Raw genomic sequence first — 126,746 nt, 5'->3', positions numbered from 1 at the left:
CATCACACATTACAATCAAACCCATGAACAAGACACACCACACTACAAACAAGGAGAGCTAGAAATTGGGTTTAACGTCCACTCGACACAAACTAGGTCATTTCGGGACTAACATATGGTTCAATTGCATTTCAATAATTCGCTTGCTCGTAGGGGTATTTAGCAGTTGAGGAAACCGGAGGATCCTGAGAAAACCCACGAGGTTGGACAGGTGACCCTACTCTTTGTCATGTACAAACGGGGAATGGAAACCACAGTTGACTCAATGACTTATCTTCTGGTCCAACCATTAACCATTCGGCCATACACCCCCGCCCTGCCCCCCAACCCTGCCTCTGATCATGGAGATAATTATTTGATGAATTGTCTAAAAACAATCACCCATAATTGTAATCTACTGCAGCAATGACTAATAAACTGTTGAATTAGGAGAGAGAGAAATGGGGTTTAATGTGCACTCGACACAAAGTAGTTCATTTCAGGACTAACATATGGTTCAATTATATTTCAATAATTCGCTTGTGCGTAGGAATCTATAGCAGTGGGACAGAACTGTAGGACCCAGGACAAACAAACGAGATTAGACAGTGAATCCTACTTCTTGTAACGTAGGACAAGCTTGGAATCGAAACCACACCACTTGTCTCAATGATAGACCTATTGATCTAAAGCACTCGCGTTAACCATTCCCCCCCCCCTTCCATTGAATTAGGAATACACCTATAGGAGTAAAAATCAAATAACAAGAATTGTATATAAAATGTTTTTTATCTACATGTATATATAGTGTATAATATATATATATATATATATAAGAATAATTGTATAATATATATATACGTCTAAACAGAACTAATGACAGACAATTGATTAACTTTTAAAGTAAACTTAATAAAAATTACAATATATTTCATGCAAACTAAGCACTTACATTACATTTTTATAAAAAAAAAAAATAAACTACTTTGTTTTAAGGCTGTATCAAGGCCATTCTATATCAGATTAAACCAGATCCCCAAAAAATCTTGTTTTGCAGATTGTGAGAGTTATTTCCCTTTAACCAATTGTGGTGTAAGATTAGTGGATAAATCACCAAATGTAAAGAGAGAGAAATGGGGTTTAACGTCCACTCGACACAAACCAGGTCATTTTGCGACTAACATATGGTTCAATTTTATTTCAAAAGTTTTACTTGCACGTAGGAGTCATTAGCAGTGGGAGGAAAACGGAGGAGCCACAAGGTTGGATCACCAAAAATAAATGGGACTTAAAGGGCCTGTCTCACTGTACAAATTAGGAATCGAAACCAAAGCACTCGATTTATAGACAGAGAGTGAGAGAGAGAAATGGGTTTCAACGTCCACTTGACACAAACTAGGTCATTTCGGGACTAACATATGGTTTATTTTTTTTAATTTATTTCAATAATTCGCTTGCGCGTAGGGGTCTTTAGCAATGGGAGGAAACCAGAGGACCCAGAGAAAACCCACGAGGTTGGACAGGCGACCCTTCTCTTTGTCACATACTTATTGACAGACCTTATGATCCAACGTGCACACGTTAAACCATTTGGCCATCCAACCCCCGGCAACTGTAAAACAAGATTAATTTGGATCTAACCTTATTAAAATTTCTAATTTCACTATGTAAGAAATAGAGTATGTCTTAATTACGTGTCATTAAAGAATTAACTAATCAAAATAAACACAACAGTTCTATGGATAACAATTACTGTATTTCTATTAAAGCTACGTTTCAACAATTGTGCATGATAACGACAAGAGAATATGTAGCTTTAATAGAAATACAGTAATTGTTATCCAGAGAGAGAGAGAGAGAGAGAGAGAGAGAAATGGGTTTTAAAGTCCACTCGACACAGACTAGGTCATTTTGGGACTAACATGGTTCAATTTCATTTCCATAATTCGCTTGCGCGTAGGGGTCTTTAGCAGTGGGAGGAAACCGGAGGACCCACAGAAAACCCACTAGGTTGGACAGGCGACCCTACTCCTTGTCACGTACAACCAGGGCATCGAAACCACACCAGTTGACTCAATGACAGAATTTATGATACAGCGCGCATGTGCTAACCATTCAGCCATCCAACTCCCCTTGTTATCCACAGAACTGTTGTGTTTATTTTAATGTGTTCAATTACTAAATGCCATTCAAACAGTAAATTTATTAATCATGGAATGAGAAAAGGAAGATTAAACAGGAATGCTAAATAATATACAAGATCAAAAATTCAACAACAGTTTGAAATTTCTTGGAAACTTCAAAAGGAAGATCGTTTTAAATTTGGAAAAAAATTGAATTTTTGTGAGAAAATAACAAGTGAAACTGTTTCAATTTTTTAATTTTAGAGGCACATTTGTTTACGACTAAAAAGATTTGTTGAGAAAATTGCGAGAAACCAAATCTTATTGATAAATTAATTTCAATGACAACAAACCAATTATTTTTTTGCTTAGTTTGTACCAAATAGGCTGGGTTTCTTATTAATATGGCCATTCATTTTTAAATAATTATTTATCTTAACCAAGAAAACAACCCAACAGCAACACTATATTGTAATTGAAAAGTTGTAAACGAATATGTTCCTTAACGTCATAAAACTTTAGGCTTAAAGATACGCTCCCGCTTACAAACTGGGTGATTTGATGATGTATTTGGAATAAAAACATATTCAAATTATAATTATTCTATCAAAATTTTGCTTCAAATCCTTCTCCAAGCAGTTTTCGCGAGGGAACACCCCTACTATAAAAAAAAACTATTTAAAGAAGTCACGTTTGTGTTACGTGACTTAGATGATGCACTACCTAGCAACGGGTGCAAAGCCGGAGGAGAATTCATTGCATACACAAGACGATTTAGTCTTTAATCGCTATCAATAATTCATAAATATCGAAGTCTAATTAAATTCTCAGATTATCCACTGCCCACATCTTTTTTTGTGGTTTTTATCTCAAAAAGTGTTGTACGTTTAACTCTTCATCAAGTTTATCAACATATACATCAAGCGCTCAATCTTCGCGTGCTACCTTTGACGTGACGTGAGCAGACATTCCTAATCGTCTGGCTGCCAATTAGGGAAACCCTTACATTTTTGTACTGTGTGCGTTCCATGGGTGTTTTTCAGGAAATTCAGTATTTTTCTAGTAAGATTGGATATTTCTACTTTCCATATATACCAAAATTGCCATACTTTTATTGGAAATAACCACCCGATAAATACTTTTCTGGGAAAGTATTTTTAACTAAAGCAACAAATATGTACCTTAAGGTCATAAAACTTTAGAATTAAATAAAGCAAAGCTGGTAAAGGAATAAAATTTGCCCTCCCTTGATAACATGAAGATGAATCTAACAATATCATAAAATATTTAATTTATGATGAATATATAATATGAAATGATATGTCACACGAGTAAATATGAAATCTGGCATAAAAACAATAATTATAATAACATAAATGATCATGCTATCATGACAATATTTGACAGAGTTGTTGCCCTTTAATAAATTTAAAATGCTTATTTACATACATGTAAGTTTTCATATAATAATCTTTATGCAGATTGCAAATTACATGTACATTGAATATATTATGCGGACATCGACTAATAACACGTACATATATATATATATATATACATCATTTCTGGACTCAGACCAAAAACAATTTTATAAATAAGAACTTTCACAACTCTATTACAAAGTAAAAGTAGAAACTAGATAAGCAGGACAAATGTAAGTTTATTCATGTTTAGGATTGTTTCATTCTTGAATCAAGCTGACAAAACCAGGGCTTTTACTTCAAATGTTTGTCAGTCGTTCCCGTTAACATTAAGATTAAATAGATTGTCTTTTGTTTTTTTCAAAGAATATGACAATTTATAGCACTATTTAAATTTTTTTTATAGATATTTTAAAGTGTTTTTACACATAAATATTATAAATTAAACTGTATTTACTGTGTTATAAATTTAAATTCTTTGAACAACAGACAAATTCCCAAGCTGGACAATTTCACTGTCTTTTAGTCAAAGTTGATTAATATGTCTGAATTTAAAGCCCTGTACTAAACACTTCCCACAGAGGACAGAATTGCTATTTCATTAAATACAGTGCATATTATTATTACTACCATTAATAATAACACAATCATACCAAAATGAAGCAAACTAAAATAATACTATTTATTGTAAGTTCTTGGCCAGATTAACCATATATGTAGAACTTATTGTGGACTAAATTTGTGTAAGTTTCATAATCTAATTCCATTAAATTGTAATTTATAAAATGCAATCATTGTAAGTTATAATAAAATGCAAACAAACTTCATTATTTTGGAACTTATACACAAATGCAATTAAATTCCATTATTTTGGAAGTTATAACAAATTCCATTATTTTATAAGTTATAATAAAATGTAATCAAATTCCATTATTTTGTAAGTTATAATAATCAAATTCCATTATTTTATAAGTTATAATAAAATGTAATCAAATTCCATTATGTTGTAAGTTATAATAAAATTTAATCAAATTCCATTATTTTATAAGTTATAATAAAATGTAATCAAATTCCATTATTGTGTAAGTTATTATAATCAAATTCCATTATTTTATAAGTTGTAATAAAATGTAATCAAATTCCAGTATTTTGTAAGTTATAATAAAATGTAATCAAATTCCATTATGTTGTAAGTTATAATAAAATTTAATAAAATTCCATTATTTTTTAAGTCATAATAAAATTTAATCAAATTCCATTATTTTGTAAGTTATAATAAAATGTCACCAAATTATAATCAATTTCATTTCTGCCATTTTTTCCAAATTTTCATTTTTCCATGAAAAAAGGGGAGAGATGAGGTTTCATGTCTACTCGACACAAACTAGATCATTTCAGGACTAAAATATGGTTCAATTTTATTTCAATAATTTGTTTGTGCGTAGGGGTCTTTAGCATTGGGAGGAAACCTATATTTTAATCAAGCCAATGATCGCCCTAACCTCTTTACATACAATGTATATATATAAACGAAAAAACAAAAACACAAAAATTGAGCAAAACAAAAACAAAAAAAACAACTATATAAGCAATAACAAACTTAAAATCTGTAATCTAATAACGACAAATTTAACGATATGCAAAACAAAAATATTGAAAAATTAATTTTATCAATAAAAATCTAGTTTGGAATTCTCCTTTCAGCAAAATTAATGTAAAATATCTGTTTCAATGATCAAAATGAATTATAATTTTTGATTGGCAGTTATATTACAGTTCTTCTATAATCATGGTAATTGTTTAATGAATTTGATAAAAAAAAAAAAAAAAAAAATGCAAGCATCTTATTCTGTTTGGTGTCTCTCATTGCTTTCAAAAAAACGCATTACATTGAATTATTTGAAATATGTGTATCCAGTTTTTGCAATGAAATTTAATAAACTTGGGGGTGATTTTTTAATTAGTTTACTTGCTTATAGTCCACACCAATATGAATTTTAGTTATTTGGTAGCATCTATTAAAATTTTGCATTTTACTTCTTAGAAAAAAACCCCAAAATACTTGGTTGCTCTTTTTGAAACTTTTCAATTCCAAATTTTATTTGTGGCGGTTGGTTGGTCGACTGGTCTAACGTGTAACCTTTAGATCATAAGATCTGTCATTCAGTTTAAGTTTTGAAAACATAAACAAAACAATGAGAGACCATTTTGTTTCTTTTTTACCAAGACTCCTAGGAACTAAATATTAGATTGGTTTCGCCTTACAGTATGCAAACAGTGTGGTTATGAACTAAAAGCAAGAAGAGGCAAAACTAATTTTCCAAAAAAAACAAACTTCTCTTACTTTTTGGCCAGAAAATGTACCGATAAAACACAAAGCTATCAATTCGGTACCAAACAAAATGGAAGACCTTAAGCTAATGACATCACTAAGGGAAGACAACTCTAGACTACAGTAAAATATCGCACATTTAGATTAGATATTTGAAAACACAACACATAATGCACAATATATATTACAAAATACACAACAATGAATGTTCCCTTTAAGATACATTATGTAAGAATTCGATAAAGTGCTGGCCATTTACTGTAACCCGGGTATCATTTAATCCTGTGGATCTAGCACTTTTTTCTTTCACATTCATTGATATCAAAACCTTGATTACAACTTAGCAAAAATCATTTAAAATCACCCAAAATTATCTAATTTGTATTGTGTCCAGTTTAAAGCTGACTCATTAATTTTGATAATCAGTGTTCAAGTTACAAATATTTAATTTCCTGACCACGGTTAAAAAATTAATAATTATATATCAATAATCAGTGATTCTTGCTATAATAGTTCAAAAACAGATACATGTAATGGAAAATGGATATATTAAACCTTTATGTCAAATAATTTATCCTGTGCAAAGTTATGAGAGTTTGAAGTTTTGATAAAATGCCGTTGCCATGTTAATAAATATTTAAATAATCATTTATATAACATTTGAAGCCAGGGACCAGCAATATAACGATTTACGTAACTCTTACATAATGCATCTTTAAATAAATGACAAAATAAACAAAATGGAGATTGCACACGTTAATATACAACACCACTCGGCAAACCTCGGCAGATTCCGGAACCCTACATCTAGCCTCAGCTGTATGACAGTAAGTGATATGCACCTACGCCTATACATTTGCGATGCGGCATCGGTTTACTTATAAGGGAAACTTGCCCGCGTTTAGAAAGAAGTTCTCAAAATTGCGTCGTTCGAAGAGTGTGTAGAATTTTCAGTGCAAATTTGTCCTTGTCTAAAGAAAATCGGATAAACTTGAAAGAAAAACAGCTTCAAACTTTGAAAATTTTGTATGATAAAACATTCTTCAAATACGTCGTCATCAATGACGTCATTAGTCGTCATGGACAACGCCATTGTAATCCGGGAACTTGAAAGTAGTTCTAATGGCGGACTTGGTCATACAGCTGAGATTAGATGTAGGGTACTGGAATCTGTTGAGGTTTGCCGAGTGTATACAACACATGGTTTGATACACAGTATGGTATACACTTTCTACAGTATATGTATAAATATTGGCAGCACACAAATAAATTGGCAATATATAACCAATCTGATTAAAGTACAGATCTATATTTCGTTTCGTTTTTTTTATACTTTCGATGGCCTACACTACATGAAGATATGACTGGTTATAGTGGAAGGTTGCGTCAGGGGTCGTATGAGCAGCTTTTGACCCTATGACGTCAGACATTGATTAATCAATCAGCGTTGACGTTTCTATTTGTTTACCTGCAGTTCTGTGCAGCGAAGGCCTAGAACTTGCCGTTACAGACCGTTTCATTGGCTAATCTCTCACTTCAACCAAAACACCAGTAATACAACAACTCTTCCAGATCCTAGTGTAGTAAAGACAGTTCATGAAACAGACCTGATTGGCCACCAAATTTGTGATGTAACATGTAGATGTGAAATAATTGTTTAAAAGTTATCCACGGATGGTGCATGTTTAATCCAGATGAACTTTGACCTATGATATAACCCAAACATAAACTCAAATCACGATTTTCACTACATTGTACATGTATGCAGTGAATAATTTTGACTACATGTACATTTGTCAAAATGAAATGAGGTTTAACGTCCTACTGTTCTACTCCGAACTGGGCTAATGAAGACAGGCGTACGCTATACAGTGTGCTATGAGGGAAATTTTACCAGGACAGCGGCACTACAACCTACTCTTATATCGAATTCCAACTGTCAAGGGATCTTTTACGTGCATGCCAATTTGTACACAGGACCTTGTATTTTGTCCCATCCAAACGACTAGACAGCTGTCCTTATCAGGCCCTCCGTTCTGCATCACTGACAAGGGGGGAACCACACAGGAAAATCTGGATGAACTTTCACGGCGAATGTAGGGATCAAATACCCGACCTCCAGGCTAGTGAGCCAGCATCTTACCCACTTAGCCAGCGTGACCCCCCCCCCCCCCGACTACATTTGCACATGCATGCAGTTAAAGAAAAATTTCAGACTTGAACATTTGTGATGACAATATACACTCTTGAACAACTGAACACATATCTCTTTCCTGTGGGTAGGGGAGTGAGAGAGAGAGAGAGAGAGAGAGAGAGAGAGAGAGAGAGATTAACACAACTCTTCCAGATCCTAGTGTAGTAAAGACAATTAAGTAAAAGGATATTTTGAACTATAAAAAAACCGAAACGAAATAGGATCTGTGTTTTAAACAGATTGTAAAGAGCTCTGATTACACTGATAATTTCCAATTCTAAAAAGCGTGATTATAGAGGACATTGCACAAAGCGGTGAGATTCCCTAATATAAGCTGCAATCTTTAATATAATATGAATTGAAAATAAAGCTGAGATTTTCAGTAAAATATAAAATGAAAATTAAGCCATCATTTTCAGTACAATATAAATTGAAAATTAAGCCACCATTTTAAGAATAATATAAATTGAAAATTAAGCTCTGAGATTTTCAGTACAATATAAATTGAAAATTAAACCAAGATTGAAAATTAAGCCAATATTTTCTGTATACTACAAATTGAAAATTAAGCTGTGATTTTCAGTATGATATAAATTCATGTATTGTAGATATAAAGAGATTCAAAAAAATAAATTACTTTACATAAATTTATAAGCCATACATGTTATTTAAGTCAAACTTGACTTGTGAGTCATGTTCTGGTATTGACTCTCCCAAAACTAAGTCGAAATGGAACTTGTCGCGAGTATATTTCAATTCCAAAATTTTGTATAATTATGAACTCGTGTGTCATGTTTTAGTTCCGACTGTGATAGACCGGCCATCAGAAAAACTGTAGCTGACAGAATATAAATATACTTGATACATTTATTATGCTAAAAACAAATTACCGGTAAATGGAAACCTTATATTAAGGGGTGAGGCTACCAGAAACCTTAACGGGTACGGCTCCAGGAAACCTTAAGGGGTAGGCTACCTAAAACCTTATATTAAGGGGTGAGGCTACCAGAAAAATGTTTTTTAAATTTTAAAGCTATTGAATTGAAAATGGTACAAGTATCTAGGAAATGTAATAAACAAGGGAAAACTAACATTAAAAAATAAAAGAAAAAAAAAGTTGTTGCCAGGGTAACACATTTTTTGGGGAAAAATTATGAAAAACGTAGGTACACCATATCTCTGGCACTAAAAAAGATAAATTTCTCATTTTTGGAATGCATTTTCTTTAATGATAACCCCAAAACCAGAGAGTTTTTCTCTATAATTGTTATAGTTTCTTGGAAAATGGTGAATAAAACATTTGCCTCATGACAAGATTTTGTCTTTGGACAAATATTTTGATAACTTTTGAAATATTAATGATAATTCAAATTGCTTTCTGTTTGATTCTGGGGGTAGATATGTGTTTATATAGCCTGCAAATTTGGTGAAGATATCTTAATTAGTTACAGAGATATAGTGTACCTACGTATTTCATACTTTTTCCCAAAAAAATATGTTACCCTGGCAACAATTTTTTTTGAATGCTAGTTTTCCCTTGTTTATTACATTTCATAATACTTGTACTTGTAGCATTTTCAGTTCAATAGCTTTAAAATTTAAAGACATTTTTTTCGGGTAGCCTCACACCTTAAAGAGGCAATATTACAACACAACAAATCTTACATGTATGTAATTAATACAAGAATTATGCAAATATAAATGGGAGTAGGGAAACAGGGACATTCTATATATTATCTACATGATATGATGAATGAATAATTACCTACATTTATGGTCAACTCGCTATGATATGTTTTTTGTACATGTGTAGTTAAATGAAAAATAAGGAAAAAAAAAAAACCCTTGCAATTTTCTATTAACAACTATAAATGAAAAATGTGCATCTTTAATTTCCTGCGTTGATTTTCAGTAAAGATACAATGAATTCAATGTATTTTTTAAATAATGTGCTTTTTTTTGTTTGGGGAAGGGGGAGAGGGCAGTATATTCTACATTAGAATGCATAATTTTAAATCGGACAAGGACTCCTATTTGAATTGTTCAATCATGATACCAAAAATAATTAAATGCAATTATTTTTCATTTCAACTATCACATTAATTTTAAATTATCTTTTCTTTTCACCGATCATTTGGCTCCTCACTGTTTTGTGCCATTTTGGCTTTGCCTCAGCCACACACGATTGGATAAAATGTTAGATGCCTTTAGGCTCAACCAATCATATTTTCTTTTATAAAACAAACACAACCGTTACTGAACACATTTCATTCCTTTTCAAGAAATTGCTACACACTGTATGTCTTTATACTGGACTTGGACTCCTTTATGAAGTCCCATCACTCTACAGTGTTAATCACGAACAGACAAGGGCTACTGGACATCCTTTATGAAGTCACATCACTCCACTGATAATCACGAACAGACAAATGATATTGGACATCCTTTAAGCACAACCAAATGCATGCACTCTATGACTTCCAATATACATGTATGTGGAAGAATGATTAATCTGAGACGGTCCTGCAACATATGACGTAGGGTAAGAGTTAGGCTTTGTCCAGGGTTAATTAAGTGTTAGGGCTAGCCCTGTTTACATCTCTAGACTTTGACGAAATCAGCAGGTCCTAACCCTTACCCTAACCCACATGACGTCATATGTGCTGAAATGTGCAGGACCGTCTTCTATCCAGCGTTCTCCACATATGTGACCGGTGCTAGCAAAATCAGTCGGAAGTCGCATTCGTTCATTTTGCGCTATAGGCAATATACAGCAGTCACATAATAATATAAGTTATATTATTAAAAGATATTTTTTAGCCTATTTTTACCTAACATAAAAGTAAAAGATTTGCGATTTCCGACACATTTGGCTATCACACACAAAATATTAATACATAGTTATATATAATGAATCGAAATAAATACTCAAGTACGAGGTACACAATCGTGACCAACATAACTTGAATAAAACTGGTGTAAAAATCTAAATCCATTTTTTAGACTAGTTCACAACATGGCACATAAACATAAAAGAACCGGCCAATCGAAATTGGAATATACATGTAGGCCTACACACACATTTATGTATGTGAAAGTTATTAGGGCTGGACGTCAGAAGCTGTCCACCACCCATATTCTCTTGATTGCACATGTAGTATTATTATTAGGGCGGATATATTCTTAAATCACCCCCGAAATTTGGTCCGAACGTAATGAATGCACAAAAGTAAAGTTCTGATATTCCACAAATAATGTTGTCAGCAATTAAATCGGCCATCTTGAATTTATGAAAATCAGAAATTATAAAGAGCACAATATCACCATGACAACAGATGTAAAATTTGGTCCGAACGTTTAGAATGCACAAAGTAAAGTTCTGATTTTCACAAATTTATGAACACCAGAAATTGTAAAGAGCTCATTATCACCATGATCACAGATGTCAAAAGTTTGTGTGCTTAGCATTATCTGCGGCCCACTTGTTAGGCATACATGTATTATCCAGACTGTTTAGGAATGAGTCGTTGTCTAATGAAATCATTTCGTCTGGATAATCCTGTAAAAAAACGATGGGATACATTGAATGACATGAACAAAATATTTTATTTCTTGAGTACATTTGTATCATATCTTGGTTGCTGGAATTTGAGTTTAATTTCTAAATGCGGTGTCAATTCCGACATCGTACGGAATCAATATAATATGCTGGATTGCACAGCATGTTGGAATACTCAATTGACTCAATACCGGAAGTATTATACCGAAAGAATTATTGTACCTTTGAATACAGGAAGTATTGTTATAATGCACTCACGAATACCTAGAACTTAAAATATGATAACGCTTTCTGTACATTCTGTACACAATATTATAATAATGGTGATTCCTCATCTCGGCAGTTTATATATAATGTCGCTGTATTTGAAGTGAGAAACTCAAATCAAATACCAAGCGCTCTCTTACAAGATATTATAAAATCATCAAGGTCATCAACAAAGACCGACATGCGTTTTATGCTCACAGATAAATGATGTATTCAAATCCAGTAAATATAGAGGCTAGCGATGACATAGTGAGTTGATTATGGTCTTGATAAGTTAATTAATAATCTAGATAACATTTCAGGCCTACACAAAGACCTGCAATAGGCAGATTTAGCTCTTGCATAATGTATGTTTAACTTATCCTGACCATAATCAACTCGCTGTCCTCATTAGCTTGTGATATTTAGTGAATTTGAATACATTTTGTGATGGATAGTAGAACATTAAACCCCATTTCATTTAAGACAAGTAATAAATATGAAATACAAACCCTCGGTAAATCCACATGACCATTGATGTAACTAAGTGTAACATTATCTTCCCAATACGCTGATAAATCCGCTTTTGATCCTGACAACTGGTGTTTTTTCCGTGTACAACAGATTGCTATGGCAACCACTGAAACAGAAGCAAGTTGTATTCAAAAAGACACAATATTGACAACTGTGTAACTAGGTTTTGAGTATCCAACAAAGTACACATATACTGTAATCAATACATTGGTGATTTCCAACTGGCAAAGGTTCTTTTACATGGAGAGAGAGAGAGAGAGAGAGAGAGAGAGTGAAAGAGGGCGAGAGATTAACGACACAAACAAGGTCATTTCGGGACTAACATATTTTTCAAATTTTTATTTTAATAATTTGCTTGTGCATAGGGTTTTTCAGCAGTGGGAGGAAACCTACTCCTGGTTACATACGTGTACAACCGGGGAATTGAAACTATGCCAGTTGAATCAATGACAGACCTTATGATACAACACGAATCTTTATGGCGAGTCTTTGGTGTGGGTTGAACGGAACTATGGGTAACCCACTAGAAACATCAACGCTGATTGGTAAATCAAATGTCTGACGTCATAGGGTCGAAGCAGCTCATATGACCTCAGACTTGACCTCCCACTACAGCTGATCAGATCTTCATGTAGTAGGGGCCATCGAAAGCATAAAAAAAAAAAACGAAAAGAAATATAGATCTGTATTTTAATCAGATTGGGCCTACACAAAAAATATTTCTGCTAAAAACTTACCTAGAAGTAAAACTAACGCTGCAGACCCACACGCGATTCCAATAATTACTGACGTTGGTAAACTCCACCCATCTTGTCCTGTATATGTTTTGCAGTCTGATGAATTTTTCGATCCAGTACACGTCACATTTGTTTCTTTCACAGTCGCGGGTGTTGGCGTAATTTGTGGCGGGGCGGTGGTTTTTGGAATGGATGACGTATTTAAAGTTGCTGTTGCACTATTATTAGCGTACATGCTAGATGCAGACGTTGAAATGGTTACCGTTGACAAAATGGCTGAACTAGGCAGATATGAGGTAGAATTGACAGGATTAACAGTGGCAGGATTTATGCTTGCGTTATTTGTGGGAGATGCGGAAACACTTTGTGTCTGTGATATACTTTGATTGGCAGTAGATGCAGACGCTAAAGTCGGAGTTACAGAAATACTGGTAGCTGATTGGCTGACTGTGGTTGAGGGCATTATTTCATTGGTCGTTGATGACTGGCTAGCAACCAATAAAATGAATGATAACAGCCATGTCAACATCAATGTTTTGTCTACAATGATAAAATTTACGTAAATTACAGTCTGGCTATTATTACATGACATTACAACTGAAGCATCGTGGAGTTTCTGTATTTCATGTTTAGTTTCCAAAGAGAGAGAGAGAGAGAGAAATGGGGTTTAACGTCCACTCGACACAAACTAGGTCATTTCGGGACTAACATATGGTTAATTTTATTTCAATAATTCGCTTGCGCGTAGTGGTCTTTAGCAGTGGGAGGAAACCGGAGGACCCGAAGAAAACCCACAAGGTTGGACAGGCGACCCTACTCCTTGTCACGTACAACCGGGGAATTGAACCACGCCAGTTGACTCAATGACAGGCCTTATGATACAGCACGCACATGCTAACCATTCGGCCACCCAACCCCCGCTTAATTTCAAACCATGGTTGGCAAAATTGTTAAAATTCGTTGAGAATCATCTAAAAACATTGGGCTTCTATTGTTGTGTAGTTAACCAGCGGCCGCCAGGCAGGTCACGCCCACATTTTGCAAGAGATGGATAGAGAACTAGCTAAATAAAAAGTGATTTTTCGTAAAATAAAGGGCCATAATTCAGGAAGTTACGATCCGATATGTATGAATACCGACAGGAACCAAGATCTTTGGGTTATAATGATATATTTCAAGTTTCATCAAAATCGGATCAACATTGTGACTTCCAGAGGGTCCACAACCTTGATATACCATATATTTACGGCCATTTTGACAGGCAGTTTTGGTCCGATTTTCACAAAATTCTAACACAAAATATTGAAACGTTTTTTTTCAATGGGATAAAAATTGTGACCTCTAGAGGGTTTACAACTGTTTACTTTCCCGAGCAGCGTTGAGTAATTAATCAAACATTAAATACAGAAACTCCTGCTAAAACAACACAACTACACGATACCCGAGTTATAGCACGAGGTATGTAACATAATTAAATACAGAAACTCCTTCTAAAACAGCACAACTACACGATATTAGAGTTATAACGTGAGGCATGTAATATAATTAAATACAGAAACTCCTTCTAAAACAGCACAACTACACAATATTAGAGTTATAACGTGAGGCATGTAATATAATTAAATACAGAAACTCCTGCTAAAACAACACAAACCACACGATACCTGAGTTGTAACGTGAGGCATGTAATATAATTAAATACAGAAACTCCTGCTAAAACAACACAAACTACACGATACCCGAGTTATAGCACGAGGCATCTAACATAATTAAATACAGAAACTCCTTCTAAAACAGCACAACTACACGATATTAGAGTTATAACGTGAGGCATGTAATATAATTAAATACAGAAACTCCTGCTAAAACAACACAAACCACACGATACCTGAGTTGTAACGTGAGGCATGTAACATAATTAAATACAGAAACTCCTGCTAAAACAGCACAAACTACATGATACCTGAGTTGTAACGTGAGGCATGTAATATAATTAAATACAGAAACTCCTGCTAAAACAGCACAAACTACATGATACCTGAGTTGTAACGTGAGGCATGTAATATAATTAAATACAGAAACTCCTGCTAAAACAACACAAACCACACGATACCTGAGTTGTAACGTGAGGCATGTAACATAATGAAGTCTTAGTACATAAATTAAAATAAATGTAAATCAGTTTTTAACATTTTCTGTAAATTTACAGCTGTTGAAGAATCTTTATTTTTATTAATCATCTTGCCCTTATATTTATATATACTCCAAATTTCGGCCTCAGGGTAGTGCTAGTGTAACTGTCAACCCTGAACAGACAAATATATAGACAGATGACAGCAAATATCTTAAAAACAACAAACAAACAACTGCCATGCAAGATACACCCACATTTTACAAGAGATGGACAGAGAACAAGCTAAAAAAAAAAACTAAGCGATTTTTCGTACAATCAGGGGCCATAATCCAGGAAGTTATGGTCCGATATGTGTGAATATCTTACAGGAACCAAGATCTTCGGGATAAAAACATATATTTTAAGTTCCATCAAAATCAATAATACATACTTTTACACTATTTGCGTACAAGGAGCAGCCATTTTGTCCCGCAGTTTCGGTCCAATTTTCACGAAATTCGAACTCAACCTTCATTAGGGTGTAATGGTGACATATTTAAATTGAATAAAACCATGAGGTTTCGATCTGATACATGCCAATATGGAAAGGAACCAAGATCTTTTGGAGATAAACCGTCAAAATCGTATAAGAATTTTGACCTATAGAGCGTCCACAAACAAATTGTGGATGGATGTCTGGACCGATGGACAGGGGCGACGACAATATACGACCACCACATGAAAATTTGGGCGTATAAAAATCAACAAAGTTTAACTTTAAACTTACCCATTTTAAAAGCCAATGTACTCCAATAATAGTCCATTATGCCTTGTTGTTCAGCAAATACTGTGAATTAATCTCTATGCCATTTCTGAAATAAAGAAATCATCAACACCATTAACTTAAAATTGGAAATCTACATCTATAAGTGGCAAGTAGCCGTACCTGATTCCTCTCATGAAGTCTTCATACTTTCAAAGTGAGGTGAGCCACGGTAGCTCAATGGGTTCTGTGTTCGATCCCTGCGTTGGCTGATAAAGTTCATCAGGATTTTCCGACGTGGTTCTCCCTTACCAGAGGTGCCGGCCCAGGGACTGGCAAGGGACAATGTATAGTCGTTCGGATTGGGACAAAAAACCAAGGTCCTGTGTACATATTGGTATTCACGTTAAAGATCCCTTGGCAGTTGGATTTCGATATAAGAGTCGGCCGTAGCAAACTGTATGATGTATGCTCGATTTCATTAGCCCAGTCGGAGCAGAATAGTAGGACTTTGGTGATTTTAAACGATTTTTAAACAAAATTTGATATCGAATAAATGTAAAGAGATTAGGGCTAAACACACAAGATTAAATAACACCCAGTTAAAGTGATAGTTGTATCCAGAGCTTCCAACCTACACTTTGTTAATCTCTGGAATTCGTACATTAAGTTTGATCTTTAAAAATCAACCTTATTCCTTTTATTTCAAAGAATATTTTGCCAAAGTAGAGTACAGGCCCATTTTGCCATAGTTGTCTTAGATAAACTTGTAGAATACAGGTTTATTTGTGTAATCCGATACTCCTCGCAGTGTTTCATTTGATTAGAGCTAATGGAAGCCAATTTCTGTTCCAAATTATGATGGTCAATAGTCCAGTTAACAACCAATAGCTAACTGCAAAACATATGATTACGCTTTAAACAGAGCTCCAAACTGGACCAAATATGTTTACATAACATTACGTCATGACTCACGATTTTATTCTGCCCAATTAACTAGTGTATAGCAGAATATTGCAAAAAAAATGATTGCATGACAAACAAGGCTATCAACACAGATACAATGTAAACAATACCTTAAATCACTGTCCAAATTTTTAGGGAAGACCCCACATTAAATGAAGGACTGTCATGTTGCTGTACTTGGGATAGATTTGATTGAATGGGAAGAATAAAAACATTCTCTCAAAAGCTCAAGTATCAGAAGCTAATCCAGCAATATCACACTGATGCACAGTGAATATTCGCTAGGGCGCGACAACCACTGATAAGGATGACATCAATGCGACTTAATGAGCCAAAATATTAACTTTTTTCCTCTGACAAATTAAATTCTCAAACATTTTGTTTATGTATTAGAAAAATAAATAAAGAATTGAAGTATTTGTAGGTAAAAATTATTTCCTATTTTAGTGTAAATGGGTATTAAAATGAGTAAAAGGCACCATTTACGTCTTATGTAAACAATGCACGGGCCATTGAGCCAATGATATGATGTCATATGTTGAAGGCAATCATCTTTTACAGATATATTAGAAGACTTTCGTAATCCTCTGTGAAACAGATTGCAGCAATGTAATCCTAGAGAAATAAAACTGTTATAAACTTGCCATTTTTACAGTGATATCCTTGTAGAATACAGATCCATTTATGTCATATAATCCTAGATTTCTATGAATAAAATACAGAAATAAATCTGGTGTAGAATTGCTATTTCCACTGTGATGTATCTTCTGTGAGTTTTGTGAGGATTATTCACAGAATGTTGTCAACTTTTATAGTGGATAATAAAACATTGTGTCAAGAGGTCAAACACAGAGGTCAAATAAACATCCATTTGTTATAAGCTTGTTGTATATAAGACAACTCCTAGAAAATTTTACATTGTAATTAAATAGCTATTTATTATAATGAATGAATGAAATTGGGTTTAACGTCCTACTGTTCTGCTCTGACTGGGCTAATGAAGACAGGCATACGTCATACAGTGTGCTATGAAGGAAATTTTGCCCTTACTCTTATATCGAATTCCAACTGCCAAGGGATCTTACATTTTGCATTGTAATTACAAAAATGTAAATTAAACTGCTATTTATTATAATGAATGAATGAAATTGGGTTTTACGTCCTACTCTTCTGCTCTGACTGGGCGAATGAAGACGGGCATACGCCATACAGTGTGCTATGAGGATAGCAGAGAGAGAGAGAGAGAGTGAGAAATGGGGTTTAACGTCCACTCGACACAAACTAGGTCATTTCGGGACTAACACATGGTTCAATTTTATTTCAGTAATTCGCTTGCACGTAGGGATCTTTAGCAGTGTGAGGAAACCGGAGGACCCAGAGAAAACCCACAAGGTTGGACAGGCGACCCTACTCCTTGTCACGTAAAATCGGGGAATCGAAACCCTGCCAAACCGGAGGACTCAGAGAAAACCCACGACATTTGACAGACGACCCTACTCCTTGTCAGATTCAAGCCGGAATCAAAATCATGCCACATAACTCAAAGACAGACCTTGTGATTTCACTTGCATGCGTTAACCACTAGACCACCTCCCCCCCACCACCTTGAATGATACACGGTTATCAAATGAAGAGAATAGTAATTAAAACAGAGAATCGAAACCATGCCACTTGACTCAAAGACAGACGAAGTGATTTCACGTGCAAGCGTTAAACCATTAGACCACCTCCCTCCCACCACCTTGTATGGTACGTGATTATCAAATGAACAGAATAGTAATAAAAACAGGGAATCGAAACCACGGTCCTTGACTTAATGACATAAAGAGAGAGAAATGGGGTTTAATGTCCACTCCACACAAACTAGGTCAAGTTAGGACAAACCTACATGTATTGATGAAGTAATGTACGGTACAGCCGTAATTCTGTTAATTTTATTATTTAAAAGCCTGTTTGATTTTTGTTATTTTTCAATATAAGCCAGTAAAATCTGCGTGTCTAACCGTGTTAAATTAACAATCTTTCTTTTGGCATGCCGATATTCGACTACGATATCACTGCCGTGGAATCGCACGATAAATAAACCCATTTCAAACCAGCTATGGATGTGCCGACTGTACATGCGTGGAAAGTCCAACTTTTTAAAATTTCGCGGTGGGCGGCGGTTTAAAATAATCGCGGAGGTCGGCGGTTTATTTAAATTCGCGCAGGAATTTTAGAGCGGAATTTTGAGCGTGGCCAGAGCGGATTGATTAACTGACGTCCGCGATTTTTCATTTCCGCCCAGGTCGGACCTCGGGGAAATTTAGTACTTCCGCTTGAAGTGTACTGTATGATTAAATTTCATTTTAATGTCTTTAGCAGTGGGAGGATACCAGAGAACCTGGAGAAAACTCACAAGATTGGACAAGTGACACTACTCCTTGTCCAATATGTCATACAAGCTGCCAATCAAAGTAAGTCTTCATTATAGGAGCAGAACAGTAGGACATTACTCCCCATTTCATTTCATTTAGACCATTCATTGTAATCAAATTAACAGGTATTCATTTTTACCTTGGATGGTATAGTGTAATTAAATTACCAGGTGTTTATTTTAACCTTGTATGGTATATTGTAATTAAATTAACAGGTATTTATTTTTACCTTGTATGGTATAGTGTATTTAAATTACCAGGTGTTTATTTTAACCTTGTATGGTATATTGTAATTAAATTAACAGGTATTTATTTTTACCTTGTATGGTATAGTGCAATTAAATGAATAGGTATATTACATTAACAGGGCCTGAAGAGGTTCAAGAGAACTAAAACCATGGGTCTATTTCATGTTTTATATGATTATTAAAGGAGCTAAGTCTCTTAACTCAATATTTTCCATAATAGTCGAAATCAAAAACATGAATTAGAATTCAATATTGATCAATTTCAATCAATATTGATGTGGTTATCTTACCGTGAAACTACAGGATCCTAATATCCAATATTTAAGACACAATTAACACTTCATAATCAGTACACATGTCGTATTGGTTTCGGGTGCCAATTTGTAATGAACAAAGAAAAACATATCCTACAACCCAATGTGGAAGTAGTTAGTAAAGGCTGATTCACAAACGACAATATAATAATTTAAAAAACGACTGCCGTTCAGTTTGAACTATTCACATATTTCACTGAACATTATTGAATATAAATCACTTTACATACATTCATAATAAATTAATATGTGCTTTTAGAACCATTTTTGTCTATAACAAGGTTCCCAAAAATAGAGGGGGGGGGGGTGCCGATTGGTTATCATGTGCGCGCTGTATCATAAGGTCTGTAATTGAGTCAATGGCATGGTTTTGATTCCCCAGTTGTACGTGGAGTAGGGTCGCATGTTCAACCTCGTGGGTTTTCTCTGGGTCCTCCGATTTCCTCCCACTGCTAAAGACCTCTACGCGCAAGCAAATTATAGAAATTAAATTAAAACATATGTTAGTCCTGAAATGACCTAGTTTGTGTCGAGTGAACTTAAACTCTCTCTCTCTCTCTCTCTAAAAACTAGAGTCATACACCCTTTAAACTTGTATGGTAATCAAACTAAGGGAATCATAATAAACATGTGTTTTTACTCTCAGCAACAACAATATAATCAATAACACTAATGAGTTTCCCATTCAAAAGATTCGATTCCAGGCAATGAAATATAAGTCAACAACTGTAAAAAAAGGTTATTGCATTATGATCCTTTTAAAGAACTAGAGTATTTTTTGTTTGCTGGCATCAGTTCCAAACTTCTATTTCAAATTCTGAACCAAACTTTCTCACTCCCTCCCCAAATGTTTATGTCTCCACCTTGATAATTTAAGCTGCTACAGAAGAAACTGGGTGAACCACAATCATCAATCATCATCACCAATCATCATCATCATCATTATCATCATCATCAGTGAGTCCTTTAGGTAGGTCATTGACCTTTTGGCCTATCAGTTCTTAAAATAAACACACAGTTCTATGGATAATAGAAATACAGTAATTGCTATCCATAGAACTGTACTAAATGCCATTCAGTCTATCAGTTCTTCTATCACATTGGTTCATAGAACTTGTTTAAGTCCAGCAGTATTACATTTTAGTCAATACGGGGCAAATTAGACTATCATGTTATAGAATATTTTTCTAGATTACTTTTTGGGGGTTTTGTAACATAAAATGCTGTTCTATACATGTAGATAACAATTGCTATATTGAGACATTTCCACAATATTTCACTGGTTACAGCATAGAAGGATTGTATGAGAGAGAGAGAGAGAGAGAGAGAGAGAGAGAGAGAGAGAGAGAGAGGTCCACTCAACACAAACTAGGTCATTTTGGGATTAACATATGATTTAATTTTATTTCAATAATTCGCTTGTGCGTAGGAGACTTAGTCAGTGGGAGGAAACCAGAGGACCTGGAGAAAACCCATGAGGTTTGACAGATAACCTTACTCCTTGTCACGTACATGTACAACCAGGAAATCAAAACCACGCCAGTTGACTCAATGACAGACCTTATGATACAACCTACACACGCTAACCATTCGGCCATCCAACCCCATGGGTGAAATAATAAATAATGCTAAAGCATATCGTGTGTATATAATATAGTCATTGATATCCATAAAACTATATTGTGTTAGATTATGTTCAATCACTAAAGATCAAGTATAATAATACGCAGCCATAGTTTAGTAATTAAAATGAAATAAAATGAAATGAAATGCGGTTTAACGTCCTACTGTTCTGCTCCTATACTGAGCTAATGAAGACGGGCATACGCCATATAGTGTGCTATGAGGGAAATTTTGCCCGGGCAGCAGCACTATCGCCTACTCTTATATCGAATTCCAACTGCCAAGGGATCTTTTACGTGCATTCCAATGTATACACATGACCTCGGTTTTTCGTCCCGTCCAAAAGACTAGACAGCTGTCCTTGTCAGGCCCTCCGTTCTGCGCCACTGACAAGGGGAAACCCCGTCGGAAAATCCAGATCAACTTTCTCAGCCAATGCAGGGATCGAACACCCGACCTCCAGGCTAGCCAGCCAGCGTCTTAACCACCTAGCCAGAGTAATTAAATGTTGAAGATAAATTATGTAAGATTTAGATTGTGAAAGTGTTATATATAGGTACATTCAACAAAAATAACAGAGCAGTGAAATCTTGTTGAAAGTTGTGTGTACCGGTATATAATATATATAGTGATTGTTATCCATACAACTGTGTTGTGTTATATTATGTTAATTGTTATATTACTTATTAAACATGCATTATACAAGAGCTAAATCTGCCTATTGCAGGTCTTTCTTTAGGCCTGACATGTTATCTAAATTATTAATTATACATTAATTAACCTATCCAGACCATAGTCAACTCTAGATGGCATCTCTAGCTTGCGATTTTTAGTGAATTATGAGCCGTTTATTGCATAACTTTCCTTCTCGATTTAACGATTAAATGGATAATCGAGACTATGCTGTTTATCGTATTGACTTTAGTAATGATGATCGAGGCTAGGCGGAAATTTCAATCGCTTAGTTCTGGGTTCATAGTGGAGCAATTTGACAGAAATTTTCAGCAAATTGCCTTTACATTATCCCTTTAAAACTATTATAATAGTGAGAACTGCCAACTCATTATCGAATCTCCCATAATGTATCTTTAATCCGACATTTATTAGACAGACGATAATCAACTCTCTAGATCATGTTTAAGCTAGGGTTTCATCGTTGTTAATTTATGGTTTCTGTTATAATTCGCATTTTGCCTATTTGTAAATTTGTATGACCAGTGAAATCTTGTGGAAACGTCGTGTGTATAGTGATTATTACCCACACAAGTGTGATTGTTATTAATAGAACTGTGTTGTGTTATATGGGGATCACGATGGCTAAGCGGGTAAGACGCTGGCTCGCTAGCCTGGAGGTCGGGTGTTCGATCCCTGCATTGGCCGAGAAAGTACATCCAGATTTTCCGGCGTGGTTTCCCCTGACAAGAACAGCTGTATAGTCATTTGGATGGGACCAAAAACTGAGGTCCCGTGTACACATTGACGTGCACGTAAAAGATCCCTTGGCAGTTGGAATTCGATATAAGAATAGGCCGTAGCGCCGCTGCCCGGGCAAAATTTCCCTCATAGCACACTGTATGGCGTATGCCCGTCTTCATTAGCCCAGTTTAGGCGCAGAATGGTAGGACGTTAAACTCCATTTCATTTCATTTTATTTCCGTGTTGTGTTATATTACATTCAATCGATATATGTCAGTCAAAAACTACATATAAATAAAACTAAAGTCATATTGAATCAATCACCTTACTTTATGGCTTTGTAATCTATAAAACATTGTTTTAACATTAAATTTCCTCAATAAAACTTCAGCCGTAAATGAATTGATTTGCAATCAATGCTCAAGAAACTCTGTGGCTTTGTAATCTATAAGAAAGAAAGAGAGAGAGAGAGAGAGAGAGAGAGAGAGAGAGAGAGAGATGGCATTTAAAGGGACTATCCCTTATTTGAACAGAGTCTCAAAAATAAAAGTCTGAGTTTGTATGAAATTTAAACGCCAAAATATAGAGGAATGGTGTATTGACCGTATCTCAAAATTTCAGCTCAAAATATTGGGTCGTTTGGAAGTGACCGTCAAAAGGGTTTATCCGGGCAAGTAGCCCTTTTAAGATTTCGGGTCATTTTTTTTCGTTGGGAGACCTGATAATCGATTCCCTTTCATTGAGAGGTCTATACAGTGATTGACCCAAATGCTATACTTGATAATGAAAGATAAATTTCACCTACAAATTATTTTTATACAAAAGATGTCTGGTTTTATCTAGACACCGCATAATACAGCTTGGGACACCGGTCTCCATTTCTAGATGAAGACTGACAGGTTTCAGTTATTTGAAAACTTATCACAAATATTGAGTTAGTTGCTCGGCCCTTAGGTAGAGGATTTTAAGGCATTTTAAAACAAAATTAAACAGTTTTATTCTCCAAAAAATTATCGGGATTAGCCCTTTAAAGTCCACTTGATACAAACTACATGCAGGTCATTTTGGGACTAAAAAATGGTTTAATTTTATTTCAATAATTTGCTTGCATGTAGGGGTCTTTAGCAGTGGAGGACTCGTAGAAAACCCACGAGGTTGGACACGTACAAGTGTAGGCTTGACACCATGGCACTTGACTCAATAACAGACCTTATGATCTAAAGCGCATGTATTAAACCGTTATGCCACTCAACCTGTCAAATCTATAATACAATGTTTAAACATTTATAATAATATTCAAAATGTCCCATATGATATTAATAAAACTGTAATAAGTGAATTGATTTGCAATCAATTACCATGCTTTGTGAGTTTAGAACCTATATACATGTATGAGTATATACCAGTATAATGAATATAAGCATGTCTATTATTAATGATTACTGCTAGGCTGCTTAAAGGAGGAGCAATGTCAGATATAGTTCAGTGGATAGAACTTGATCGTAATAAATGAGTACAAGAAACCATTATCCCAATCCTTTGCAAAATTGAAATGAAATGGGGTTTAATGTTCTACTGCCTAAGACGGGCATACAGTGTGCTATGAGGGAAATTTTGCCCAGACAGCGGCACTACTGCCAAGGGATATTTTACGTGCATGCCAATGTGTACACAGGACCTCGGTTTTCCGTCCCATCTGAACAACTAGACAGCTGTACTTGTCAGGCCCTCTGTCCTTCATCACTGGCAAGGGGGAACCACGCCGGAAAATCTGGATGAACTGTCTCGTCTAATGCTGGGATCGAACAGCCGACCTCCGGGCTAGTGAGCCAGCCAACGTGATTCCCCATTTTATTACAGTGATTTCATCTTTAAAAGTTATTATATAATCTAGCAATGATCAACACATACATATAAATTATATGCACCATATGAAACATCTGTTTACAATTTACTTATTCACATGTCATTGTTAGTCGAGTTATTTCCTTTAGAAAAACTCTGAATCATTCACAACTGGACAACATTAAATTTATTTTTAGCAAATAGACATTTTGTTATAACTAACTCTATTTGGTGAGGACTTGATCTTATTTGGTATTTTGTGAACAAGGTCATGAAACAGACCTGATTGGCCACCAAATTTGTGATGTAACATGTAGATGTGAAATAATTGTTTAAAAGTTATCCAAGGATGGTGCATGTTTAATCCAGATGAACTTTGACCTATGATATAACCCAAACATAAACTCAAATCACGATTTTCACTACATTGTACATGCATGCAATGAAAAATTTTGACTGCATTTGTGAAAATGAAATGAGGTTTAACGTCCTACTGTTCTACTTCGAACTGGGCTAATGAAGACGGGCGTACGCCATACAGTGTGCTATGAGGGAAATTCTGCCTGGACAGCGGTACTACAACCTACTCTTATATCGAATTCCAACTGTCAAGGGATCTTTTACGTGCATGCCAATTTGTACACAGGACCTTGTATTTTGTTCCATCCAAACGACTAGACAGCTGTCCTTATCAGGCCCTCCGTCCTGCATCACTGACAAGGGGGGAACCACACAGGAAAATCTGGATGAACTTTCACGGCCAATGTAGGCATCAAATACCTGATCTCCAGGCTAGCGAGCCAGCGTCTTACCCACTTAGCCAGCGTGCCCCCCCCCCCCCCGACTACACTTGCACATGCATGCAGTTAAAGAAAAATTTCAGACTTGAGCATTTGTGATGACAATATACACTCTTGAACAACTGAACACATATCTCTTTCCTTTGGGTAGGGGGGAGAGAGAGAGAGAGAGAGAGAGAGAGAGAGAGAGAGACTAACACAACTCTTCCAGATCCTAGTGTAGTAAGACAATTAAGTAAAACGATATTTTGAACAATAAAAACGAAACGAACTAGGATCTGTGTTTTAATCAGATTGAATGTATTGAAAAATAAAATATTATTATTTTGTAGGAGCCTTTATAGTTACATTTTGACAAGTTTATTTTTTAAAGGCTTGCTATCAATATATTGTCTTTCCATCCCTAAATAAACCATAACTTTTAAAGGGCATACAATTTTAACTCAATATTATCCACAGTCTTCGACATTACAAATGGGGCTAAACATCCACTTGAGGCAGACTTGGTCATTTCGAGACTAACATATGGTTTATTTTATTTTAATAATTCATTTGTGAACGTAGGACTAGTAGTAAACCCACGATCCTATTCCTTGAAACGTCAAAGCTGAGGAACCCCATCAAATCCATGCTACTTGACGTAATGATCTAAAGTGTAGCATTAAATCATTCATCCCCCACCCCCTTAGTTTAAAACAGACATGAAAAAAGATAAATAAAATGTTAGAGAAAAGTGGGATTTAATGTTCATTCGTCAGAAATTAGGCCAATTTGGGACTAACATATGGGCTCGTAGGGGTTTTTAACTGTGAGAGGAAACTGGAGGACCCTGATAAAACCCAAAAGGTTGGACAGGTGACCCTATAGCTTTTCACGTATAAGCGGGGAATCGAAACCATGCCACTTGACTCAATGCCAGACTTTATGATACAATGTGCACGTGTTAACCATTTGGCCACCCAACCTCCTCTTAAAATGTTAGATTTGACTTGCCAAAAAAGTTAAATCATGTGCTACATGTATGAGGTGTTCTAAAAGGAACAGATTCCCTGAATTAAACCTCATATCAGACTATTATAACAATTTGTAACTTATATCAGGATCTACTCCACATAAAATGGCAAAAAATGTTTGGTATGACTAAAAAGTTTGCCATAAGCGACAGAAGTGTTAAGAGATGTTCTAAAAAGAACAGAATCCTGAATCAAACCTCATATCAGACTATTATAACAATTTGTAACTTATATAAGGATCTACTCCAAATAAAATGGCAAAAAATGTTTGGTATGACTAAAAAGCTTGCCAAGAGACAGAAGTGTTATGAGATGTTCTAAAAAGAACAGAATCCCTGAATCAAACCTCATATCAGAAGATTATAACAATTTGTAACTTACACCAGGATCTACTCCACATAAAATGACCGCATTGAAATATAATGGCTAATGATATAGGAGATCGAAACGCAAGAGTAAACAATATCAAAAGACCCAGGGGCTAAATATACTATTTGAATAATTTGATATGTACACTATTTTTGACTATAAATATATGCCCCCCCTGAGGGAGATATTTATTAGATATAAAGATAAACCCTGTAACACCTAGAGCTGTTTAAATAAAATTTAAAGATGCATTATGTAAGAATTAAATCTGTCTATTGTAATTTTTATTTTGGCTTCAAATGTTATAAAAACCATTGAAAAGTTTATTGCCGAAACTAACCCAACAATGTCAATAACGTCATAAATTTGTCTGTCAAACTGAGATTCACCCAGCTGCACGCGGCATTTCCTCCTTGAATTTGATTGGCTAATGAAGTTACTCGCCACTCATGTCAAGTCATGTTACTAAAAATACACTTTAGACCTGAACGTCATGACTGGTTTTCCTACAAACACCAGTAACAAACGCGTGATAATCAAGTCTAAAGTAAAGAATGTTTACATCCTGCATTTGGCATTCACGCTAAATGAACACATTTCAAACTAATACTTATCGGTATTTCTCATTTTATCAGAACTTTGGTTTTTATTCCATTGTGCAGTCGTATAATTTTCAATCTAAGCGTAATAATGGCCAAAGGAAACCGGATTGTCCTATACACTTTTATGTCGTGGGGTGAAGAAATCCATACGGAAATTGGTTTTAAAGAAGAGTATGACTGTCAAAAACAGACAGCAATGGTCACACATGTTTACTGCAAACTCTGTGCCAGGAATAGCAATTTTCTTAAAACAATGGCAACAAAAGGACAGGTGTTGAATGATATCATGAACTATGTAATAGGAACAAACTATGTATTTAACAAAAGTATCCAGGCAACAAATTGATTTTAAATTGAAACAATGTTACAAACAACATTTTGCGTGAGCAATTTTTATTGCTCGCCCAAACCTAAATTTGCGTGAGCAGTCATCAATTTCTTCTTGGCCAGCCCTAAAAAACTATTATTTAATTTTTTATTAACATGACAAGCCTATTTTAAGTAGATAAGAATGCTTAAGCCATTTAATAATTTAATTTTAAAATAGGGAAGCGAGGCTAAGTCTTGAATCACAAGTACCGTTGTTACGATAATAAACAATCAATACACACATCTTGTTAATAAAACTACAGTGATAACATCGCTCAGAATAAAGCAATTTCAGCTAAATTTTCAATATATTCATTTTACATTATCTATTTTTGAACTATTATAGTAAAAACGGCCAGCTCTGTATCTAACTCTAACATAATGTATCTGTGACCACAAAAGTTACCAAACTGTTTACATGTACACATGACTAATATAACAGCATACTAAACTTCAGCTGTCTGTCTAGTTAGCTCCACTTGAAAACAGACACTAAACTGATTGACCAACATTTTAAGTTCTAAATCGGCGATTTTAGTCGAAAATACATAGTTTACTTCGAGAATTTTGTTAAGTATTTATTCTTCTTGCATTAAACATTCATCATGCAAGAGCTAAATCTGCCTACTGCAGGTCTTTCTTTAAGCCTGAAATGTTATCTAAATTATTAATCAAACATTAATTAGCTTATCCAGACCATAATAAACTCTCGATGTCATCGTTAGCCTGCGATATTTATTGGATTATCTTACGATAATAAACAAAGCCTTGATTATCCATTATTACATAAGATTAATAAATGGCAATCATGTTTCAATCCATTCAAAATCACAACCACCCGATGGTCTAGAGTGTTGATTATAGGCTTGTCATGTGAATAAATGTCTAAATAATAATTTATATAACATTTGAAGCCAGAAAAAAAGACCTGCAGGCATCTTAAAAGAATCTAAAAAGAGAGAGAGAGAAATGGGTTTTAACTAGGTCATTTTGGGACTAACATGCCAGTTGACTCAATGACAGACTTTATGATACAGTGTGCTTTAAAGAATATAAACTCTATATTTATGGGCACTTTAAGTGTAAATACATGTACTATAATTTACATCCTTGCACTCCAACTATTTATCATTATCTATACTCTCAAAAGATTTAAAATAGACACCTTACAAGACATTATCCAAACATGCACACACCGAGCTAAGGACACATTAATTTTATTTTCTGTTCTTCGAGAACATCCCTTACAATTTTACTTCTTATTTCTTTTTCAGGATAAAAGGGGGGGGGAGGGGCGAATGGTTAACGCATTGTATCAGAAGGTTTGTCATTGAGTCAGTGGCGTGGTTTCGATTCCCCGCTTGTGTGGGTTGCCTATCCAACCTCGTGGGTTTTCTCTGGGTCCTCCGGTTTCCTCCCACAGCAAAAGACCCCTATGTGCTAGCGAATTATTGAAATAAATTGAACCATATTTTACTCTCTCTCTATAGAAATTTTAAACATCACATCTTTCATGTGTCTTCTTTGAGAGGCATTTAGTAATTGAAGATATGCACACAAGGTACAATTTTATAAATACACAATTACTGAGTTTAATAATAAGCGACATTTCAACGAGGACCTCGTCTTTATCAAGCAAATGATACGGGTATGGGAATAGTAGTGATTCAAGTGGATATTTATTGAGTAAGTTCCCTAACAACTGGGGAGGTTGGATGGCCGAATGGTTAGCATGTGCGTGCTGTATCATACGGTCTGTCATTGAGTCAACTGGCAGGGTTTGGATTCCCCGGTTGTACGTGACAAGGAGTAGGTTCACCTGTCCAAGGTTGTGGGTTTTCTCCAGGTCCTCTGGTTTCCTCCCACTGCTAAAGACCCCTTCGCGCAAGCGAATTATTGAAATAGAATTGAACCATGTGTAGTCCCAAAATGACCTAGTCTGTGTCAAGGGAACATTAAATGCCATTTCTCTCTCTCCCTAACAACTGAAAAATAAATCGGTTTTGCCTAAAGGGTCGAAATGTTCAAGAATGAGTTTGCATAGATTATCAAATATTTATTTAAGAAAATGTCTTATGTACATGTACATACAATGTATGTAATACAATATAACTGTTAGTTCTTATAGATTGTAATTTATTCAAATGTTATTCAATAGCTACAGTAACAATATCTCCACAGGACTCTTTCATAATAACCTAAATAATTAAAGTAATTAAAAATGGCTGATTCACATTTGACAAAATAATAATAGACTAAGCAGATGCAAATGACGGTCGGTCGTTTAATTTGAACTGTTCGTTTAATTTAAACTGTTCGTTTGTGCATGTCACGAAACGTAATTGATTAGAAATAACAATAACAATTTTTAAAAAAATGTAAATTACTTCACATGTATGTACACTCATCATATTACATAATGTGTGCTTTTAGAACCAAAGAAAAAAACTATACACCCTTTAATAGCAGAGAGAGAGAGAGAGAGAGAGAGAGAGAGAGATTAATATCCACTCGACACAGACTAGGTCATTTTGGGACTAACATATGGTTCAATTTTTTTTCAATAATTCAGTGGGAGGAAAAACCCATGAGATTTGGACAGACGACCCTACTCCTTGTCATTTACAAGCGGGGAATCAAAACCCACACCACTTAAAAACCTTATCAAATTTACATGTTAACCCTTCGGCCACCCAACCTCTCCCTCATCCCCCCCCCCCCCTTTAATATAACTACAATTTTATGGATACACATTACTGAATTTATTACTATGGGACATTTCGACAAGGAAACTCTGATCTTTATCAAGTAAATGATACAAATATGTGAATGGTCGACAAATATACACAGAATATGCAACAAATATAACAATGAAATGCCATTAAAACTTTAGCATCTTTGATTAAGAGGGGGTTATCTAATCCATTGGGAAGAGAGAGAGAGAGAGAGAGAGAGAGAGAGAGAGAGATGGGGTTTAACCTCCACTCGACACAAACTAGGTCATTTTGGGACTAACATATAGTTTTAATTTTATTTCAATAATTCGCTTGTGCGTAGGGGTCTTTAGCAGCCGGAGGACCCGGAGAAAACCCACGGGATTGGACAGGCGACCCAACTCCCTGTCACATACAACCGGGGATTCGAAACCGCGCCAGTTGACTCAATGACAGACCTTATGATACAGCACGCACTTTCTAACCATTAGGCCATCCACCCCCCCCCCCACACCCCCATTGGGAATAAAAGCACTATCCCTACATCGCATTAAAATTGTTAAATCGTTGCAAATTCTAATAAACTTGCCCCTGTTTTCACAATTCGATCATTAGTCTGGTAGCCACATCTTCATACTGATGACGTATAACTTCTTTGATAGGCTGAGGTAGGATGGAGGACCGGACAAGGGCAGCTGTCAAGTCATTCAGACGGGACAGAAAATCGAGGTCCGTGTACAGATCAGCGTGCACGTATAAAATCAATTGGCAGTTGGAATATGATATAAGAGTGGGAAATAATTGGGATGTAACGAAAAATTGAGGTCTGTGTAGCCTACACATCAGCGTTCACGTAAAAGATCCCCTTGCAGTTTGAATTCGATGTACGAGTAGGCCATAGTGCCGCTTTCTGGGCAAAATTTCCCTCATAGCACACTGTATAGCGTATGCCCGTCATCATTAGCCCAGTTCGGAGCAGAACAGTAGGACGTTAAACCTCATTTCATTTCATTTATCTTAACCTTGGATGGATAGTGTAATTAATGTATTACATTAACATGACATAAGTAGCACGTTAAACCCCATTTCATTCCTTTGATAGGCATTTAGAATGTAGTAATTGAAATGAAGTTCTTTATAGTACAATATAGAAACTGTGTGGGTCTAATAACATACACGACCTTATTTACACTTAGTGGGTACTTACAAAGGGTAGTGCTAGAATTTAAACAGTATGATTTGGTACAAGTGTATTTAAATACACAATTCAAACTCTATAATGTACAGAAATAGTTTATTTACCTTTTTCAACATTTCAGCTCAAATATTGATTTCTCAGTGAAAATGTCAAAACGGCTTAAAGTAGCTAAATTGTTAATCGAATCGAATGTCAATATTACCTGCAACAGGTAAATTTCAACATTAGTAAAATCTTCCATTCTCCGTGGGTTGTCGTAACTCCCCTTCATTTTAGTCCTTCTGCTCATAGAAATATTGACTGGAATATGAGCAGCAGGACTAAAGAGAGAGAGAGAGAAATGGGGATTAACTTCCACTCGACACAAACTAGGTCTTTTTGGGACTAACATATGGCTCAATTTTATTTCCATAATTTGCTTCCGCGTAGGGGGCTTTAGCAGTGGGAGGAAACCGGAGGACCCGGAGAAAACCCACAAGGTTCGACAGGTGACCCTACTCCTTGTCACGTACAACCGGGGATTCGAAACCACGGCAGTTGACTCAATGACAGACTCTATGATACAGCGCGCACGTGCTAACCATTCAGACATCCAACCCCCCTCATAAGGACTAAAATGACGTCACAGATTTTTATTTACGGAAATTTAGGACGACTCACGGAGAACGGTGGAAATTACTAACGTTCACATTTACCTGTTGCAGGTTATATTGACATTCGGGTTTGTGTTATACTTATGAAAAGGATATTCGGACATAATTACTTGCATTATTTAAAAAGAAATTGAAGCTTTTCCGGTGACCTTTAATGAGAGAACTGTTAGTTCTTTGTCTAAATCTTACATAATGCAGCTTTAAAATAAAAATAGTTTAGACTTACTGCCCCTTTGAAATGAAATGAAATGGGGTTTAACGTCCTACTGTTCTGCTCCTATACTGGGCTAATGAAGACGGGAATACGCCATACAGTGTGCTATGAGAAAATTTTGCCCGGGCAGCGGCACTATCGCCTACTCTTATATCGAATTCCAACTTCCAATGGATCTTTTACGTGCATTCCAACGTATACACAGGACCTCGGTTTTCGTCTCATCCGAAGGACTAGACAGCTGTCTTTGTCAGGCCCTCCGTTCTGCACCACTGACAAGTGGAAACCACGTCGGAAAATCGGGATAAACTTTCTCGGCCAATGCAGGGATCGAACACCCGACCTCCAGGCTAGCGAGCCAGCATCTTAACCACCCAGCCACCGTGACTCCCCTACTGCCCCTTTAAACGGGGAACAACTGATAGCATACATACATGTACATACAGTTTCAAATGTCTAGATCAATTGATCAATATTCATCCATTGGGTTTAAGATAAGCTTATTGATTTGTCTAATGGAATGACAATCTGATTGGTTCAAATTTTACATTTACATGTATAGATAAAGCCAATGAAGGAATATAATCGTTTGTTTATCCCCTTGTCAGGTCAATACAGCATTTTTAGTAAGCCATAAAGGAGAGAGAGAGAGAGAGAGAGAGAGAGAGAGAGAGGTTTAACCTCCACTTGACACGAACTAGGTCATTTTGGGACTAATACATGGTTCAATTTTATTTCAATAATTCGCTTGTGCATAGGGGTCTTAAGCAGTGGGAGGAAATCAGAGGATCCGGAGAAAACCCACGAGGTTGGACAGGCGACCCTACTCCTTGTCACGTACAACCGGGGAATCCAAACCCTGCCAGTTGACTCAATGACAGACCGTATGATGCAGTGCGTGCATGCTAACCATTCGGCCATCCAACCCCCCGAGAGAGTTTAACGTTCATTCAATACACAAAAGGTCATTGTGAGCACAGAGGGTTTTAACAGTGGGAGGAAACCGGAGGACCCGCAGAAAACTCATGAGGGACGGATTTAACGTCCACACTCAACACAAACTAGGTCATTTTAGGACTAACATATGGTTCAATTTTATTTCATTAAATTGCTTGCACATAGAGTTTTAGCTGTGGAAGGAAATCAGGGGATCCGAAGAGTTTGGACAGGCTATATATAAGTAGGAAACCCTTAGTAGCACCCAAGATATAAAAAAAAACAACAATTACAAAAAAATCTGTCTTCCGCTTAAACATACATTATGCAAGAGCTAAATCTGTCATTTGCAGGTCTTTCTTTTTTAGCCTGAAATGTTATCTAAATTATTAATTAGACATTAATTAACTTATTTAGACCACAAATAGCCTGCCATATTTACTGGATTATGATCCCATTTGCTGCTCGACTTCCATTCATAATTTAATCATGAAATGGATGATCGAGACTATTTTTTTTATCGTACAGACTTTAGTACCGTAATGATGATCGAGGTTAGGCTGAAATTTCAATCGCTTAATTCTCGGTTCATAGTGGATCAATTTGACTGAAATTTTTAGCAAATTCCCTTTATATTATCTAGTTTTTAACTATTATATTGAGAACTGACAGCTCTTTATCCTATCTCCCATAATGTATCTTTAATCTTTCAAAAAAATTCCATTGTCCCATCTCTAATCAAAATAACACTTTATTGTCAACTTAATCAGCTCAAATGAAATGAAATGGGGTTTAACGTCCTACTGTTCTGCTCCTATACTGGGCTAATGATGACGGGCATACGCTATACAGTGTGCTATGAGGGAAATTTTGCCCAGAAAGCGGCACTATGGCCTACTCTTACATCGAATTCAAACTGCAAAGGGATCTTTTACGTGAAAGCCATACAGTGTGCTATGAGGGAAATTTTGCCCGGGCAGCGGCACTATCGCCTACTCTTATATCGAATTCCAACTGCCAAGGGATCTTTTACGTGCATTCCAATGTATACATGGGACCTCGGTTTTTCGTATCATCCGAAGGACTAGACAGCTGTCCTTGTCAGGCCCTCCGTCCTGCATCACTGACAAGAGGGAACCACGCCGGAAAATCTGGATGTACTTTCTTGGCCAATGCAGGGATCGAACACCCGACCTCCAGGATAGCGAGCCAGCATCTTACCCACTTAGCCACGTGATCCCCTAATCAGATCAACTCAAATACTTTACGTCTACATTGACCTAAATTAGACCATTGGAATGACTGTAAAATTCTCAAATAGATTTAATCAATTGATCTATTACCCCAGATTTGTTTGCTTTAATCTTAAAAATTACCTGTTAGCTGAAGAAAACTTTTCAGGTTTTGTTTTTATTCAACGCACAAAAGGAACGGAAGACCAATCTGTTTACTTGAATAAATTTAAAAGAAACTGTGGCTTCAAAACATTCAAACACAAAAGTCTATCAGATTTTAGATAGGGCTATTTGTACTATTCATGGATAGAAATACATTATATTTCATTCATGTCTTAAAAGATACATCATGTATGATTTAGATAAAGAGCTGCCCGTTCTTGCTATAATAGTTCAAAAATAGATTATTTAAAGTGAATATATATATGGAAATTTTCATTCAAATTACTTTATTCTGAGCAAAGTTATCAATGTTTGTAGTTTTGACAAGATGTGTGTATTGATTGTGCATTATTGTAACCACGATACTGGTATATTCAAGGCTTAGCCTCCTCTCCCCATCTTTAAATTAAATGGCCGAACCGTTCTAATCTAGGTCATTTCGGGACGACCATATTGTTCAATTTTATTTCATTAATTCACTTGCGTGTAGGGGTCTTTAGCAGTGGGAGTAAACACATACAGTATGAGGGTTAAGCTAATTATTCAATGGAATGGCAAGTACATTTAAGATACATGTATCTCAGCGACCCTACTCCTTGTCACATACAAGCGAGAAATCGAAAACATGGCATGCGTTAACAGGGCTGGCCACGAATAAATTGATGGCGAGCAGATGACTGCTCACGCAAATTTAGGCTTGGGCGAGCAAGGCGAGCAATAAAAATTGCTCACGCAAAATGTTGTTTCCGTGAGCACACATTTTGTAACATTGTTTCAATTTAAAATCATATGAAATTGCTATTCCTGGCTTTGCAGTAAACATGTGTGACCATCGCTTTCTGTTTTTGACAGTCATAGTCATACGACTCTTCTTTAAAACCAATCACCGTATGGATTTCTTCACCCCACGACATAAATGTGGATACATCAATGTAGATAGGGCAATCGGGTTTCCTTTGGCCATTATTACGCTTAGATTTAAAATTATACGACTGCACAATGGAATAAAAACCGAAGTTCTGATAAAATATGAAATACCGATAAATATTAGTTTGAAACGTGTTTATTTAGCGTGAATGCCAAATGCCGGATGTAACCATTCTTTACTTTAGACTCGATTATCACGCGTTTGTTACTGGTGTTCGTGGGAAAACCAGTCATGATGTTCAGGTCTCAAGTGTATTTTTAGTAACACGAGTGGTGAGCAACTTCATTAGCCAATCAAATTTAAGGAGGAAATGCCGCGTGCAGCTGGGTGAATCTCAGTTTGACAGACGAATTTATGACGTTATTGACACTGTCGGGTTAGTTTCGGCAATAAACTTATCAATATTTTGATTATTTTTACAGGTTTTTCTTAAAATTTTACGCGAGCAACGAACCGCTCGCGTAAATGTAGATTTACGCGAGCGCGAGCAACTGCTCGCGTCTCGTGGCAAGCCCTGCGTTAACCATTCGGCCACCCATCCCACCATTATAATAAACTGCTCGCGTCTCGTGGCAAGCCCTGCGTTAACCATTCGGCCACCCATCCCACCATTATAATAAAAGGGTTAAGCTAATTATTCAATTGACTGACAAGTACATAAAGATATCTCATCCCAGTAACTGAGCGACAAAATGAAATAAAATCCATGACGATGTTAGTAACTTGTGTTTCCTGTTAACACTAATAAATACATGTGTACACACTGAATACAACTAGGGTTGGGTAATATCGTTATTTCACCTGCCATGTTAAAACATCAAGAGAAGTTAAAAGTGGTGGTGTGAACCCATTAATTTGATATGACACATACATGTAGTTTACAAAGTGATCATATATACCGGTTCCTGTGGATGACATTCCACTGTTTCGCAAAGAGGAATAATTGATGTACATATACATGCATATGTATCTCCTTTTTTAAAATTCATTTGAATTCAATCTATAACAAGTTTATTTAAATTCTACTAAATGTGGTGGTCTGAACCCATTTATTTTTAGAGTTGTTGAAATGACACTTTAAAAAACTGATATACATCATATACATGTAGATGGCCACCGTTTTGAAAAGAGATAGAATATTACACTGTAACCCAGATATCATTTAATCTTGTGTATCTAGCACTAATTTCTTTTACATTGTTTAATATCAAATCTTTGTTTAAAAATTTGTAACAATGTAGATGACCACCGTTTTAAAAAGAGATAGAATAATACACTGTATCTCCTTTTTTAAAATTCATTTCAATTACATCTAGCTACAAGTTTACTTACTCAATTTTTAAAATTCCAAGTGTATGTCCTGCGAATAGGTTCCATAGTGGCCAAGAAGGATGTATTTTTACAACGGTACACCCACAATCACATGTGTATTCAAAATGACACCATTTCAAAGTATGATATTTGATATTTCTTATAAACACAGTAAACAAGCATGAATTATATATCATGCAGTTTTCAGTTTTGGTTAATTCAAGAATACGATTATGTAAATCATTTTCTTAATCACAATCAACCGATTTCATTTCTGTTTAGAAAGGAAAATATTATATGAAATGTACTGTGCAGCTGCCAGATAATTTTTATCAGATATTTTGGACAGAGGAATTTAGAGTCATGGATTTTTATCAAAATATACAATATGTGGCGATCATGTAACATGTTTGATCCATCTCCCTTTTCTATTTCCATCACTTTTATATTCCATCACTTTTACAATTAACCCCCCAAAAAACAGATCCCCCTTTTTGTATTAACCCTCACAAAATTGTTAGGGTTAGGGTCAGGTATAAGATTAAAACCTAGTGGTGAAATATTGAGACACAAAAATGGGAGTCACATGAAACATGAATGCCCAATATTTATGAACACTACCATAGTCTAATTTAATTGCTCTTTTCAAACTATTTATTTATTTTTGCCCTGTTTTGGAGTAGGCTGCATGTAAACCAAATTTGCCTATTCAAATACTCAAATCAATATGGGCAGTATATAATTTCCGTATTTCCTTATAAAATTATTTAGCTTATTAAATTCTATTTTTTGTATAACAAATATGACGATTTCAACAATATCAGAAATTGACAATATTGTCCTGAAATTAAAAATCTATTTGCTGTTATGTGTTATGTAATAAATATGACGATTTCGTCAATTTCAGGCTAGTTATGAAAATAATTTTCCAAATCACCCACCATCAGTCTTTGCTTTTTCACTCAACACAAAGGAACATCACTATCCAATGAGAGATACTGTCATCTGTCACTGACAATGTAATTGCATTCCCAACGAGACAACTGTTGAATGGTTCAAACTCACGCAATGCAATCAAATGAAAAGCACGCGCACCACTCCAACAAATCGAAATTCTATCGATACGCGTTGACACAGACGATGTACTTTTTCCGACTTGGTATCCAATTAAACACCTAATTTTATCTATTAAAATAAAAAATATATGCACCCTACCTTATTTCCCGCGTGGTTACTCATGCAGTTTCCTGAATCCGGTTTGAATATTTATTATTCTTTTAAAGGCGAGGGCAGCCTTCTTAACTTCAATGGATGTCATGTCCCAATTCCTTGAAGGCGAAGGTCACTTGATCTTTATTGACATTATCTGCAGCAAATAAAATTATTATCTTATTTACTAAAAATATTGCCATGCAGCAGAATTACAAAGCTGATTTCAGATATTGAATCCATGTGATTTCAAATTAGAATATCCCTTGAAATAATTTATCATATTGAACATAAATGTTATGGTGCGGACCAACCGGAAAGTGGCTTCCATGTTTATGAAGTTTACGTAAAGGTCGTTTTCTGTTACTTAACAAGAAAATGGCCAGCTTGAAGCGCATAAGTCCAAGTTTCTTGGCAAACATAGGTAAATTTCCATTTGTGTTCAAATGCGTTTCACAGTCCTTTAATTTTTCCTCGCGAAATTTTGTCTGCCTCATTCAAATCGTCTTCACTTTCAGAAATTGATCATGCCGAATTTTTGGAATGTCAATGAATAAAATCAATGTGCAGACTTGCTAAATTTGTATGGTTTGTTGACATTCTGATTACCCCCTTTCTACAGACATGATCTGTGCAATGACAATAAAGAAAATGTTGACTTGTAGCTACTTTATATGATGTGTTTCATTTCTTTCTTGCGGGTTGAGTTGCCAGTTATTGAAGTTATTCAAATTAATTCCGAAATTGGTTTTCTAATTTCTGAGATGTCTCGGCATTTGAGAATAAATAAAAGATATTATGAATGTGATAATTCAACACCATTTTTTCCAGAATTGTTAATGGCTTTAAGTCTTTAATTGTCAATTGAGCAATTTTTAATCTCTTACGTGTACAAATGAAATGAAATGGGGTTAAATTAACTAACGTCTGTTCTGCTCCGACTGGGCTTATATAATAAAGACGGGCATAAGCCATGCACAGTGTGCAATGAGAAAAATTTTGCCCAGACAGCGGCACTACAGCCTACTCTTATTTCGAATTCCAACTGTCAGGGGTTCTTTTTACGCGCACGCCAATGTGTACACAGGACCTCGTTTTTTTTGGTTTTTTTGTCCCATCTGGACAACTATACTATGTCTCTTGCCAGGCCCTACACCAGTACCACTGAGAAGTGGGAACCAAGCCGGAAAATCCTGATAAACTTTCTCGGCCAACGTAGGGATGAACACATGATCTCCCGATTAGTGAGCTAACATCCTACTCACTGAGCCAGCGTGACCCCTCCTGCAAACAACAATATTGTGAAAGTTGAATCTCTTAACGTGAATTTCAGTCCAAAAATGGCTCGATTTTGTTCTTTATTTTGCGGACGATATAGATGGGATGTGGTCAGAACATGGCAGCCCCACCGACATTCTTTTCTGCTAAATCTTTTGACAGACCTGTTTTTAATCCAATTGAATCCAAACAGGTGGCTTATCTACTGTGCCGGAAAAATTAGATATTGTCAAAAAAGATACAAATAGCAATCTGTTTTCTATATAAGCCTAAACTAACTACATGTATCTTCACTTGGTGGGGGTGGGTGGCCAAATAGTTAACACGTGTGCATTGAATCAGAAGTGGCATGGTTTTGATTCCCCGCATGTACGTGATGAGTAGGTCGCCTGTCTAACCATGTGGGTTTTCTCCAGGTCCTCCGGTTTCTTCCCACTGCTAAAGACACCTACTCGCAGACAAATTATTGAAATGAAATTGAACCATGTGTTAATCCCAAAATGACCTAGTTTGTGTCGATTGGATGTTAAACCCCATTTCTCTCTCATTTTTTACATTAAACATTTTATGCTTTTTTTTTGTAGCTAAATGTCAGAAGAATGTTGCTCCACTGACAGTAGCAATTAGATCCAACACCACACAGGCGGCTGCTTCAAAAGAAAAAGTAATATTTGAATCTAAAGATTTCTTAGAGAACACATTATAACTGCATCAAAATCCTTTCCAAATATATTTAGAATAAATGTGTATTCTCTTCTCGTTTCAAAGTCAAATTGTTTAAAACCGGATTAATAAGTTGATTTAAAACATTTAAAAATTATGTGGCTCCCCATTTTGGAAATCCTGCCTATACCATTGCTTGGGTTGGTTGTTCATAGTTATTTGTACTAGATTGTAACATGCTTAAGTGTGAATCTTGCATTTTGATTGGTCAATTAGAAACTGTTGATAGGACAATAACACCTCTCTGTTTCAGTAATTTCTTTTAAAATGCTAAAATAGCATGTTACAATGTCGATAAACACTTCCTGTTTCTCATTTAGAGGGGTGTTATTGTCCAATAGACATGTCCTGAGATTTTACATGCTCTAATGTAAAATCTCTCAGGACATGTCTATTGGACAATAACACCCCTCTAAATGCGAAACAGGAAGTGTTTATCTACTAAATGAAAGAAGATTGAGTATTCCCTATTTCTCAGGACATGTTGTCAGTTTGAATTAATGTCTCACAAACAATTATTGTCTTACTTTTCACATTTTTAATAATTATTTTCTTTCGTTTCAGACCAAATATGGTCCAATGAATGATGAAGATAGAATGTTTTTAAATTTATATGGTCGCCATGACTGGAAATTGAAAGGATCAATGGCTTTGGTAAGATATATTTGTAATACATGGTCATTGAAAGTTTCTGGAACATTGTCTTAAACATACATTATGCAAGAGATAAATGTGCCTATTGCAGGTCTTTCTTTAGGCCTGAAATGTTATCTAAATTATTAATTTGACATTAATTAACTTATCCAGACCATAATCAACGCTCAATGTTATCGCTAGCCTGCGATATTCATTGGATTAGGATTCGATTTGCTGCTCAACTTTTATTCATGAAATGGGAGACTATGTTTTTTATTGTACCGACTTTAGTAATGATGATTAAGGCCGAAAATTCAATCTCTTAATTCTCAGTTCAGAGTTGATCAATTTGACTGAAATTTTCAGCAAATTCCCTTTACATTATCTAGTTTTTAACTCTTATAGTGAGAACTGTCATCTCTTTATCTAATCTTCCATAATGTATCTTTAAGATTTTTTTGATTAAATTTTCACTTTTTCAAGAGAATAAGTGCAAATGCCATTTCCAATTCACGCACTTATAAATGTTTTAGAGCAGGAATTTACAGTGTATGTTTATAACCATGATTGATTTTTGTGAACATTTTAATTTGAAAATTTCAGGGAAACTGGTATAAAACTAAAGAGATATTATTGAAAGGACCTGAATGGATTTTAAAAGAAATATCTACTTCAGGTTTAAGAGGTCGAGGTGGTGCTGGTTTTCCTACTGGCATGAAATGGGGATTTATGAACAAACCCTCTGATGGAAGGTCAGTCAGTCTTTTTACATGACATTTACATTTAATAAATTTAATTATTGGGGTTTTTTTGTGCGTTGTATCATAAGGTCTGTCATTGAGTGAACTGGCGTGGTTTCAATTCCCTGGTTGTTGTATGTGACAAGGAGTAGGGTCGCCTGTCCAACCTTGTGGGTTTTCTCCGGGTCCTCTGGTTTCCTCCCACTACTAAAGACCCCTACGCGCAAGCAAATTATTGAAATAAAATTGAAGTATATGTTAGTCCTGAAAAGACCTAGTTTGTGTCGAGTTTATGTTACCCCCCCCCCCCTCTTTCTCTCTCACACTGAAGAGTGCATATATACGATCCAATTAATTAGTAGTGAATACTGATTATATATTTCAGACCCAAGTATTTAGTAGTAAATGCTGATGAAGGTGAACCTGGTACATGTAAAGATCGAGAGATTATGAGACATGATCCTCACATGTTAGTTGAAGGTTGTCTAGTAGCTGGTAGAGCTATGGGAGCTAGAGCTGGTAGGTCTTGTTCAAACTTTTAATTTCTATTATTGCTTCCTGGAAAATTGTTGGTTCTCTATCAAATAAGGGAGGTTGGATCTTGGATGGCCGAATGGTTAGCACGTGCGCACTGTATCATAAGGTCTGTCATTGAGTCAACTGGTGTGGTTTCGATTCCCCGGTTGTACGTGATAAGGTGGGTTTTCTCCGGGTCATCCGGTTTCCTTCCACTGTTAAAGACCCCTACGCGCAAGTGAATTATTGAAATAAAATTGAACCATATGTTAGTCCCGAAATGACCTAGTTTGTGTCAAGTGGACCTTAAACCCCATCTCCCCCCCTCTCTCTCTCCCTCTCTCTCTCTCTCTCTCTCTCTCTCTCTTTCAAATATTGTTTGGCGATGTTTACAATTTTTGTGCATTAAAATGTGGGTTTATAGGAAACTTAAGCCACTCGGTTTGAGACCACCAGCTAAGTCACAATTTCTTGTGAACACTCTACACATTACATTTATCATCCAATATTTTTGAAATATATATGTATGTGTTGTTTACATTAATAAGTTATGGCCCTTTGTTTCACTTTGTAGAAGCTTGTGAGCCCTGTAATGACAAAAGTTATCATCTTATCTGTATGAAATTAATGTGCTTTATTTATCTTAGTAAAACGAAGAAGACTATCGAATTTTAACAATTTTCAAGAAAGATTTCCCCAAATGCAGAAAAGTAGAAGTTTTTAATTTTAATTTGAATCTATTGATCATTTCAGCTTATATTTATATTCGAGGCGAGTTTTACAATGAGGCCTCTAATCTTCAGATAGCAATAAATGAAGTAAGTCTTCTAATATTCTCGTCATTTTGTGTGTTGTAATCACGACCATTCGACGTCTGGCCACGATTTCTTGTCACCATGTTACAGATTTTCAAACATGCAGCAATATTTCATTGTGTCAGAATGAAGACGTCTATCAAAATGTTGTGAACGGAAACTAGATCCAAAGAAACTAAGAACATTTTAAGCAATTAAAGTAAGATTGATGCCATAACATGGACCAAAGATCCTTATGGTTGGGAAGGATAGTCCTTTGTTTGACAAATAAATAAGAGAATAAGCCGTTGAAGACTGGATTTCAAAATAGTAACAATACCATATCATATAGTTGAATCTGTTAACCATGCATGTGCATTCCGAAATGACCTGACTTGAGCAAAAGTTGAAGGCCTTTCTCTTACAGAACATGTTAACTGAACAGCCATTACATACTACATACTTTTAAAAGGCCCTAGTGGAGCTAAAAATAACCCCTCCTTTTCTAAAGAAGTTTTTTTCTCAATTAATTTCAACCAATTTGATTTGTTTTGATTTGAGAAAGTTTATATAAGTATTATTTTATAGGCATATAAAGCTGGTCTAATTGGTAGTAATGCATGTGGATCTGGTTTTGATTTTGATGTTTATGTACATCGTGGTGCTGGAGCTTATATATGTGGAGAAGAAACAGTAAGTCTGTCCATAATTGAACTTATTTTTTTTCAGATATTCAATATATACCTATATTTCTCCATGTTATACCGGTTGTACATGACAAGGAGTAGGATCGCCTGTCCAATCTTGTGGGTTTTCTCTGTGACCTCCGGTTTCCTCTCATTGCCAAAAACCCCTACGTACAAGTGAATTATTGAAATAAAATAGAACCATGTGTTAGTCCCGAAATGACCTAGTTTGTGTCAAGTGGATGTTAAACCCCATTTCTCTCTCTCCTCTCTCTCTTCATGTTATTCACAATGGGGAGCCATGGTGGCTAAGTGAGTAAGGCACTGGAGGTTGCGTGTTCGCTCCCGGTCTTGGCCGAGAAAGTTCATCAGGATTTTCTGGCGTGGTTTCCCCTTGTCAGTGGTGCAGGACGGACGGCTTGACAAGGACAGCTGTCTAGTCATTCGAATGGTATGAAAAAACGAGGTTCTTTGTACACATTGGCATGCACGATAAAAGATCCCTTGGTAGTTGAAATTCGATATAAGAGTAGGCTGTAGCACTGCTGTCGGGGAAAAAATTTTCTTCCTAGCACACTGTATGGCGTATGCCCGTCTTCATTAGCCCAGTCAGAGCAGAACAGTATCATGTCAAACACCATTTCATTTCATGTTAGTTACTCTGTGGTTGCAGATCACAGAAATAATTGGATTTTATTTGAAGATTGATTTGATGTTTTTCAGGCGTTGATTGAATCATTAGAAGGTAAACAAGGTAAACCACGTCTCAAGCCTCCATTCCCTGCTGATGTTGGTGTATTTGGTTGTCCTACTACAGTAGCTAATGTAGAAACAGTTGCTGTAGCACCGGTAATTAGCTTTTTTTCTTTTAGGGGCGAGGCTACCCCAAAAATGTTTTTTTTAATTTTAAAGCTGTTGAATTGAAAATGGTACAAGTAGTTATGAACTGTAATAAAGAAGGGAAAACTAACATTTAAAAAAAGTTTTTTCCAGGGTAACACATTTCGGGGGGAAAAGTATGAAAAAAGCTTTAAAATCTAAAGAATTTTTTTTTCGAGTAACCTCCCCCCTTTTTATGTCTCTGCATTACTTTTTATGTCTCTGCACTACTTTTTATGCAGAATTGTAGTTGCTCTTTTACTCATTGTGGATTAAATACCTTTAATAACGAATTAAAAGTTTATTGCATAAAGGGAAAAGCTTTGCTGTCACTGTTACATATATTTTTAGACACTGTCGCTTTTATTTGTGGAGTGTTTCATACAAAATATCTTGTCCCTTTTCTAAAGTCAGTTAGATGTAAAATATGTTTCAGATGCCCAATATATTGATGGCTGCGAGTGTGTCTAGCCATTTGCATGAGACAAAAAATCGAGGTCACAGAAACAAATTGGTAGTGCACGTAAGAGATCCCTTGACAGTTGGAACTCAAAAAAGAGTAGGTGGAATTGCTGCTGCCTGGGTAATATTGCCCACTTGACTATAGAAATAAAATTACCACATGTTAGTCTCATGACATTAAACCTTGTTCCCTTTTTCACCAGCAATTTTGTATAAGGAGTGCACCTAATACACGGTGTTAAGAAAATCCAGGCTTTCCTGTGTCAATACCGATTCGGCCAATGAAGACAGAAATCTGCATTACAGTGTGCTACAAGTGGAAATTTTGCCCTGGCAGCAGCACTGCTATGTCCTACTCTTATTTTGAATTCCATCTATCAAGTGTTATTTTACGGGTACGACAATGTCACAGGATCATCCGAAAGACTAGACACTGTCCTTGTTAGGCCCTCCATCCTGCACCCACTGACAAGGGGGGGAACTGCAGCGGAAAATTTGTAAGTTATGAATTGATGAGAAAAATTTTATTTGTTTTTAGGGTATTTGTCGAAGAGGTGGAGAGTGGTTTGCAACTTTCGGACGAGAGAGAAATCGAGGAAACAAGGTGAGTGGTCAAAACATAGAAATAATTTAAGTTTTTTACCAAAACAAACAGGGACTATGTAGTAATATCTTTCATTGAGCAATCTGATTAAAATAAATATCTATATTTCGTTTCATTTTTATACGCCCACATGGAAATGTGGTCGTATATTGCCGTCGCCCCCGTCGGTCGGTCCGTCGGTCCGTCGTCCACAATTTCTTGTGAACACTCTACAGACTACATTTATCATCTGATTGTTTCGAAATTAATATATGTTGTTTGCATTAGTGAGATGAAGAAGCCTATTTAATTTCAATAACTTCCGTTAATTTCGTCTGGAGTTATGGCCCTTGTTTCACTTTGTTGCACCTTGTGAACGCTCTAACAACAAAAGTTATCAACCTATCTGTATGAAATTTATATGCATCATTTAAATTAGTAAAACAAAGAAGCCTATTGAATTTCAGCAATTTCCGTTAATTAATCTAGAGTTATGGCCCTTGTTTCACTTTGTTGAATCTTGTGAACGCTCTAATGACAACAGTTATCATCTGATCTGTTTGAAATTGATATGCATCATTTAAATTAGTGAAACGAAGAAGCCTACTGAATTTGAGCAATTTCCGTTAATTATGCCGTGAGTTATGGCCCTTGTTTCACTTTGTTGAATCTTGTGAACGCTCTAATGACAACAGTTATCATCCGTTCTGTATGAAATTGATATGCATCATTTAAATTAGTGAAACGAAGAAGCCTATTGAATTTGAGCAATTTCCGTTAATTACGCCATGAGTTATGGCCCTTGTTTCACTTTTTTTGTATCTTGTGAATGCTCTAACGACAAAAGTTATTATCCGATCTGTATGAAATTTATATGCATCATTTAGATTAGTAAAACAAAGAAGCTTATTGAATTTCAGCAATTTCCGTTAATTACATCTAGAGTTATGGCCCTTGTTTCACTTTGTTGAATCATTTGAACGCTCTAATGACAACAGTTATCATCCGATCTGTTTGAAATTGATATGCATCATTTAAATTAGTGCAACGAAGATGCCTATTGAATTTCAACAATTTTTGCGTTAATTACACCGTAAGTAATGGCCCTTTTTTCACTTTGTTGTACCTTGTGAATGCTTTAACGACAAAAGTTATTATCCGATCCGTATGAAATTTATAGGTATCGTTTAAATTAGTAAAACGAACAAGCCTATTGAGTTTCAGCAAATTTCCGTTAATTACATCTAGAGTTATGGCCCTTGTTTCACATTGTTGAATGTTGCTTGAACGACAAAAGTTATCACCCAATCTGTATGAAATTCATATGCATCATTTAAATTTGTGAAATGAAGAAGCCTATTGAATGTCAGCAATTTCTGTCAATTACTTCTAGAGTTATGGCCCTTGTTTTACTTTGTTGAACCTTGTGAACGTTCGAACGACAAAAGTTATCATCCGATCTGTATGAAATTGATATGTATTATTTGATTTAGTAAAACGAAAAAGTCTGTTGAATTTCAACAATTGCTGTAGATTACTTCCAGAGTAACAGCCCTTGTTTTAGTTTTTAGAACCTTGTGAACCCTCAAACGATGAAAATTATAATGTCATCTGTATGAAATTGTCCATTAAATGCCCCCTAATTACCTACAAAAGAACAAATATATGACAACTCTTGTCGACCGCTCGGACGATTTAGCTACTGTGGGCGTATGTTTAGTTGCCTGGCAACCTATCTTTTATCTTTTCGATAGCCTACACTACATAAAGATCTGACCAGTTTTGCTTGAAGGTCGCGTCAGAGGTCATACAAGCGGCTTTTGACCCTCTGACGTCAGATATTTGATTAACCAATCAGCATTGTTGTTTCTAGTGGATTATCCAAAAGCTCGCCGTAACAGACCGTTTCATTAGCTAATCCCTCACATCATCCAGAATAGTTAATGATAACAACTCTTCCAGATCCTAGTGTAGTAAAGTCAAGTAAAACGAAATTTTGAACTATAAAATACGAAACGAAATAGGATCTGAGTTTTAATCAGATTGTTCATTGAGTCATTTGGCGTAGTTTCTCTGCCCTAAATGACCACCATATCCATAAATTAGTAAACTGTTTTGTAATGTGGCCCTACTCCAGTTCACATCTATTATACACAAAAAGATTAATTAAACTTTTTCAATAATAGAAAGCAGAATATATACTTTTCTAAATTATCGAAATATACTTACATGTAGTGTTTTGGACTAAAATCATCGATTTAGGGCTTAAAATGTTGGTCAACTAGCTTAGTGTCTGTTCCAAAGTGGCTCTAATAGAGCTAATAAGTTTATTATAAAGGACTAGTGTCACCGCCCTTGATCGTGGGTTTTCTCCTAGTTGCCCAGGTTTTAACTCACTGCTCAAGACCACTGTTGAAATACAAGGTGTACTGTATCTGAGTTCAGAAATGACCTAGTTTGTGTTGAGTGGACGTTAAACCTCATCTCTCTCTCTTTGTAACTTAGGAAATGAAATGGGGTTTAACGTCCTACTGTTCTGCTCTGACTGGGCTAATGAAGACAGGCATACACCATACAGTGTGCTACGAGAGAAATTTTGCCCGGTCAGCGGCGCTACGACCAACTCAACTGCACGCCAATGTGTTTTTTATGCCATCCCAACAACTAGACAGCTCTCCTTATTAAGCCCTCCCCACTGCACCACTGACAAGCGGAGACCACACCGGAAAATCCTGATGAACTTTCTCGTCTAACCCGCGACCGACTGGCTAGCAGGCCAGCGTCTTAATCACTTAACTACCGTGGCTCCCTTGAAACTTAAGAGTTTCGTTATTATTTGCAAATTTTTTCAAGTTATAAATTATATTTTTCAGTTATTTAATATTTCTGGTCAAGTAAACAACCCTACCACAGTAGAAGAAGAAATGTCTATACCATTACGTGAACTAATAGAACGACATGCGGGAGGTGTTATTGGTGGCTGGGATAATTTATTGTGTGTTATACCGGGTGGCTCTTCAACACCTATCATACCCAGAAGGTAATGTCTCATTTATGTCCATTCTAAACACAGAGATCCATCTACTACATACTTGGACAGTCAACTGGCTTTGTTTTGATTCCCTGGTTGTACGTGACAAGGAGTAGGGTCGCCTGTCCAACCTCGTGGGTTTTCTCTGTGTCCTGCGGTCTCCTCCCACTCCTAAAGATCTCTAAGCGGAAGTGAATTATTGAAATAAAATTGAACCATGTATTAGTCCCGAAATGACCTAGCTTGTGTTGAGTGGACGTTAAACCCTATTTCTCTCTCTCTCTGTAAATTGGATGCTCATTATCAAAATTAATCTGTCAACTTTAAACTGAACACAAGTACAAATTAGATGATTTGGGTTGATTTTAAATGATTTTTACGAATTTTTTAAACAAAGATTTGATATTTAACAATTGTGAAAAAAATTACTGCTAGTAGATACACTAGTGTTGTTTTAGAGGCATTTAGTAACTGGATTGTTCTTCCATATAGTTTATAGATACACTAGATTAAATGATACCCGGGTTACAAGTGATACCTTTAAAAGATTAAATGATTCTTGAGTTACAAGTGATACCTTTAAAAGATTAAATGATTCTTGAGTTACAAGTGATACCTTTAAAAGATTAAATGATACCTGGGTTACTAGTGATACCTTTAAAAGATTAAATGATACCCGGGTTACTAGTGATACCTTTAAAAGATTAAATGATACTCGAGTTACAAGTGATACCTTTAAAAGATTAAATGATACCTGGGTTACTAGTGATACCTTTAAAAGATTAAATGATACCCGGGTTACTAGTGATACCTTTAATAGATTAAATGATACTCGAGTTACAAGTGATACCATTAAAAAATTAAATGATACCTGGGTTACTAGTGATACCTTTAAAAGATTAAATGATACCCGGGTTACTAGTGATACCTTTAAAAAGATTAAATGATACCCGGGTTACTAGTGATACCTTTAAAAGATTAAATGATACCTGGGTTACAAGTGATACCTTTAAAAGATTAAATATTGTATTTTCAGTGTTTGTGATGATATTTTGATAGAAATTTGAGATGGCAGGGTTTAGACCATTAGTTGAATTGACATAGAATGCCCCCGCCCCCTTCATCAGGGAATTGAGAGAAGATACCTTTAAAAGATTAAATATTGTATTTTCAGTGTTTGTGATGATGTTTTGATGGATTTTGATGCGTTAATACAAGCTCAGACTGGTTTAGGTACAGCTGCTATTATTGTAATGAATAAACAATGTGATGTTATCAGATGTATAGCTAGACTTATAGATTTCTATAAACATGAATCTTGTGGACAGGTACGTATATACTTTATACTACTGGACAGGTATGCGTATACTTTATACTACTGGACAGGTATGCTTATACTTTACACTACTGGACAGGTACTTTAATACCTTATCTAAACCATGATATGGTTTATACTTACTTATACTAAACAAAGTCATGGTTTGCCATTGTCAAAGGAAACAGAAAAATCTGATTGACTAATCGATGCAAATCAGTCCTTGTATAAAGTCACATTTCTATTGTTTCTTGAGCGGTTGCCTTCCAAAAAAAGGAGTGAGCCACGGTGCTAAGTAAGTGAGACGCTGGCTCGCTAGCCTGGAGGTCGGGTGTTCAATTCCTGCATTGGCCGAGAGAAAGTTCATCGGGACTTTCTGGCGTGGTTTCCCCTTGTCAGTGGTGCAGGATGGAAGGCCTGACAAGGACAGCTGTCTAGTCATTCGGATGGAATGAAAAACCAAGGTCCGTTGTATACATTGGCATGCACGTAAAAGATCCATTTTCAGTTGGAATTTGATATAAGAGTAGGCCATAGTGCCGCTGCCCAGGCAAAATTTCCCTCATAGCACACTGTATGGCATATGCCTGTCTTCATTAGCCCAGTCTGAGCAGAATAGTAGGATATTAAACCCCATTTCAGTAAAAAAGTAGATAAAGTGTGAAAAATTCACGATCAGCAATTTAATTTTGTTTGTTTTATTTGTTTAGTGTACTCCATGTCGTGAAGGAACAGGATGGATGAAGAAAGTTATGGATAGATTTGTAACCGGTAACGCTCAGCCAGAAGAAATAGATATGTTATATGAACTAACTAAACAGATAGAAGGTCATACTATATGTGCTCTTGGTGATGGAGCAGCTTGGCCAGTACAGGTTAGAAACATTATTATTCTTTTTCAAAAGAGACTAACCTACCCTGATTCAGATTGGATGTCTTTTATTTATGCAAGATGGATTTAATCTTATGATTGCTCATGCAGTGGTGTAGCTAGGAGGGATCAAAGGGAAGCAACCACTTCCACCTGAGCACATTATTCAAAAGAGTGATTTTTCGTTTATATTTTAACTGTTTAAGTCTATAATTCTTTTTTTTTTTTTTATTGATCATATTTTAATTATTCTTTTATATCGCATTACAGGGGGTTGGGTGGCCGAATGGTTAGCATGTGCCCGCTGTATCATAAGGCCTGTCATTGAGTCAACTGGCATGGTTTTGATTCCCCTGTTGTATGTGGCAAGGAGTAGGGTCGTCTGTCCAACCTCATGGGTTTCCTCCGGATCCTCCCACTGCTAAAGACCCCTACGTGCAAACGAATTATTGAAATAAAATTAAACTGTGTGTTAGTCCCGAAATGACCTAGTTTGTGTCAAGTGGATGTTATATAAACCCCATGTCTCTCTCTCCTTGTATTTTAATTGTAAAAACAAATTAAAATGTATTATGAATCTAAAACTAATCCTATGTTTCATGATGGCGCCATATTGTCATGTGCTCGATCCTCCTAACTTTAAAACCGGCTTACACCCTTGTGTTCATTATCAATCTTCATTAGGTACTTTTATAGTTTGTACAATTAACTTTTAAAAGTATTTTATTAGATCTTCTTTAATATGAACAGCTATGTGAGATTTCCTGGCGTTATTGTGATTGTCGGCCTTCATAAACTAGTACTGCTATCACTAGCCATTTATTAGTTAAAGCAAATATTTTAACTGGTCTAATGAAGACGGCATATGCCATACAGTGTGCTGTGAGGGAATTTTTGCCCAGACAGCAGCGCTAAGGCCTACTCTTATATCGAATTCCAAGTGCCAGGGGATCTTTACGTGCACACCAATGTGCACATGAAGCCTTGGTTTTTTGGCCCATCCAAATTTTTGAACATCTGTCCTTGTCAGGCCCTTCGTCCTGCACCAATGACATGGGTAAACCACGTCGGAAAATCCTGATGAACTTCCTCAGTGAACACCGGCAGTGAACCCGCAACCTCCATCTGATTGCGAGGATCCAGTTAACAGAGTTCAATTAGAATTCTTCAGCCTATTATTAACCCTGTTATCTTTTGAAAGCCTATACAGGTTAAACCAAAAACAAAATAAATCCTTATTTATCTAATTTTAGGGACTCATTCGACATTTCCGGCCAGTCATTGAAGAGAGGATGCAGAATTTCCAAGAACAGAATCAGAAAACTGCTGGAAGAAACTAGACAAAACTAGAAAATTTAACCAGTTGATTCTATGACTTAAGGAATCTTTTTGAATGTAGATTTGAAAATGACTGTAAAAATGTTTCTTTGTGTTGCACAAAAGGGTTTTAAAAAAAAGTGACATGACTTAATTATATTAGTTATTGGATCAAAGTATTACGATGCAGAATAATTTATTGTACATATGAAAGCAACAAAGTGCTGAAACATTGAAACTCCTTCTTTGTATAATATCTAAAGAGAATCAGGCGCATGTATTTTGTTGAGGGGGGGGCTGGGGGAGTGGGGGGGGGCATGGCATCCTCTGAGAATATTTTGAAAAATTGAGATTCGTGTTGCATATATCTGGTGGACCCAAACATAACAATCAGTTTTAACCCCTCATCACCCCAATCAATAAAAAGCTTGCTGCTTATTATACGAACGCCACTACAGTGACAAAAGGTTTATTAAGGGGTTTTTATGTCTTATTATATAAAGAGGGAGTATTTGTATATATCAACTACTGGTTGAAATATTTCACTTTGTGTTACTTATAATAATAGTGTATATGTTTCTTACTAATGTAGATGACAAAAACATCAGAGATATTAAAACAATTTAAAGTTAATGGAAGATTTTTTTTTACACTGTCTTGACTGCTAAACAATTGATATGAAATGGGGTTTAACGTCCTACTGTTCATCTCTGACGTCGAGTGGACGTTAAACCTCATTTCTCTCTCTCTCTTACTCACCTAGCCCCTGTGGCTCCTAATTTCCAAGCAAGTCTCACTATCGGTTTACTGCTGATAAATCAAATGAAATAGGGTTTAAAGTCCTACTTCTCTGCTCCAACTGGGCTTATGTTCTCCGTTAAAAGGCATACCTTATTTTTAGTTCTTCAGGGTGTTGATAAATAATTAGCCATAAGAAAATAGATAAAATTAATTTTTTTATTAACAAAATATCACTATATATTTTTCTACTTTTCATAAAAATTAAAATATATAACAATAACTGGAATAAATTTAAAAAATGATTCATAAATTCACAAAAATGATTCATAAATTCACAATATTAGTAGAGAAATATAGATAAAAATAATTACTTGGATGTACTATACACAACTATAATATATAATTAATTTGTACTTATTTGTTCAGACTATACTATTAACAACTATTGGGGGGTGGGATGGCCGAATGGTCAGCATATGTGCGCTGTATCATAAGGTCTGTCAGAGAGTCAGATTAAAAAATAATAGTCTTACTACACTTTAATCTTAATCTCAAGGTAACAAGTGACAAACCAAGCAATGACCTTCAAGTATCTCATCATTTTATGGTGACTTGATATAAAACAAATATATATTTGTTTTAGAGTCATGATGAATAATTTACCAGTTATTATACAATATATTACAGAAAAACTATTTGGATTGATTAAGAACTTAATAAAATTACTTAAAAAGAAAATCCAGTTAATTAACTATACTTTCGATTCATTTTTTAAGTCATACATGTACAGTGAAAACATCAATTTTTGTCACCACTGTCAAGGGGCTCGTTTTTTCACCCTGAGGAAATGTCTCGGCCAACACAAGGAGCAAACAGGAGACCTCCAGGTTAGCGAGCCAACGTCTTACTCACTGAACCACCACGGCTCCACAGTATGAATAATTATTTGAGTATTTCTATATGCTTAAATATCCTCTATAATGGATCCCATCATTAATCACTGTTTCCAATTATACTTCATTTACCAATCATTATGTTTCCAATACATCAAATATTTTACAATAACAGGCTTATATTATTCACTTATATCTCACAGAAAAGAAAAGTTACGCAAGCAGTCCATCAATTGCCCCGATGTTCATTTTCCTCATCAGTCACAAATTACTTCCAAACAAATTAATAAATAATATGGAATTTTGATCAGATATGATGAAAATAATTTCTTGCCCCAACTGTTCATTTTCCTCATCATTCATGAATTACTTCCAAACAAATTAATAAATAATGTGGAATTTTGATCAAATATGATGAAAATAATTTCTCAAATGAGTGGTTAATCATTATTACAGTTAGGATTATAGAATCTTAATTCACATCAATTACATTTTAGTTTTGTCTTCTAATTAAACTATTCGGTACTAATTACCCGTACCTAAATATACTAACATAATCTTTAAGTGGCATTTAGCGATTCAGAAACACATTAACAGAACACAATTTTTATGGGAAACAATCACTGGTTTTATTCTAAAAGCGTTGTGCGTTTAGAATAAAACCAGTGATTGTTTCCCATAAAAATTGTGTTCTGTTAAACTGTATTACATGTTCAAAAACCTTACAACATCATGGAATCACCAACAAATCTAAACTTGGGCATCCAGATGCTTATATTTGTTCTTTGCCAAATAAATTATATTGTAATGAAACAGTTGTATGTAGCACTATGAAAATTGATGGTGTGCTAAAACCATGTTTAATTTGAGTAGATGGTGTGCTAAAACATTGTTCATCTTGAGTAGATGGTGTGCTAAAACATTGTGCTAATTCCTTGTTTATCTTGAGAGTAGATAGTGTGCTAAAAACTTGTTTGAGTAGATGGTGTGCTAAAACCTTGTTTATCTTGAGTAGATAGTGTGCTAAATCCAAGGTTTATCTTGAATAGATGGTGTGCTAAATCTGTGTTTATCTTTAGTAGTTGGTGTGCTAAAACTTTGTTTATCTTAAGTAGATGGTGTGCTAAATCCATGTTCATTTTGAGTAGATGGTGTGCTAAAACCTTGTTTAACTTGATAGTATGCTAAATCCAAGGTTTATCTTGAATAGATGGTGTGCTAAACCCTTGTTTATCACAAGTATTTTATCCTGTAGGTGGTTTGTTAAAACCTTGTTTACTTGTAAATTTAAATAATATCACAACCAGTGTCTGAAAAATAGAAATTAAAATTATTTTATAAAATATGGGATGCCAGTCAACTAAACCCACCCATCAGAAGCTTTATTGTCCAATTACCCATACACATTTGTGTTTAGAAAATGATTTAGTGAGACTTGAGAATCTATCCCTATTTTTGCAATCTGTAACCTGTATCACTTACTCAATGTCCAAATTTAAACAGGGACAGGCGACCCTACATCCTTGTCACGTACAAACGGGGAATCGAAACCACCCCAGTTGACTCAATGACAGACCTTATGATAAAATGCGCACAGCTAACCATTCAACAATCAAACCCTCGTCAAATCCCTGACAGATGCAGGGTATATAAATATGGTGTGTAAGTAAAACTTACAGTAGCTAGATATAAAAAGCCACAGGAACTAGCAGCCCAACCAAACCCAAAATGATCTTGTAATAATCCTCCTATAGATGGTCCAACAAAAGCTCTGAAATAATAACATACAGTAAACATAAAACATTTTATAAAACACTTTCTTTTGCAAATCGACATCTTGCTTGCTGTAATTAAATAACTAATAAATTAAATAAATTAAATACATCAAATAAATAATAAATTATATAATAAATTAAAAAAATAAATCAAATAAATTAAATAAATAATAAATTTAATAAAGAAAAATAAAAAAAATTAATAAAATAAATTAAATATAATAAATAAATCAAATTAAATAAATAAATCAAATAAATAAATGAAATAAATAATAAATTAAATAATAAATTAAATAAATAAATAAATTAAATAAATAATTAAATAAATAATAAATTTAATAAAGTAAAATCCAAAAAAATAATAAAATAAATTAAATAAAATAAATAAATTAATCAATAACAAAATCAATTAAATTAAATCACTCGGCGACATCGTGTTCTGCATGCTCTCAAGCGCCATTTGCAATGAGGCGCAGTCATGAATGAAACAAAACAAGAGTGTAAAAACAAAACAAGAGTGTAAAAACGAAATATCAAACTGTATCCCCGATGTGGACTGGTCTTATAAGAAGGGAGCGCTTGCCATTCAATGTGGACTACTTTTGTATTTCAACAAACATACCTTATTAGAAATTACAATAAAAATGAATGTTAATCAGTTTATATGCATTTATGTGTGGTTTAATGGTCTTAAGCTCAAAATTATTAAACAATTAAATTACAGACACTCACACATGTTTTGCAAAAAAATACATCACACTGGTCCAAAATTTAAACTAGTATAAATAATGTACGCTTGGCACATTGCCTGTACCATTATTTGGAATAATGGTACGCCAACATCAAAGGATGACCTCGCTTGACCCTTTTTCGTTCATTTTTGGTTCCAAAGAATAGAGATTTAGCTCCTTTTATACCTAAATTAAATATTCAGATGATCAACTTACCCTAAAGAGAATGATGAATTAAATAGACCAGATACCATACCAAATGTATCTAATGATTCATCTAAACCTAACTGTCTGAAATATAAACATAATATTAAATAGACCAGATACCATACCAAATGTATCTAATGATTCATCTAAACCTAACTGTCTGAAATAAGAGTAATCAAAAACATGCTTGAATATTGTATTGGCAGTGTACCTAAAACAAAGTGTCAGGGAACAAAAGTGCTTGTTCTAGTTATACTGTTAATGTATTAGTTGATGTCTTGTCCAGTTTATTCGTGTAGCATTGGGATTTCCCAAGATTATTGACTTGGCAAAAAATATATTAAACTTATGGCAGTCAAATTTTCAACATTACAATATGTCACAAGTGGGGTGACTCCTCCTTTGACCACTTATTATCTCCACTTAAACCCTTTGGTTTATGAAATGCATATACATCTGCTTGTCACAAACCAGTTCATTTGGGACTAACATGGTTCGATTTTATTTCAATAATTGCGCGTAGGGGTCTTTAGCTGTGAGAGGAAACCTGAGGACCGGAAGAAAACCCACGAGGTTGGACAGGTCGAAACCACACCACTTGACTCAATGAAAGACCTGATGATCTAGCCTGTAGGCATTAAAACATCCAGCAGTCCAACATCCCCAACTTCAATAAAAAAAAATAAAATGCTCCGACCGGGCTAATGAAGAAAGCATATGCCATACTGTAGAACACTATGAGGGAAATTTTACCATGACAGCAGCATTACTGCCTACTCTTATATCAAATGCCAAGTAATCTCGGTTTTTCAACCCATTCGAACAACTAGACAGCTGAACCACTGACAAGGGGAAACCATGCCAGAAAATCCCAACTACAATAAAAGTTATACTTACTTTGCACCTGTCAAGATACCCGTAAAAGTAGGAATAAGACAACAGCCAATAAACAGTCCAAAACAACACAATGTAACAATCGTTAGCCATAGATTAAACGGTAGAAATGGTAGAAATGGTGCCGGTCCCAATAAAAGATAGGCAATCCCTGAGAAAAATAGACCTATTATCATCATACCCGCTGTCCAATCCTGAAAACAAAACAAGTTTTGAAAATATGCATTATTTAAGAATTACATAAAGAACTGGCCGTTCTTCCTATACTAGTTCAAAAATAGATAATGGGAAATTAATATATTAACTTTATTCTGAGCAAAGTTATCATTATCTAAGAATTACATAAAGAACTGGCCGTTCTTCCTATAATAGTTCAAAATTAGATAATGGGAAATTAATATATTAAATTATTTTATTCTGAGCAAAGTTATGAGTGCTTGAAGTTTTAACAAGATAGTCTCAATTGTCAAGTACCATTGCTACAATAATAAACAAAGAGAGAGAGAGAGAGAGAGAAATGGGGTTTAACGTCCACTCGACACAAACTAGGTTATTTCGGGACCAACATATGGTTTAATTTTATTTCAATAATTCGCTTGCGCGTAGGGGTCTTTAGCAGTGGGAGGAAACCAGAGGACCCGGAGAAAACCCACGAGGTTGGACAGGCGACCCTACTCCTTGTCACGTACAACCGGGGATTCGAAACCACGCCAGTTGACTCAATGACAGGCTTTATGATACAGCACGCACGTGCTAACCATTCGGCTAACCAAAGTCTGGACTATCCATTATAGCAATATCATAGACTGGACCTAAATATGACTGTCAAATTCATAAACATGTTTTATAAGACATTACATCAAGTAATCCTACGGAAATAGATAATATTATGATATATTAAAATGACCCAGGTTAAAATGAAGCAATAGATTAACACCATACTTTCAAACTGATATAGTAATTGAACTGAGTGGAAATTTTACCAGAGAGAGAAAGAGAGAGAAAGAGAGAGAGGAGAGAGGGTTAAGTCGTTTCAGGACACCTGAGGACCCCGGAGAAAACCCACGACGGTGGACAGACGACCCTACTCCTTGTCAAGTACCAGCGGGGAATCAAAACCACGCCACTTGACTCAATGGCAGACCGTATGATCTAAAGCTCACGCATTAAGAATTGGCCACAGAATAGGTTTTGTTTTAAACTTCTATTTTACCAATTTGGTGGCAATAGAGGGGGGGGGGGAGAGAGAGAGAGAGACAAGGGGGTGAATTTTCCCCCCCACATTAATCTGGTCTGCCCTCTGTTTGCCCAGCCAATAATTTTAGAAAATAAAAAAAAGTATTTGCGAAACGTTTCGGTAATCAATACCTTCTACGGTGAATAAATCCCACATCCCCACTCAGTCATAAACTTGCATGTTGTAGAGCATTTCCGACAGTCTATTTTTCAAAATTTTCTTGGCGAGGTCACCAATGGACAGTCTAGTTGCAAGTCAATTACTTTGACAGCTTGACTACCGCAAACCGGCTTCATGAACCATGTTCAAGGTACTTCTCGGCCCACAGAGTGAATCGAACATGGACATTCTCTCACTCTGACTGCTTGACTAACGCAAACCATGACCCAACTTCATATGAAATGTGTTAAAGGTACTTCTCGGCCCACGGACAGAATGAAATGAAATGAAATATTCTACAGTTCTGCTCCGACACATCTAACGAAGACAGGCATAATACGTCCTACTCCCTGAATCCCACAGATTAAATCAAACCCAGGACATTCTAGTGCCCTACCTGACTGCTCGTTTACCACGATCCAATAATATACACTATAAAAATGCAAACGAAAACGTACCTTAGCATCACCAAGGTAACCCCATATAGGTGCTGTAAAACCATATACACCAGGTGCACATAGAAATATTAAACCAATGTATAAACTACTTAAATTAAACTGAAAATAAAAATATATTCATTACCTATACAAACATCTATATATATATTTGTGACTGTCGTTTGTCTGTCTGTCTGTCTGTCTGTTCGGGTTGGCGGCTACACTAGGTCTGCCCCGAGTCTGAAATTTGGGGTATAGGGGTAGCTCGGACCGAGGAGTAACATAGACCAGGTGGCGTTAGTCTACCACTTCCGGTTTCGGAGTTATGACCCCCGAGCGAAGCCAGGTATCCTGCTAGTAATATATATAAATAATCTAATCTGATTAAAACCCAGATCCTATTTCGTTTAGTATTTTATAGTTCAAAATTTCGTTTTAGTTGTCTTCACAACACTAGGATCTGGAAGAGTTGTTATATAACAGAAGTTCTAGTTGAAGTGAGGAATTAATCAATGAAACGGTCTGTTACGGTGAGTTCTTGGCGTGCTCTGCACAGAATTATGGGTAAACCCCTAGAAACGTCAACGCTGATTGATTAATCAATATCTGACGTCATAGTGTCAAAAGTCGCTCGTATGACCCCTGACGCCACCTTCCAGTACAACTGGTCAGATCTTCATGTAGTGTAGACCATCGAAAGCATAAACAAACGAAACGAAATATAGATCTGTATTTCAATCAGATTGCCTGTGGATACACATGAAACAAAACGGGGTTTAACAAATATCAACTTCGCTAATGAAGACGGGCACACATACAGAGTGCTATAAGGTGCAACGGCCTACTTTAATTTCGATTTTCCAAATGTCTCTAGGGATCTTTTATGTGCACACTATTGTGTAAATGGGACCTCAGATTTTCGTCCCATGTCCTTGTCAGGCCCTCCGTCCTGCACCACTATCAAGGAGGAACCACATCAGGAGCGAACTCGAGACCTCCTGGTTCAAGTATTGATTAGCTTCCCTTTGATTCAGTGTACAGAGGAAAGGAAAGTTAAACAAAGTACAAAATGAAATGAAATGGGGTTTAACATCCTTTTGTTCTGCTCCGACTGCGTTAATGAAGACAGGCATATGTCATACAGTGTGCTTTGAGGGAAATTTTGCCTGGACAACGGCAACATAATATATGAATTTTAAACAATGTGACGGACAGACTGGCATGACGACAACATACGATCGTATAAAAAGAACTTACAACTTCTAGATGATTAGCTAATGTAGGATCTAGAAAACCGAGAGAGAAAGATCCACAGAATACCGTTAAACAGCATACAACTACCAGTGGACTTGTTAATAATCTTAAAACAGATCCTTTAAATGCTTTAGCTCCCTCTGAAAAACATTCATCAGCAAACATTTGTAAAATTTGTAGAATTAAAGCTATGGATGGAGTAGAAGCACCGACTGGCATAATAAAGAAGGGACATTTTGCTGGCCCTGCTGCCCTGCTGCCTACTCTTATATCGAATTCCAACTGCCAAGGGTTCTATTACGAGCACGCCAATATGTTCATAGGACGTTGTTTTTCATCCCATTCCAAAGACTATATACGTAAAGACTATATACGTTGTCCCTTGCCAGACACCACCCGTCCTGCATCACTGACAAGGGGGAGTCACCTAGGCAAATTCTGATGAACCTTCTTGGCCAACACCAGGATCGAACACTGGATCTTCAGGTTAGCGAGATAAGATCTTACTGAGCCACCGCTGCCCATGGGTGTCCAATCATAATTAGAAGGGAGAGAGAGAAATTGGATTTAACATCCACTCGACACAAACTAGGTCATTTCGGGAATAACATATGGTTCAATTTTATTTCAATAATTCATTTGCGTGTAGGGTCTTTAGCAGTGGGAGGAAACAGGAGGACCCGGAGAAAACCCATGAGGTTGGACAGGTGAGTCTACTCCTTGTCACGTACAGCTGGGGAATCAAAACCACGCAAGTTGACTCAATGACAGACCTTATGATAAAACTCATTAACCATTTGGCCATTCAACCCCCCTGATAAATAGAAGAACCGGCTTGAAAAAACTTTTAAGTTCTTCTTGACCAAATTGGAATCCAGGACATTCTAGTCAAGTGTCTACGCCAATCCAGATTGCCTGGAAGATTTTATTATTATAGGGATTGAGTGAAATGGGGTTTTAACATCCGCTCGACACAAACTAGATCATTTCGGAACTAATGTATGGTTCAGTTTTATTTCATAAATTCTCATACTTGTGCGATTCTTAGAAGTGGGAGTAAACTGGAGAAAACCCAAGTAATGTTCTGCTCTGACTAGGCTAATGAAGGTGGTGGGCATACGCCATACAGTGTGCTATGAGGGTAATTTTACCCGGGCAGCGGCACTATGGCCTACTCTTATATCAAATTCCAACTGCCAAGAACCTTTTATGTACATGCCAATGTATACCTGGGACCTCTGTTTTTCGTCCCAGCTCAACGACTAGACATCAGGAACTCCATCCATCCCGCAACACTGACAAGGGGACACCGCGTCGGAAAATCGCGATGAACTGAGAAAACTCAAGAAGTTGGACAGACATCCGTTCTCCTTGTCAAATACAAGTGGGAAATTGACTCAATGACAGAATAAGACGGAATGATGAAATTTCTCGGCCAACACCAGGGTTGAACACCAGGTAAGCGAGCCAGCATCTTACTCACTGAGCCACTGCGGTTCCCAAAGAACTACCTACCATGGGGGGGTTGGATGGCTGAATGGTTAGCACGTTCGCGCTGTATCATTGAGTCAACTGGCGTGGTTTCGATTCCCCGGTTGTACAAGACAAGGAGTAGGGTCGCCTGTCCAACCTCGTGGGTTTTCTCCGGGTCCTACGGTTTCCTCCTATTGCTAAAGACCTCACGTGCAAGCGAATTATGGAAATAACTTTGAACCATATGTTAGTCCCGAAATGACCTAGTTTGTGTCGAGTGGACGTTAAACCCCATCTCTATCTCTCTCTCTTACTCACTGAGCCACTGCGGCTCCCAAAGAACTACCTACCATCTTGTCCTGGCATAAATATAAAAGAAACACATCCACATGTTATCAAGATAGCACCCATAGTCCAAAATGGCAGCCCATAACCTCCAAGCTAAAAAAATACAATATAAAATCAAAAAACCACCCTGGGCCCTGTTTCTTGAAATCTTAACTAAAGATAAAATCTAAATTTTAGTAGATACTTCAATTTTCATTGGCTAAGCACTAAAATCAATCTTATATTATCCAATCAAATTACTAAAATGTGGATTTTATCTGAGTTAAAATTTCGTGAAACAGGCCCCAGGAGATAGTCATGCTCCCTAATATTACTACCAACAATGTAAATAAATCACGCTGAGCACATTTCAATTAAAAAAAATCACGTTGAACAAATTTAAATTTAAAAAAATTCATTATTGCCCCTTAATCAAAAGCTTGAAAAGCATAAATGTGGAGGGTGAGATAATTCTGCAAAACATCAGAGCGTGTATGAAATTTAAAATTCAAATATTGAAACTCAAAAAGTGTTTTCCTTGCACATCAATGAACAATCTTAGCAAATTTTCATATATTTTGTCACAAATTAGGAGGAGTCCTATGTTTGACAACAATACATCCTACATCACTGACAAGGGGGAACCAAGGCGTAAAAATCTGGATGAACTTTCTCGTCCAATGCAGGGATCAAACACCCGACCTCCAGCTTAGCGAGCCAGCGTCTTATCCACTTAGCCACCATGACCCCTTTTTCAAAAATAAAAATGAATTAAAAACAGTACCTCATATAAAGCTCCTCCTATTGGGGGTCCTACCATCATACCGATACCACTAAATGTTTCTAAAGATCCCTACAAATAAAGTAACTAAAAATTTTAACACTGATCAAGGGCATTAAGTCTGTGAGTGGTTATCAAAACTCACTGAAAATCATTAGGATTCTTTGTCATCAAGATTTCTCAAAGTAATCAAAGGTCATAACTATTATTGAAAATTAATATGTTTCGAGATCTTATGAATATGAACATTGTGTCTTGATATAGAAGTAATCAGATGATAAGTTTAGCCTCCTGAGTGTCGAAAAGATTTAATCAGGTTCTACTTCCATTCACACATTCGGTATTGAAGTTTTGTCTTTATGTTAAATCTTTTAAAACTCGTGGATTCGCAGCCCTTTAATCTCAGCCTCAACCAAGTACACCCTTGGATTATCAAGTTAGAACAGTCAACGGGTACACCGAAGGAAAGTGCTGATTTAAGTGTAAAATGTCATCCGTAATTCGTTGGTAGGATGCAGGAGCATTAGAAAGTCCAAATGGAAGTCTTTGGTACTTATAAAATCCTAATGATCCAACAGTGACTTAATGATACGCTTTATTGGTTGATTCCCACAATTCGTGAAATGTCATGCAGAGACTCATACAAATAATGTTTCAAAGTCAGTATAGCATCGTGTTTCCTCCGTGTGACATCCATTATGCACAAAGAATAGAATCTGATTGCATCATGAAGCTGTGAAACTGGGCATGGGCACTGCAACATATTCATTAACCAAATCATTCTAAACCAGAATAATCGTATATACATTCCTGATGACAATTAAACTAATTCCCACACTTTAAAAATATTGGATAATGTGAACAATCGGAGTAGAAAAAATCAGTGAAGAGACATGGGTGATGCAATAAATTTGAGAGAAAGAGAAATGGAGTCTAACGTCCACTCGACACAAACTAGGTCATTTTGGGACTAACGTATGGTTTCAATTTTTATTCAATAATTTGCTTGCTGGTGGGTTTTCTCTGGGTCTTCCAGTTTCCTCCCATTGCTAAAAACCTCTACGCGCAAGCGAATTGTTGAAATAAAATTGAACTACGTGTTAGTCCCGAAATGACCTAGTATGTATCGAGTGGACGTTAAACCCCATTTCTGTCTCTCTCTCAATTAATTACAACAAGGGCATATAAATGTAGAGCAATACTTACAAAAACTGTAGCTACATTATTAGGGAATTCATGAGCAATAATAGCAAAACTGGCAGTGATGAATGCTGAACATCCTAAAGCCTCTACAGTTCTACTGGCAAAACACATGGCTATAAATATTCCATTGGGAGGGCATTTATCTAAAATTCTGAAAATAAAAACAAATCAATTCAGTTCTTGCTTATCGCACATAGACATGCTGATCACACCAAAGTCTCTATGGTTCTACAGGCAAACACATGGCTATAAATATTTCATTGGGAGGGCATTTATCTAAAATTCTGAAAATAAAAACAAATCGATTCTGGTCTTCTTATCGCACATAGATATGCCGAGAATGCTAAATTTAAAGTTTCTATAGTTATACAAAAAACACATGGCTATAAATACTTTATTAGGAGGACATTTATCTAAAATTCTGAATTTAAAGCAAATCAATTCTGTCCTTAACATCTTACTTATGACAAGACTTTTTAGGTTTCAAGTAGTATTGTTCTAATAAACATAAAAACATAATATGGAACACAATTACTATTTTAATTAAAGAAACATTTCTTTGAGGGTTCTTGAGAGATTGCTTGATAATGCCGAGAGAACCCTCAACGAAACGTTGCTTTAATTAAAATAGTAATTATTTCCCATATCATGTTATTATGAGTGTCAATTACCAAATGCTGCTCAAATTCAATTTACTTGTGATCATTAAGAATTTTCCTCAATTACAGAGAGAGAGAGAGAGAATGGGGTTTAACGTCTACTCGACACAAACTAGGTCATTTCGGGACTAACATATGGTTCAATTTTAATTCAATAATTCGCTTGCGCGTAGGGGTCGTTAGCAGTGGGAGGAAACCGGAGGACCCTGAGAAAACCCACACGGTTGGACAGGCGACCCTACTCCTTGTCACATACAACCGGGGATTTGAAACCTCACCAGTCGACTCAATGACAGACTTTATCTTAAAGCGCGTGCACGCTAACCATTCAGCCATCCAACCCCCCCCCCCCTCAATTACAGGAATTAGGCAAATTGTCTGATTTGTAATTTAACAGCATGAGCGATATTTTGTTTTTTCATCCATGTGTTCTTCACAGTTGACAGTTTATCCTTCACTTGGCACATTGTGACACAAGTCCTCATAAAATGTGCACACTTCAACATAGTGGTACAGCTGTTAGATAAAAGTAACGCAGACTTACCCAAATAGAACAGAACATGTGCCACAAACCAAAATTCCTGATATGAACATAAATTTAGCTCCTATTCTTGTAAGCTGAAGAGAAAATAGAGCATATTGTGATGAGGCAAATGTTTTGAACACCATTTTCTAAGAAACTAAAACAAATATAGAGAAAAACTATGTCTGGTTTTGGGGTTATCATTAAAGAATAAGCAATGAGACAGTTATCTTTATTAGTGCCAGAGATACTTTTTTTCAAAAAAAATGTTTTACAATGGCAAAAACTTTTTTTTTCTTTTTTTTTTAATGTTAGTTTTCCGTTGTTTATTACATTTCCTAACTACATGTACTTTTACCATTTTCAATTCAATAGCTTTAAAATTTAAAAGAACATTTTTCCGGTAGCATCACCCCTTAATATAAGGTTTCAGGTAGCCCTACCACTTAAGGTTTCCGGTAGCCTCACCCCTTAATATAAGGTTTCCGGTAGCCTCACCCCTTAATATAAGGTTTCCATTTACTGGTATACCAGTAATTTGTTTTTAGCATAATAAATATATCAAGTATCTTCTGTCAGCTAGAGTTTTTCTGATGGCCGGTCTATCACAGTCAGAACAAAAACACGACACACGAGTTCATAATTATACAAAATTTTGGAAATGAAATACTCTTGAGAAGTTTCATTTCGACATAGTCTTGGGAGAGTTTATGTGATGGTCAGTCTATCACAGTCAATACAAGAATAAACTATAAGCTGTAACAGATCGTTTCATTGGCTAATGCCTGACATTTTATATAAAAACTCTTCCAGATCCTAGTGTAGTAAAGACAACTATAAAATAACGAAACGACATAGGATCTTTGTTTTATTGAGATAGTTGTTTTGATTTTCTACACTGCATAAGATCCATTGATCAAATGTCCATTCAGAAGGCTGTCATCGGCTGATTTTACAAATACATGTCTTAGTGTGACTGGAAGAGTTGCTCACAATTTAGATACCAGGCCCCAAGTTCACAAAGCATTCTCAGACTTAAGTTAAGAATTTACTCAACTTTCAATCTCTGTTTATGAGAAATATCTTTGATCCAGAAACACAAAATTTTTCACATAGTTTTTTAAATTGATGTATTTGACACATTAAAACAACAAAAGTTTAATAAAGGTCTGTATTTTAGTTAGAATAAGGGGCATCATTTTGAGTTAATTCTTAACAAAGTCTGAGAATGCTTTGTGAACTTGGGACCTAGCTATGAGTCATCTTCTTCTTGTAACAATGATTTAAAATGTAAATACTAACAAAGTATCCAAATATTGGTGCTGTTATAAATATCCAAAATTCAAAACAACTAAATATTAGACCAACAACAGTTGTAGAAACTCCTTTTTTTGCTGCCTGAAACACAAAAAGAAATTGGTAAGCCGAATTAAAACGTAGCTAGTCCTGTAGCTTTTCTATTACGTTTCTTCCCCTTAAAGATACATTATACAAGAGCTAAATATGCCTATTGCTGGTCTTTCTTTAGGTTTGAAATGTTATCTAAATTATTAATTAGACATTAATTAACTTATCCTTAACATAATCAACTCTCGACCCAATTTCCTGCTCAACTTTCATTCATGATTTAATCATGAAATGGATAATCGAGACTATGTTTTTTTTATTGTACTGACTTTAGTAGGGATGATCGAGGCTAGGCCGAAAATTCAATCACTAAAATCTTGGTTCAGAGTGGATTAATTTGACAGAAATTTTCAGCAAATTCCTTTTACATTATCACGTTTTTAACTATTATAGTGAGAACTGCCAGCTCTTTATCTAATCTCCCATAATGTATCTTTAAGCAAACTAGATAGATTTCAGGAGGATCCAATGGCATTTGGTTTCATAACAATGGGGAATAACTTCAGATATTGTAAAATCAATATTCATTTTCCTCATAAACATGCATCATTAACCAGACTTCAGAACTGTGGGGACTGGGTGGCCAAAGCCAAATGGTCTAATGCATAACGCATGCACTTTAGATCATAAGGTCTGTCATGCATCAAGTGGTTTTGATTACCAGCCTGTACATGACAAGGAGTAGGGTTGTCTATCGGAGCTTGTCGGTTTTCTCCATTATTTTTCGGCTGTTAAAGTTCCCTACGCGCTAGTGACTTACTGAAATAAAGTTGAACCATGTTAGTCCCAAAATGACCTAGTTCTTGTTGCATGGCCATTAAACCAGTCCTACTACAGCAGCGCTGCGGCCTACTCTTATATTGAATTCCAAATACCAAGAGATCTTTTACTTGCGCAGCAATGTGTACATGTGACCTTGATTTTCCATCCCATCCAAACGACTATACATTGTCCCTTGCCAGACACTTTGTAATAAATATTTTAAGTGATTTTTATGAATACACAATGCATGGATTTTTCTGACCATGATACATACACTTGGGAAATTTAACATGAAAAAATTGTGAAAAAATTATTGACTCCAAAAAATTCACATTTACTGGGAGCGCAAGACACTTTTTTTTTTGTACTATTATTTCATACTCATTAAAAAGCCCTTCTTCAAAATATTAAGTAAATTGTTATTAATTAAAAGCTCTGATAAATCCCACATGATAAAAGCTAATTTTTCAGTCATACCTACCTACCAGTCCCAGCATAAAGCAAAACTGAGATTAAACACGAAAGGGGGGTTGGATGGCTGAATGGTTAGCATGTGAATGCTGTATCATAAAGCCTGTCATTGAGTCAACTGGCGTGGTTTCGAATCCCCTGTTGTACGTGACAAGAGTAGGGTCGCCTGTCCAACCTCGTGGTTTCCTCCGGTTTCCTCCCACTGCTAAAGACCCCTACGCGCAAGCGAATTATTGAAATAAAAAAAATAAACCGTAAGTTAGTCCCGAAATGACCTAGTTTGTGTCGAGTGGACGTTAAACCCCATTTCTCTATCTCTCTCTTTAAACAAGAATCCTTCTTAAAACATTTAAACTGAGACTCTTGCACTTAAAACTGACTGGGAGTTGGATGGCCTAATGGTTAGCACGTTGTATCATAAGGTCTGTCATTGAGTTAACTGGTGTGGTTTCGAATTATTGAAATAAAATTGAACCATGTTAGTTCCGAAATGACCTACTTGTGTCGAGTGTATGTTAAACCCCATTTCTCTCTCTCTCTCTCTCTCTCTCTCTCTCTCTTAAAACTGACCACAATTTGTAGACTTCCTTACCTCAGCAGGAAAAAATGGAGCCATTTGAGAAAAACATATTTCTGATGAAAAGCCACCCATAAGTAAAACAATCAGTAACATTTTTTTGCGAATTCTTTCTTTTTCTGTTATTTTTTGAGGATCCTCTTCAATGTCCATAACTAACATTGTTCTTTCATTGAAGTTTGCCATCTTTACAGATTGCACTTCTGGACTTTTAAAATAGCATCAAAGCTGTCCTCACTTTGTCAGTTTAACAAAAGGTTTAAGAAGTCTAATATCAGAGATTTAAAGAAATCCAAAAAATCAGTTTTTCAAAATGAATCCACAAAATTAATTTTTCAAAATGAATCCAAAAAAACAATTTTTCAAAATGAAACCAAAAAAACAATTTTTCAAAATTAATCCAAAAAATCAATTTTTAAAATTTAATACAAAACAAAAACAAAACAATATTTAAAACTGAATCCACAAAATCAGTTTTTATAAAATACTACAAAAAACAAAAAAAACAAAACATTTTTTTTAAAAAAAAATATTGATCTACAAAATTATTCCAAAATAATCCCGCTGTCTTTTAAATGTCTCTGTTATAAAGGTTGTTTGTAATAATTAGTCCATGATTTGAAACAGTTTTAAAAAAAATCTGCATAATGTCTTTAACCATTTTTATAAAACAAACAGATTTTCAAAACATAACCAAATCAAAATCCAAATTCCAAAACTACTAGATCAAACTTTCATATTCCAGCCTTTTAACAAAAATGATTGAATCTCTCTGAAAGTTCACACAAATGTTCATTTCCTGAAGTAATGTTCTGCTAGAATTAAAATCTAACATTCAAGACTAGTAGATCCAACTTTCACTCTCAAACTATTTAACAAAAATGATTGAATCTCTCTGAAACTTCACATAAATGTTCTTTCCTGAACTAATGCCTTGCTAGAATTGACCGTGGATGATGCCACAGCGCTATATCATTATAAAATGATAATTTAGTGTCATACATAATGCTATTAAAGGTGATATTTGAAGATGACATTTGAAAATTTGTAATTTAATAGTATCATTTAATTCCCCATCATATATAGATTAAAAGATGATATAATTATATATTTTAGATCCACCACATGGATTAAGGTTAGGTTCAGATTATAATTTTATAATTGTGATCTCTCACTTACTCAACATTTATATCACGATCTCTATCATAACTCTTGCCTACTTTTCCACACCAACAGTAACACGGGAGGGCGGGGGAACGGGGAGAATGGTTAACGTGTCGTGTGCACGTTGCATCATAAGGTCTGTCATGGAGTCAAGTGGCCTGTCCAACCTCTAGGTTTTCTCCAGGTCCTCCAGTTGATAAAGACCCCAGCTCGCAGGCAAATTCTTGAACCATGTTTTAGTCCTGAAATTACCTAGTATGCCTCTGTCTCTCTCTCTAACACACTCCAGTACTTGTAGGTCATTTCCCTGGCTTCAAGTGCTATTTTATCTGAGAGAACTTGCAGTGTAGTACATTACATAACATCTAAGATCAAGCACGAAGAACAACTTTGTTGTCCATAAATATAAACTCAGCTCCTTTGTGGAACTCACATCGTTACTTTAAAAAAATCTACATTTAATCTTTTTTTTTTTCAAACCTATTAGGGCATTAAGTTCAAACAATTTTTATTTTATCTATTTTGCATCATTTTAATACAGATGTAAACCCCAGCGGTCGCTGACGTATATCGAACAATGAGCTAATTAAAGTCTCGATTTTCAGCTGGAATATGATTGGTGTTATTTTCACACTATGACATCAATCCAACAAAATCATAAATTGGTCATTGACCTTACTACCTTAATAACATAACTGCGGCGATATTGTTAGTGGGAGGAGTTAAAAAGGTCATATCTAGCATGTTTTTAAAAATTCATATTTTTTAAAATTGATTTTTAAAATTTATATACCAGTATTTTAAAATTGATTTTTAAAATTTATATATTTTAAAATTGATTTTTAAAATTTATATATTTTAAAATTGATTTTTAAAATTTATATATTTTAAAATTGATTTTTAAAATTTATAAATTTTAAAATTGATTTTATATTTTTTAAAATTGATTTTATATTTTTTAAAATTGATTTTATATTTTTTAAAATTGATTTTTTATTTTCTAAAATTGATTTTATATTTTTTAAATTGATTTTTAAAATTCATATTTTTTAAAATCGGGGAATCGAATTCACGGCAGTTGACTCAATGACAGATCTTATGATGCAACGCTCACATGTTACACAATAGGACAGGTGACTCTACTCTTTGTCAAGTACAAGCTGGGAATCAAAACCACGGCACCTGACTCAATGACAGATCTTATAATGCAACGCTCACACGTTACACCAATCGGCCACCCAAACCGCTAGAAGAAATAAGGAATATAAATCTTACCTCAGCTGGATAAAACGGTGCTAACAATGAAAAACATGTACAAGCACAAAAATTGACCATTCCAATGATCAAGAAAATTACTTTTTTCCGCCTATCAAGAGCTCGAAAAGAGAATTCTTCAGAGTCCGAAGTTTTGGAAGAGTCATTTTCCGAGACATCTACATCTGATATAGATGTGTAGGTATGGGGATTATTGATACTTATTTCATTATCAAGATGGTTAGATTGTGATCCTAGTAGAGGCTGCTTCTCCGTGTCTATGTCCGATGTCTGCATTCTGTTTCAATCTGTCTACAAGTTCGACAAATTTAATTTTCTGTCTGATTGTTTAATATTTCACTCAATGATAAATTCTGTAAAGAGAACAAAATATATAAATGAAATGAAATGAAATAAAATGGGGTTTAACGTCCTACAGTTCTGCTCCGAACTGGGATAATGAAGACAGGCATATGCCATACAGTTTGTTATGGGGGAAATTTTGCCTGGATAGCAGTGCTATAGCCTACTCTTATATCGACTTCCAACTGCCAAGGGATCTTTTACCTGCACGCCAATGTGTACACGGGACCCCTTGTCATGCCCTTCGTCCTGCATCACTGACAAGGGGGAACCACGCCGGAAAATCTGGAGAACTTTCTCGGCAAATGCAGGGATCGAACACCCGACCTCCTGGCTAGCGAGCTATCTTCTTACCCACTTAGCCACCGTAGCCCCCCAAAATATATAAATTAAATCAGGTTTAATTCAGACATACGCAGTCTAGAGGTTGGATTAGAAGTTCAGGTAATGAATAGGCATAGGGGCTTATCCAGCAATTTTTGCGGGAGGGGGTTTGCCATGTTCCTGTTAAAGAAATTTGACAGTTGACAATGCATGATGCTTTCATCATCTCCAAATTAAGTAGGCATACATACACACTGAGCTTTTTAAAGAGAAAAATCCATCACCCTGTCAATTTTTATTTCATTGATGCAAAAGCATTTAAATTGTGATATCACACATATCTATATCATTATCTCATGCTTTGAATGCCCATCCCATCCCACCATCTGGTGATAAAGGATAAAGCACATGACTGTGACACTTTCCTCATAAAAGTGTTGTTTTACAATTTCATTTTTATGTATCTGAGTAGCTGAATAAGAGGCGAGGTGTTGGACCCCTCCGCCCCCCCCCCACCGATCCGCCCCCGATAAGATTTTTTTTTTCAAATGGGGTTTAATAATGTCCTACTGTTCTGCCCCAACTGGGATAATGAAAATGGGCGTATGTGCCATGAGGGAAATTTGGCCCCGTCAGCGGCACTAAGGCCTTCTCTTATATCAAATTCCAACAGCCAGGAGATCTTTTACATGCATGCCAATGTGTACATGGGACCCAAGTTTTCCATTACATCCGAATGACTAGGCAGCTGTCCTCACCAATCCCTCTGTTCTGCACCTCTGACGAGGGGAAACGTGGGAAAATAGGGTTTAACGTCCACTCGACACAAACTAGGTCATTTCGGGACTAACATGGTTTAATTTTATTTCAATAATTCACTTGCGTGTAGGGTTCTTTAGCAGTGGGAGGAAACCGGAGGACCCGGAGAAAATCCACGAGGTTGGACAGGGGACCCTACTCCTTGTCACATACAACCAGGGATTCGAAACCACGCCAGTCGACTCAATGACAGACTGTATGATACAGCGCGCGCACACTAACCATTCAGCCATCCAACCCCCCCAATGGACATGTGTTGTACACAATGTTGTATTGATAATGTAACTTTCTGGTCTGTCTTATCATAAGCTTATAGAATATATTATTCAAAAAGAACTTTTGAAATACAAATTTAAATCTTAAAGATACATTATGTAAGATTTAGATAAAGAACTAGCCATTCTTGCTATAATAGTTCGAAAGTAGATGATGTAAAATGAATGATTTGAAAATTTCATTCAAATTACTCTATTGCAAGCGAAGATATTAGCCTTTGAAGGTTTGACAGACGTGTGCAATAATTTCAACCACCATACTTACTGGTTGATCGAGCTAAGGCTCGGTCCTTCATATTTGATTAAATCAAAGTATCGCTGAACCATTCTAATCTATTTAATATCGGAGAAATCTGATGCCATCGAGAGTTGATTAAGGCCTGGATCAGTTAATTAATGTTTAATTAATACTTCTAAGTTAATACTTTAGAAAACATTGCAGGCCTAAAGAAAGACCTGCAATAGGCAGATTTAGCTCTTGCATAATGCATGTTTAATAAACAGTCAAAATATTTGTTTATTATAAGTCATGTTTGTAGAGGCTAATAGTAAATGCAGTGGGACAGCACCATACACAATAACACAAAACAAATCTATGGACAAGACACAATATGCAGAAATCACAAACAAACGTGCATATCAGATTAAGTGAATGGATCCGGGGAGGCTAGCCGTAAGCGTCCACTGTGCTGTAAAGTCCAGAGTCTGCCGTGATACAGAATTGAATGAAATGAAATGGGGTTTTAACGTCCTACTGTTCTGCTCCTACTGGGCTAATGAAGACGGGCATACGCCATGCAGTGTGCTATGAGGTGTATTGACTACAAAGTTAGGGCACATGTCATATTTACCACAAAAACAGAGGAAAAAAACAATACTGAATACCAAGAATCAAACGAGAGAAAGTGCAACCTGTTCAGCTCCCTGTGTACAGTCATGTTTGTAGAGTCTAACTAGACCACAGTTCATCTCCCTGTGTACAGTCACTTGACATAACTTATAATTTATAATGGCCTACCCCAGTGTATGATGTCTATTATATATATCTTGATAAACCACACTATAGGTTATTGCTATTGATAATGTTTACTCTTTATAGGTGTGTAGTTACTACTGAGTTCATACAGAACTAAGACTGGGACAGTTAGGCCTATATGGTCGAATGGTTAGTATGTGTGCGTTACGTCAATTGGCGTGGTTTCGATTCCCCGGTTGTACAAGGGTTGCTTGTCCAACCATGTGGGTTTTCTCCAGGTCATCTGGTTTCCACCCACTGCTAAAGACCCCTACGCGCAAGCGAATTATTGAAATAAAATAAAACCATATGTTATTCCCAAAATGACCTAGTTGTGGAGTCAAGTGGACGTTAAACCCCACTTCTCTCTCTCTTTAAAATGAAATGAAATGGGGTTTAACGTCCTACTTTTCTGCACTGACTGGGCTAATATAGATAGGTATACACTATACAGTGTGCTATGCGTGGAAATTTTGCCCATGCAGCAGCGCTACGGCCTACTTTTATTTCGAATACCAACTCTTTTCTCTCTCTCTTTAAAATGAAATGAAATGGGGTTTAACGTCCTACTTTTCTGCACTGACTGGGCTAATATAGATAGGTATACACTATACAGTGTGCTATGCGGGGAAATTTTGCCCATGCAGCAGCGCTACGTCCTACTTTTATTTCGAATACCAACTGTCAAGGGTTCTTTTACGTGCATGTCTATGTGTACACAGGATCTCGGTTTTTCATCCCATCTGAATGGATATACTCCCTTGCCAGGCCCGTGCAGGAAAGGTCTGATGAACTTTCTTGGTCAACACTGGAATCGAACACCGGACCTCCAGGTTAGCGAGCCAACATTGTACTCACTGATCCACAACGGCCCCTTATCAAAATGAGTTGAGTTACAAACACCATATCTCTCTTTCTCTTAGGCCTCTAATCATAATCAAAGTTATATAATAATATTATTATTAAAATGCTATGTCACTTTACTCTATAACAGATACAGTTAAAGATACATTATGGGAGATAAGATAAAGAGATGGCAGTTCTCGCTATAATAGTTAAAAACTAGATAGTGTAAAGGTAATTTGCTGAAAATTTCAGTCAAATTGATCCACTGTGAGCCGAGAAAGAAGCGGGTGAAATTTTTGCATAGTCTCGGTCATCATTACTAAAATCATTAATATAAACAGCATAGTCTCGATTATCCACTTTTTCTGATTTAATTATCAACGGCTGTTAGCGGCATATAGGAATCTAATCCAGCCAACATCGAAGGCTAGCCTTGACATCGAGAGTTTATTATGGTCTGGATAAGTTAATTAATGTCTAATTGATAATTTAGATAACATTTCAGGCCTAAAGAAAGACTTGTAATAAGTCTTGCATAATGCATGTTTAAAGATAGATTATGTAAGATTTAGATAAAGAGCTAGCCATTCTTGCTATAATAGTTCGAAAAAAGATCATGTAAAATGAATAATTTGAAAATTTCATTCAAATTATTCTATTGCGAGCGAAGATATTAGCCTTTGAAGGTTTGACGAGATATGTGCAATGATTTCAACCACCGTATTGGTTGTTCGAAGCAAAAGTCTCGCTCCTCCATTTTTGGATTAAATCAAAATATGGCTGAACCATTCTAATCTATTTAATATCGGAGAAAAATTGATGCAATAGAGAGTTGATTATGGCCTGGATAAGTTAATTAATATCTAATTAATAATTTATAAAACATTTCAGGCCTACAGAAAGACCTGCAATAGACAGATTTAGCTCTTGCATAATGTATGTTTAAATAATACTGATAAACTCCAAATATAATACCTCTTTGTTTACAATTAAATGACCCACCAAAATAGGGTCGATCGTTCAGATTATGTAACATTTCTATCTTAATTTGTGATTAAAGTAGCTAAGTCTCTAACTCAATATCATCGAAAATCTTCAACATTGAAAACACGATTTATTTGTCAAATTAAATCAACATTGATGTTGTGATCTTACCGGAAAAAGAAGGGCTTTTGATATCCAATATGTAAGACAAAATAAACATTTTACCATTGGTACACGAATCGTGTACCATAATGCGCTTCAGCCCCAGTTGTATCAAGAGACTCGAGAGACGAGGCTAGACACATTACTCCAAATCAAACGGCATATGTAGACTGGAATAACAAGACGCTAGAAATTTGCACTATTGAGACTGCTGGCTTATCTCGCCGAACATAACTGATTTGAAATTAGAGTAAAAACGGAAACCATTGAATGTAAATCAGTTTATATACATTCATATTACAGTATTATATGCGTTGCGACCCACTTTTGTCAATTTCTAGGTCCCAAATGTTAGCGATTTAGCTCCTTTAAGGTTCTAGAAAATAATGTTCATTTGGGCTGTTTCTGAAATTTCTGTGTTAGAATAGAACGCTGCTGCAGAAAACCACAACCAAGCAGTTTATTCGCAAGAAATTCAAACTTACTTGAATTTATGCTCGGATAATTAAAAAAAAAAAGGAGCCACAGTGACTTTTAAAATATACATTATGCAAGAGCTAAATCTGCCTATTGCAGGTCTTTCTTTAGGCCTGAAATATTATCTAAATTATTAATTAGACATTAATTAACTTATCCAGACCATAATCAACTCTTGGTGTCATCGCTAGTCTGCGATGTTTATTGGATTAGGTTACGATTTGCTAACAACCTCGTTCCATCATATCTCTCTGACCTATTAGAACTGTCCTCTACCCCTATCAATTATACCCTTAGAAACAAAGATAAACTAAAGGAAACCAGATGTAGAACCGAAATTTTCTCAGAGTACTTCATCCCTTCCAGTATACGAGAATGAAACAAACTTAACGATGAAATAAGAAACTCTCGATCCCTTGCTATCTTTGGAAATTCACTAAATAAATTAGACACCATCGTGCCATCATATTACTATACTGGGATACGAAAATTACAAATAATCCACTGTAAACTAAGATTATGCTGCTCGAACCTACAAGGCCATAAATTCCTCAGACACGTCGAAGATAGCCCTGCTTGCCTCTGTGGTCACAAATTCGAAGATACCGAACACTATTTACTCGTATGCCACTTATATTCAGATGCAAGAAAACGGACAATCCATAACCTTCAACATAATCATAAAACAATCAGTTGTCTGTTGTATAGGTCAACAAAACTTAGTCCAGAGATAAACACACTTATTTTCCAAGAAGTCCAACAATTTATTTCCTCATCAAAAAGATTTAAATCTCCATAAACAACTTTTAAGTCATTCCAAGCCCTGCACTCTGTATAATCATCTAAGTCTCTATATTATCCATGATGTATCATATATGCTCTATAATTATGTAATTATGTATGTATGTATGTATGTATGTATGTAAATATTTATAATGTGTACATGTACCTAAATCAGAGAGAGGGGTTACACATAGGCATAGCCTGTTCCCCAATCCAAATTCAGATTTAATGAATAAAAATATTGTTTAAAAAAAAAAAAGACTTGCTGTTCAACTTCCAGTCATGATTTAATCATAAAATGGATAATCGAGACTATGTTTTTATCGTACCAACTTTAGTAATAATGATCGCTAAAATCTTGGTTCATGAGTGGATCAATTTGACTGAAATTTTCAGCAAATTTCCTTTACATTATCTAGTTTTTAACTATTATAGTGAGAACTGCCAGCTCTTTATCTAATCCTATAATGTATCATTATGTTGGGGGTTGGATGGCCGAATAGTTAGCATGTGCACGTACTGTTGTATCACAAGGTCTGTTATTGAAAATCAACTGACGTGGTTTCGATTCCCCGGTTGTACGTGACAAGGAGTAGGGTCGCCTGTCCAACCTTGTGCATTTTCTCAGGGTCCTCCGATTTTCTCCCACTGCTAAAGACCCCTGCTACGTGCAAGCGAGTTATTGAAATAAAATTGAACCCTATGTTAGTCCCTCTCTCCATCCTTATGTTGGTGTGTATGACCTACTACATGAACCCTTGACAGTTGGACTTTGATGAACAGTAGGCAGAAACGCAGCTAGCAGAAAAGTTTGACTTTAAAGTAACAAAGTCTCCTCAATATCATCCAAAGTCTTCAACATTGAAAACACAAATTATTTGTCAATTTAAATCACGATTAATGTTGTAATCTTACCGAGAAAAGAAAGGGCTTCTGATATCCAATATTTAAGACAAAATAAACATTTTACCACTGATATACACACCTTAATGCGTTTCAATACCATTTGTAACAAGGGACTCGAAGAACAAGGCTAGACACATTCCACAAGTCATGTCAAATGGTGACGCTATATTCTTATCTGGAGAAAATACGTTGTAACATGTATTATAATGTATTATAAGGTCCATGGTTGTAATACTATCGGTGTAGATTGAAATAACCAGACACTAGAGATTGCCATTCGATTGAGATTTCTGGCATATTTCAACGAACATAACTGCTTAGAAATTACAGTAAAAACAGAAACGATTAAATGTAAATCATTTACATTCATATTACATTATTATATGCGTTGCAACCCATTTGTGTCAATTTCTAGGTCCCAAATTAGCGATTTAGCTCCTTTACACCCATTTCATTTCAATTTCAAAATTGAAAACACAATTATCTCAATATCGTCTCTATCTGGCATTGCGGTTAATATGTAGCCTGCTACATGGAGTGCCTAGTATTAAAAACCAGGCAGTAGGCCTAGAAATATTATATTGTCATTGACAATAATAGTTATAATATTATATATGAATGATAATATTAGATCTATGGTAATATTGATGAACGAATAAAGTTCGATATTCAGTCAAAAATCTGCAGCTCCCACTTTGCACATAGGCTTAACCATAAAAATGAAATTTTCCATTTAATCACAAAATTTCATTTGTGGTTGTCGTCTGCTAGCTAGGTCAACAACCTGCTGATTACAAGGCTTTCTTAGTTGTGTCCTACTTCTTAACCTTATAATAATAGGCTACCTTTGAAGAGTTCAATAATTTAGCCTTACGTACACCTCGACCATTTTCCTGAAAATTTCTTAAACTTGCACTTACAAAATTGCAACCTACCATAACAGAACAGCTTCATTATGTAACCCACGTGTTCTCAAGCCGGTTCGACATAATTGTGGCCTAATTTATTTGGATCCGTTCAATGAAACGTTAAAGCCAAAGATTGCAACACGGTATGAAAGAATGTCTTAGGTTGTTGGATAACCAAGTCATCCTTGTCTGGTTTTCGATTATCCAGCCATATTGGGACATGCGTATACATACATTATACAGAAGTGGATTGCAACACGCTTCGCAATAACAGGGTCAATTGAAAAAAAAGAAGAAAGACGGTGATAAACTGGCACCCAGTTTTGATAATAATTATTTAGTTTTAATTTTAGATTTTCTTACATTTTATTTCGAAATCGCTTAACAGTTAGGATAGGCTAAATGTTACTTATTGTTTATCATAGAACAAAATCTAAAAGAATAGAAAATAAAACGATGCCTAGACTTCCGAAATCTAAGCCCAAAACACTTTTTCATTTAACCCTAAGCATGCGGCGCACAAGGCACACATAAAATTAGGGGCTTTCGCGATTTACCCACAACCACCCAAATCCACCATTATTTCAACTTTAAAGACAATTGAATATTGATATTTGATAATATACCGTTCTTTATGCCAAATTGTCATTTATAATTTACAATCATAACTTTTTTGTGCCAATTATGCCCCACAAAATGTGATTTCCAAGCAAGTTTGGAAGTTATAACCAAATCCAAAATTATTATAACTTATATATCACAATAATTTATATTGATATAACCTTTTGTCACTGCCCGGGCAATAAATAAATAAATATAATACCACTTCGAGACTTCGCCCTATCAACAAAATCTCAGTAATCTTAAAATGTCTATATTGACAAGGTATTATATAATATCTCGGTTTGCCCGAACAGCGGCGGTACCGTCTACTCTTCTTCCACTGCCAAGAGTTGTTTTACGCACACGCCAATGTGCACGTGCATGAGACCTCAGTTGTTTGTCCCATCCGAGCGACTAGATACAGTTCCTTGCCAGACCCTCAGACCCCCCCCCCTCCCGAAAACATTGGGGACGGGCGCTAATGGAGAAAGTCGCCCCCCCCCCCCCCCAATGGCGCATTGTACGCGCCAATACGAAGCCAATGACCAACATGCCCATAAGGTGAGTGACATTGGTTGGGCGCCCACGACGAGATTGGCGGTGCGCCAAACCAATGTCACTTGATTTTATGAGCACCTCTCCAATCATGTCGTTATATATGAAGCGCCCCTCAAATGGTGAGGCGCCTCATAATGACTCACACTCCAAAAATTCTATAGGTTGTTAATAAGAAGAAAAAAGTTCAAAATTGCGATGTCTACCCAACGATTAAACATGCATTATGCAAGAGCTAAATCTGATTATTGCAAGTCTTAATTTAGGCTTCAGATCTTATAGAAATTATAAATTAGATCTTTATTTAAACAACAAGACCAAAATCAACTCTGTAGACCCACGGATGGCTCGGCTACAGCTCGGATTTAAATAGGATTTCACTAATTGATTAAATCAGATAAGGGGTGACCTGATGAAAATACGTCTGTTAGATCGAGGCTAAATGATAGAGTGTACTTAGCGAGGCCGCTGTAAAGCGTTTCCGTATGCCATTGAAAACTTTACTTGATAATCGAGATATGTAGGTGAAGTTAACGCCTGTCAATCAAACGATCAGCGAAGGTGAACACACAATTCGCTACCATTTCTAGGCAAATATTACAACGATGATAACTATGTTCAGAATAAAGTAATTTGACTGAATTTTTCAATATATTCTTCTTTCATCATCTACTTTTGAACTGTTATAGCAAGAATGGCCAACTCTCTATAAAAAATCTCCCATAATGTATCTTTAAGTACTCATCAGCTTGCCATTGAAATGGATAGACAGGCCCGTAACAAGGGGCGGGGGGAGGGTCGCAGGAAAATATTTCGCCCCCCACCCCCCACACCTGTGAAAAAATTGCCGACCATAAAAACAATAGATATACATTGTCCGTCAATTTTACAGCACCCCCCGAGAGCACTTCCCGCCCCCTCGTTGCTATGAGCTAATTACGACCCCGTGGGTAGATGATACCACCCCAGGATCGCCTCTGTAAAAAAATGCAATATAAACAAAACTGAATCCGAAAATTTTCTTATGGAATGCCAAAAATATGAAGATTTAAGAAAACAATATGGAATCCTTGACAACACTGGTCTAACCTTTTCATTTGAAAATCTCTTCAACCCACCGAATATAATAGCCTGCCTTTTTGCGGAGGGATAACTGATATGTTGAAAATGCATGATATTTTTATGTGTGCACGTTTTGTTTTGTATTTTCATATATTATGTACCCTGTATGCAGGTTTTATACTGTCTAAATAAATGTGAGTTCTCTGAATTTATGCCCGTCCATATTTCTTGTGCTTGTATTCAGTGCCGGACTGCATGCATGGGCCTAAGCTCATTAAAAAAAAAGTGGGCCTAAGCCTATAAAGAAAAAAGAAAAAAAAAGAAAAAGAAAAAAAGGAAAAGAGAAAGAAGGGGGGGGGGAGAAAGAAGGAAGGAGAGGACAGGACACAGGACAGGAGAAAGAAAATATGGGATAAAAATGACTGACAAACAATACAAAAAAAGGAAAGAACTTTATGAGTTTGACCTCATTATACCGAGAACCGTGTAATTCATCTTTTGTTTTTGACACTGAAGAGAATTCTCAAATTCATCTATTGATAGTGCTCTTAGGTCATTCAGTTATCTAATTGTATCAGGAAATCAAAAATTTGCCTTGTTCTGCTTTGGTCTGAAATGCTTGGAAAATGGGTTTGCGGTTGTCAGTTTTCCCTGAGACGCTCGTGCGCCTTCGGGGTGTACTTGTGTGGGCCTTGGTCAATGACCTGACAGGTGGGCCTTCGGCTCACCAGTCCGGCACTGCTTGTATTTAATACTTTATATTGTATATATATAATAGTAAGTGCAGGGGGGGGGGGGGGTGACCGCACTACACACAAAACAAAAATCTACGAGATAAACCTGCGAACAAGACAGAAAATAGACATTGCACCAAATAAACAAATATCAAATCAAGTGAATGGATCCGGGGGCCATCCGTAAGCGTCCACTGCGCTGTACAGGCCCGGGCCTGTTATTGTACAGGCTTCACTAAAAATGACAAAAAAAAAATGATTTACAAAAAAAAGAGACGTAACAGAAATAATGCGACCAATCTTGACAGTGGTGGTCTCTTCAATGCCGGTTAACGTCATGAGAAAGATAACCTGTTTATTGCATCAAAACGTCCATTATGGACAGCATGCATACATATGATGTCCGCAAAGGACGTTTCGATGCAATAAAATTCTATTCCATTTGAACTCATTCCTGGATATATTTTCTAGTGCTGGCATTATATATTGTTGAATCGATGTATCGTGATTGATCATCTTACGATTTGTTTATATTGAACCGCTAGACGTTGAATGGATGCATCGCGATTCTTCAGTAAGTAGTAAAGCTGGCACTTATAAGTATCCACGTCACACATTATCCACAAACACTCTTAAATTGTTTTGATCCCTATTTTGATCCATGTCAATATCGTGATTTAAAACAGTTTTATTTCTTCGACGCATTGGCCGAGAAAGTTCATTCAGATTTTCCGGCGTGGTTTCCCCCTTGTCTGTGATGCAGGATGGAGGGCCTGACAATGACAGCTGTCTAGTCGTTCGGATGGGACGGAAAACCGAGGTCCCGTGTACACATTGGCGTGCATGTAAAAGATCCCTTGGCAGTTGGAATTCGATATAAGAGTAGGCCGTAGCGCCGCTGCCCGGGCAAAATTTCCCTCATAGCACACTGTATGGCGTATGCCCATCTTCATTAGCCCAGGTTAGGAGCAGAACAGTAGGACGTTAAACCCCATTTCATTTCATTTCATTTATTTCTTCGACATCCTGTTGTTTTGGTATATATTGACCTGGGGCCAGTTGCTCAAAACTAAGTTATTTCAACGACCCATTAAACTCTTATAACGGATCGTTATCTTGCTAACGTGTCGTTTGTTAACGGTCCGTTAAATTTCTGTTGCTGGAAAGTCAGTTTCATTATCCGTTAGCTAGAGTACTGATTAAAGTTAATCCATGAAAAGAGTGTTCATTAGCTGAATTTTAAATGTTTTAATTCAATGTACATGTATAAAAGCTTCAAAGAAGTTAGTATTAACAAGAAACTTAAGACAGTGGGACAACTGTGCAATCTGTTCACAAAACTTGATTAAAGACAAAAACATAACTATAGAATTTGCTACAGAAAACACCATAAAAATAAACAAAATGTAGAATACTCTATTTTTTCTTTTAGAAATTTTAGCTTATTAAATCTGTAGGAAAATTTATGGGATTTGCATTGCAGAAACTCTAGAATATTTGGGGCCATTATTTTCTACAGGCCTCCAAAATTAGGTAGAATACAATAGAATTTCATCCTATAGAAAATGGAATAGCCCCCCCCCCCCCGCCCATGGCCCAACCCTATAGAATGTTCTATAGAAAATTACACTGGTAATTAATGACTTTTTGCTAAGGGTATACTTCGACTGATAGCCCACTAACACCTCCAGTTAAATGTAATGGCAATAGGCTTCAACTATCAATAATATTTTTGACTGAACACTTTCCAGGTCGGATGTTTGCCGACACCTTCATGGTTTAAGGCCCTACTTTTCTGCAAGACTAGGCTAATGAAGACGGGCATTGCCATTGATGACAAACAACCAAATATTAACAATCTTCAGATTATGACAAACACAATACATAAAATTCAATATGATTTTTTATTAACAAATACATTTCCATTTTTCATAAAAAAAAAAAATATTAATATACAACAATAACTGGAATAGATTTTACAAAATGATTTATAAATTCTCAATAGATGTAAGTAAAAAAAATGTAGATAAAAAATAATTACTTATGTATACTGTAACAACTATCATAATATAATAACAAAATTGAATTTCGCAATCACACAATTAGCACATGCAAGTTTGAAATCAGTTAAAAATGAAGTTGATTAGAATTATGCTGATCCCCGGGGTGGAGTGAATGGTCTAATGTGTGCGCTCTAGATCATAAGGTCTGCCATTGAGTCAAGTGACGTGGTTTCGAGAGAGAGAGGTTTATCACATGGTTCATCTTTATTTCAATAATTCGCTTTGCATACTTAGTCTTTACCAGTGGGGGAAGTCAGAGGACCGGTAGAAACCCACAAGGTTGGACCGGTGATCCTACGCCTTGTCACATACAAGTGGGGAATCAAACCCATGCTACCCGACATTCATTATTATCTACAGTGCACGCCTTAGACTATTCGGCCATCCAACCCCCAGCTAGATAAGGGGCTAAAGCTGAAACCATGATCATCTTAAGTAGATGCTGTGTTAAAATCTTTTTTATCAAATAATATATATGTATGTAGCACTATGAAAATTGATCGTGTGCTAAAACAATGTTTATCATGAGTAGATGGTGTGCTAGAACATTGTTTATCATGAGTAGATGGTGTGCTAGAACATTGTTTATCATGAGTAGATAGTGTGCTTAAACATTGTTTATCATGAGTAGATGGTGTGATAAAACAATGTTTATCATGAATAGATGGTGTAAACAATGTTTATCATGAGTAGATGGTGTAAACAATGTTTACCATGAGTAAATGGTGTGCTAAAACAATGTTTATTATGAGTAGATAGTGTGCTAAAACACTGTTTATCATGAGTAGATGGTGTGCTAAAACACTGTTTATCATGAGTAGATGGTGTGCTAAAACATTGTCTATATTGAAAGGTATTATATAATATCTCGGTTTGCCCGAACAGCGGCGGTACCGTCTACTCTTCTTCGACTGCCAAGGGTTGTTTTACGCACACGCCAATGTGCACGTGCATGAGACCTCAGTTGTTTGTCCCACCCGAGCGAATAGATACAGTTCCTTGCCAGACCCTCAGACCCACCCCCCCTCCCGAAAACATTGGGGACGGGCGCTAATGGAGAAAGTCGCCCCTCCCCCCCAATGGCGCATTGTACGCGCCAATACGAAGCCAATGACCAACATGCCCATAAGGTGAGTGACATTGGTTGGGCGCCAACGAGATTGGCGGGGCGCCAAACCAATGTCACTTGATTTTATGAGCACCTCTCCAATCATGTCGTTATATATGAAGCGCCCCTCAAATGGTGAGGCGCCTCATAATGACTCACACTCCAAAAATTCTATAGGTTGTTAATAAGAAGAAAAAAGTTCAAAATTGCGATGTCTACCCAACGATTAAACATGCATTATGCAAGAGCTAAATCTGATTATTGCAAGTCTTAATTTAGGCTTCAGATCTTGTAGAAATTATAAATTAGATCTTTATTTAAACAACAAGACCAAAATCAACTCTGTAGACCCACGGATGGCTCGGCTACAGCTCGGATTTAAATAGGATTTCACTAATTGATTAAATCAGATAAGGGGTAACCTGATGAAAATACGTCTGTTAGATCGAGGCTAAATGATAGAGTGTACTTAGCGAGGCCGCTGTAAAGCGTTTCCGTATGCCATTGAAAACTTTACTTGATAATCGAGATATGTAGGTGAAGTTAACGCCTGTCAATCAAACGATCAGCGAAGGTGAACACACAATTCGCTACCATTTCTAGGCAAATATTACAACGATGATAACTATGTTCAGAATAAAGTAATTTGACTGAATTTTTCAATATATTCTTCTTTCATCATCTACTTTTGAACTGTTATAGCAAGAATGGCCAACTCTCTATAAAAAATCTCCCATAATGTATCTTTAAGTACTCATCAGCTTGCCATTGAAATGGATAGACAGGCCCGTAACAAGGGGCGGGGGGAGGGTCGCAGGAAAATATTTCGCCCCCCCCCCCCCCCACACCTGTGAAAAAATTGCCGACCATAAAAACAATAGATATACATTGTCCGTCAATTTTACAGCACCCCCCGAGAATACTTCCCGCCCCCTCGTTGCTATGAGCTAGTTACGACCCCGTGGGTAGATGATACCACCCCAGGATCGCCTCTGTAAAAAAATGCAATATAAACAAAACTGAATCCGAAAATTTTCTTATGGAATGCCAAAAATATGAAGATTTAAGAAAACAATATGGAATCCTTGACAACACTGGTCTAACCTTTTCATTTGAAAATCTCTTCAACCCACCGAATATAATAGCCTGCCTTTTTGCGGAGGGATAACTGATATGTTGAAAATGCATGATATTTTTATGTGTGCACGTTTTGTTTTGTATTTTCATATATTATGTACCCTGTATGCAGGTTTTATACTGTCTAAATAAATGTGAGTTCTCTGAATTTATGCCCGTCCATATTTCTTGTGCTTGTATTCAGTGCCGGACTGCATGCATGGGCCTATAAGCTCATTAAAAAAAGTGGGCCTAAACCTATAAAGAAAAAAGAAAAAAAAGAAAAAGAAAAAAAGGAAAAGAGAAAGAAAGGGGGGGGGGAAGAAAGCAGGCAGGAGAGGACAGGACACAGGACAGGAGAAAGAAAATATGGGATAAAAATGACTGACAAACAACACAAAAAAAGGAAAGAACTTTATGAGTTTGACCTCATTATACCGAGAACCGTGTAATTCATCTTTTGTTTTTGACACTGAAGAGAATTCTCAAATTCATCTAATGATAGTGCTCTTAGGTCATTCTGTTATCTAATTGTATCAGGAAATCAAAAATTTGCCTTGTTCTGCTTTGGTCTGAAATGCTTGGAAAATGGGTTTGCGGTTGTCAGTTTTCCCTGAGACGCTCGCGCGCCTTCGGCGTGTACTTGTGTGGGCCTTGGTCAATGACCTGACAGGTGGGCCTTCGGCTCACCAGTCCGGCACTGCTTGTATTTAATACTTTATATTGTATATATATAATAGTAAGTGCAGGGGGGGGGGGGCGACCGCACTACACGCAAAACAAAAATCTACGAGATAAACCTGCGAACAAGACAGAAAATAGACATTGCACCAAATAAACAAATATCAAATCAAGTGAATGGATCCGGGGGCCATCCGTAAGCGTCCACTGCGCTGTACAGGCCCGGGCCTGTTATTGTACAGGCTTCACTAAAAATGACAAAAAAAAAAATGATTTACAAAAAAAAGAGACGTAACAGAAATAATGCGACCAATCTTGACAGTGCCGGTTAACGTCATGAGAAAGATAACCTATTTATTGCATCAAAACGTCCATTATGGACAGAATGCATACATATGATGTCCGCAAAGGACGTTTCGATGCAATAAAATTCTATTCCATTTGAACTCATTCCTGGATATATTTTCTAGTGCTGGCATTATATATCGTTGAATCGATGTATCGTGATTGATCATCTTACGATTTGTTTATATTGAACCGCTAGACGTTGAATTGATGCATCGCGATTCTTCAGTAAGTAGTAAATCTGGCACTTATAATTATCCACGTCACACATTATCCACACTCTTAAATTGTTTTGATCCCTATTTTGATCCATGTCAATATCGTGATTTAAAACAGTTTTATTTCTTCGACGCATTGGCCGAGAAAGTTCATTCAGATTTTCCGGCGTGGTTTCCCCCTTGTCTGTGATGCAGGATGGAGGGTCTGACAATGACAGCTGTCTAGTCGTTCGGATGGGACGAAAAACCGAGGTCCCGTGTACACATTAGCGTGCACGTAAAAGATCCCTTGGCAGTTGGAATTCGATATCGAGTAGGCCGTAGCGCCGCTGCCCGGGCAAAATTTCCCTCATAGCACACTGTATGGCGTATGCCCATCTTCATTAGCCCAGGTTAGGAGCAGAACAGTAGGACGTTAAACCCCATTTCATTTCATTTCATTTCATTTATTTCTTCGACATCGGTAGGACTAAAAATATCAATTATTCATTTATCCTGTTGTTTTGGTATATATTGACCTGGGGCCAGTTGCTCAAAACTAAGTTATTTCAACGACCCATTAAACTCTTATAACGGATCGTTATCTTGCTAACGTGTCGTTTGTTAACGGTCCGTTAAATTTCTGTTGCTGGAAAGTCAGTTTCATTATCCGTTAGCTAGAGTACTGATTAAAGTTAATCCATGAAAAGAGTGTTCATTAGCTGAATTTTAAATGTTTTAATTCAATGTACATGTATAAAAGCTTCAAAGAAGTTAGTATTAACAAGAAACTTAAGACAGTAGGACAATTGTGCAATCTGTTCACAAAACTAGATTAAAGACAAAAACATAACTATAGAATTTGCTACAGAAAACACTATAAAAATAAACAAAATGTAGAATACTCTATTTTTTCTTTTAGAAATTTTAGCTTATTAAATCTGTAGGAAAATTTATGGGATTTGCATTGCAGAAACTCTAGAATATTTGGGGCCATTATTTTCTACAGGCCTCCAAAATTAGGTAGAATACAATAGAATTTCATCCTATAGAAAATGGAATAGCCCCCCCCCCCCCCATGGCCCAACCCTCTAGAATGTTCTATAGAAAATTACACTGGTAATTAATGACTTTTTGCTAAGGATTTTCTTCGACTGACAGCCCACTAACACCTCCAGTTAAATATAATGGCAATAGGCTTCAACTATCAATAATATTTTTGACTGAACACTTTCCAGGTGGGATGTTTGCCGACACCTTCATGGTTTAAGGCCCTACTTTTCTGCAAGACTAGGCTAATGAAGACGGGCATTGCCATTGATGACAAACAACCAAATATTAACAATCTTCAGATTATGACAAACACAATACATAAAATTCAATATGATTTTTTATTAACAAATACATTTCCATTTTTCATAAAAAAAAAAAAATATTAATATACAACAATAACTGGAATAGATTTTACAAAATGATTTATAAATTCTCAATAGATGTAAGTAAAAAAAATGTAGATAAAAAATAATTACTTATGTATACTGTAACAACTATCATAATATAATAACAAAATTGAATTTCGCAATCACACAATTAGCACATGCAAGTTTGAAATCAGTTAAAAATGAAGTTGATTAGAATTATGCTGATCCCCGGGGTGGAGTGAATGGTCTAATGTGTGCGCTCTAGATCATAAGGTCTGCCATTGAGTCAAGTGACGTGGTTTCGAGAGAGAGAGGTTTATCACATGGTTCATCTTTATTTCAATAATTCGCTTTGCATACTTAGTCTTTACCAGTGGGGGAAGTCAGAGGACCGGTAGAAACCCACAAGGTTGGACCGGTGATCCTACGCCTTGTCACATACAAGTGGGGAATCAAACCCATGCTACCCGACATTCATTATTATCTACAGTGCACGCCTTAGACTATTCGGCCATCCAACCCCCAGCTAGATAAGGGGCTAAAGCTGAAACCATGATCATCTTAAGTAGATGCTGTGTTAAAATCTTTTTTATCAAATAATATATATGTATGTAGCACTATGAAAATTGATCGTGTGCTAAAACAATGTTTATCATGAGTAGATGGTGTGCTAGAACATTGTTTATCATGAGTAGATAGTGTGCTTAAACATTGTTTATCATGAGTAGATGGTGTGATAAAACAATGTTTATCATGAATAGATGGTGTAAACAATGTTTATCATGAGTAGATGGTGTAAACAATGTTTACCATGAGTAAATGGTGTGCTAAAACAATGTTTATTATGAGTAGATAGTGTGCTAAAACACTGTTTATCATGAGTAGATGGTGTGCTAAAACACTGTTTATCATGAGTAGATGGTGTGCTAAAACATTGTTTATCATGAGTAGATGGTGTGCTAAAACATTGTTTATCATGAGTAGATGGTGTGCTAAAACATTGTTTATCATGAGTAGATGGTGTGCTAAAGCATTGTTTATCAGGAGTAGATTGTGTGCTAAAAATTGTTTATCATGAGTAGATGGTGTGTTTAAAGTAAAACCTTGTTTATCTTGAATAGATGCATGGTGTGCTAAAACATTGTTTATCATGAGTAGATGGTGTGCTAAAACACTGTTTATCATAAGTAGATGGTATGTTAAAAGTAAAACGTTGTTTATCTTGAATAGATGCATGGTGTGTTAAAACTTGGTTCATTATGCAGTAGATAGCAACCACTTTCCAAATTGTTATTCTCTTTCAAGGTGATAAGTGACTCAAATATTGACACAGATCATAGATAGATAGAGATTCTTAATGTCCACTCAACACAAACTAGGTCATTTTGGGACTAACATATGTTTCAATTTGTATTTTAATAATTCGCTTGCGCGTAGGGGTCTCTAGTAGTGGGAGGAAACCAGAGGACCCAAAGAAAACCCACTACACCCCCCCCCCCCCACAAACTTTAAAGATTATCGCCACGTATTAGTGAACTTGTGAGGAGTAATAGTTCCAGTTCATCTAATATTACCTTGTACACTATAAATCATGTGTATAATATTAGCTCAATAACAACCCCTAATGACTTTAATAGCCACCCTAAAATATCAGTGGTTGCTATGAGAGATATAACCTGGGGAAGTGTAAAGAGGGGCTTGTGTTGATCTTGCAACTGAAACCTACTGACGTTTCGGCAACTGGGAGTAACTGATGAAAGCAACAGAATGCAACTGAAAAAGGTCGACCTGAGCACCTCTTACAACCCAAAGCAACTAGTTCCAGTCAAAGACACATGTTCAACTTTCTGGAACTCGTTGCAACTGTCGGCTGTAGTCGACATGAGCGGTCTTACAACTGGTGTCAAGTCGTTTCCATGGAAATAACATCTCATGATAAGAGACATGTGACATGTGACTTTATAAATATGCAAATGGAAGCGAACGAAGAAACCCACTTTTCAAATGTTGATGGTGTCGACAAAAATATATTAATAGAATTGTGGAAAGACCGACCCTGCCTTTGGGTTGCTTCTTCTAAGTTATTCGCCATTTTGTTGATTACAGTCTTGTGTTAAGTGAAATCGCCATCAGTTCCGAGTCAACATAAGCGCTTGCTCCGAATTCAGTTGCTCTCAGTTGCTGATATGATGACATAAGCTCACTTGCTACTGGCTGCAACTAGTTGCTTTGAGTTGCAAAGTCGACCTAAGCTCAGCTTTAGAGTATATGATGAGTTATTTTTTATAAGATTTTCATTATATAGGTGGTTTATTAACCCCTTAACTGTGTAATTAATTTGACGTTAACAACCCCCTATTGCGTAATTAATTTGACGAATACAAATTTGAGTGGTCTTAAACCATAATAAAACTAACAGTAAATAGAGTTGTCTCCCTTCAATTAGATTTCCTCGACCAGGCGTATTATTACGTCTAACGCATGGTAAGATTGTGTTCGAAGAATAGGTTGGGGAAAATACCTCCAGGGCGTTATATTACGTCCTACACACTGTGAGTGGCAGTTGTCCAGGACGTTATATAACGTCCTACGCAGTTAAGGGGTTAAAACCTTGGTTACTTGTAAATCGAAACAATATCACAACAAGTGACTGAAAGATATCAGTGGATTCTATGGGAGATATAACCTGTGTAAGAGTATATGATAAGTTAAAACCTTATTTTTTTTATAAGGTTCATTCTGTTGGTGGTTTGTTAAAGCCTTGTTTACTTGTAAATCGAAACAATATCACCACCAGTGACTGAAAGATAGAAATCAAAATTATTTGATAAAATATGGGCTGCCAGTCAACTAAACCGACCCACCCACAGCAATATCACAACCAGTGACTGAAAGATAAAAATCAAAATTAATTTTTACAACATGTGCTGCTAATTTATTTTTGGAATATTCAATATTATTCACCATATCTTGATGTCCGATTTGGAAAATCGCTTAGTAGCGTCCCCATCTGCAGCTTTATTGTCCAGGCCCAAAAAATGCAAAATACATCTGTCAGAATTCAATCTGATTAAAGTACAGATCTATATTCCGTTTCGTTTTTTTATACTTTCAATGGCCTCTACTACATGAGGATCTGGGGTCGCTTGTAGTGGAAGGTTGCATCAGAGGTCATACGAGCGGCTTTTGACCCTATGATGACATTTGGTTACCCACAGTTCCATGCACCTCACGCCAAAAACTCGCCACAACAGACTTTTTCATTGGCTAATCCCTCACATCATCCAAAACACGGGTTATATAACAACTCTTCAAGATCCTAGTGTAGTAAAGACAAGTAAAACGAAATTTTGAACTATAAAAAACGAAACGAAATAGGATCTGTGTTTTAATCAGACTGGCTAATAATGGTATCTTAAAACTTTTCTTAGAGACATGAGTCTTGTGTTGTAAGTTTAAATGTAAACTGAGAGTAATTCAACTTTTGTGGGCTAGATGGTTCATGATTTAGGCTGAGCAATAAAAACAAAGATTTGTATTAAGGAGCCATGTTTATTCCATGTAATGGAAAGTAACTCTAGTACAGCGTAGGCCTGGAGTCAGCCAACTGGAGTCAGATTAGTACAGATCGAGTAGGCCTGGAATCAGATTAGTACAGAGTAGGCCTGGAGTCAGACAACTGTGTCAGACTACTATTATAGAGTAGGCCTGGAGTCTGACTCGGACTGAGCGACCAGGAGTCAGACAAATAAGATTAGGTACATCATCTTACAAGGATAATTCCACAATTTGCCATCAAAACATTTAGATGTCTAGAAGAATCTTCCTTATGACCAAATGCCTGACCGGTGGAGGATATAATTGTGGGCGTATAAAATAAAACTTACACTAGCTAGATATAAAAAGCCACAGGAACTAGCAGCCCAACCAAACCCAAAATTATCTTGTAATAAACCCCCTATAGAAGGTCCAGCAAAAGCTCTGAAATAATAAAAAAGTTATTATTAATATGGCTATATGTTAATATGCATAAAACAGTTTCATTTTATAAAATCAAAATCTGGCTTGCTGTAATGAAATAAATAAAATATTTGATCAATAAAGTAGAATGTCATCTTTTCTGTAGTCGTTACATGAAATATTTTTGTTCAATATTGAAATGCGGCCGTCTTCATACTACTGCTGCTACTCTGAGGGGTCAATCATCTTTAATAGAAGGCTTGATCTCACTTTAACTCTGTACACCTTATCAAGCCCTTCACGTAATACCCTGCATATTTCGGCACAAATTTCTATTGGCTACTGACCCAGCCGGGAAGCCTGTCAGGTTCCTTGATAGAAAATATCTTGCGCTTTCCAGATAAAATTTATACCTGTGATAATCGAGTGCAAAGTTTAAGGTTCGTTCAATGTCAAGATTTCTGTGGAGGTCGCCATGTTCGGTTTGAGTGTGTTTGTATTATGACCTCAGAATAGACAACGCTATTGTTCACGTGTCTGCAGTAAAGGGGGATAACGTTCCTATAAGTTCGAGAACATCAGACCAATCTAGAAATGGATAGATGTTGTATAACTAGCGGTCGGTGCTTTAGGAACATGGGGGTCCATCAAAGCTGAGACTGTTTGTTGCACACCTTGGGTACCAGCCTGAGAGACTAATTCTAGTCAAACGATGTTACTGACTTTTGATTTATATCCTTGTTATTACATTTCACTGAGGGGGGTAGATGGCTGAATGGTTAAGGATGGTTGGGTGGCTGAATGGTTAGCGTGTGGGCGTGGTATCATAAGGTTTGTCATTGAGTCGATTCCCTGCTTGTAAATGTCAAGGAGTAGGAACATCTGTCCAACCTCGTGGGTTTTCTCCAGATCCCTCCCACAGCTAAACACCCCTAAATGCAAGCATATTTGAACCATATGTTAGTCCTGAAATGCGTTGCATGATCTCTTTATTCTAAAAAGATGTTCACTTGATCAACTTACCCTAAAGAGAATGCTGAATTAAATAAACCAGATACCATACCAAATGTATCTAATGATTCATCTAAACCTAACTGTCTGAAATATAAACATAATATTAAATAGACCAGATACCATACCAAATGTATCTAAAAATTCATCTAAACCTAACTGTCTGAAATATAACCATAATATGACCAGGTAAACATTACAGATTATCCTGAAGCCTAATCAAAGTCAACTCTGTAATTATATTAGAGAGACATTGTTTCATAAATTTTTATCTATTGTCCTGAATCCGGTTCCCTCGCACTGCTAAAGACCCCTACATGCAAGCGAATTATGTAAATAAAATTAAATCATATGTTAGTCCCGAAATGACCTAGTTTGTGTCGAGTGGACGTTAAACCCCATTTCTCTCTCTCTCTCCCTGAATCCAGTAGACATTAATGTATTAAAGATTATAAAGTTAGGGTTACTAAGAAACAAAGCTAAAGGTACATGTATAGTCCTGAAAATTGTATATTAAAGAAAAAAGGCGGTAGTGGACCACAGGCTGGCAGCAGGACATACTGAAGGGCAGGTCTCTGATAAGTTATTTCTTAGATGCTGTTCCTTATTAAATTACCTAGCCTGTTGGTAAAAATTTGTTCAATCTGATTGAAATACAGATCTATATTTCGTTTCGTCTCTTTATACTTTCGATGGCTTACACTACATGAAGATCTGACCAGTTGTAGTCGAAGGTCGAGTCGGAGGTCATACAAGTGGCTTTTGACCCTATGACATCAGACATTTGATTAACCAATCAGTGTTGATGTTTCTAGTGGGTTATCCACAGTTCTGTGCACCTCAGCCAAAAACTCGCCGCAACAGACCGTTTCATTGGCTAATGCCTCACATCATCCAGAACGCAGGTTATATAACAACTCTTCCACATCCTAGTGTAGTAAACACAAGTAAAACAAAATTTTAAACTATAAAAAACGAAACGAAATAGGAGCTGTGTTTTAACCAGAATGATGTTGGTTGTGATGTTTTTGAGAAGAAGAATTCAGAAAGGTCATGAAGTTGTCTGATTTGGCCAAATTTTGTTGGTACTGGCCAGATTTATCCCGTCTTTCAAAGCTTGATGACTGTAGACTGTAACTGTCTAGAATTTATATTGTAGATAAAATTTATGGAGTCACGTTCTTTGGTTTTTACTCGATTAGTGCTAAATGATAAGGCCAGCTCAATTTTTTGTCATAGGTCACAAGATGTAAAAATTTTCAAAATATTACATTGAACTATACTAAAAGGGTAGGCCTATACTTACTTCGCGCCTATCAAGATACCCGTAAAAGTAGGAATAAGACAACAGCCAATAAACAGTCCAACGAAACACAACATAACAATCGTTAGCCATAGCTTAAACGGTAGAAATGGTAGAAATGGCGCTGGTCCTAATAAAAGGAAGCTAATTCCTGAGAAAAATAGACCTATCATCATCATACCCCCGGTCCAACTCTGAAAAGAAAACAATTTTTATAAATTACCGGGGAAAGAAATGAAATGAAATGGGGTTTATAACGTCCTATTGTTCTGCTCCGACTGGGCTAATGAACAGACATATGCCATACAGTGTGCTATGAGGGAAATTTTGCCCGGACAGCCGCACTACTGCCTACACTTATATTGAAATCAAACTGCTAAGGGATCTTTTACGTGCACCTAATGTGTACAAGGGACCTCTTTTTTTGTTCCATCCGAATGACTAGACAGTTTTCCTTGTCAGGCCCCCCCGACCTGCATCACTGACAAGGGAAAACCACAATCGAGCAAACTCGCGACCTCCAGGTTATTGAGCCAGCATCTTACAATCTTTTTTAATTAACCGGCAAAGCAACATTTGCCCATAGCTGCTAAGTTATCCAAGCAGAGCTGTCCATAAATTTTGTCGAATTGTGAATATATATATTTTTGATGTATATTAGAGTGTAAAAACATTTTAATAACATAATCAAGGGCAATAACTGTACAAGTAATTATTAGCATGTGGTCGTATGAAATAGTTCTAATTCTAAATGGTTCTATATCCAAATTACATGAAGTAACATTAAAGTAGCTAAGTCTCTGACTTAATATCATCCAAAGTCTTCGACATTGAAATCACAAATTATATGTCAATAAATCAAGATTGATCTTACCGGGAAAAGATGGGTTTTGATATCTAATATTTAAGACAAGATAAACATTTTACCATTGGTACATGATGCATTTCAGCGCCATTTGTAACAAGGGACTCGAAGAACGAGGCTAGACATATTCCACAAGTCATGTCAAACAGTGACATCTTTTTCTTATCTAGACAGCATGAGTAATATATATGATTGGTGTAGACTGGAATAACCAGATGCTAGAGATTGCAATTCGATTGAGAATCCTGGCATATTTCATCCAAATAACTGATTTGAAATTAGAATTAAAACTGCAACGATTGAATGTAAATCATTTCATATACATTCACATTACGTTACAATATGCGTTACGACCCATTTGTCTCAATTTCTAAGTCCCACACATTAGCGAATTAGCTCCTTTAAAAAAACTTTAAAAAACGAAAACAAACTAATACATACTCGAGCATCACTCAGGTAACCCAATAAAGGTGCTATAATACCATATACACCGGGTGCACATAGAAATATTAAACCAACATACAAAGTACTTAAATTAAACTGAAAATATAAAAAATATCCAAACATAATATATAAATGAAATGAAACGGGGTTTAACATCCTACTGTTCGGCTCCGAACTGGGCTAATGAAGACGGGCATACGCCATATCAAGGCCTATAATCTTTATACTCTATTATATCAAGGCCTATAATCAGAAATATACAGAACAAATATCACACATTGACTTTCGCCTTCTACAAAGTGAGCAAGGGCCATAACTCGTTAAGAGTGCTCACAAGATTCTACAAAGGACCATAATACTTGAAGTATTTAATGGATATTGTTGAAATTTAAACGTCACCAATTTGAATAATGTACGTACATTTCGTACAGATCCGACGATAATGTTTTGTCGTTAGCGCATTAAAAACAAGATTCTACAAAGTAAAACAAGGGTCATAACCCAGTTAGGGGTAATTTTAAATCAAAATTGTTGATTCTAAAAAATGAAATTGTTGAAATTTTAGGGGCTGCTTTGTCAAATGTCAACAAAATATAATTTATGAATTTTAAAAGATGGGAAAGTCAGTCAAGATAATATACCGTTTAAAAAGAACTTACGACTTTTAGATGATTGGCTAATGTGGGATCTAGAAAACCAAGAGAGAATGATCCACAGAATACAGTTAAACAGGAAATAACGGCTAGTGGACTCTTTACTAAACGCAATACAGATCCTTTAAATACTCTTGTTCCTTCTGAAAAATGATACATCAGCATACATTATATTAGGGGAGTTGGGTGGTCTAGTGGTTTAACGCTGCACATGAAACCATAAATTCTGTCATTGAGTCTAGTGGCCGTGTGGCTTTGATTCCCCTCTTGTATGTGATAAGGAATAGGGTCACCTGCCCAAACTCATGGGTTTTCTCTGGGTCCTCCAGTTTTCTCTCACTGCTAAAGACCCCTACACGCAAGCGAATTATTGAAATAAGATTGAACGATGTGTTAGTCCTGAAAAAAACTAGTTGAGTCCAGTTGATACCTGCACTGTACTGGGATGGTTGTAAGGAGTTAATGCGTCACAGTCTTTATGGTGGATTAGATGGTTCAGTGTCAGTTAGGACAAAACGTATGGATTTTGGACTATATTTTATGGTTGACTACATGCCACAACTCATTTATCAGGTCCTTTTCATTATTAACAATTTGTCATTGTGATATTCGTGACTATAACATTTGGGACAAGTTTGATTTTCAAACGCTAGAGAGCAACAGTACTGCCAGCAACCAGAGACAAATGAAAATGAAACAATAGAACAATTAATTTAGTTCAGGAGTGCTAAAGATGTATCAAAATAGATTCTCATTAAATAATTTATGACTACCTGGTACCTACCATCTTGTCCCGGCATAAATATAAAAGAAACAATTCCACAAGTTAACAAGATAGCACCCATCGTCCAAAATGGTAGCCCATATCCTCCAGCCTGAAAAATAGAGAACAAAATTCTTAAATAATTGATGAGGGCTAGTATCTCATGTTTTAAAGGTAAAAAGTTGATTATTGGTTTGATTGCGCGTATGGGTCTTTAGCAGTGGGAGGAAACCGGGGGACCCGGAGAAAACCCATGAGGTTGGACAGGCGACTCTACTCCTTGTCATGTTGACTCAATCACAGGCCTTATGATACAACACGCACGTGCTAACCATTCGGCCATCCAACCCCCTAATAATTCGCTTGAGCGTAGGGGTCTTTAGCAGTGGGAGGAAACCGGAAGACGCAGAGAAAACCCACAAGGTTGGACAGGTGACCTTTCTCCTTGTCACTTACAACCGGGGAAGAAAAGTAAAGATGTGATGGAAAAGATAAATCAGCAAAACATGTTCTTCTAAATTTACAATCCAAAAATATTGAAAGTTGTCATGGTGCGCTTTAATTGTGCCTCAATAAACACGAAGTGTTAATACATTAAAATTCTAGAAGATGCACAATTCAAGAGCTATTCAAGAGAATTTGTTTATTATCGTCACAGTCCTAACTTAACTCATAATGAAGTAATTTGACTGAAATTTTCAACATATTCCCTTTTCAATATCCATTTTTTAACTATTATAGTGAGAACTGACAGCTCTTTATCTAAATCTTACATAATGCATCCTCAATGTCATATTCCTGAAGCAATGGCCCGAGAAATCCCTCTCTGGCCATTGCTGGATTGACTTCTGATACTTGAACTTTTGAGGAAATGTGTCTATTCTTCCTGTTCAATCAAATTTCTCCTAACTACAGCAACATGATAGGCCTTAATTTGGACAGCGATTTAAGGTATTAAAAATGTTGAAAGTGTTGTAGTTATTTTGATAGCCTTGTTTGTCACACAATTTTTTTTCTGCAATATTCTGCTATGCACTGGTTAATTGGGCGTAATAACTTGTCAAACAAAACATATAACATTTCGATGTGGGCATAGCTAAAGCCTCTAGAGAAGCCACACCCAATTGTGGAAGATGGATAGGTCGACAGACCGGGGTAACGACAATATACAACATTTCAATATAGGCATATAAAAAAACAGTACCTCATATAAAGCCCCTCCTATGGGTGGTCCAACCATCAAACCAATACCAGTAAATGTTTCTAAAGTTCCCTACAAAGTACAAAAAAGGAAACTAACTCTGCAAATCATTAGGATTCTTCTCCAAATTATTCAAAGTAACCACAGGGCATAACCCTTCGTGTAATCATTGTTAATCGCTGAAAATTGATATGATTCCAGTGATCAGCACTATTCATGACCATAAAACAAATCTGTGGATTCTCAGTCCTCAACCCTGATAACTCACAATTAATTTCATGCAATGTAAACAGACAATAATACTACATTAGTAATACTTACAAAAACAGTTGTGACATGATGAGGAAATTCCCGAGCAATGATTGCTGCACTAGCTGTTAGATATGCTGAGCATCCTAAAGCCTCGACAGTTCTACACAAAAAACACATGGCTATAAATATTTCATCCGGAGGGCATTTATCTAAAATTCTGAAAATAAAAACAATTCAATTCAGTTCTTGCTTATCACACATAGATATGCTGAGCATCCTAAAGCATCAACAGTTCTACACAAAAAACACATGGCTATAAATATTTCATTGGGAGGGCATTTATCTAAAATTCTGAAAATTAAAATAAATCAATTTTAGCTATATTGAGTTAATAAAGAAAACAAAACAAAACTATCAAGAAAGAGAGAGAGAGAGAGAGAGAGAGAGAGAGAGGGAGGGAAAATTTAACCTCCACTCAACACAAACAAGATCATTTCAAGACTAACATATGGTTCAATTTTATTTCAATAATTTGGTTGCATGTATGGATGGATCTTTAGCAGTGGAGGGAAACCAGAGATAACCCACTGGATGGACTGGCGACCCTACTCTTTGTCAGGTACAAGCGGGGAACTGAAACCACGGCCATGACATATGGTTCAATTTTATTTCAATAATTTGGTTGAGTGTAGGGATCTTTGTCAGTGGGAAGAAACCGGAACATCCGGATAAAAAAAACCACTCTTTGTCACATACAAGCAGGGAATTGAAACACGCCAATATCAGACCTTATGATCCACCGCGCACGCATTAACCATACAGTGTGCTATGAGCGAAATTTTGCCTGGATAGCCGCATTACGGCTTACTCTTATATCGAATTCTAACTGTCAAGGTTTCTTTTACGTGCACGCCAATGTGTACACAGGACCTCGTTTTTTCGTATCATCCGAACGAAATGAAATGAAATTAAATGAGGTTTAACATCCTACTGTTCTGCTCCGAACTGGGCTAATGAAGACGGGTATACGCCATACAGTGGGCTATGAGGGAAATTTTGCCCGGACAGCGGCACTACAGCCTACTCTTATATCAAATTCCAACTGTCAAGGGATCTTTTACGTGCACGCCAATGTGTACACAGGACCTCGGTTTTTCGTACCATCCGAACGAAATGAAATGGGGTTTAACATCCTACTGTTCTGCTCCGAACTGAGTGTGCTATGAGGGAAATTTTGCCCGGACAGCGTCACTACGGCCTACTCTTATATCGAATTCCAACTGTCAAGAGATCTTTTACGTTCACGCCAATGTGTACACAGGACCTGGTTTTATCATACCATCCGAACAACTAGACAGCTGTTAAACTTACCCATATAGAAGAGAACATGAGCCACAAACCATAATTCCTGATACGAACACAAATTTAGCTCCTAATGTTGTAAGCTGAACAGAAAACAGAAAATGTTGGGTATGTTAAAATATTATTAAACATACATTATGCAAGAGCTAAATTTGCCTCATACAGGTCTTTCTTTAGGCCTGAAATGTTATCTAAATTATTGATTAGACATTAATTAACCTATCCAGACCATAATAAACTCTTGATGGCATTGCTAGCCTGCGATGTTTATTGGATTAGGTTCCAATTTGCTGTTCGAATTCCATTCATAATTCAATCATGAAATGGATAATCGAGATTGTTTTTTATCGTACCGACTATAGTAATGATGATCGAGGCTAGGCTGAGTGGATCAATTTGACTGAAATTTTCAGCAAATCTTTACATTATCTAGTTTTTAACTATTATAGTGCGAACTGACAACTCCTTATCTAATCTCTACGGGCTACTTTTATATAAAATTCCAAATGCCGAAGGATCTTTTACGTGCACACAGATAGGTACACAGGACCTTGGTTTTTTTTGTCTCATCCAAATGACTATGCTGACTTTGTATCATAATAGAGTTTAGAAATGTCTTGGTTTGACTGGAAGAGATGTACTAGAATGAGAGAGAAATGGGGTTTAGCGTCTACTCGACACAAACTTGGTCATTTCGGGACTAACACATGGTTCAATTTTATTTCAATAATTCGCTTGCGTATAGGGGTCTTTAGTAGTGGGAGGAAACCAGAGGACCCAGAGAAAACCCACAAGGTGGACAGGCGACAAGCCGACCCTACTCCTTGTCATGTAAAATTGGGGAATCGAAACCACGACAGTTGACTCAATGACAGACCTAATGATACAACACGCACATGCTAAATATTCGGCCATCCAATCCCCCTCAACAATTTAGACAACTGACTTTGAGTTGTCTAATATTTTGTTGTTTTGAAATACATGACATACTTGTTATTTTTAACTTGCAACTGAAATGAAATGGAGTTTAACGTCCTACTGTTCTGCTCCTAACCTGGGCTAATGAAGACGGACATACGCCATACAGTGTGCTATGAGGGAAATTTTGCCCGGACAGCGGCACTACGGCCTTCTCTTATATCGAATTCCATCTGCCAAGGGATCTTTTACGTGCACGCCAATGTGTACACGGGACCTCAGTTTTTCGTCTCATCCGAACGACTAGACAGCTTTCCTTGTCAGCCCCTCCGTCCTGCATCACTGACAAGGGAGAACCACGCCGGAAAATCTGGATGAACTTTCTCGGCCAATGCAGGGATCGAACACCCGACCTCCAGGCTAGCGAGCTAGCGTCTTACCCACTTAGCCACGCGATCCCTAACTTGCAACTGCATTCTATTTTATTTTGTGTGTAATTATAGTGTTCTTCCTATATTCTACTTGTATAATGTATATGTTTTGTAGTTTGGGAGTTTGAGAGTGACTTATCAAACTTCCCACTTTAAAATGCTATTGCACTTCTAATGATTTTAAATTTATCCTGATATTGCATGTATATATGTCTTTGTAGCTTAGGAGGGACCTATGGAAGATTCGGTTTTTTGTTTTTTTGCAAACTAAATACGTTGCCTCATTAAATAAAGTTTTTATTATTATTATTATTATTATTATTATTATTTAAAATCTATATACTTACAAAGTAGCCAAATATTGGTGATGTTATAAATATCCATAATTGAAAACAACTAAATATTAGACCAACAACAGTTGTAGAAACTCCTTTCTTTGCTGCCTGAAATACAAATAGAAACTGGTAAGACTAATCAAAACATATTAGTGTATAGCTATACTATTAGGCTTCTTCCCCTTATATAGTTAAACTGAAAGTCTGAATCTAAAAGCATGAATGGCTAAAATGATACTACTAGATCCGCGAAGCAGTAATTACCTGTTTCAGTCAAACATGTCAACGCGAGCGTCGTATAAATAGCGACTGGTCAAGTTAACGGTTTCCATTACCGGTAAATAACACTTAAAGGGAAATAACACTCTTGCTGGCTTGAAAGCTCCAGAAAATAAATAATATCTCTATCTAAGTACTAGATGTTTAAGTGTCCTACCTGTTGTGTAAATTATCCATTACATCCTATTTTACTTGTCCAGAGGGTTCGAAAATATTTTTAAATCGAAGTTTCATTTGAAAAGGTTTACGTTAGATGTTTCAAACCATTATGTTGAATTTTTCAAAATTTCTAAATAAGGTGTGTTAAGATGAAATTTGTATTATCAATCAATTGAAATATTCTAAAATAGTACAATTTGTTGACCAGAATAAAGATTGGGACATATTATTCAGTTACAACAAGAGTGGTATTGAGCCTTTAATAATATCAAACTGTGTCACATCATCAAATAATATCGAGTCCAATCTGATTAAAATATAGATCTATTTTTCGTTTCGTTTTTTTTTATACTTTTGATGGTCTACACTACACAAAGATCTGACTGTTTGTAGCGATAGGTCGCGTCAGAGGTCATACGAGCGACTTTTGACCCTATGAAAAACCACGTGATCCCAATTGAGTATTCACAGGTGTCTACTGATAAGTTCATAGCTATGATTTTCTTTATTAAGTTTGAGTCATTCTATGTGTCCATGACTAGTCTCTGTTAACGATTGTATTCTGTCTGACTTACCATGTTTTTAATTTGCAAAATTCAAATACTTTACATATATATTTAGCCAGGTGTGCCGCTAATTTTTCATGCGTTCCAAGGTGTGCTGTTGGCAAAAAAAGGTTGAGAACCACTGATATAGTCTATTAACGAAATGGAGAGAAATATTCATGTTTGGGAAAAATCGGAAGGCCTCAGAAGAAATTTTCGTAAGTTTTTCAATTTGCCATTTGTGATTTTACGATTAAGCATGTGAACTTCCGAATTTTGAAAAACCATCAGAGCCCGTATAGGATTTGTCAAAAGAATCCAAAAATGAAAACCTGACGAAGATCTGTTGAGAAATAACCGAGATATTGGAAATCAGAAATAATATTTTGTCCTATCCGTAAAACTCTTCCGAAAACAAAACAGGTACCGAAACCGAAATGAAATGAAATAGGGTTTATCGTCTTACTGTTCTGCTCCGACTGGCATGCACCATACAGTGTGCTATGAGGGAAATTTTGCCCGGGCAGCGGCACTATGGCCTGCTCTTATATCGAATTTCAACTGCCAAGGGATCTTTTACATGCACGCAAATGTGTACACGGGACCTCGGTTTTTCGTCTCATCCAAATGACTTGGCAGCTGTCCTTGTCAGGCCCTCCGTCCTGCACCACTGTCAAGGGGAACCACGCCGATGAACAAAGTACCAAAACACGTAATAAGAATTTTCATGTATGTCGTCGGATGGGACGAAAAACCGAGGCCCTGTATACACATTGGTGTGCACGTACAGATCCCACGACAGTTGGAATTCGATATAATAGTAGTTTGTAGTACTGCTGTTCATTCAAAATTTCCCTCATAGCACACTGTATGGCATATGCCCGTCTTCATTAGCCCAGTTCAGAGCAGAACAGTAGGACGTTAAACCCCATTTCATTTCATTTCCTTTCGTTTCTGAAGACATAGGAAAAAGAAATCTTACCTCACCTGGAAAAAATGGTGCCAACAACGAAAAGCAGGTAAAAGCACAGAAGTTGCCCATTCCAATAATCACGAAAATGATTTTTTTGCGTTTACCAAGAGATCGAAAAGAGAATTCTTCAGCGTCCGAAGTTTTGGACGAGCCATTTTCCGAGATTTCAGCAGTTGATCTAGATGTGTTGGTATGGAGACCGTTGATACTGATATCATTAACATGATGGTTAGATTGTGATCCTAGTAGAGGCTGCTTCTCTGTGTCTATGTCCGATGTCTGCATTCTGTTTCAATCTGGTTTGGCAAATTCAATTCATGTACAATTCTGTAATTTTTCACTCAATGGTAAACTCTGTTTCAGAAATAAAAAGTAAAATGGTTTAAGTTTTAATTTATACATCAGGCCCCTGTTTCACAAAGCATTCTCAGAGTTAAAGTTACATTATGGGAGATTAGATAAAGAGCTGGCAGTTCTCACTATAATAGTTAGACTCTAGATAATGTAAACACAATTTTCTCAAAATTTCAGTCAAATTGATCCACTATGAACCAAGATTTTAGATAAACATACATTATGCAAGAGCTAAATCTACCTATTGTAGGTCTTTCTTTAGGCCTGAAATGTTATCTAAATTATTAATTAGACATTAATTAACTTATCCAGACCATAATCAACTCTCAATGTCATCGCTAGCTTGCGATATTTACTGGATTAGAACCCGATTTGCTGCTCAACGCTCATTCATGATTAAATCAAAAAAATGGATAATCAAGACTATGTTTTTTTATCGTATCGACTTTAGTAATGATGATTGAAGCTAGGCCCAAAATTCAATTGCTAAATTCTCGGTTGAGAGCAGATCAATTTGACTGAAATTTTCAGCAAATTCCCTTTACATTATCTAGTTTTTTACTATTATAGTGAGAACTGCCAGCTCTTTATCTAATCTCCCATAATGTATATTTAATTACTGTCAGAACCTATGCTTCATAATAAATGACATTTCACACCAACCATCTTGTTTTTGCTATTTGTTTTAAGATTGTCTTCCAGGGCAGAGTGCACAAAAAGTAATTTTAGTGAAATTTTCGAAATATTCTTTTTTCATTATCTATTTTTAGAATGGCCAGCTCTTTATCTATATTTTATTACTGCATCTTTAAAATTGTGTTGGAGAGAGAGAGAGAGAGAGAGAGAGAGGGAGGGTTTAACCTCCACTCAACACAAACCACAAACTAGGTCATTTCGGGAATAACCTATGGTTTGATTTTATTTCAATAATTTGATTGCGCATAGGGGTCATTAGAAGTGGGAGGAAACCAGAGGACCCAGATGGTCTACAGAGTTGATTTTGAACTTTGTCATGTAAATAAAGGTCAAATTAAAAATTTCTTTAACATCTGAAGCCTGAAGAAAGACTTGCAATAGGCAGATTTAGCTCTTAACTAATGTATCTTTAATTAAATTAGCCCACCATAAGACCGTGTTTTAACCTGACTGTATCTTTAATAAGTGTCATCCTCTCTTCATTAGTCTACAGAAAAGTAGGGCATTAAACCCAAATTCATTTTATTTCATCATTTATCATATAATATAGCTCTAATAATATAGCTCTTGTATCATAAGGTCTGTGTCTGTCATTGAGTCAACTGGCGTGGTGTCGAATCCCTGGTTGTACGTGACAAGGGGTTGGGTTGCCTGTCCAACCTTGTGGGCTTTCTCTGGGTCCTCCGCATTCCTCCCACTGCTAAAGACCCCTAGGCGCATGCGAATTATTGAAATAAAATTGAACCATATTTTAGACCCGGTCTTTGGCAGTGGGAGGAAACTGGGGGACTCGGAGAAAACTCATGAATTTGGACAGGCAACCCTACTCCTTGTCATGTACAACCGGGGAAAGGAAGAATAGAATAGAATTTTAATTCATCAAAAAGCACTTTCATGGCAGCATACTATATGTCATGGTGAAAAATAAAAGTACAAAAATCATACACAGCCTTTATAGGTACAAATAAAGTCAGACATTACCCTGTATTTAAACTCGAGTCAGGAACAGTCACACTATTACCTCTGTCCTAACAGTAGGCCTACATTTTTTTAAGAATAACATTTGAAATATAATTTTACATCTTTATAAAGGTCAGCACATCTGTTGCTGAGCTGTAATCATGGTTGTAGGACTCTGGTTACAATAACTCCCTTATATGTATTAAGCTGTGTTACTCCTCTAGGACTTGCCATGACCTAAACTATGGCTACATTTACCTACTAACTGGCCTATTGTATATGGCTACATTAACCTTCTAACTGGCCTATTATATATCTAGATAAAACACACACAGGTTATTCAAAAGCACGCAGGGGTTAAATCAGTGCATGGGTTCCAAGAAGGCCATATATGCAATCTGGTTAACACACAGATCCTATTTCGTTTCGTTTTTTATAGTTCAAAATTTCGTTTTACTTGTCTTTACTACACTAGGATCTGGAAGAGTTGTTATATCATTGAGTCAACTGGCGTGGTTTCGAATCCCCAGTTGTACGTGACAAGGAGTAGGATCACCTGTCCAAACTCGTGGGTTTTCTCAGGGTACTCCTGTTTCCTCTCACTGCTAAAGATCCCTATGCACAAGCAAATTATAGAAATAAAATTGAACTATGTGTTAGTCCCGAAATGACCTAGTTTGTGTGAGTGGATGTTTAACCCATTTCTCTCTCTCTCTCTCTCTCTCTCTCTCTCTCAGAATATTAACCTACACTACCATTCAAAAGTTCAATAGTTTACCTCCGGTGATTTTAATAAATCAAACATCGTTCAAAATCCATACTGTACATGCGACAATAAAATCATTGTAAATTTCGTTTTATTTTTTTAGTTGCTTAAAATATGTGGTACAGCATCATCATTTAATTGATAAACTTGGCTTTATAGGCAATCTACCAAGACCCTAATTGCATAAAATTTATTTAGATGGTTCGACACTATTTCCTAAATCTTTTAATATCCATATATTTCTCTCACCGTACAAAATTATATTAAAGAAATGAAAAGATTCACATGTACTTTGTAGTTATTATTGTAATTCTCTAGTGGTTTATCACTATTAATATTTACTTAGTATTTAACAACATGAACCTATTACCCTAAGGTAGCATATAGCTACCTGGTTTGTATTAAAGGTCACTGGAAAAGCTGCAATTTTTTTTTTAAATAATGCAAGTAATTATGTCAACATATCCTTTTCATAAGTATAACACAAAGCCGAATGTCAATATTACCTGCAACAGGTAAATTTCAATGTTAGTAATTTCTGCCATTCTCTGTGAGTAGTCATAACTTTCTGTCAATAAACAATCCGTGACGTCATTTTAGTCCTTCTGTTCATATAGGCCTACTAGTCTATATTTCTATGAGCAGAAGGACTAAAATGAGGCACAGATTGTTTACTGACGGAAAGTTACAACTAACCACACAAAACAACGGAAATTACTAACGTTAAAATTAACCTGTTGCAGGTAACATTGACATTCGGGTTCCTGTTATACTTATGGAAAGGATATATTGACATATTTACTTGCAATATTCAAAAAATTTATGAAGCTTTTCCGGTGACCTTTAAATTAAATTTCAGTGGTAATTGTACATAAATATTTAAAATTTTAGATTATACTGGGAGAAGATTCGTAAATTGTAAAATTTGTTCTGATCCCATTTGTATAGGGCTACCTATATACTATATGCAGGCCTATGTATTTGGAAATAAACTTTATTTAATAAAAAAAGAAAAAAGAAAGATATATAGTACGCCAACAGCAACAATAGACCACCCGTCAAGTAATTATAGACTTCAACAAGTTCAAGATAATACAGCATACGTGTAATAACCATGTAATTTAAAGGAGCTAAATCGCTAACATTTGGGACCTAGAAATTGACAAAAGTGGGTCTCAACGCATATAATACTGTAGTATGAATGTATATTTAAACTGATTTACATTCAATGGTTTCCGTTTTTACTCCAATTTCAAATCAGTTATGTTCGGCGAAATAAGCCAGCAGTCTCAAGTGAGTGCAAATTTCTAGCGTCTGGTTATTCCAGTCTACATATGCCGTTTGATTTGGTGCAATGTGTCTAGCCTTGTCCCTCGAGTCTCTTGATACAACTGGGGCTGAAGCGCATTATGGTACACGATTCGTGTACCAATGGTAAAATGTTTATTTTGTCTTAAATATTGGATATCAAAAGCCCATCTTTTTTTGGTAAGATCACAACATGAATGTTGATTTAATTTGACAAATAAATCGTGTTTTAAATGTTGAAGATTTTGGATGATATTGAGTTAGAGACTTAGCTACTTTAAGCTCGGATACAGCTAATTATGGTCGTCAACTGAGAGGACTGAATTGAGCAGGTGTCTGATTCTGATAGTCGAACAATAAAAGTTATTAATATTTATATATGACAATCTTATCACTGACGAGAATATCGGTCATTTTCTATTTCAGCACCCCTGTACTGTTCACGTGTCATATTCATAAGAGTAGCCTATTAAGGGACTACATGGTCTACAAGTAGGCTACTTACTCGCTATCCAAACTCCGCTAGTCAAGCCTCTCATTAACTTATCATTAACGACTGGCTCTTCCTCCTGCAAGTTTCCTGGCAATATCACCCGACCTACATGATTGACATGTAGGTGGAAGTGGACGTTCCAACCCTCCATGAAATTAAGACGGTCAGAACTTAGCACTACTGTACTGTCTGTCGCATTCAACTAACTATTGTCAACAGCATAGAAATTACGCAAATCCTTAGAGTCCTTAACGACGTGTAGGAAGAAAAACACAGAAGTCAGAATGACATAAGTTGTACACGAGTAACCTACGGTATTCGGTAATTCATTACAATTACAGATCTTGTAGGAATTTTAAAAGTAAAACCCTCTAGAGATCAGATTAGTAAAATCTGCTTACCCAGAATTTAAGAAAATGACGTAATCCAAAGCCATTTGTAAAAGCGATATTATTAACCCATACTTCGCTCAAATACATTCTATTCTAAATACCGGTATCTACTTTTATTTTACTCTCAGGGGGCGCTATCGCTGCGAAGTTAGTCTGTCATTTTCAGTTTGTCATTCGTTCATCACGATTCTATTTACAGTAATTTAAATTAGTCTGGTAAACATTAATTGGCGTGCACGTAAAAGAACCCTGGAAAGTTAGCTAAATCTATTTATTAAGGCAAGCTCATTTTCGTGAAAAATAAGGTTACGGTAGGGCACGTGATTGTTGGCGAAATTGTAGGTTAGGTTTAATTCCGGTTAAATTACTTTATTCTGAACGAACTTGTAGTTTGGACTATAATAGGCATCAATTAACTGTCTCAACACCGTCTCCGAGAATTGCCGATCGCTTGATTGACAGAACTTCACCGACATATTCTCGATGATCAAGTAACATTCTCAATGGCTATGGTACCCTCGATCGGCTGGCAGTCTCCGGTAGTGACGCCAGTGACTAATGGTAAACTGTAAACGTTATTAAATGCACGACTGTTTAAATCCAAGCTATATCCAAGCCACCCAGGGTCTACAAAGTTGATTTTGAGCTTGGCATGTAAATAAAGGTCTAATTAATAATTTCTATAACATCTGAAGCCTAAATAAAGATCTGCAATAGGCAGATTTAGCTCTTGTAATATAAATTAGTATAAATGTTTTTAGTGGAGTATTATATATTGTGTGGATCTGGAATTATATTGACCCGGTTATGGTGTGTTATTTTAGTGGTTCCGGTTCATCTGGATTTTCCGACGTGGTGTCAGTGGTGCAGAATGGAGGACCTTACAAGGAAAGTTGTCTAGTCGGTTGGATGGGACGAAAAATGGATGTCCCGTGTAAACATTGGCGTGCACGTAAAAGATCCATTGACAGTTGGAATTCGATATAAGAGTAGACTGCAGTGCCGCTGTCCGGGAAAAATGTCCCTCATTACCCCAGTTCGGATCAGAACAATTGGACGTTAAACCCATTTCATTTCTTTTTTTAATGATTCCAATGTTTTAGTCCTGTGTTCCATCCCGGTGTGGGCGGAGAAATTTCATCGGGATTTTTTTGCGTGGTTCCCTTTTGTCAGTGGTGCATGTCACAGGGTCTGACAAGGGACAACGTATCGTCGTTCGGATGGAATAAAAATAAACGAGGTCCCGTGTAGACATTGGCGTGCACGTAAAAGATCCCTTGGCAGTAGGAATTCTATATAAAAGTAAGCCGTAGCACCACTGCCCGAGCACAATTTCCCTCATAGCACACTGTATGGTGTATACCCGTCTTCATTATCTCATTCGGAGCAGAACAGTAGGACGTTAAACCCCATTTCATTCATGCAAGCATACTTTTTGATCTAAGGCGAACAAAAGTGCATAATTAATGAACCTTTGCACAAAACAAAATGGCGAACATTCTTCACGTCAAGGTTTATTGTAACAATTCCATTGAAAGACCTGCTTCATTTTCAGTAATACCCATTACAACACAATAAGGGGAAGACATCAATTTCATGAAAAACGACGATGATGATATAATAATGGACAATAACTATTATTCACAACGCGATATCACTTCGGTGGTGGAAGCGGGTGTTAAAACTGAATCAAATGTGTGAGAAAACTTCAAGGTCCAGATGTAAAAGACTTAACATTTTCTACGGTCATTTGCGAGCTCCACACTGGCTCCTAAAGTTGCCCACCAGTAAGAAAACTCGCTAAACACCCTCATTAAATGCCAAGGTCGTACGCAATTGATCATAGAGACGAGCAACTTTTAGAAGATAAATAAATTTAGTTCTAACTCCCTGACCTGGACAATAATTGCTCACAGGAATAGAATCAAATGTGTGAGGAAGACTTCGGGTTCCACGGGAAATAGACCTGACTCAACATTCGACAGTTTAACATCATTTGTGTTCTTTACAAGCCCCAAGCAGATTCCCAAGTTGCTCCACAAGTAAGAAAACTCGCTAAACACACTCATTAAGCAGACTCCCAAATTGTTCCACCAGTACGAAGACTCGCTAATAAACACACCCATTAAATGTCAAGACCGAACACGACTGATCACAGAGACGAGCAACCATTTAGAAATATAAATAAATAAAGTTATAAATTTCCGACTTTTATTTAATCATCGTTACTTGGACTCTTTGCTGATCGTGAAGAACTTTTACCATCTGTTTGAGTTCCTCCTGGAGCTTGTTGATCCTTCGGCTCTCGCGTTTTGTAGGATGACTGAGAAGCCGTGTTCACCTTAGCACGTGAACGGAGAGAGTCTATTTTTGATGGGAGAGAACGAATTTTATTATCTGAAACATCTAATTTTTTTAGCGCTGGCATCTTGCATATACTTTCGGGCAAAGATTCTAAAAGGTTGTCGGAGAGATTGAGATTTTCTAGCGACGTCATTTTAACGATGTCGTTCGGGATCTGACTAAGGTCGTTGCTTGCTGCATCAAGAGTCTGAATCCTGTACAGGTACGGCATGTCCGTTGGTACGGCATTTATGTGATTTATAGAAACGTTCAGCGTAAGAAGTGACGCAAGAACATCGATACGATCCTCCGGTAGCTGCGAAAGTTCATTATTGGACAGATTCAAATAGACAAGCTTATTGAGTTCGCCAAAGTTTTCCGGGAGGTTGCTGATGCAGTTAAAGGACAAATTGAGGTGCTCCAGATGATGCAACTCTGTCAGTGGTACTGGGAATTCGACGATGCGGTTCTGGGATAAATCGAGTTTTTTCAAGCTCTGCAAAGAGTCAATTTTCTCTGGTATTTTTTCTATATCATTGTCGCCCAGATCAAGTTCCTCTAACATCCTTAACTTACACAATTCTTCGGGGAGATCTTTGATCAGGTTGTGAGACATCCTCAAGGTTGTCAGCAGCTTAAGATGACACAAACTAGGAGGAATCTCGTCCATTTTGATACTCGATAAATCAAGGAATGTTATTCGTTTGGCATGTTCCTTTTCACCAATTGTGTTGAGCAATGAACGTCCGTCACCCGAAGGTAAATGGATTGGATTTCCAGCAAGATTTAAATGCGTTATGGTTGCCGGAAGCGGGACATCAGTCAACGAGTTAGCGGATACATCTAACTCTCGTAAAAACTGGTGTGCTTCCAAAACTTTCGGCAGAGTTGAAATGTGATTATTGTGGAGCTTTAGGGACTCTAACACGCGCAGTGGGGTTAAATCGTTGGGTATTGCCGAAATGCGGTTGTTGCTGAAATCTATGTCCGTAAGTAGTTGATAAGCGCCCAAAGAATCCGGGAAGAACGACAATTTGTTTCCACGAGCTGCAATACATTTAAGGGTACTAATTTTGTTTATGTCCATCGGCAGATTCCTAACACTGTTGCCAGCAAAATAGATTTCTTTCAACATTTTCAGCTGACCAATATCATCAGGAAGACTAGGAATGCTGTTTTTGGAAATATCCAGGATCTGCAATTGGGTTAGTTTCTGGACGCCATCAATACTGGTAATTTGATTTTCCGAGACATTCAGTTGTTTCAGATGTTCCAGTACAAAAAAGTTTTCGGGCAATGCTTCTAGTTCATTAACTGCTAGATTCAGAGTCTCCAGGACTTTCATTGTGTTGATACCTACTGGAAGAGCTTTGAGCTTGTTATTACTGGCCTGGAGTTCCACCAGAGAGAACTGTAAAGAACATATTTCATTTGGTAACTCGGTTAACTTATTATGGGAGATATTTAAATAATGTAGATATTTTAGGAAACCCAGTTCCCCTGGAATTTCTGTTAAGTCATTGTGGGACAAATCCAAATAGGTTAGGGTTGTCACTTGATTGATGGATTCGGGAACGTAATTGATTTCATTGTTGGACACATTTAAGGATTTGAGAGCAGGGGCTTTAATAGTAGCATCCGGGAGATCAACCAACTTGTTACCACTAACATTAACGCTTCCTTTTAGTTCATAGACGTTCTTTTTTAGACTTTTGATCTGATTTCTAGAAACATCCAAATGTTCAAGAGCGGGACACTTTTGGATATTTTTGGGGAGCGACTTTATTTTGTTATCTGCGGCAAGGATGGTAACGATAGAAGGGGCTTTCTGAATTGTTGCTGGTAAGGCTTTTAGGTTGTTTTTCTCGACGTTGAGCATAGTGAGATTAGCTAACTTTGTGATGGTTCCAGGAATAGCACCTATTGTATTTGTAGACAGATTAATGGATTCGAGTTTCGGAAGATCCGAGATCTGCTTAGGTAGTTTCTTTAATCGATTATTTTGAGCCCAGATGAATTTAGCGTATTTCATGATCTCTTCGTTCTTGAAGACTTCGTTTGGGAAAGCTTTCAGTCCCGTGGTGGAGTAGTCCACTGTTACTACAAGATCTTCTTTCTTTATGTGCTTTCGGATCATTGGAGGCAAAGCACTGATTCTGCTGCCCGGACCCATGGCAGGGATAGGCTTGTCATCATCCTTCTTCATCCTGAAAGATCAATGAAAAATCTGAGTATTTTTGTTACATTATAAACACGAGTATTCTAGTATTTTTGGCAATGAAATGGAATGGGGTTTAATGTCCTACCGTTCTGCTCCGGCATGGCTAATGAAGACGGACATACGCCATACAGTGTGCTATGAGGGAAATTTTGCCCGGACAGCGGCACTACGACCTACTCTTATATCGAATTCCAACTGTCAAGGGATATTTTATGTGCACGCCAATGTGTACACGGGACCTCGGTTTTTCGTCGACAGCTGTCCTTGTCAGGCTCTCCGCCCTGCATCATCGACAAGGGGGAACCTCATCGGAAAATCTGCCCTCATTGAACATTGTATGGCGTATGCCCGTCTTCATTAGCCCAGTTTAGGAGCAGAACAGTAGGACGTTAAACCCCATTTCATTTCATTTCATTTCTCTTTAAACAAAGATTTTTAAATGCATATTATTTACAACTGTTGTGTGTGGTGTTAAGGTAACTAATGTCACATAGTTAACTCGACCACGCAACCAGTTTATTATAAACACCTGTAACCCTTGATATACGATACCGTTATATCTATATATACTTACATGACATGTATACTCCCCGCTGTCTTATTTCATAAAGAATATGATCATAAACTACTTCAATATCTGATATTTGTTATCTTTTTAAAAAGCTTTGTTTAAAGAGACACCGTGACAAATGATAAAATGGGATTTGACGTCCTACTGTTTTGCACTGACTGGGCTAATGAAGATGGGCATACACCATGAGACAGCGGCACTATGACAGGGGAATGTTTCTTTAAACTGACATGAAATGGGGTTTAACGTCCTACTGTTCTGCACCGACTGGGCTAATGAAGACGGGCATATCTCATACACTGTGCTATGATAAGGCCTACTCTTATTTCAAATTCCAACTGTCAAGGGTTCTTTATGGTTACACGGGGCCTCGGTTTTTCGTCCTATACGAACGACTAGACATTGCCCCTTGCAGACACCGTGACAGAAGGCCGTTACTGTTTCATTAACTAAACATACATTATGCAAGAGCTAAATCGTCCTATTGCAGGTCTTTCTTTAGGTCAATGTTATCTAAATTATTAATTAGACATTATTTAACTTATCAAGACCATAATCAACTCTCGATGCCATCGTTTGCCTGCGATATTTAGTGGATTTTAATACGTTTTGTGATGGATGATTTAACGTAATAATGAATTATCGAGACTCATTATTATCGTACCGAAGCTAGCCTAAAATTGAATCGCTAATATTCTATTTTCATTATCTATTATAGCGAGAACTGTCAGCTCTTTATTTAATCTTACCTAATACCACTTTAAATTTTTTAAAATAAAATCGAATTGAGTTCAACGTCTCGTTGACATCATACCTCAGTCATTTTGGAACAATCTCATAGATTATTTTTTTTTATGGTAATGAAAGTTTGGAACTTTGCCCAGAATTGATTATGGTTTTGTCATGTTAATAAATTAAATGTCTAATTAATAATTTAGATAACATTTAAGGCCTAAAGAAAGACCCGCAATAGGCAAATTTAGCTCTTGCATAATGTGTCTTTAAATAATCAATTTTGAGTGTATTTTAACGTGGATTGAGTCGTTAAATTTTACATATTGTCTGAAACATGGAAATGACCATCAGCGACTTCTACATTTTTATCTATTTTTGTTTAAAGCGACAATTTCATATTTTCTAAGAAAGTCAAAACATAATTATTTCTATGTCTTTTGCTCAATAGGTTGTCAACTCACTATTATACGATCATAGTTATCATTCTCTCACACTCAAAAATGTTTCACACCGTAAATAATAACTCAATTACCTCCTAATTACCTCCCTTGTTTTTATTCCCTACCATGGAATAGCTATCTTCAAACGTTTGAATTTGAAGTTGAAAATGATATTTTTGCCAATTTCTCAACTGGCAACAGTGAATTACAGGATTGACAGGATTATTCTTTAACAAGGTAGGACTGTTTATACTAATTATAGATACCATCTATTTTAGGGCTTTATTTTAATACATTTTAAAAATAGAACTTAAAAATATGAAATTGTAACTTTAATTGCGATCGTATCTAGAATCTTATATATTTATAATCGTACGTATTCATTATCTATTATGTATTCATAATATATTTGTTATATAATTATTTTTGAAAATAAAGATATATGACCATGAAATAAGAAAATAACCTATATCTCTTCTCGTTGACTGACTTTGTTATTTTTGGATTATTATAATATGCTCTTTTACACCAAAACGCACAGAACAAGTTTTAAAATATCGATTATAGTAGTAAGAAAAACTCGTTATATTTTAGTATTAAGAAAAACCCTTTACTAAGTTAAAAGTAAAAATGTGAATGGAAAAATAACTCCTCGAAACGCATTCAGAGTTTACGACCCGAAACCCAAGTAGTAAGAAAGAAAAACTCGTTATATTATAGCATTAAGAAAAACTCTTTACATATGGTTTAAAAGTAAAAATGTGAATGAAAAATTAACTCTTAGAAACGCATTCAGAGTTTACGATCCGAAACCCTATATATAGGCTTCTTCCTGAAAAAACTTGATGAACGCTCACTGCATTATTCGACCGTTTCTATATATTATTTGAAATGAAATGAAATGGGGTTTAATGTCCTACTGTTCTGCTCCGAACTGGGCTAATGAAGACGGGCATACGCCATACAGTGTGCTATGAGGAAAACTTTACCCGGACAGCGGCACTACGGCCTACTCTTATATCGAATTCCAACTGCCAAAGGATCTTTTACGTACACGCTAATGTGTACACGGGACCCCGGTATTTCGTTCCATTTGAAATAACACAATAGGTCTAGAACATTGACTCATTAATAAGAATCTCTTGAATTACGCGCACTTTTTTAAACTGTCAGTATTAATTTCTTATCTAAATGAAATTTATTTCTTCAAATATTAAACTATCTGCATAGATCAATAAAATAAAGTTTTTCATCTACCTACCTGGAAAAATGTCCGAATTTTTACCTAAAGTCTGTGATGACAATTGATAAAAACTATTTTGTTTTGTTGTCTATCCCACTTAACTATTTGCCATAATTTCACAGTAGCTGTGCTGGTGACAGAAATCCTCTTGTAGTTGACCAAACTGTTTGCTATAGACTTAACAGTTGACGAGCCAAACGGATCTGTCCGTATTCGATTACACGGTACACGACGCTACTGGGCGCACAATGAGGTGGCGTCATGTGGTTACCCCTAGTAACAGAAGGGGTCTATTATACCTTAATGAAGTCAGTGGGGGTTTACATGTAGTATTAAGTGATTAATTTTAAACCTATCTCGACTCGTATTATAATCAATGAGCTGAATAGTTGCCCTGTTGTTCACCGGTTAAGATTAATAAAAACTTTGCATGCCTGAAATCAGAGAGCTTCTAATAAACCCTTAAAGGGACGTTTTCAGGAATTTAAGCAGCGAAGGATCCGTGAGTGGAGACGATGTCAAGTTTGACCTGCGTTCTGGTGAATTGCTCGAGAATTTGTATATATTCAGCAGCTTTGAGACAATATTTCTGGCCCCCGAGTTCACAAAACATTCTCAGACTTAAGTTAAGAATTTACTCAACTTTCAATCACTGTTTTATAAGAAATATCTTTGATTCAGAAACACGAATGAAATGGGGTTTAACGTCCTACTGTTCTGCTCCTAAACTGGGCTAATGAAGACGGGCATACGCCATACAGTGTGCTATGAGGGAAATTTTGCCCGCGCAGCGGGGATCGAACACCCGACCCCCAGGCTAGCGTTTTATAGAGGGCTATATCTTAGTTAAAATAAGGCAATCAATTTTGAGTAAAATTTTAACTTGAACGTGCATTATGCAAGAGCTTAACCTGCCTATGGCAAGTCTTTCTTTAGGTCTGAAATGTTTTCTAAATTATTAATTAGACATTCATTAACTTATCCAGACCATAATCAACCCTCGATGTCATCGCTAGTCTGCAATATATACTGGATTAGGATCCGATTTGCTGCTCAACTTTCATTCTTATTTAATCATGAAATGGATAATCGAGACTATATTTTTTATCGTACGACTTTAGTAATGATGATCGAGACTAAGCCGAAAATTCAATCGCTAAAATCTCGGTTCAGAGTGGATTAATAATATGACTTAAACTTTTAGCAAATTCCCTTAACATTATCTAGTTTTTAACTATTACAGTGAGAACTTACTGCCAACTCTTTACCTAATCTCCCATAATGTATCTTTAAGAATGTTTTGTGAACTTGGGAATGTTTTGTGAACTTGGGGCCTGATCATTATTAGATTGCAGGAAGATCATAACGACAGCAATGCTTCGCACGGTTAGTTTTTTGGAATTATTTCGATGAATATAGGGCAGGGGGTAGTGGGGTAGTAGGACCCCCTGGACACCCGCTCCGCCGCTCTGGAGAGATTCTAATAAAATAGAACCTTTAACCATAGAAATATATACAGACGTTATCTATTTCTATGCCTTAACATTGTATAAAACGAACTAATGGTTGAAGAGGGTGTGTGTTTTAAATTCGAAATGTCTCTCAGAATAAAATAATTTGACTGAAATTATTCCAGTCTACACCGATAGTATTTATTGCGCATGCTCCCCAGATAAGAATATGGCGTCACCGTTTCACATGACTTGTTAAATAAGCTCAGCCTCATTTTTTTAGTCCCTTGTTATAAATGACGTTGAAACGCATTATGGTATACGATTCGTGTACCAATGGTAAAATATTTATTTTGTCTTAAATATTGGATATCAGAAGCCCATTTTTTCCCGGTAAGATCACAACATCAATATTGATTTAAAATGGCAAGTAATTCGTGGTTTGAATTTTGAAGATTTTGGATGATATTGAGTTAGAGACTTATAGCTACTTTAATCCTCGCTTTAATCTACTCAAATTCATGATTTGGCATATTATAAAGAGAGAAAACTGGGGTTTAACCGGGTTTAACGTTAACTCGACACAAAAGTAGGTCATTTCAGGACTAACATATGGTTTAGTTTCATTTCAATAATTCGCTTGCGCGTATGGTTGGACTGACGACCCGACTCCTTATCACGCGTCAACCCGGGAATCAAAACCACACCACTTGACTTAATGCCAGACCTTGTGATCTAATGCGCATGCGTTTATCCCCCCCCCCCCCCATGACATATTATAAAGACAATAAAATCAAACTATCAACAGATAATCTCCCTGCAGGCGTGATTTAATCGGCTTAAAGAGAGATTAATCGTAATCGGATTAAAAAGTGATTTATTAATCGAAAGGTTTTAGCAAGGTTTATAGTTGGCGCTGACTGTTTTGACCTCAAAGGAAAAAAAGCAATAGCCTTCGCTTCAGATTTCTCGGTGAATTTCTCTTGTGTTATATTCATACTAAATGAGACGGCTCCTGGTAAAGGGAGGCAACTCCAATTTGTAACATAAATTAACATGGAGGCAGACCACCATTAAATTTCACCATCTCGCAATTCTCTCTCTGTCTCTCTTCTCCCCGTTTGCATGCCTTTTTTGTCTAGAATGGACGAAGTGGGTTTAAATTAACATTTTCTGGCAGGGTTTGGTAAATAATCATGATTTTGAGGCGGAAGGATAACAGGGTTATCAGGTTGGCTACGGTGATAGGTACGGCAAATAGTTACGTGTTTTATTATGCTTCTTCAAGTTTGTGTATCTCTAAATTTGGTGGTAAACCTCATACAAATTTTAGTGCAAAGACATGACCATTTGTTCCTGTCTGTAGTGAAAAGCATTCATCCCAAAGAAAATTTAGGGAAAAGTTGGAGCCGGACAAAGAGGCCAGAATTAACAGTGAAGTCAATAGTGAAATTAATGGTGGTCTGCCAAATGTATGGGTTGAAGATCAGCCTTGGACCGGTCCCAATTCTAGTACCGGTATTTCTACGTTAGCCTTCTATGAACAAAAACGAGAGAGAAATGAGGCTTACTACCTACTCGAAACAAACAGGTCATTTCGGGACTAACATATGGTTCAATTTTATTTCAATAATTTGCTTGCGCATAGGGGTCTTTAGAAGTGGGAGGAATCCGGAGGACCCAGAGAAACCCCACAAGGTTGGACTTGTGACCCAACTCCTTGTCACGTTCAACCGGTCAGTTTAAACCACACCACCCAAACCCCCTACAAAACCAAGAGAAGACAATATTGGTTCTAGAAGATAAGACATTATTCCCCATTTCATTTCAGTTCATCTTAAGTGTTAAAAAATATGGGTTGGCACCCAACCCCCCACAAAATGAAATGAAATGGGGTTTAACATCCTACTGTTCTGCTTCGACTGGGCTAATGAAGATGGGCATACGCCATACAGTGTGCTATGAGGGAAATTTTGGCCAGGCAGCGGCACTACGGCCTACTCTTATATCGAATTCCAACTGCCAAGGGATCTTTTACATGCACGCCAATGTGTACACAGGACCTTGGTATTTCATCTCATCCGAACAATTAGACAGCTGTCCTTGTCACTCCCTCCGTCCTGAATCACTGACAAGGAACCACCCCGGAAAATCTGGATGAACTTTCTCGGTCAATGCAGGGATCAAAGACATGACCTTCAAGCTAGCGAGCCAGCTTCTTACCCACTTAGCCACCGTGATACCCCTCCCCCTTCACAAAAACAACAAAAAGTGAATATTAGTTCTAGAAGATGATATTGAATATTATTCCTCATTTCACTATGCTGTCTGCTCTTATATCGAATTCCAACTGCCAAAGGATCTTTTTTACATACACGCCAATGTATACACGGGACCTGGTTTCTCCTCCCATGCATGGAATCTCCCCCCCCCTCCCACAAAAAACAAGAAAAAGAGAATATTGGTTCTAGAAGATGATATAGAACATTATTCCCCATTTTACTATGGCCTTCTTTTATATCGAATTCCAACCACCAAGAGATCTTTAACATGTCATCCGAATGACTAGACACCTTTCCTTTTCAGGCCCACTGTCCTGCATCACTGACAAGGGGGAACCACGCTGGATAAATCTGGATGAACTTTCTCGGCCAATACAGGGATCGAACACGTGACCTCCAAGCTAGCAAGACTGTGTCTTACCCACTTAGCCACTGTGATCCCCCCCCCTCACACACACAAAAACAAGAAAAGTGAATATTGGTTCTAGAAGATGATATATTAACATTTAACAGTAAATAATACAAGAGTAGTTCTTTTTTCCCTGATCTAGTTAATAGTAGTATTATAAAAACCATACAAGATTATAAGAGAAAAAAAACTCAGTCTTTTTATATAATGTCAAGTGCTCTCCCTGAATAGTTTAAAGTAAACTAAATGTAGTCTGAATAGTCTTTATATAATTTCACTGGATGATCAAAACAATCTTATCTTTTGTTTACCAGTAAATTAGTCCTTATGTAAACTCACTGGATGATCAAATAAAAAATTTCATCTTTATTTACCAGTAAACGTAAAATATTTTTGTTCATGAACGGAACAAATTCTGGAGTTACCTACCCCTGTTATATAAACTAACTGGATGATCAAAAATTATCGAATCTTGATTTACCAGTAAACGAATAAATTTTATTGTACATGAAAAGAACAAAATACTGGAGTTAACTACCGATTTTTAGCAAATCAAGTAATCCAAAATTTTAATTTAAAACTTTCAAATTTTGATGTTTTATTTGCTTTCTTAAATCTGCATTTATTTTTGGTTTCCTGAGAGAAATATTGGACAGTTAATAATTTCATATATTTGTTAATTTGAAAAGATATCAAATATTTATAATATCGCAAGTTATACATCTCTGAAGACTAAACAGACTACAAATAATTTTGAGGTAGTCGCCATATTAAAACACTGACAAAGACTTTAAAATAACAAAAAAAAGGAGTAGATATTATATAATTGTTTTCTACAGGCATAATATAGACATAGCTACTAATTAATACCATGCATTTAGTAATGATAAGTATTATTAATTAATTAATTAATTAACACTACTAATTAATACCATGTGTATAGTAATGATAAGTTCTATTAATTAATTAATTAATTAACACTACTAATTAGAGCTTATAGTATAGTTGCATTTTCTTTAAACTTGACACTCATAAAATCTTTTTCAAAAGTAGCATTATTAAGCAATGTAGCACTATTAATTCACTAACTCAAGGGTAATTAACACATTAAACTGAGTCAATTCAAATCTATTTTAAAAGCAGCATTAATTAAGCAAATTAAACATGTTTGTTTTTAATGTAGCACTAATACCTTAAAAGATACCAATTTATAGCACTAATGAATTGGAGACATTAAAATCTGTTTTAGACGTAGCATTAATTAAGCTTGTTCATACAGTAGCACTAATAGTCTTAAACAACACAAATTATCATAGCACTAATGAGATAGATAAATTAACAATAGCATCGATAAGCTCTGTATTATATTTAACAGAAAGTATAGCACTAATGATTATTAGCACTTTAATAAGCTTAAAAGTAGCACTAATATATAGCAAATAGCATTAAAACATGGCACTAATTGAGCTGTAACTAACAAGCTTATACGTAGCACAAATTATCTTCCAATTATAAATCATACAGTAACCCATATAAAAGTTTCTCCACCAGATTACATTTAAAGTTTGATTGAATAGCATTAATTAGAAAAATTGAAGCATTAACAAAGACTGATATATACACTAAATCGCATTAAAGTAAAAGTAACACTAATTTTATTTACACTAATAATAATCAATTCAACATAGCATTAGTAGCATTAAATTATAGCAAATAGCATCAAACATAGAACTAATTAAATGCTAGGTATACAGATTTAACAAAAATCTATAAATAGCATGATACATAGCACTAATTGGATGCTGGGTTTACAGATTGGATTGAAATCTACAAATAGCTTCAATATAGCACTAATTGGATGCTAGGTTTACAGATAGAACTGAAATCTATAAATAGCTTCATCATGGCACTAATTGGATGCTAGCTTTAGGGATTATACTGAAATCTATAAATAGCACAAATTGATTCAACTTAAAGGGACAATACAACTATACTACAAGTAATGATGAAAGGGTACACAGGATACATATCATAATAATTGATGTACAAATTTAAGTAAATGAGGCATCTTAGATTATTAAGTGACTGACATCTTTAAATAATACATGCACATAAATAATTTAAATAACTGGCCATATATGAAAACCTGAGTCTGATTTCCCCTGAGTTCAACAATCAAGATAAAAATGTTGGTCTTAGTATATGACATCCTCAGTATCTCCAGAGGTCTCATTCCGTTCTATTCCACTAAACCCTGGGTTCATTAATTGGGGTGTTCACATATTCAAACTATCTGCCCTTGATTGTAGCTTGACTCTATGAACCAATCAAAAAACAGTTCAACAGTTCACAAACCAGTCTTAGCCTCACTGTTTACGGTCACAACAATATGACGACTTGTTCGCTGGATTATGAGAAAGTTTGCAACAAGATGAGAATTACTTCCCTTCGCCAACTTTGTCGATAAAAATAGCACAATCATCAAGGGCAGATAATTTGAATACATGTCTCCCCCCATGGATGAACCCTGGGGTCAGTGGAGTGGACTGGAATCAGACCACTTGGGATGCCAAGGATGAGTGTATGATGAATATCAGTCCCCTTATCTCTTAAATTGCGATTAGTTATGATTCCCTATGAGTTTAATGATCTTTTTTGATATTTAAAGTAGTAATTTTGTATTACCATATAAGAGAAACTCAGTTTCAGTTTCTACCCCAAAAAGTGCCAATAAGTTTTCCTTTCATCAATATATTAGCTGGTATTATGAGAGAAACGCCATGAGCACGTGATCCTATTCATTGAAATGTACAAGTGGTTAATCAAAACCAACCACATGACTCAATGACAGACCTTATGATGTGAAGCGCATGTGTTTAGACCATTCGTCTACCCAACTCCCCTGCTATAGTGACACAGATACATATATAATACACAAATTTGTTATTTTGTTTTCTTTGATTTTGAAAGGTATTAACATGGCTAGAGTCTATGGCATTAAACCATTTGACCCCAACCCCGACCCTGACCCTATGTTTAAGAGACTTGAGTATGATATAAAATGATTGATTGATTAGTAGACCCGTATTGTTATCATTTATAAAATATATGAAACCAGCTATCTAAATTAGACATCAGTCACTCTGTATACCAAATAAGGAGATATTCAAAAAATACAGGAACAACATAGACTATGTACAATTAAGGATAAAATTACTGAATTTTGCATGGTTATAACTATTGGCAAGTCAAATTAAATAATACCCCTACAATTATTATCCATTACTAATTGATATTTTAAATACAGAACAATAAACTATGTACATTGAAGGATAAAATTACTGTAAAGTTTTGAACAAAATTATTTTTATTGTCTGGGAATTCAAATTATATCCCAACAATTATTATTAGTTACTAATTGGTTCCTCGATTAAAATATCTTCTTTTTTGACCTCAATATCTCCTTATTTGGTAATAATCTTTGATTTTTGTATAAGATGAAAATAAAACAAACAATTAATAATGTTTGAAGTCAAGTTAAACATCGATAATAATTCAATGGGGGAAAACTAGAGCACGGACAAGTATATTTTCCAGGATTTTTAAGAACACATTTTTGCTAAAAAAAAAATTACAAATTTTCAAATGCAATTATACCAATGCTTGAGCAATGATACAATTGTTCAAAAGAACTGATATGATTATATGATTGCATTTACATTAATTCATAAACAAACTTTGATTTTTATTGGAGGTGGGGATATGGGGACTGGGAATCGATTGAAATGAAAAATGGTTGTATATCCTATTTTTCCGTTTTAGATACGACAGGGTACCTGTTACATGTATATTCTTGACTGTGCTCAGTTTTTAATCTTCTTAAAAAACATGAAACTAACTAATTAGGCTGATTAACACTGAATAAAAGAAGTAAAAAAAATCGAACAAATGAACAACTCCATATATGGTATCTTTCTTGCTGTACAAGATTACATTTTAAAAGGTGACATTTCCAGTGACTGGTGCTGGCTAGCATGGATAAAATATATTTTAAGGGGTTAATATAAAGGAATTCGATATAACGTTCACGTTTAAAACTAATGTCAAGATTCAGTGACTGGTGCTGGCTAGCATGGACAAAATATATTTTAGGGGGTAATATAAATGAATTCAATATAATGATCAAGATTCAGTTATTCTGAGACTTCTCAACAATTAAACTCATGATCAAATTCAGACATGTCCATAAATATTAAAGCATTGTTTCTTAAAACAAAATTGTATGTAATGATTAAAACTAAACAAAGATATAAAGACTAAAACCCTTTCGATAATCGGTGAATTATTTCAAAGTATAAACAACAATATTTTATCTAAAACTGGGCTTTTTAATTGAATCCTGCATTTGAGTACAGTCATAATAATGTTGGCAAAATATTTTGGGGTAAAAATATGCTTTAATTTCAATATGGGTTCAAAAATACAGATTTTGTTTATATATTCAAACCATTAGCTACATGTAAAGGTCAATTTGTTTAGTTTAACTTTCGTGACAAAATGGAGTATTTTAGGTGAAAATGATGAAATATATGGGAATATTAACCAGAAAAAATTCTTTAATGAATAGGAATTAATTAAAAGAACCCATTGTTTTTATTTCTAAAATGGAGTATTCTATATAAAAACGTAATTCATGGGGATAATTTTCATCAGAAAATATTCTTAATGATTCATTAAGCATCATAAAGATAATAATAAAACTTTTCAAATTAGGAAAATTTTATAAATAATTTAAAAGAACCCGTTGTTTTTATTTCTAAATAAAATATGAGATAGAAAAAAAAAACGTAATTAATTTATATTTCAATGAATTAAAAGTAATATAATGATTAAATAATATAATTAAAGGGAATTTTTCTTTCTTAAATATTTAAGTGAGGTAGTCATTACAAAGTCGATCATTCCTGAGTTACATAAATTTTCGCTGAGAGGAGAGGACATTTTTTTTTCTAAAATGAATTAAAATTTCTGCCACCATGCTACTTATAAAATGTGATGTATAAATAAAAGCATTTCATGGAACGAGATATTTTATGAAAATCTCAACACATAAGTAAAGCCTATTTTAATTGGCTAGAATATCTTATTGAAATTTTATCAAATTAGTCATGCACCAATGAAATTCTTCCTACGAAGAGAGCCATAATGAAACAGACATTTTCACTGGTTTGTCCAATTATTGAATGCTCCAGAAACCTGAAGTCAACTATCTAAACACAAAACAGAAATTGAATGATTTGACTTAACACACAATCAAGGGGGATAACTCTAAAAGATAATAATAATAATAAAAGAGTTTAGTATAATTAGTAAATATAGAAGACCAATGATATGATGAGAGACTGATCGAACCATGTCTTATTAACACCGGTTAAAATTCACCTGTTTGCCATCCGCAAATACGAAAATATGGCCAATATAACGAGCCTAGCTTTGAATTCTATACAACTCCTAACAAACAAATACACTTCAAAAGACTTCACCGGGCACTAAATGCCATAATTTACACTTCTTTATT

General features: G+C 36.0%; 4 protein-coding genes and 1 long non-coding RNA gene across 7 annotated transcripts; 1 reads left to right on the top strand and 4 right to left on the bottom strand.

The window, feature by feature from the left end:
* Positions 1–13,232: 13,232 nt before the first annotated feature.
* On the bottom strand, positions 13,233–38,380 carry LOC126808598 (uncharacterized). The gene is made up of 3 exons (XR_008787241.1): positions 38,276–38,380; positions 16,026–16,110; positions 13,233–13,665 (listed from the first exon to the last, which is right to left on the bottom strand). It is a non-coding gene; the product is annotated as an uncharacterized LOC126808598 (long non-coding RNA).
* A 465-nt stretch (positions 38,381–38,845) lies between these two features.
* LOC126808600 (NADH dehydrogenase [ubiquinone] flavoprotein 1, mitochondrial) lies at positions 38,846–53,007 on the top strand. Its single transcript, XM_050533427.1, has 13 exons — positions 38,846–38,967; positions 40,406–40,485; positions 41,109–41,198; positions 41,784–41,932; positions 42,306–42,439; positions 43,190–43,254; positions 43,819–43,923; positions 44,640–44,765; positions 45,796–45,861; positions 48,714–48,880; positions 50,046–50,199; positions 50,897–51,061; positions 52,311–53,007. The coding sequence occupies exons 1-13, from the start codon at positions 38,922–38,924 to the stop codon at positions 52,395–52,397; spliced, it is 1,434 nt and encodes a 477-aa protein (XP_050389384.1). The 5' UTR covers positions 38,846–38,921; the 3' UTR covers positions 52,398–53,007.
* A 953-nt stretch (positions 53,008–53,960) lies between these two features.
* Positions 53,961–79,338, bottom strand: LOC126808604 (MFS-type transporter SLC18B1). 3 transcript variants are annotated; one of them, XM_056099251.1, is made up of 13 exons: positions 79,193–79,338; positions 71,325–71,677; positions 66,971–67,066; positions 65,690–65,763; positions 64,490–64,637; positions 63,287–63,355; positions 62,526–62,616; positions 60,706–60,842; positions 59,470–59,568; positions 57,619–57,809; positions 56,731–56,805; positions 55,686–55,779; positions 53,961–55,318 (listed from the first exon to the last, which is right to left on the bottom strand). In XM_056099251.1, exons 2-13 carry the CDS (start codon positions 71,598–71,600, stop codon positions 55,253–55,255), a joined length of 1,416 nt encoding a protein of 471 aa, XP_055955226.1. In that variant the 5' UTR covers positions 71,601–71,677; positions 79,193–79,338; the 3' UTR covers positions 53,961–55,252. The 3 variants fall into 3 exon arrangements, with proteins under 3 accessions (XP_055955226.1, XP_055955227.1, XP_055955228.1); XM_056099252.1 differs by having other exon boundaries at positions 79,178–79,323; XM_056099253.1 differs by lacking the exons at positions 65,690–65,763; positions 66,971–67,066; positions 79,193–79,338 and having other exon boundaries at positions 71,325–71,405.
* Positions 79,339–94,090: 14,752 nt separating this feature from the next.
* LOC126808605 (MFS-type transporter SLC18B1-like) lies at positions 94,091–109,607 on the bottom strand. Its single transcript, XM_056099054.1, has 11 exons — positions 109,483–109,607; positions 104,514–104,858; positions 102,561–102,656; positions 100,874–100,947; positions 99,572–99,719; positions 99,254–99,322; positions 98,071–98,161; positions 97,293–97,429; positions 96,631–96,729; positions 95,328–95,518; positions 94,091–94,184 (listed from the first exon to the last, which is right to left on the bottom strand). The coding sequence occupies exons 2-11, from the start codon at positions 104,787–104,789 to the stop codon at positions 94,091–94,093; spliced, it is 1,275 nt and encodes a 424-aa protein (XP_055955029.1). The 5' UTR covers positions 104,790–104,858; positions 109,483–109,607.
* A 1,370-nt stretch (positions 109,608–110,977) lies between these two features.
* LOC126808599 (leucine-rich repeat protein lrrA) lies at positions 110,978–117,196 on the bottom strand. Its single transcript, XM_050533426.1, has 2 exons — positions 117,045–117,196; positions 110,978–114,023 (listed from the first exon to the last, which is right to left on the bottom strand). Exon 2 carries the CDS (start codon positions 114,020–114,022, stop codon positions 111,689–111,691), a length of 2,334 nt encoding a protein of 777 aa, XP_050389383.1. The 5' UTR covers position 114,023; positions 117,045–117,196; the 3' UTR covers positions 110,978–111,688.
* Between the last annotated feature and the right edge of the window lie 9,550 nt (positions 117,197–126,746).

The sequence above is a fragment of the Patella vulgata genome, chromosome 1, assembly GCF_932274485.2.
Source record: "Patella vulgata chromosome 1, xgPatVulg1.2, whole genome shotgun sequence".
Classification (NCBI taxonomy): domain Eukaryota; kingdom Metazoa; phylum Mollusca; class Gastropoda; family Patellidae; genus Patella; species Patella vulgata.
Note: the sequence above shows the minus strand (reverse complement) of the source record. Positions and strands in the feature narration are given on the sequence as shown.

Coding starts and splice junctions, on each gene's coding strand:
- LOC126808600 (XM_050533427.1), top strand. CDS start 38,922: ATGGCCAGCTTGAAGCGCATAAGTCCAAGTTTCTTGGCAAACATAG. Junction 41,933..42,305: donor AACAAACCCTCTGATGGAAG/GTCAGTCAGTCT, acceptor TATATATTTCAG/ACCCAAGTATTTAGTAGTAA. Junction 43,924..44,639: donor ATATATGTGGAGAAGAAACA/GTAAGTCTGTCC, acceptor GATGTTTTTCAG/GCGTTGATTGAATCATTAGA.
- LOC126808604 (XM_056099251.1), bottom strand. CDS start 71,600: ATGCAGACATCGGACATAGACACGGAGAAGCAGCCTCTACTAGGATCA. Junction 67,067..71,324: donor CACCGTTTTATCCAGCTGAG/GTAAGATTTATA, acceptor TTTGTGTTTCAG/GCAGCAAAAAAAGGAGTTTC. Junction 64,638..65,689: donor ACATGTTCTGTTCTATTTGG/GTAAGTCTGCGT, acceptor TTTTATTTTCAG/AATTTTAGATAAATGCCCTC.
- LOC126808605 (XM_056099054.1), bottom strand. CDS start 104,789: ATGCAGACATCGGACATAGACACAGAGAAGCAGCCTCTACTAGGATCA. Junction 102,657..104,513: donor CACCATTTTTTCCAGGTGAG/GTAAGATTTCTT, acceptor TTTGTATTTCAG/GCAGCAAAGAAAGGAGTTTC. Junction 99,323..99,571: donor ATCATGTCACAACTGTTTTT/GTAAGTATTACT, acceptor TGTACTTTGTAG/GGAACTTTAGAAACATTTAC.
- LOC126808599 (XM_050533426.1), bottom strand. CDS start 114,022: ATGAAGAAGGATGATGACAAGCCTATCCCTGCCATGGGTCCGGGCAGC.